Here is a 121,896-nt window from a genome sequence, read left to right on the forward strand (position 1 = left end):
TACTGAATGACTATATGAGGTACCAAATGATGGGGAACAACAGATAGGAGCACTAGCCATGGGGCCAGAGAATCATCAAAGAATGATGGGAGGGGCCAGGAGGGAAGGGCAACACTGTCATTTGGTCTAATCAAAGCCTATTTGTTAACTAGTTTTGAAGCGCTGATGACTGTATAGCTTACAGAAAACAGGCATGTCCTAAATATGGAGTAGCTGTGTTATCTGAATATATCCTGCTGGGTTTATAACCATTTAGAAACATGGTAATTAGAATTGTATCATATCGTACTTTTTCTTCTGCGCCTGGAACAATGGGTCCATGATTTGCAGGTCCTATGTGCTTGCAATACAAATGATAAATAATCAGAAAAATAACAGTTATAAAGGCCAATTCTTTTTAAAAAATGAGTGTCTAGAGTGAGCTACTAATCCTCAATGTTCAGCACTTTTGAATATCAGGACACTTATTTAGTGCCTAAATATGGACATTGAAGCCTAACTTTAGTCATTCATTTTTTTAAAAAAATCTTCATCGAAGTACATAAATAATAAAGATGGGAAATTAACTGGAAACTCTCTTGTCAAAATAAACCCAGGATATTTAGACTCAGAATAATTTGGGTACCAAACATTCGTGACACAACATTAATTTTTTGGGGGGGAAAGACCAGGCAAACTAACACAATTAACAGGCCCAGCCAGGACCTAAAAGTGCAAGGATAGTGTGTTATTTGATCCTTCTTCAGTGAAATGACTGACGACCCTGTGATTAGTGCTCTACCCTTCAATTTAAGAGACCAAGTTTTGATTCAAATCCAATTTTTCATTCCAGGGCAGCTAGCCATGCAGTGGGAGAAACTACCTTACTTCACTCGGAGTGACCTTGCTCACCAAGTTAGGAGGAGTAATAATAGGCTCTACATGAAATCTCATCCAGCAATCCTCATCTAGAAGATAGGTTACCAAACAGAACTTATACAATCGATCAGTTTTATTAGTCTATCTTAAGATTCTGCTCTAAAGAGTCCCCAGATCCACAGAACACAATTCTGTCCCATTGTTATTCAATGACCAACTCCATTATGCTTAAAGCAGGTTTCATAGGGCACTGCTGAAATTCAGCCACCTCTTTGGTGGAAGGCATCATCCAGATGGACAGCCTGCACATCAGTGGGGAAAAAGGGAATATTTTGGCCTGGAACATTGGTGTAAACGCTAACTCTTAAGAAAAAGTGCCTTGGCTCCTTTAATGCAGAGCAAACAAGTCCTTGGTTTCAAAGATCACAAGCCTGTTCCTGTTCCCATTGAAATTCAGAGCAAAACTCCAATGACTTCTGTAGGAAAAGGATTTGTCCTTTATTCCCAAGGAACCACATACAGTTAGCGGCATGGAATTCAATGGAGCTACTATACCATGGAAGGATGAGAGCAATCTCCCAAGGATTTGAGCCTTTGCAAACATAATACTTAGCCCACTAAGCCATGCCCTCCAATGCCCAAATTGCATCATAAAATTATTCATTTTGTACCAATTAATTAGTGTAGTTATGAGGAAAGTCATGCAGTACTTGCAGGCTAACATTTATTGCTCAGTGTGTCCTTATTTGTTTATTCTGATTCCCTGATGCCATTAATAGAGCTGTTTGTGAATCTTCTTTATGCTTCTAATCAGCATGTGCTTAGTTACAAGTCCATTAGGGCCCTCTCAGATTATCCCACTATATGGTGTGAGTAAACAATAGATGCTGTTTTCCTGTGCGGGTAGGTCTCCGTGGATAACCTAATGAGATTACATCTATGCCAATCTAATACTGTTAGAGCAGAGTAAATGAAAGCCCTGTCAGCTGGGGCCATGAATTTTCTCACACCAGCAGTGCTTCTAGGGTTAAAAATAAAACGCTGCCTGCATTTGTTGCTGAAATGGTGAATAATCTAGGAAGCGATTACATTCTTATAACCAGATTTCTCTTCTCCAGAGGTATCTCTCTGGGAATGTTTGAGAAGCTGGGGAAAGCAGTTGCAATTCTCTTGAAAGGAAGCGAGCAAGGGGTAAATCTTGGAAATGCCAGACCTAAAACACTGACCTGGAATTTATTCAAATGCCTTTCAAGTCTAATGCATAAAGCCTGGTTATTCCATCAAAGTCACTGTGAATCAGCACTCACTGCTTAAACATGTGAAATAGCCTGAGCTCATGTAGAACATTTTGAGCTAATGTACATAACTTAACAACTGACCTCCCTACCCTGTTTTTCTCAGTTTCCTCTAATGATGTGGAAAACAGGTTTCCATTGGATTCTGGTATTTTCATCTTCCATATTTAAAAAAAATCCTTTCCCTAAAGAATACATTGACTGGGAGGGGAGCGGGGGATTGCATAGCACCAAAATAAAAAAATCAGTATTTCATTCATGTTAAAAAAACTAACAAACAGGGAGGCCTGGGCACCAATAATAGCCATTAAATGGCTACGTAAGCTACTGAACTATTGTTCATTTATTTTTTTTCTAGAGCAGTGCTGGACCTGATTCGCTGCATAACTCAACAGAGTCACACTGCTGCAACACTGGAGTAACACAATAGGTGAATCAACACAGTTCCACTGTCTACGGAACTGAGATACTCGAGACTGAGTTACTGACTTCAAGGAGAGCAGGACTGGGCCCTGAATGTCTGTCTATTCTTAGCCAAGTGGCATTTTAAAACATTTTTTTTCAGTCCTAATCATCAAAAACAATTGTCAGTAAGGTAGTGCATCTACTTACTTCCTGGGTCATCTACTAATGCTACATTTTCTGCTTGTAAAACGGATTTTTCATCCTGCTTTTAATTTGTTTCCACCATTTATCACCAAAGATTCATCCTTACTTTGTCAAACCTTACACTTCCCAACCACACACGCACTGAAGCTGCCTTTCAAAGCCATTGCATTCTAATATGCTTTTGGTGTAAGTGCCGCAACTCAGGTATACGAAACTGATACAGAGAACCCAGTATTGAGTACTTCAGTGAACTCTGCTCTAAAGTACAAAGATGGGTGAACTTTCTGAGAAAGACTGACATGTAAGTGGCAGTGGTATATCAATTTCTAATCAATATTAAACCTCTAACTCTTCAGATCAATCACAGTTGCAGGGTAATGTACAGCTGGGCATACTTTCTAAGCAGTACAAACCAACAATGGTTTCACTGAACATTCTTTAACTCTGTTGGGCTAGAAATCTCTGCATCCATGATATTTTCAACCTTGCAGTTCAAATGTACACTCACGGTTAGATATTAGGACTATTAATAACCAATAACCTCTTTCCCCAGCGTAGCACACAACACATCTCACGGGTCTGATATCTTTTCCATAAACTGTAATGCTGAGGCAACATGTTATGCAGCCGGTGCCCGCTTCAGTGTTAGAGTCTATCCAGGAGCTTTTAGTATTGGGATGTGACTATAGGGAACAGAATTGATACTGGGACTGCTCAGTATTGCCTGATACCTGACATTTAAATGGGACCATCTCACTGGTTTTGGTACTAACTTATGTGGAAGGATTCTCCAATTGTTTTCTCCTAGAGACCCTCAGGAAAATGATGTGGATTTCCGGACAGTATCTCAGTGAGACAAAATAACCATCTCCAAATGGTTCCCATATAGTCTGGGGGTGCTCGGCATCTCACAGGAGACAGCCCTAAAACCACATGCAGTGGATGGAGTTGCACACCTGTGCATGAAGATGTTGGAATTTATCCACTGTGCAGATGTAGGTGCAGGAGCTTGAGAACTGTACATACACCCAGAAAAGACGGCAAAGCGCTTGGGAAATGAGGCCCTGTGTCTCTGGAAATGGGAGGCTATGAGTTGCGCTACTCATCTTCCAAACGCATTGCGGTCTAAAGACTAGGCGGCGACATCGTAGTCTGTCTCTAGTGAGGGGTGGCACATGGCTGACTGTCACAGCATTCTGTGGCAATGCATTCCCTGGTTCTTCCCTGACTCCAGCGGGGAAGGAATCTGTTATAGGCCTATACCAGGAACAGATTACTTCCCCCTCCATGCCTGCCCATCTCTGCTGATCAGCGGACTGAGTGGGTCAGAACCACAGCTCCACCCATTCCCTGTCCCTGCACAGTCACTCCCATCCCATCTGCTCAGGAATAGCTATCCTGTGGAGATACTGTCCTTGCCAAGTGATTGCCCACAATGCAAATAGCCCATGCAGGGGAGTAAGCAAGGTTTTCTTTACTCCCCTGTGTTGCATCATAAGGACTGGTCACAATCCTGCCTTAAATTATCTAACCCTATCTTAGCATAACACATCAAAGAGTGAATGATGCTTTTGAATGATTTACACTATAATTCATACGGGAAATCATCAGTGCTTATTTCCCCACCAAAAAGACTTTTGTTGGTTATCCTTCAGTAAACATACTGCAGAAAAATTCATGTGCACCTATGAGAACTATAAGATCCTAAAGAAATGGACATTTGAATTTTATCTCCACCTCCCTCTCTCTTATGCTATTTCTCCTGCTGTATTAACTGGGAGAGTTTGTTAAAAACATCACTCATCACATCTGCCTCTAAGTGCCTTGTGCTTGGTTTCAAAAGTGTATTTAGTTCTTGACATTGAATGGTTTTAAGAGAAAAAACAATGAAAGCAGGTAAAACTTGTAACCATCCCCAGAGGGGCAGAAGTCAAATGAGAGAATGCTGATGTCTTTGAGTTGACTGAGTCACAACCGACAGGTCTTAATAGAGTAAGGCATTCCAGAGACTGGTGTCAGAGGCTGTCAAACCTACCTCACTAACACCAATTAACTGGGAGATAGGGGATCTTAGAGTTTGGATCAAAGCCTTTCTTGTCCAGATGAAAGATCGCATCAGCTTTGAAAGAAAGCTCCAGATGTCTATGGGGGAAAAAATTCTTCCATTCAGCCTGTTTTTCAGTGAATTTTGAAACATTTCGGCATGAGGAACAAAATAACGTCCCTGCTGGAAAATGTGTCAGATGTTTCATTTAAAAACAATATTAAGCAAGGAAGGTTGTAGCCAACTTGGAGGGAATGTTTGATCCTGTCCCAAATTTCCATTGCTTCTAAGGCAGGGAGATATTAAATCATTCTTACTAATCAGTTCTCCATTTAAGAACAAGCAACCTTTCAAAAAAATCTTTTTTTTTTAAACTTTCCTTCATGCAAGGACTTCAGGAGATCAGCATACAGCTCATGGTACAGCAAACCACATCCGGAAATAATAATCTCATTGTTGCTGCAGTATATTACAAAGGTTACAGTGGTTATCCACCAAATTGGTTTAATAGTGTTGCATAAAAAGTTATGAGAGTCCTAAATTCTAATACATTTGATTCATTAATGGATCAGAAAAGCTTACAGGCAAACAGTATCCAACATTGTATTCATTGCACCATCAGTTTCACAGACAATGTAAATGGGATAATAGCTTTTTTAATTAGTACCTACAAATGTTTCATTGCCAACAAGGGATAGACATGTTCGAGAATATGAAAGAGATGTGGCCAGATTTATCCACAATCAATTACCTGGACCCAGATCTTGCAATCCTGTTGTCGGTGGGAATTTTGCCTGAGCAAGACTGCAGGATTGGGCCATTCCTTTTTTTAAGAGTCGTTTCATTTCAATTTTCAAACTGAGTGCAGAGGGGAATTGGTTTGTGTTTCTTTGTTTTGCAGGTTGATCATCAACCTCCAAGCATTTATGCATTTATTGCACAGGATTTTTTGTTTTTGAAAGATTATTCCTTCATTCAAACTTTCAGTAGAACACTGTTTAAAGCAGTGATATTCAGACTGAGGCTCCTGAGCTGCAAGTGGCTCTTTAATGTGTCTCCTGCGGCTCTTTGCAGCACATGATATTAAAACACTGTGTGCTTTTATTATTAACCAGTCTACGTTATTAACCAATCGGGATGCTTTCACTATATTATTAACCAATTATGGTTGATAAAATAATAATATTTGGTCAGTTATTTTGCTATGAGAAGAATATATATTATTCAGTATATATATAATAAACAGTAGTAGGGTTCATATATATAGTAAATGAAACAATGAATTTACACTACAGTGGCTCTTTTGCGTAAAGTTGATCACTAATTTGGCTCCTGATCCACTGAGGTCTGAGTGGTCACTGGTTTAAAGCACAGTATGTCTAGAGCTAACTGAGTTCATTGTTTGAGCAATTTGAAGGATTTCTAATACTGGGCATTGAAATAAGAGGGTTTCAAAGCATAGAAAAAATATGTGACAGCTGCAGTTTACTAGCCCAGTCATGCTTCTGTTGTACTGTATTGACTGTGTCATGTTCAAAAACGATTTTGTGCAAGTGGCTGTCTCTTTCTGCTATCGCTTTTGCTACCATGTTGATTTCCTGCAGGAATAGATTTTCATCAGGGATGAGCCTGAAGCAAAACTCTGGAACCAAACAATTCTGGATTTTGGTGAAGTTTGGATTGAAATTCAGACTTGAACACAGTTGGCCCTTCTCACTCAGAAACATAGGAGTTGCCATAGTGGATCACACCTATAGTTCATGTAGTGCAGTCACCTGACTCTGATAGAATCATAGAATATCAGGGTTGGAAGGGACCTCAGGAGGTCATCTAGTCCAAGCCCTGCTCAAAGCAGGACCGATCCCCAACTAAATCATCCAGCCAGGGCTTTGTCAAGCCGGACCTTAAAAACCTCTAAGGATGGAGATTCCACCACCTCTCTAGGTAACGCATTCCAGTGCTTCACCACCCTCCTAGTGAAATAGTGTTTCCTAAAATCCAACCTAGACCTCCCCCACTGCAACTTGAGACCATTGCTACTTGTTCTGTCATCTGCTACCACCGAGAACGGCCGAGCTCCATCCACTTTGGAACCCCCCTTCAGGTAGTTGAAGGCTGCTATCAAATCTCCCCTCACTCTTCTCTTCTGCAGACTAAACAAGCCCAGTTCCCTCAGCCTTTCCTCGTAAGTCATGTGCCCCAGCCCCCTAATCATTTTTGTTGCCCTCCGCTGGACTCTCTCCAATTTGTCCACATCCTTTCTGTAGTGGGGGCCCCATATACTGTAGTGGGGGACCCATATACTGGACATATGGTTCAAAGCAGGGTGCAAGAAACTCCATAATGGACCATTAATAAAGGTTTAAACCACAGTCCTGGATTCAAACTCTTCTGAACTTTATGGGTGTTAAGCTCTGGATCAGAATTTTGAAGTACAGACACAGCCTGTGATTTAAAAATTACACAAACTTCCACTTTTTGTTCAGATACTTTGGTGTTGTTTAAGCATTTGGTTTTATTTCAAATTGAATGAACCAGAAGTAAAAATATTTCATCTTTACTAACAACAAAATTTACTGATTTGTCTTCTAAGTAAAAAAGTGCATAGACAATAAACGGACTTTGACATATTGGTACAAATATCCTGCTTCAAACAAATCAGTTAAGTTAATAAATGAAATTCACAAATTTAGGAGAGAAAAACAACAGCAACCAATCAGCCCCACTTCCACCCCCTTTGGAAACCAAAGTAGATAAATAGATTTAGTCCCCTCTGTGTCAAGAGAGACTTGTCCACATGCACTTTTTTCAATGCAAAGAATTGCACTTCATGTTAAGAGCTTCATCCTGCCACCTTCCTCATGTTGAGAGGTACCAATCCATTTAAGCACATACTTAATGTTAAGCACATGCTTAAGTGATGACAACGAAATTGCTCAAATATTTAACATCATTAAGCATGTGTGTACATGCTTTGCAGGACTGGGGTCTAAATGAATCCAGTATTCTACTGTGAGTAAAGGAGACAGAATTAGTTCCTAAGCAACTAGTGAAAGAAAAACTCTCCTTTAAAAAACCCTTCCATGGCAATGAAAACAATAGATAATAGCAAATAGAATACATATCATGTGAGGGCAGAATTGGCTGTTACACCACAGTAAATCCAGATTAACTAATAAATACAGAAGAACTCAATGGACTTACTCAGATTTAGACTGGTGTATCAAAAAAAAAAAAAGAATTTGTACCATTGAATGCAAATATATGAAAATGTACAGGTTATCGAAAAGTCAGATGTACTGGGTTATATATAGGTTTCAGAGTAGCAGCCATGTTAGTCTGTATCCACAAAAAGAAAAGGAGTACTTGTGGCACCTTAGAGACTAACAAATTTATTTGGGCGTAAGTTTTCATGAACTACAGCTCACTTCATCGGATGCATGCAGTGGAAAATACAGTGGGGAGATTTATATACACAGAGAACATGAAACAATGGGTGTTACCATACACACAGTAAAGAGAGTGATCAGGTAAGGTGAGCTATTACCAGCAGGAGAGCGGGAGGGGGGGCAAGGGGGGAGAAACCTTTTGTAGTGATAATCAAGGTGGGCCATTTCCAGCAGTTGACAAGAACATCTGAGGAACGGTTGGGGCTGGTGGGGGGAGAATAAACATGGGGAAATAGTTTTACTTTGTGTAATGACCCATCCACTCCCAGTCTTTATTTAAGCCGAAGTTAATTGTATCCAGTTTGCAAATTAATTCCAATTCAGCAGTGTCTCGTTGGAGTCTGTTTTTGAAGTTTTTTTGTTGAAGAATTGTCACTTTTAGGTCTGTAATCGAGTGACCAAAGAGATTGAAGTGTTCTCTGACTGGTTTTTGACTGTTATAATTCTTGACGTCTGATTTGTGTCCATTTATTCTTTTACGTAGAGACTGTCCAGTTTGGCCAATGTACATGGCAGAGGGGCATTGCTGGCACATGATGGCATATATCACATTGGTAGATGTGCAGGTGAACCTTGATTATCACTACAAAATGCCCCCTCCCCCCCCACTCTCCTGCTGGTAATAGCTCACCTTACCTGATCACTCTCATTACAGTGTGTATGGTAACACCCATGGTTTCATGTTCTCTGTGTATATAAATCTCCCCACTGTATTTTCCACTGAATGCATCTGACGAAGTGAGCTGCAGGTCATGAAAGCTTATGCTCAAATAAATGTTAGTCTCTAAGGTGCCACAAGTACTCCTTTTCTTTTTTGGGGTTATATATAGGATTTAAGATTTTATTTACAGAACCACTGTATTTCAAAATAGTGTCAGAAAAAATATAGACCTGGGATTTAGGTTAACTAATCAACATTTTAAAAAACTGTTTTGATATTCTTCCCAGTCCAACTGTATTAGCACCACAGTGTTTTGAATTTTAGAATTATTTCAGACAAGTCTCATTTTTAAATATTTTTTAGCCACATATTCTTGTTTGACAGCAAGGGGCTAAAGAACAGGTGGCTATTCAGATCCCTGTTTTGCAATAAGGCTTACTACCCTTGTATAATTTCCAGTCAAAATTTCTCTTAAATAAATATCTCATGCCCCCCTGTGGTTAAATTGAGAGGCTGCTGAGCAAGTCCATAAGAGATGTTTTTTCCTTTTCTTTCTATTTGCACACAGAATGTTTGCAGTATCTCTCACACACAAATGAAGCATTCTGACTGACTTAAATAGATAGTTTTAGATATTTTACTTATAAAACATGTGTATAAAATTACTACTTAAAGCATAGCATAGGAAAGTGCTTGATTGATAAGCATGCCCAGCATCTCTATAGCCCCCAGTACTTTACTTTGACATTTCATTTTTAAAGATGCTTGATAAAAATATCACATTATGACATTGTTACCCATCAGTGACCTGATTTGATGGATTCACACTCTCCGAAGCCGTTTGAGCACTTGTCCCAGACACAGCTGCCAAGTTTTGTGTAGTTCCATGTTCTCCCCCACCACCTCATAGGCAAGGAGTGTTGGTCATAAGCTGAAGTTTGTGATTCCCTCCCTCTCCCCACTCACGAATAATTTAACTCAATTGCACCAGCCACAGACATGGCTTCTAAACACTAAGCAGCAGCATGAGATCAGCGAAGGATAGTTATCAGTCAGTTCCTGTATAACTAGGGCAAGGAGGAGAGAACACTGTACTGTTAAATTAACATTTTATGAGGTCCTCCTTGTATTCTTCTTCATTGTCCCCATCCTTCTACATCACCTCCCCAGATGTCGAACTGTCTCGTGTGCTGCTGTCAAATCTGAGCAGGGCCTTTCCCAGCCTGCGTGCACTGTTATTATCTACATGCAGAGCACCTAATGCAAGTTTTTTAGTTCTTGTTTTGTAAAAATTAAGTGGACAAGGAGAAAAGGCCTGTCAGTAGTGTTCACTGGCAGTCACTGTGGTATATTTCAAAACTATGTTGAAATTGTAGGTTGTCACTTTAAATTGTTTGGGGTTTCCTGGTCCAGATTGCAGGCTCAGGGGCTCTGTAACAAAGCATATGATCAGAGTCAGTCTGGAAAGACCCAGACAAGAGCTAAGTTGGGAGAGTTGTGCTTCTCCACCTTAGGGAGCAGCCTGCTTTTTCTCTCTCTGGTTTTGGTTATTGTGTGTTAAAATTCTGGATTTTAAGAAGTAAAGTAGTGTTGCATTACAGCCTTCCTAAAGGAGTATTTTATGTCTTTATTTAACTTCTTTGTTTGTATGTTGTGAATATGATCATCATGACTCTGTGATGATTTGTGAATATCATCCACACAACAGAAGTACAGGAAGTATCCATAACTTCTTAAGGACTCATCATCTCCCTGATAATCACAATCCGGTCAGATAACTTTGTATCACTTTGTAGTTTTGGTATAAGTAACACCTAACGTTACTAAAACTGAAGGAACTTAGAGATTACTATTTTTCTCTACATTTTTCTTTGTTTATTGTGTGCATTTCACAGCACTTTATGTATAGTCAGTGTCACTGGGTTGCGGATGATCAGTTGCACGTCCTGTGTCGTGCACTAGTATGATCACATCACTCTCATGCATTCCTCTAAGGGGAATTATATGCACGCTTTCCTTAAGTCTTTCTAAAAATGTGTTTACTGATGACAACAGCAGAGCTGCTGCTGTGCCTGAGTTTGGGGTTAGAGAGGTGTAGTTTCTTCCCTGGTCCTCAGCATAGGACTGAGAAGCAACAGGAGCTTCAGGGGTATCCAAGGAAATCCCCAGACACAGGACCAGCAGGATTCTGGTGGAAGGGACAAGGAAGATCCCTATTGGGGCAAGGAAAACCAAGAGTTTGGTGATGGGTGTTACCTGGGGTTTCTCAGAACCCAAAGAAGTGGTAACTTAACTGTGTCTCTCCTCAAAAAGAAAAGGAGTACTTGTGGCACCTTAGAGACTAACAAATTTATTTGAGCATAAGCTTTCGTGAGCTACAGCTCGCTTCATCAGATGCATTCAGTGGAAAATACAGTGAGGAGATTTATATACACACAGAACATGAAACAATGGGTGTTACCATACACACTGTAATGAGAGTGATCAGGTAAGGTGAGCTATTACCAACAGGAGAGTGGGGGGGTGTGGGGGGAAACCTTTTGTAGTGATAATCAAGGTGGGCCATTTCCAGCAGTTGACAAGAACATCTGAGGAACAGGTTGGGGAGGGGAATAAACATGGGGAAATAGTTTTACTTTGTGTAATGACCCATCCACTCCCAGTCTTTATTCAAGCCTAAGTTAATTGTATCCAGTTTGCAAATTAATTCCAATTCAGCAGTGTCTCGTTGGAGTCTGTTTTTGAAGTTTTTTGTTGAAGAATTGTCACTTTTAGGTCTGTAATCGAGTGACGAAAGGGATTGAAAAGTTCTCCGACTGGTTTTTGACTGTTATAATTCTTGACGTCTGATTTGTGTCCATTTATTCTTTTACGTAGAGACTGTCCAGTTTGGCTAATGTACATGGCAGAGGGGCATTGCTGGCACATGATGGCATATATCACATTGGTAGATGTGCAGGTGAACGAGCCTCTGATAGTGTGGCTGATGTGATTAGGCCCTGTGATGGTGTCCCCTGAATAGATATGTGGACACAGTTGGCAACGGGCTTTGTTGCAAGGATAGGTTCCTGGGTTAGTGGTTCTGTTGTGTGGTGTGTGGTTGCTGGTGAGTATTTGCTTCAGGTTGGGGGTCTGTCTGTAAACAAGGACTGGCCTGTCTCCCAAGATCTGTGAGAGTGATGGGTCGTCCTTCAGGATAGGTTGTAGATCCTTGATGATGCGTTGGAGAGGTTTCAGTTGGGGGCTGAAGGTGATGGCTAGTGGTATTCTGTTATTTTCTTTGTTGGGCCTGTCCTGTAGTAGGTAACTTCTGGGTAATCTTCTGGCTCTGGCTCTCGTGACAGTGTCAGGAATAAGTCAATGGGAACACAGCAGTTCTGGCTGAAAAATGTTGATGCAAGCAGGTGTGATCTGATATCAAACTACTATTTATTAGACATTAAGCACACACACACATACACAATAGGTTTAGGACATCCCATATATTTTTATCCACAGTCTGAGATAGTTTTGAGTGATCACCAGCTGGACATTCAGAGGCTGTCTTTCTATCCAGCTGATGGGGAGTTTAGATGTCAGCTCCTTGCCTGAAGAAAATCTCCCTCAGACTGCTCTGAGGTATTTACTTTTACTTAATCTTTTATAGTTAACTCTAACAGAGCACATGACCTATGATGACTCCTAGTGGGCCAGCAAAATAACCTCTACTGGGTCACCAATTCTCCTATTTTCAACTACTCATTATCTCAAACATTTCTAGTATTTCTAGCCCTATCAACAATATGTCAGTGGCACCTAAAACCAAGGGTGCTATTCACTCACCCTCTTCCATAACTTTCTGTTCTATCGTCCCATTGTAATTAACAAACTGCAAGTATGCAGCTATCTGACGTTGTCTCACAAAGGCCTAAGATTATTCCTAGCCATGGGATGTTTGGTTTTCAGCCAGCAGTGGCTGAACATACAAAATGGCTGATTGCAGTACGGTCAAGTTCTGGGGTACAGGCAGGCATGTCAAATTCTGGGATAACACTCCCCTCGTTGCAGATCACTCACACACACAACAAATTCAGTGGGTTACTAGTGAGGCCCAGCATAGGCCTCAAGGCTCTTGAGTGAGACTGAGCAATAATCTTCTCACTGGCATACTCAGTTTTCATCCCTGATTCTGCCACATTTCGACCAGACCTAATGTAGATTCCTTGGGGAAGTACACATGGTTTGCAAAAGTGCAGGCTTTGAAACCAATTGATATTTCTTCAAATCCAGCATGTCAGCACCAGGAACAAAACAACCACCATTATCTGAAACACTGCACAACCCTGCATGAGCCAAGGAGCACCCGGCAGCAGTGGGGGCAAGCATCTACCTCCAGGTACCTCTGTGGGCCCATCAGTGAATTCAAGACCAAAGGCCCTCTATTAGACACAGGTGAAATTTTTTAACGGTGAGAGTAATTCACGATTGGAACAATTTACCAAAGTTTGCAGTGGAATCTCCATCACTGAATTTTTCAGTAAAGATTGGATGTTTTTCTAAAAGATGTGCTCTAGGAATTATTTTGGGGAAGTTTTATGGCCTGTGTTACACAGATGGTCAGACTAGACAATCACAATGGTTCCTTCTGGCCTTGGAATCAATGAATGGTTGGAAGAAAAGATCTGAACCAGAAGACAGTGGTGGTTGGAGGAACATCCCATCTCACAACAGAAAGAGCTAGAATGAGAGAGGTTAGCAGGAGATGGAGGAACCCCTCCCTCTTACAGGAGTTGGGACAGGAGTGGGAGCCAGACCCAAGAAGCCATGCTTCTTCAGATGAGACAGTTTCAAAAATTTCAAGCTGACAGTATCCCTTTCAAGCACAGTTTGATGATCTGAAACTTCCAGGATATGAATGAAAGTTGAGTGGATTCTGCACATTAACTAATTGGAACCAGAATGCAGTTTCACTTTGCTGATATACATGACCCATTCTGTTTGCTTTCTCTAAATGCTTGTGTGAGCAAATATTTGTTTGCAAGAATGTTTGCAGAAAGAAAGCATTGTGTGAATACATATTCACACAAGTTTTGGCACGAGAAGTGTTTGTGTGACTTTGTTTTTAAGGTATTTTCTATGTCGCACATCATTGTAATGTCTGAACACCTCATACACACTAATGGATTTACCTTCACAGCACCTCTGTGCAGTAGGAAAACGTTGCTTTACAACAGGGAATTGAGGCACAGAAAGAGAGATTAAATAACTTGACCAAGACCCCACTAGAAGTCTCTGGCATAAGTAGGAAGTAAACCCAATGCAACTGCAACCCAATCAATAGAGTCCTGCAAATCCACAGATATCCCCTTTATATCCACAGATATCCATGGACCATTTTTGCGGCTCATGGATCAGATGCAGATGATGGCTCTAAAAATCAAGTGCTTTAACCACATGACCTTAGTTTAGAAGCTTCTTGTGTTTCAGAGACATTCAGTCCAAGAGCAGAAAGAGTATCACGTAACTTCATTTACTAATCACATGGCGCAACTAGCAAATTACAGATAATGAATACTCAAAGCATTGGTCAAGGTGGATAGTTCACAAACCATCCATCGGCTCAGTTATGTTCTCATAACCCAATTGCTCAATCTTTTCAAATAAATAAATTTGTAAAAAACAAAATCTTTCTGAAAATAATTTGAGAATATTAAAAAGGGACTAAATGTGCTGAATGAGGTGTTCACTGCTAACTGTTTGCATAGCTCTTCATATGCTAGTGACTGTGTCCATGAATGTATCGGTTTTTGTTTCACTTTTGCTTTTGGAGACTAGGCTTTGTATTAGGTTGATAGATTGTATCAGGGAGCTGGTGGGGACTAAGATGAGAAATTAGGATACTGCAGGGGGTAAAAAAAGAGAAAAGGAAATGTGAAAATTTGGAACTAGAAGGTTGCTTGTCACGTAATGATGTGAAATCAACGTGCTTTTCTTTGTCCGGGCAGATCACTACTAAATTAAAGAAGCACCCTTAATGGGACAAAGAGATGCAGGCAGAACGCATACCTGCTCTGTGGTGGCCAAGTCTCAAAGTATAACTTTGATTTTCCAGAGCCAAATACATGGGGAACATGGTGCTGTACAATAGGTGACTGTTATCAATATCTCTTGTGATGTACTCTAGTTAAGTATAAAAATACACAACCTACTTTTCAGTGCCAGGGCTATAAATCCACCAGGGGGTTGTGGTGATACCATAAACTATAAAAACAAAGCTCAAGTGGCCTTATGTAGTTACTACAAGACTGAGATGGAATTATAGCCCCATAATTCAAAATTAACTTATTTCTTACATTTTACAATGCATGGATCTGAACTTTGGATCGAAGCCCTGTGCAGGCTCCTCACTCCTGCTATTGCTGCCTCTCCGGCTGCTTCCACTTCTGCCTCTTTTTCCCTCTTTCGTCCTAGTTATCACACAACGCTCCTGCTGCTTCCCTTACTGTGCATGGCTTTAAACATGTGAGTAATCTCACTGATTTCAATGCCTAGCTGGAAATGCTCAATTATTTCCTGTATAAATGTAACGTGAGGGTTTCTTTTTCAGCATTTTTGCATGTTTCGTTTGATACTTTCCCTGTGAAAGGATTCGGCTACCCTGGTATAACACAGAGCAGCCTCAGAAAATCATTCAAGTGTTCCTTTATTCACTTGCATTCATAAGACTCTGAGGGTCACATTTTCCATTAGGAGTGTACTGGTGCCATGGTCTTATCTCACTAATATTTCATATATTCACAAAGAACAGTACTGCAGATTACAGAGGGACACACAGACAACAAGGAAACCACAAAGAAATTTATAGGAACGAAAAGAAATTGATTCATTTTGATAGGAACATAGGAATTGCCAGATTGGATCAGACCCACTCTCCAGTTATGGGTCTCTTCCACCTTTCTTTTAGGTTGTCTGTGTCATGGCTATCTGCAGGTCTTAGTTTCTTTCCCAAGTGAGATGACTACAGAGAGAATCTATTTCATCCTGTCTTTGGAGTTACTGTGTTGTTGACAACCAGGCTAATATCATATCTCAGAAAGCATATTTGGACCTTTTTGTTGGCCTGTTTCGTTGTTGTTTATCAAGAGTAGAAAGGCAGTTAGAAGCAGAGCAAAGATAGAAATGAGCAAAGAGTAAAAATTGTCCCAGCTAGCCCAAATCAGAATTTGAACACATGAGCTTTTATGTTTTATAGTGAGTGAGAATCCTATTTTTAACTTCATTAAAAGAGCAGGTGTTTGGGGGGGTATCTCTGTGAGATCCCAGTAGCTCAGAAATTTTAGTCACTTTTTCCATTCAGTTCATCCAAGCCTTTTCTCCAATTGACATGATTTGACTACAGGAAAACATGGCTGCTTATAAAAACCTGCATATATAGTCTTCTGTCATATATCACATTCGACATTTGTACCTCACACCTAGAGCACATGGGATTGACCTATTGATATGTTGGGGCTCTTCGAACACATTGCAAACTAGGGAAATATTCTATTTTCCTAAAATGCTAGCCTTTAATTTGTAGGCTTAAAAAACACTATGTAACAGGTGGCTGGCCCAATTGACCCATGACAGACTACTTTAAGGAGAATGAGCCCATCTCAGCCTACCTGCAAGTAATGGACTACTTAGGTGACTGGGTTGCAGTTAATTGGCTAATGAGCACCTGGACCTGATAAGAGGCTCCCACTCCGAGCTGAAGTTGGGTGGTTCTACAGAGAGGAGGCTCATAGTGGGAAGGAGTGCCCAGGGAATAGAGCAGATCTCCCAGGGAAAGGAACTCTGGGAGGGATCACCCAGATTAACTGCAGGATACTCAGCCTGTAAGGAGCTGTGTGACACCAGGTAGAAGAGCTACAGTTGGCAGGAAGGGCCTGACTCCAGAGAAGAAATCAAGGTCAGGAGCGCCTAGTGGGCCTGCAAGTGAGACTGACAAACTCAGATGGAATCTGTCTCTTTGTTTAGAAGCCTGGGTGAAGGTATTTCTTGTGTTTCAGAGTAGCAGCCATGTTAGTCTGTATTCACAAAAAGAAAAGGAGTATTTGTGGCACCTTAGAGACTAACCAATTTATTTGAGCATGCATCCGATGAAGTGAGCTGTAGCTCACGAAAGCTTATGCTCAAATAAATTGGTTAGTCTCTAAGGTGCCACTAGTACTCCTTTTCTTTTCTTGTGTTTGTACTTCCCGCTGATAAATATAGCCTCTCAAAAGGGGGGAGGGTGGTGTTTGATACCTAAAAGCCACAGTGGACTTATTGATCACCTAACTGGGTAAATTAAGGCAGGTTGCAGCTGCAAGGGGGTGCACTGGGATATGTGCCTTTTTGTAAGTGACCAGACCAGCTGCTGGCCTGCTCCCTAGCAGTGATGCTAGGCAACTTCTGAGCCCATCTGCACTGCTTTAGAATGCAGTGTGGCCACAGCTCCTGACGGACTCCTGGTTTAGTAGTCCTGCTTATGAGCCTGGCCCCCACAGCAGCTGCTCCAGCCCTTGTTCCTGTTCCAAGTCTCTTCTCCTGTTCTGCTCCAGCCCCTACTGGCTTCAACCCCCAGCCCTGACACTGGCTTATGACTCTGGTTGATGGTCTGGTTCTGGCATTTGGCTTGTCTCGCCGGTACAAATTCCTGGCTCTGCCTTTGGCTTATGATTCTTCTGTCTCTCTCTCCCCTGTGTGCCGTGCCCTGCCCCCCTCTGGTATTTGGCTTCTGCCACTTGGGTACCGACCCTAGGCTCATTTCCTGGGCTCTGCCTGCCCTCAGTCTGGGTCTAACCAGTAGACTGCACTCTTCCCTTCACCACTAGGTTTGACCACCAATGGCCCAAGTGGGAACACTTTTACACGCCTAACTTTGTGCAAACTCCAGTAGTGGTTTTTATTGTGGCTGGATTTCTTCACCTGTCATGCAGGTTGGTTTTTCTAAGGAGTAAGTCTCAGATGTTCACCTTTTATACAGTTAACAGGATCAGCCTTAACATGCTTTTTTAAAAGATGTTTTAAAAACCTGTATCCTTCTGTTCTTTCCCCCAGAAAGAAAGTGATGCCTTAACTTCTCCCACTGGTGCAGCTATTTCAGCTGGATAATTTCTTCTAAACAGTGACTCAACCCCGTTAGAGGTCAAAAAGTGAAGTGGTTGGCCCACAGTGGCAGAGCTGGAATCAGAAGTTTCTGCCTCCCAGCCAAGGAGTATTTCCATAACAAGTGCCTAGATTTTAAGAAGTAACCATTGTGATTTATGATCATCTACTCAGACCTCCTGTGTACCACAGACTAAAGAACCTCACCCTGCAAATTTATAACAACATATAAATGCAATCAAGTCACATTAAGCTCAGGAAGGCTTTCTTGGAGGAAAGTAACTTTTTTAAAATGTTTTGAATATGTTTGGGGGGGTTCATTTCTAGTCCACAGTCTTAATGCACTTTTTTTTTTTATTATTTCTGAATTTTCTTCCCCCCAAACACACAGTTTCTTGTGAATTGTGAGGTGAGATCTACTTTTCAATCAATAAGAAAAACCTTTTTAATATCAAGTTTAGTTTTTTATACAGTTTTAAGATTTTTCTAATGAAAAACACATGTAGAAAGTGGGTACACTACAGTTGTAGAACACAAATGCGTAGCACTGCTGGGACAATTGTTTGTCAATCAACATGATGTGTATTTATAGAGAGAAAGCACTAAGTGAATAAAAACCCAACCAATTTCAGAAGAGTGAGAAGAGACTTACTAGGGAGTGATAGGTTTGGCACTTTAAATCCATGTAAAAAGTATAAAAATAGATTATCTGTGACATAGAGGACATATCTGTGCTATTTTTTAAATTCTGATAAAACATTGATGAGGGATGTATTGCATACATAAATATATACCTACTTCTGTACATATATGAATACATGCATACCTTCCTCCTTTCCAAGCTGGCGGCCGTCACACTTTCACAGTATACTGATCTTGTGAGCCCAAAAACAAAGGATGTAGTTTAAATCTCAAATTCTGATTTCCTGTATGGTAAAGTTAGATCATTGTCCTGATCCCAGAGATATATATTTATAACCCTACTGAGAAACATTAATAATAATAGACTAATTAACTAACCACTCTGAATTGTAGACCCTTGAATTCTAGCAGATTGAAATACTTTTATATAATGTTACAAGTTAAACAACTTTGTGTAAACTTTTAATATGTTTAACACACAAACCAGCTTTAGTTTCTCAAGCAGTAGAATAACATGTCCCTTATGCTCACGTGACCAGACCCACTGAGGTAACATAAGTAGAAAATGGTTGCAGGATTAGGCTATACTGTAACATTAGAGCGTCGTTGTGGCACAATATTTTTAATAGCTTACCTAAGTGTGTTGATAGCTTACTTCTAGGATGTATTTGCTTTGCTGAGGTTGGGTATATTTGTCAATACATCTGAATACCAGTCTGTAAGGAAATAAATTTAGTAAGTCTAGATAAATTATTTTATCCAAATCGTCTGAGGAAATCTAGCCTAAGAAATACTCGCTGTTTAGAAACACTTTTTTTTTCAAATGTAAAGCATCCTCAAACTTTTTCAAAGAAAATATTTAGATCATTTTTCTATGTAAACTGGAGATTAACTGCTTTTAGTCCATTCTCAGGGCACTGCCAAAATGTTGTTCAAACAAGCATGCAGAGACCCTTCTGGCTATCGTACAGCCTGTAGGGACAGAGTCCATCAGCCAATGAAATGTCACTGAGATTCCATGAAGACCAAAAGGCATGGCTTTGAGTCAGAACAAGTCTTGTGATGTCTAGCTGTTGTTTTCTTTTTGAATACCACATCTGATGAGATTTGCCAGTATCCTTTTATAAGGTCTAGAGAAGAGAGATTTACTTTTTCTCAGTTAATAATCTGAGGCATAGGGCATATATCAAATGTGGATACAGTAGAATCTCAAAGATATGAACACCAGAGTTACGGACTGACCGGTCGACTGGACACCCTGGGGAACTGGAAACCAATCAGGCAGCAGCAGAGACCAAAAAAAAAAAAGCGAATACTGTAGTGTGCCTGTATTGCATCTTAAAGATAGGCACATCTGGGCTTCCTGTCCCCACCCTCTCCCCCTACTTGCCATGTCCTGAGGCAGCCACTTATAGGAAGGAGGGTGGTGAAAGCTGTTTTTCCTCTCTCCCTCTCCCCTGGCTGGGAGGGGGACAAGCTTGCAAGCCCAGAGCCCGGGAAAGAAACTTCCCAAGGTGCTACTGAAACTTGGCCTAGAAATGCAAGCTGCTGGAGCCAGAGCCCAAGCTCCTGAACGTACACTGCACTCTGGAGGAGCAGCTCAGTTTTAAAGGACCACAGCCTGCACTGCGCTCACGGACACTGCAGCGCCCCAGGGTGCCTCACTCCTCACCCTTGAAGCCAGGGGGATAGAACCAGCTGCCTGTCTCCACCCTCACTCACTGGGCAGCCACTGCAGAGCTGTGAGCCCGTGCTCCGAGCAGTCTGCTCAAGGACCATCCACAGGCGCTGACTCCAGAGGAGCACCCATGGGGGAAAATGGTGGGTGCTCAGCAGTCCCCTCCTCTTTCCCACCCCCAGTGCCTGCTGGCAGCCCCACCAATCAGCGCCTCCCCCTCCCTCCCCATTCCTCCCATGATCAGCCGTTTCGTAGCATGCAAGAGGCTCTGGGGGGAGGAGCAAGGGGCATGGTGCGCTTGGGGGAGGGGGCAGAATGGGGGGGAAGAGGTGGGGTGGGGGCGGGGCCTGGAGCAGAGCCAGGGGTCGAGCACCACCAGGCAATTTGAAAAGTCAGCACCTGTGGGAGCATCCCATAATGGCTTGTTCAGAGATACGAACAACCTCCATCCCCATTGTGTTGGGAAAATAACAGATAGCAACATGCCCTCTAATGAAAATCTAGTTGAAAGTTTTCAGACAAAAAAATTTCCCATCAGAAAATGTGGTATTGTCAAAATCAGTATTTTCTATGGGAACGTGTAAGGTCTGGCAACATTTTTAAAATTCAGAATTTCAAATCATCATTCTAAATCAAAGTCACTTTACTGTTTTGGTTTCCATTTTCAGTTTTTGGATTTGGGAGGATTTTTTCCCACTTTCCCTCCCTTTTTTTTTTTTTACAGTTTATTTCCAAATGAAATTCCTGCAGAAAACCTGAGGTTTTCTGTTTGGAAAGTTTTCAAAAGTATTTTGCATGCAAAACCTTCCGTAAGTAAAACCTGGGTTTTCTGACCATCTACTGATAGAGGATTCAGTGGCTCCCAAAACTAGCATTGTCTGAAGCTCCTCTGACAGCACATGTGATAAATGAAAGGGGGTCGCTCTCTTTTATGGACAGCCAGCCAGCCAGTTAGCTATAACATTCCTCTTAGTAGTTCTCTACTTCCTTTACCTGTAAAGGATTAAAAAGTCTCCCTGCATAGGTAAAAGGAAGGGAGTGGGCACCTGACCAAAAGAGCCAATGGGAAGGCTAAAACTTTTTAAAATTGGGTGAAAAAACTTCCCCTTTGTCTGTTCTGTTGTTGTTCTCGGGGAGAAGCACAGACAGGGCTGCAGCTGTGCTGTAAGAGCGTGGGCCAGGTATGGAAAATCATACCTAGAAACTACTCATTTGAAACCCCAGATATGTAAGGAAATGTCTAGGAAGACGCGATTAGGTTTATTTTTGTTTATTTCTTTATAGCTCTGTGCTAACCCCAAATGGCAGCATCTAACCATCCAAGGTCAGAGAAAAGCTGTAACCTTGGGAGTTTAATACAAGCCTGTAGTGGCCAGTATTAATTTTTAAAATCCTTGCAGGCCCCCACCTTCTGCACTCGAAGTGCCAGAGTGGGGAATCAGCCTTGACAGCACAGTTTTAAACTTCTCTAGTACACTATAAGCCCTTCTTCTCTAGCACATGCTCCATTAAGTTGGGCCAGGGTCTAGGCCCCCGCACCTCTCCACACAAACAAACACTGTGCATGACAATTCATGAAGAACTGCTCTAATTCATTTTGTTACCTTCCTTGTGAGCAGGAGTTTGGTCATAGCAACTACCATGGCTGCTTTTGCTTCTTGTTCATTTCTCTTCAACAGGAAACTTAAGGGAATTGCTTTCACTGTTTTAGTCCCTCCACTCTGTTTAGCTAAGCCGCTGCCTTCTCCTTTCTCTCTTTAATTACACTTAGATGCTATGGAGATGGGAAATATGGAAAGAATATGGAGAGATTTTTATCTCTGCTCAAGTTTTCCCTTCCCTCTCCTTTTAAAAGTTGGAACAAAATGAAAAACCAAATGGAGGATTATAACTACCACACATCAAGGTTAAAGTGGTGTGATCTAGTGGTCGGAGCAGGCCTAGTGGTTGGAGCAGAATCAGTGACCAGAACTGGACGCATGGTCAGGAGGCAAACCAATGGTCGGAATCAGGAGTTCAGAAGCTGGCAGGGACTTGGGCTGGTGTGGAGCAGGCAAGGGCTGGACAGGAAGCAGGTATGGCACAGCTGCAGGTGTGAAACACATTGAGCAACCACTGTGCTGCTGTTGCTATAGACTTCAACGGTGATTTGTTGGCTTTATTGACCAATCAGGGAGCATACCACTTAGTGAGGGTTTATTGGGCCCAGACGAGCTCCTTGGGTAGCTAGGCAACCAAGCCCTGAGGCAGCTGTGTTCCTGATAGTACCCCTTTCCTGAGGGCTCCTTCTAGGAACCCTCAGCCCTAGCCTGCCAAGATACCTTTGGTGAAATTGCCACAGGAGATTGGGTATGTGAACATTTTCTTCTGGTTCCCAGGACTTCTCTTCTGGCCCATACCCATTCCAGTCTGTCAGATACTGGAGTTTTCCTCTGACACGTCAAGAGTCGAGGACCTGCGGGGCTTCATATTCCTCCTGTCCATAGACAATTACCAGGGGTGGAGGTGGGTCTACAAGTCAGGTAAAGGCTTGTTGCTCAACAGTTTGAGGAGAAAAACATGAAAAATGTGAATCTTGAGGGATTCTTGGAGTTGAAGCTTAAAGGCCACAGGGTTCATTTGTTCCATGATCCAAAAAGAACCAAGGTCTTAGTGGTCAAGCTTAGCTGAAGCATGGTCTGTTCCCAGGCTTTGAGTCAAGAGCCAAACTTTATCCCATACTGCAAGGTTGGGACAGCTTGTCACTTTTGATCCGCATAACGCTTATACGTTTCTTTAGAGGCAAGTAAGTGTTCTTTGACCTACTGGTATCTTCTGGAAATGGCGGGCCAGGTCCATGGCTGCTGGGATGGGATCCAGAGTGAAAACCCATTTGGAAAAATGGAATGTATTGAATTGAAGCATGGATAGAGGAGTTGTATGCAAACTCAGCTAAACACAGAAGTGGAAGTCAATCATCCTGACGGAAATTCAGGAAACTGGGAGGTACCGCTCCGGGGTCTGATTGACACTTTCAGTATGGCCATCTGCCTGTGAATGGTAAGCTGTTGAGGTAAAGGGCTTGGTGCCACAAAGGTGGAGAAATTTCTGCCAGAACCAAGAAACAAATTCAGGGCCTCAATCCAAAATGATGCATTTTGGCATTCTATAGTACTTAAAGATGTGCTGCAGGAAGGCTTGCACAGTTTCATGGACAGACAGAACAGTGCAGCAGGGAATAGAATAGGCCAACTTGGTCAGGAGGTCCACTATGGTCAGGATAAATGAGTGACCTTGGGGGTGTGGTAATTCAACAATAATATCCATTGAAAGGGTGGACCAAGGATGCAGAGATGTGGGGAGGGACTGAAGGAAGCCCACAGGCTTGACTTGCGGTTTCTTCATATGGGCACAGAGGTCACATGACCTAACAGTTTTTAACATCAGTTCATAGGGTTGGCCACCAGAAGTACCTAGTAACCAGGGTCCAGGTTTTAAATTGGCCACAACATCTTGCCATGGGCAAGTCATGGCACAGCGTTAGCACATAAAGCTGGGAGCTGCCCTCAGAAATGTAGAGATGATCCCTGTGATAAAGGAGGTCTTGTTGTAAATGAAACTTTGAAACTGGGGAATAGATAGTGGTCATCAGGTGACTAGTTATAGTCCCACAGACAAAGTAAGAGGGTTTAAGGACAGTGGTGAGAGCTTCCTGCTCCACTGATGGCCAGGAATTCTTTGTCCCACATGTCATAATTTCTCTCAGTGGCAGTCAGTTTCCAAGAGAAAAAGGTGCAGAGATGAAGCAACTGGTGAGGGCAGGTAAAATGCAAGAGGACTGTGCCTGTTACAAAGTCTGAGCCATTGGTCTCAACTATGAAGGCCTTTGTGGAGTCTGGATAGGTCAAACTGAGGGCAAAAATAAATGCCTGTTTCAAGTGGTTGAAAGCTGCCTGCATGTTGGTGTACCAGATGAACTTCGCCCCCTTCCTGCAGAGGGATGTTAAAGGAGCTACCAGGTTAGACAATTCTTGGGTGAATCACTGGTAAAAATTAATGAAGCCAAGGAACCACTGCCTCCTGAATATATTTGAAGTTGCCTTCCACTTGGTGATGGCTGTAACCTTGCTGGGGTCTATGGCAAGTCCTGCAGGAGGATGACATAGCCCAGAAACTCCACAGTATCCTTGTCAAATTCAAATTTCTCAGGTTTTGCTTAAAACTCATTTTGGTGAAGCTGATCAAGAACAGTGTGCATGTGGAATTCTTGACTCTCTGAAAAATGAGAATATCATCTAAGTAAGTGATTTTGAATTGGTCAAGGATGTCTCTGAAGACTTCATTCATTAAATGATGGAAAACCGCAGGAGTTTTACATAGACCAAATGGCATGACCAAATATTCAAAATAGTTGTATCTGTTTCGAAATGTCCTCTTCCATTCATCCCCCTTCCAGATTCTGAACAGGTTGTATGCTCCATGCAGGTCTAGCTTTGTAAAAACCTGAGCTGAATGGAGTCTTTCCAGGAATTCATTTATGAGGGGAAGGTGGATAGAGATCTTATTAAGGGCTTGATAATCAACATGAAGTCAGAGAAGCCATCATTCTTGGCCATGAAGAAGGCAAGTGCTCTTGCTGGGGAAGCTGAGGGATGGATGAACCCATTCTGGAGATTTTCTTCAAGGTACTCCTGAAGGGCCTGCAGGTAGGGTTTGGATAGGGTGTAAATGCATCCAAAAGGAACCTCTGTTCCCACTTAAAGGTCAATTGGGCAATCATAACTGCAGAGAGGCGGTAGCCTGTTCACCTTCTGTTTATCTAATACCGTGGGATATCCTAGGTACTTAGCAGGTTCCAGGCACTGCTGAACAAATTGGTTTGTGACTTTTAATCCTTCAGGGGCTAGATCATGCCACAGAATATAGCCAGCTGTTGCCTAGAGTTGGGAAGGCATGTTTGGCAGCACTGCAGGGAACAGAAGAATGTAGATCACAAGTACCAGCTAATTCAGGGGTTGAGTGATGAGCCAGGGGACACAAGGATGACTGGTGAATGGAAAGCGCAGATGACCCTGAACTGCAAGATCTTTCAATGACTGCCAGTGGTAATGACCACTATGGGGGCTGTATGATGCATGAGGGGGCTTGAGAGGAGGCACCCGTCAATAGCCTTGAAAAACTCAGGGAAGTCCTTGAGGAGAATGGGAATTCAATACCCATTAACAAAGTTCTGGTCAATAAAATTCCTGAAGGCACCTGAATCGATCAATGTTTCTAAGTGGACATCTGGCATAGCAGAATGTTGGAGCTGAAAAGGGATATGCAGTGGGAGAATGTAATGGGTGGACCCCCCCCCTTCTGGGATGCCACCTGATGTACAGGGATTTCATTCAGCCTCCCCTGCTCAATCAGCGTGGGTTCCCTCTCCCTGCTTTGCTGGCCTCTTGCAGCACACACACACACAGGTAGAACCACACCCCGCTGCGGAGACAGGCTGAAATCAGCTCTGTGTGAGAGGACTCCCGCAGCACTCACGTGCACACCTTTTTGGGAGATAAACCCAAAATAATACTGTCTTGCGCTGTATAGAAGAATCTGCACAGTGCAAGCTCATAAAAATTTACCCTCTTCCTCAATGTAAAGAGAGATATACACACTTCTTCCCCCCCCCCTCCGCAGTTAGAAATTGCATAAAGTGGGTTTTATTATAAACAATAAATAAGTTTAATAACTACCAAAGGTGAATTTTAAGTGAATATAAGAGATAATGGACAGAACAAAGCAGATTACTAAGAAAATGAAACTAAACATGCAAACTAAGCTACTTTCAATAAAGAAATTGGTTACAAATATAATACTCACCCTAGATATTGTTTCAGGCAGATTACAGAAAGTCTTGAAAGGCAGCTGCACTGTCTCTCTCTTGAGACTCAGGTATTACTCATGAGCTAGATGCCTTTCCAGCTTGGGTTCAACTCTTCTCCCCTCAGTCCAGGTTTTTGCTGCCAGGTGTTTTTTCAGTGTCTCTTTGGGTGGGGAAGCAGAGAAGAACCACAATGATATCACTCCCCTGCCTTATATAGCTCTTGTGTAAGGTGGGAATCCTTTGTCGTCTAGTGGAAAACCATTGGCATTCCAGTACCAGGTGACTCAGACCCATGTCTCTGCATGGCAGTGGCAGCCATTGCTTGTAAACTGTCTCCAAAGTCCACAGGAAGACTAAGTTCTTTCACAGTCCAGTGTCTCTGCTAATGGCCCATTAGCCCTGTCTGACTTTTCCATTGTTGTACCTTAAGGGCTGGTTGGGGGTGACACCCAAAGTAACACATTTGAAATACAGACACATAGTTAATATTCCTAACTTAGATACAGAAATTATATAGGCATACAAATTGGATAATCACATTCAGTAAATCATAACCTTTCTAATGATCTCACATAAGCCATTGTGCATAAAGTACGTATCAGTTATGTCATGTTCATATCATAAGCATATTTTCATAAAGAATATGGAGTGAAATGTCACAGAGTGTGCTGCTTAAGGGTGCCAAGTTCCGGTGGATAGGCAGCAGCACAATTCATTGCAGGAAAGAGTGGAGCACTGACCCAACCCTAGCTCCCCTACTGTAGCTGGGAACTGCTATTTCCCAAACTTTGGGTGGACCGGACCTTGGCTGGGCAACCTGCTGCCATGTGCCAAGGCCTCCCACACTACAAGCACAACTTCAATACCCAACGACAGGTCTTTTAATCAGAGGAGCGGTGGGGCCAGACTCTGTCAACTTGCATCAGTTTGGGGTCTGGTAGGACAACTGAGAGCATGGGAGACGAGAGTGTTCTGGTTAGTAGGGATCTGGTAGCACACTGCTTTTCTTGAGCTTGCTCCATTAGTCAATCATCAGTCCAGATGAGAAGATCAATTAAAGATCCCAAGCTAGGCGGCGGTTCCAAGTTTGCTAGTTCATCTTTAATAGTCATTGAGTGCCTCCCTAAAGTGGTGTCATTCTGTGGTCTCATTCCAGTGAGTTTCTGTGGCCAGATATATGAATTCCACTGCATATTTGGCGACGGCCCTGGCACCCTGCCAGAGTGCGTGGAGAGCAGCTTCTGCAGTATGTTTTTGATTAGGTTCTTCAAATATGCCCGCCATTGCCTGTACAAAGCAGGCTAGGTACTAATCCTACTCAGGACTGATCCATAGTATGACTGTGGCCACAGCATGAACTGGAGATGACACTGGTTAACAAACCCATGAAACTTGGCTAAATCCCCAATGAATTTATCGGGTGGGCGCAGCTTGGGCTCAGCAACAGTGGATGTTGTGAGTCTTGGGGGCACAGAAGACACTACCTGGGCTTATTTTGTAATAAGAGGCCTGGACTTGACATGATTCACAGCCATTTTGTGTATGGACTTAGCATAACACTCAGCCATCTTGTATGTTCAGCCATCATAAATTGGAAACACAATTATAGAGTCAGGAGAATTCAGCCTTGATGTAGGCACACATATAGAAAAACATCGGCTGCAGCCCTACTAACAGGAGACCGATGGATATTCACAAAGTCATGAGAATGGACAAGCTAACCTTGAGTTTCTGCAGCTTCTTTCTGATAATAAAAAGTATGAGTTTTGCTATTGCAAGTGTATCCCACTAACGAAGCATAAAGATAAGCACACCTTAAGATGTTTTTACTAATTTTGAAACATACAAAAGCTAATGAGTAGGCAGTCTTAGGCATGTGAACTCCTGTATAGTGAAAATGATTGGTTAGTGTTTTTGCATAGCTTCTTTGTAAGTAAAATAATTGGTTACGGCATAGATAAGAGAAATCCTCATTTTAACTATATAATAAGGGTCAGAAAACAAGTTCCTTGGAACTTAACTCCAGAATACAGCTCAAGACCAGAGCTGCTAGAACTTTTTAATCCTGACAGTGTAGAAGCTGGAGCCCCAGACGACATGACCCTGACTGGGCATCGGGAGACATCTGTCTGTTTTATTGGGAGAGGCGAGCATAAGATGCTTGATGTGTGTATTCTGTTGATTTGTTGTTAATTGTTAATAACCACTTGTACATGTTTAAGGATATTCACTGTGTGAGGGCTCTTTCACTGGGATAAGGCCTAGCAGACCCGTAGAGTCCACGAGGAATGGGTGTTTGCCCTAAGCCCACGGAGGGATAAAGTTGGGTCCCTTACACCCTGAGTACCCACAAGGATCTGTAGGGGGTGGGAGCCCTACACCCTGAGTACTCATGAGGGAGGGTAGGGGTGGAGCTGTAAATTGTGCAGGTAACAGTACCTGAGCCTGGAGGGCTGCAATCCGGTCGACGTAGCATAGCTACCTGAGCCTTTCAGGACCCCATCAACATCTGAAAAGGGAGGGGGGCTCCTGATGAGGCCATTCTGGAGGTTAGCTCCATGCTGTGAAGTGAAGCCCCTGCTATCTTCTAGTGGCTGCTCAAACTGTCATGCACTGAGGTGTAGGCAGTGCAACCTAGTGGTTGGAGCATAATCAGAGAGCAGAAGTAGAGGTGTGGTCAGGAGGCAAGCCAGTGCTCAGAACAAGGAGTTAAGAATCAGGAGTTTAGAGGCTGGCAGGGAGTAGGGCTGGAGCGCAGCAGGCAAGGGGTGGAGCAAGGGCTGGACAGGAAGCAAGTCTGGAGCAGCTGTACGCAAATAACACATTGAGCAGTCACTGTGCTACAGGGCTTAAATGGTGATCTGTTGGTTCTTCTGGCCAATCAGGGAGCATAGTCACAAAGTGAGCACATTGGGTTGCTAGGCAACTCAGCCCGCAGGCAGCCAAGTTCCTGAGGGTATCCGTTTCAATGTCTTTTTATTATTTGTTGTTGTTTTGTATTTTATTGCTGTAGTGGATAGGACATGGATCAGGGCCGTAGTGTAATATCTTTGCTCCTTCATCCTCCTTGTAATTTTCCCATTGTGCTGCTGAATATGCACATAACATTCAGATCAAGGCTATGTGATAAAGCAAGATGGATTGCCAGTGTGACAATCGGCTCCTTCACCTATGACACCCCAATTTCCATACTGTTCAGTAAAATGCCATTTTCTGTTCCAACCTTTTCCCCATATGTCACAAAACAGCACAGGGCAAAAAGAGGATTTCTCTCCCCATTCATTCCAAACCTACATTAAAAGCAGTCTGAATGAACTTCATCACATGAAAACTTGACATGTTTTGTTCAGCTCTGGTGGTAAGATGAATGCAGCTTCTTTCTCACTCCAGGAAATATAACTGTTTTGCCTAAATACTCTTTCATATTTGCCCAGTGTGTAAATAATTCAGTCTTCATTCAGTTCCACATACTTCCCTCCACTGGACATATGTGGACAAAATATTAACTAAACCAGAACAATATTTCAAGTGCAAAATCATGCTTAAAAGGGATAAGATGGGTCCAGTAATGTCCATTTCTATAAGGATTACACAGTAAAATGGAAAAAAAAATGAAGGTGGAAGTATCTAAATAAAAAGTATACTAATAATAATGCCAGTTTTGGAGTGTAGAATTACATTCTAATAAATTGTGGAATAATGCTTATATTGAAAGGCCTTTGCCTAGCAGTTCATTTGAATAAAAGCTGCTAATGATTTTTTTAAAGTCCAGAAAGAGTTTTAAAATGTAATATATTTTTCCTCAGACACTTTTAATCATTGCCTGCCCATCCAGATTTAATCAGTTTCCTCTCTCTCTCTCTCTCTCTCTCTCTCTCTCTCGTAAGACTTTATGAAGCTTTTGTTGATTTGCAGCCAGTGAAGGTACTTTTAATAATTTATGGTAAAAGGGTTTAATTTTTAATAGACAAGAATGGTTTAGAGATACCAATATACTGCTGTGTGTAGTAAGTACAGTACTACACTCTGCAGAGTAGTTAGTAAAAAAGAGGAATCCAGTCCAAATGTTATTGGAAACATATTTATTTTATTACTACAATGAATGTATAACTGAAGAATCTGTCCAACCTGAAATTATTGTTCACAACTTATTTACCAAGAGGATAAAGTTCTTTTCAGCTTACTACTATAATAACTCAAACCCAACCCCACCCCCATTATTTTCTGTCTCCTGTGCTGTTCGGTTGCTCCAGCAGCCAGGAAAAAGCATATTAAAATGTGACGTTATGCATTCATTTGCTGGATTTGGCTATTCAAGAAAAAAGCCTCTTGAACTGAAGGCTGATTCATAAGGTGCAGTGTTTAAAATAATGTTATTTGTATCAATTCTTCACCTAAGACTACCTGAATAATGGAAATTCTCAGCTATGTAAGGCTGGGGGTTATTTTAAAATGGAGGCCCTGGTTCAGCACAACAGGAAGTGTCTGCTTTCCCCACTGTGCTGTGATCAAAATGCAGGTAGCCACCATGGCTGAGTAAGCTCCTTTCTTCTCCTGCACAAGCAGGTAGAACAGGATAATGGTGCACTTAATAAAGATGGAAATGATCATCAGAGCCAAAATAACGCTTCCGATTCTGATCTCACTTACACAGGTTTTTATACCAAAGTACCTTCAGTGGAGTCATTCTTGATTTATATTGGTGTAAGAGGAAAATCATGCCCATTGTATCAAACAGTACCAAAATTCTGATTTTATTGAAGATACCTGGGTGCCTCCTGTACTAAACTGTTGTACACCATAGCATAAATAGAACACAGTGTAACTAGAACAGCGTATTGCATATCATGCAGAATGACTGAAAAATGACCAGACTGTTGTTTCAATGGAAAAAAAATATATTTTTAAATCTTGCTATTTCAAAATGAGCCTTAAAATAGGTCATATAACACACAATGGCAAAATGACTGTGCTATGAATGATTTTATCATTATGGAAATGCTTGGATGCTTATTGGTGACATGAGTCCTGTAACACATAATTTTCGCACAATAGGTTGTTAATAATGGATAAGGGTTTTCATTATATTATATGAAATGGAATGAACAATATTGAAGTTTGTTCTTTCACTGGAATCCTGTAACTCATTGTGGACTGAGTTGCTTATAGTGTGGGATGCTCTACGCCATTACTACTAATCACATTTTAATGTCAAATATTATCAAAGTAGATGTTCTCTAGACCAATGTAGATGATTATCATAGAATCATAGAATATTAGGGTTGGAAGGGACCCCAGAAGGTCATCTAGTCCAACCCCCTGCTCATGGAGTAGATCCTACTCCTTGTTGCACAGGTATGTGAGAATTCTTTCCCATGCCCACTCCCACTGCACAAGCAGCAAGGAAGGATCACTTCTAGCATTCACGAAAGCACTCGGAACTAGCCCAGCATATGGGCCCACACATGATTCTTAACATTTTCAAAAGCCTGTCCTGGCTCAAGTGCCTGATGGGCACTGAGATGGGGAGCTTAATGCATGTTTGGGTACTTCAAGTATTTTCAGAACAGGAGTTTAGTCCTAGCCAAGTCCCCTGAACACTCTGGGTGCTGAATGCTCTCAGAGTATGTCTTCACTGCACAGTTAACCCAAGTGGTTGGCCACTGGGTCTGAGCCACCCAGAATAGCCTAGCCCAGGTGTGAGCATCCCCCCTGCAAAGTCCTACCCACATTCCTATGTCCTGCACTCACCTGTGTGTGTCTGGGAGCATAATCCATTGTACTCTGTCCTGAGACACTCTAGGACTCTTTCCCAAGCAATTGTCTGTCCCATGGAGGAAACCATGGGGAGGGCATTGAAGGACTGTTGGTACTGAAATTATTTTTGCCTCATTACAAAGTGGGTGGGTTCCAGCTCAAGTCAAAGTGGAGCCTGAGTTCTAACTCACTGCCACACCTGAGATGCTGAAGAATGGCCACTGGCCTCCCTCCCACCAACATGGGTCCTAAATGCCAACTATAGCTAATTATTAGTGTAACCCTTCTGCCCGTCAGAGTTGGCAGCAACAAGGGCCGGGTTCAATATCTAGGGGTTCCATTCCAATAACACAATGCAAACCGGCTCGAGCCCCCACCCAGTGACCTGGGACAAATATATACCACCCCCGCTGGGCGCCTCCAAGAGGCAATACTTCCCCTCTCGCAAGCACATAGTCTGAGTGTAGCAAAAGCCTTTTAATAACAGAGAGAAACAATGTGGCATTACGTTGGGGAAACACCACCAACAGGATTCATAACACAACCCATGAGCAAAAAAAAAAACCCACCCCAGGCAAATTGGGGCATGCCCTTTTCCCTTTGGTTCTTGAGTCCAGCAACCCCAAATCACCCAAAGTCCCAAAAGTCCAATGCCCCAAAAGTCTCTGTCCCTGGTCAGGGCAGCCCCAGAGTTCGAAAGTTTATCTGCGGAGCTTTACCTCCCAACCTGGGTGGAAATGGGACGGGGGTAAGAGGCACCTTACGTGATCTGAAGCTGACCGCCCCATAGCTCCATAGCAGCACTCCGCTCCGCCAGCCGCCCCACAAACTCCTTCGCTCAGCTGCACTCCGCTCCGCCAGCCGCCCCACGAACTCCTTCGCTCAGCTGCGCTCTGCTCCGCCAGCCGCCCCACGAACTCCTTCACTCAGCTCCACGGCCCACAAGCCGCTCCTGCCATCCACACACTGCTCCGCGTCGAACTGCTTCACCAGCCGTCCCGCAAACTGCTCCACAATATATCTTCAGGCTCCCCCACTACTTAACACAACACTCTGTGATTTCAGCTCTTAGGTGAATTCAGCTTGTAGTAGGGGAGCCCCAGTGCTGGTGCACTGTCAGCCCAAAGTGAGCTCAGCAGCCTATAACTAGACTTCTAATGAAATCAAAATTAGCTCTGATATTCCACAGTGGAGAGAGGAGGAAGTGCAATTAGCATGTAAGGCCCTCACCAAGGGGCCCAAGCCACCAAGTATTAATACTTGTCCCCAGCCTCTCTCCATTCACACAGTTTTGGAACCCATGACCCTTGCCTACCGAGTGCTACTTAGTTGATGGTGAATCCCTCCATCATAACAAAAGGCCACGTACAGTTCCAAGCACAGTTCCCATAATCAGGGTAATAACAATTTATTCTTCCTGCCCCAATAACAGAGACACTGGGGATCCCACAGCAGCCAAAGTGACCATTTGGGCAGCTATGGTCTCATTCTAGGCGTGGTGGGTGTGCCTATGCAAATGAGATCGGCCCCTGAAGTTCTTTTCCACAACTTGCCACACCTCACCACCAGATGTCAGGGTGGAGCTCATCCTGACACTGCTTACATCAGTAAAATGTTTTGGAGAACCATTCTTAACATACACACACACACAGGGATACACACATGCACACACACACAACAAAACCCCCACTATGTGTGTTTTTGTTATTTTATCGTTTTTCTTACTTTATTGTAACACCTGGGGATGTGAAATTGTAGAGTACTTTAAGGTGTCCCAAATGAAAAACCTCTGACTCATTGAATCTTTTAACCAGAAAGGTAGTACAAAAACCAACCAAGCTAGTTAAAAAACAGCCAGATGGCAACCCTTACACTTATCCCCCATGCTTAAAGCACCTTCAGACCTGGGTCAGAAGTTTTTCTGCATGGATGGTGGGAAGGTTCGCCTAAAACTTGGGACTGAGCCCGAGTTAATTGGGAAGTTAAGAGGTTGGGTACTCAATCAACATTTTCAAAAGTGCTCAGTGGCCCCCATGTGCTCAGGAATTGGTTGTGTCAAAGGAAAAACTAAATTGTGGTGTACTGAAAACTGTTAAAATTGTAAGCTGTCACTTTAAATTTTAGAGGGTTTTCCAGCTCCTCCTTGCAGGATGTGGGGGTGTGGGTGTCCTCTCTAGGGAAGTGTGTGATCTGGGCCTAGTAGCTGTCAGTCTGCAGAAAGTCAGCCTATAGCAAGGCAGGATGAGGTGTGGCTCTGTTTTAGGGAGCAGCCTGCTTGTGTTTACTTGTGTGTGATCATTCTGAATTCTAAGAAATAAAATAGTGTTATATTCCAATCTTCCAGCACAAGTGTTCTGTTTTGCATCTAACTTCTCTGTGTGTATGCCATGAACATAACATAAACCAGGAGGGGAAAGTTAAGCCCTCAGGAGTCAACTACTCCTTGATTGCCCTGCACATAATATACCTAAGAACTCCCTTCTAAATTGATTTAAGAAACAAACTCAGACATGAGAGAGAGAGAGAGAGAGAGAGAGAGAGAGAGAGCGAGAGAGTGAAACTGAGAGATTCACAGACACTTGTTGCAGAATGGACAATAGCTGCCCAACTGTCCCTATCCTGACTAGAGAAAATGGGACCTGACTCTCACTCAAAGTATTTCAGAAGTGGTTGGTTCTTGCCAAGTCTGTTTAATTAAGAGGCAGACTATCTCTCAGCACTTAAGTGAAAGACCATTTGAGAAAGAAATGTTCAAAATCCAATGGCCAAATAAAAGGAAAATTTGATGGCACACTCACTAAATGTTAGATATTACTACCTGAAGTGCATTCGTTATTCCCTGTCATTAATTCATAAATGCCAAGGCTAGAAGGGACAATTGTGACCATCTGTCTTGCAGATGCAAATCCTGTGGACTGAAGCCTTAGAAAGGTCATAATCCAAAGCTCCCACAAAAACTAAAATCAGAGAAGACTCTGTATTTGTCACACACAGCTTTGCACCCATGAAAACAAGTAGTTTAGTCCTAATCAGAGTGATTTTACTCGCAAACTCAAAAATACTTCCCAGTGAAGAATACACAAGTATAGTGGATATAAACAGTCCAGATTATCCAGGTTATTCCTACCATAAAACAACTTCTCTTCTTAGAATTTTGCAGATACTATGGTACAACTGAAGAAACTTTTCATCTTCACAACCACAGCATAGAATTCCAAAAATTATTCCTGTAGAGTCCAATTTTCCAATGTGAGTTTCTAATTTGTGCCCTCAGATTGGTGCTTATAGTACTTATGCACTAGAATGTTCAGTTAATGAGTCTATTTGTCAATTTAAACCCCAAAAATATAGGATTTGTACAATCTATATAAAAGCTCATATTCGAGAATTGGGCACATATCATGCATGTGCCTCTAGCTCTTGAAATATTTGCAGCCTTTATGGTGCATGCTTGTTTGTCAAAATGTCCATTAGAAGATTCCATACATGCCTTAAGGATACAGGCCGCATTTTAATCAGCCTCAAGGCTAGTGCAGGCACAGTCATGTCTGTGCACAAATTGGATAGTAGGCTGTCTCCTCAATGAGTGTATACAAACAGGTGTGTGCCATAAACCTGTGGATGCAGTTTTAAATGTAGGCTTTGAATAATTTGGCCCTAAAACATCATTACACCATACCCAACCAGCATGTCCTCCTGAAACTTTTTAAAAACACAACAGATAGGCCTGGTAATTAATGGCATGCTCCTTGTTTAGCTCTAATATGGATGAATATGTTTAATACATGGGCCAGATCCTGAAAGAAACACCCATGGATTTCAGTGGGACTTGCGGGTTCTAAGTGTCTCTCAGGGTCCCTCCAATGTCCACTGAAGTTAATAGAAAGACAAACCATTAATTTCAATGGGTCCTATGTTTGCAATTTTGCTCATCTCAGAACAGGCATTATAACCATCCTCCAAGTATAATGTAATCAGAAGAATGCAAAGTCTTGTATCTACATCCTTAACAGATGGTTGATATGAGAAACAGGAACAAGATGCTTTTGTTAAAATGTAGCAATGAAACATGGTTATTATGAGTGCTGGTTGGTGAGGTGTTCAAAGTTAGCTAATTAAAATCTCTTTCATAGCTAGAAAAATATTTGTAAAGGTAATGTGTTTGCAGCAGGAAACAGTGTTTATTAAATATGTTCACAAAACAAATTCCCAACATTCTTCAAATATATATTTAAAACTGCATCCCTAATTAATATTAAGAAATAAAGCATTTGGAGTTGATGTCACAGTTTAAGGAATCTCTTTGTTTTCTAATCATATAAAAAGATGATCATTTCCTTTGCTGTACAGATTCTGAGCTCTCTATATAAACTTAATTTAAGAGAAAATGAAAATCATCTCAATCAAAAGGTTTATTTTATTTACTTTAGCCAAATTTATCTTTTTAACATCAAATACTTTGTGCCTAGATGAATCAGCAATGTCCAGTCTGCAGAGCAGAGATTATGGTGATAAATATTCTGAGGTAAGGTTTGCCTTGGTATGAGATTATTTTGAGAACTGCAGGTCTGATCCTGTGTCCATTGAAGTTAGTGGCAAAGTTCCCATTGACTTCAGTGGCACAGGATCAGGTCCTATAACATCACTAGCATAAACAAGGCTTGTTGAGACAACTTTCATGAAATCTATCCGCTGGCTTATATGTAGTGTGTAAAGCAATTCATGATTTGATTTTCATGCAGTAAAACCTTGGGATTCAGGGTGATGTTTATTTTGAATGGATTTTTGCTTATGCAGTAAGAAACTGTCATGCTTTTTATTCTTATAAAAGATGCATTACTGATCCAAAATTAATAAAGAAATGTTTGAGATGTTCAAATAATAATGATAAATGGAAAATACTATAAATCTGATGTGGTAAACGGACTTAAAGTTCTACCCTGAAAAATGACTATAAAATATCATCGTGGGGTCCATATTTATTGTGTCTCAATAGCTGCCAAATCAAATTTACCCAGTTTATATTTATACAGTTTATATATAAAGTGATTTTTTCCTAACTTTCTGCCCTAGAAGCAGTCCCTGGGACCTCAGAGTCTACATTATTTTTGCCTTCTGCACCATCGCCAGTTATAAAAATTCTTCAAGCAAAAATTTTACCTTAATTATACCTGTGCACAGGGGTCCTGGAACTAGGGGTGCTGAAGGTACGGCAGCACCCCCTGGCTTGAAGTAGAAACAACAACCAAATATATGGCTTCCTCTTTCAGCACCCATGTTATACAAATTATTCCAGCACCCCAGCCTGTACAGCCCCTTAGTCTTCAGGTTTGCCCCTTGTTTACACATTTCAGTGGGGTTGCACAGGTGTAACAGGAGATAGAATTTGGTCCCACAGTTAGAAGTGAACAATTCCGTTAATGATGTCTGAATTAGAATAGACTCCAGCTCCCTCTCCCAATAACTGTGCTTGCTTCTGCAGTGCTGAGAGAAGTAAACATTCATAAAAACATATGGGCTGGAATGGACAATGTTAATGTTTGGTTTTTAATTTAAATCTAATACCTTATTTGCACTGATCTGCTTTTAAGATCGAGAAACTTAACAACACAACTTCACAAAAATAAGATATGACTTTAACTGTGCGCAGAGAACACTTTTGCATAAGAAAATAATTTTTATATAGCCACTTTTCAGAGAAAAACGGCACTAATTATTTCATAAAACAATTAATATTCTGGGCTCAATGCTCCACTGTGTCCAAGCACAGGGATTGGGTGCAACAGAAGTGGTTCTGTACCGGTCAGCTCAAGCATGAGATAAAGCAGTGTAGGAGCTCAAGGTCCTTAATGCCCCCATGCCAGTAGAGGATCAGTGTAGCAGAATAGAGTGTGATCCTGGCACACCACATATGCCAGAAATGGAGGAGTAGTTCTGTTAGCTTTACACTAATTTGAAGTTCTCTTAGGCCAGGGGAATTCTCCAATGGCTGGGCAGCATGAATGGGAAGCTGTGGAGATGGGAACCAAGGGAAAAGGAATCATGTGAAGGGAAAAGGAGACCAATAAGAAGGGAAACAACTGTACAGGAAGAGGTAGAGAAGAGGACAAGACAGCAGAAAAGCATGTGCAAGGAGCAGGGAGAGCGGGAAAGGAACAGAACAGATGGAAGGGGAAGATAAAATGAGCAAAAGGAGACTGTGATTGACATTTAGGGCAAAAATGGGTATCACTAAAGCAGATAAAGATACAGAAATGCATTCCTAATTTTCCATGTAAACAACTGCTGAAGTTGCCACTGGAATGTTCTCTGGTAGCCAATGGGAGGAAATAGTCTACAAGACAATCAGTCTACAAGGAAGAGTCCACACTCTGAAAAATGTTTGGGGAATTCGCATTCTAAAAGCATTAGGAAAGTATATTCTTCTCCCCCGTGTCTGTGCCTACAGAAACCTTAAAATTAACAACCTACTGTATGTGATTTGTATGTAGACAGGTTATCATCCATGTAAAAAGATGATTGTATCATTATTTCTATTTTTAGTCCAGTGAAGACTTCTTAGAAGAAAAGCAGAGAAGTCTCAATTTTGAAGAACTGAAAGACTGGGGATCAAAAAACATCATTAAAGTGAGCACTCCCACAGTCAACAAGATGCCTAATTCACTTGCCAATTTACCACTGAGGTTTGGAAGAAATGTTCAAGAAAAAAGAAGCATGAAGCCAGTGGCTAATTTGCCTCTGAGATTTGGGAGAGCTTTTGAAGGCAGTATTTCTAGATGTGCTCCTAACTTATTACACAGGTTCAGGAGATTTCCATTTGTTAAAAGTTCCATCCAATCACTTGCCACCTTGCCACAAAGATTTGGGAAATCACTACCTGCCCACCTATCAGAAGACATTCAAGAAGCTGAGCAAGGCAATAACAGGTAAGTGTTTAAAAGCATGCGAATGCCCTCCAAATGATAAATTAGCCAGGATTCAATCCTGCCAGCCTTACTCAAGCAATCTCAACTGGGTGTTTGAGTGAGTTTGATTTGCCTAAGTAAGGACATCAGAATGATGCCCAAAGTTCATCAGATTAAAAAGCATTACTATTACTGTCAGGAATTTTTCAACACATTGGTTTTTTTGGTTGGAAAATGCCAATTCATCGAAACTGAAAGGAAAGTGTCAGGTTTGATGAATTTCTCATTTTAAAATGTTTTGAAATTGTTGAAGCTTTCCATGGCAATATCTTCAAAATGAAAAATTCCATTGTTTTCCATTTGAAACAATGTTTTGTTGTGATATTTAAGCTAATTATCATAAACATTGTTTTTAAAGGTCAAAACCAAAATTTTTTGAAAGGTCAAAATTAAACATTTCAATTGACCTGAACCCCAAAATAAAAAGATTGGTTTGGTGACTTGTGAAAATTTTTGAGATTTCAACTTTTCATCCTGATTTAAGACAGGAAATATATTATTTTCAAAATTTCAATTTTTTCCAGGAAAGCCATTTCCTACCCAACTCTTATTATTATTTGGACCAACTATTTTCTACTGTGAATTTTATTTTTATACACAATAATAATTCCTTAAAAATACCAGTAATCCAAACATTTCGTTAATCTGGGGGGCCTGATTCTGCTTCACTTGTCTTGCTCTGAAACCACATGTTTTGCCTGCATGAAGCAGAAGAGAAGTCCAGTTCAGAAGCATTCACTGCAGAATCAGACAGCCAGTATTATCTGCATCTGCCGTTTTTCATTCTTCTGTGATTGTCTCACCCGATTATAGCACTTTTTGTTTTGTATTTCTGACCTTTTAGGAATCTGTATTCAAACAACTATATTGAAAAGGAATCAAATGATGAAGACTCAAACCAGAAGAGCTGGGATCTATATTTAAATCAAAAGATGATGTAAGGGAAACAGAGGTGCAAACTGAAATCTAGACTTACCTTCATAATAATATTAATACTATTGTACGTGGCTGGTGCTGTGCGAACCATTGCAGTATATTGCAATGATAACGGTAGTGATTGTTGTACTAGTTCATTTCAGTGGCAGGATATCATAAATTTTAATGACTGCTGCCTGACTGATGTCCTGTCTGTTGTAAATTTTTGAAGAATAGTTGTATTGTATAACTGGAAGCATTTTAAGCAAATAAAAAGACGCATACTACAACTAATAGGAGCCTACTGTGTGAATAGCAAACAGAAACAATTCTGGAAGGAAAAAAGCCCACTGCCATCTTAGTGTCTTATGTAGCCAAAGACATGAATGAAAAAAACATATACATGGAACCATGGTTGTTGTTTGAGACATATTTGGATAGAAGTTTTGTTAAGGTGACCACTGACATTTTTGCTACAAATTAAATGCTAGCTTCTTAGATCATCACAGAGGAATGGCATCTATTGTTGTCTCTTCATAATGCAATTACTATTTTGACAATATTTTGAAATAATACCCTCCCAAATATTCTGAGGAATCTGAACTGTAAACATTCTGTTTCCTCTGCCAGACTGAATGACATTAGAACTACCAGACACACAGTTGGACAGAGCTTTTACATTCTAAACCCCACCTTTTCACATTGTAATTTTCGCAAAAACATTCTTTGGGATAAAAATGTTCTTGCTTAGACTTTGATCGGACATTTCAGTTCGAGCCACATTTGAACAATATCAGTTGAAACATTCTAGTTATATGAACGGGAAAAAGAATGGATCCCTTTTATTTGTGCTCTGATAATTTCACAGTTAGGGACAGATTCTGACTTGCAATCAGCCCCTTTGCACCACTCTAAATTCATTGGGGCTACTTGCAGAGTATGGTTCTACTCACCTTAAGGGTGGCAGGATCTGATCCTAAATAAACAGAGCCCCTGCAAAGTGGGGAATATTTAGGTATTACATAGAAATTCATCCATATTCAATAAACACTGTGAAAGTCAAAGTGTGTGTGGGTATTTTTGTCAGCAGCAAAACATTGTAGACTGAGATTTTCAAAAGCAGGAGCCTAAAGTCAGGCTTCTGTGTTCAATCTGAACACCTCTGATTCTGCGCTATGCTGAACACCCCACATTCCCGCTGAAGTCAATGGGGATCTTCCCTTGGCATTGTGTAGGATCAAAGGAAATAAATGTTCTGATCTTTGTAATGTTTTTTAAAAAAATGAAATATGTCTACAAGCTACTGCTAGACCAAAAACTTGGTCATGACATACAGCACGGAAATGTATCAGATTTAAGAGCAGTCATAGAAACTTATTCTGCCATGTTCATACTTAAGGACATTGGTCAACGAAGTGTACACATAAGGAGAAATCCTGGCCCCATTGAAGTCCAAGAAAGTTTTGCCATTCCCTTCAGTAGGGCCAGAATTTCACCCTTTCTTTAGTCAGTGAAACCATGGAATGTGTTACTGATTTATAAGTGAATGAGCATTGGAACTGAAATTCCCAAAACGGTGAGTTGTGTACTGATCCTTGAACACTTCTAGCATGTCAAGTGAACAAAAAGCAAACAACATTTGCAAGAATCCCTAAGCAGCAATAGCAACTGTCCGCTTAAGGGACATACCACCTAGCAACAAGGTCAGATTGGCATTAATGGTGACTGCAATGGGAGAAAAGCAGTAGCCTGAAAGCAATCCCTGCTACAAGTATAAATAGGATGCATTCTAACTACAGGCTCTGCAGCACAGATCTAAGAGAGGAGAGATGTTGATTTATTTCCTCCCAGCAGATAAAAAGCTAGGAGCAAAGTACATAAAGGAGAAATTATGTGATGCTAAGCAAAATTTTGCTTTGGTCTGAGAATGTGTGAGCCAGGAAAACAATCACTGACTAGTGTAAAGGGATGAGAAGAAGCTACATACATAGCTACAGCTATTACTCACCAGATTATTTATTATCCACATATTGATATTATTCATGAATTGGGAAAAAGCAAGAAAGATTAAAGTAAATCAAGTAGCAGACCATCCAAACTCACAGGGATTAATTCTAGGAGGGTTCAGGAGTTCCTCTCCTTTCCTGCTACACAAACAATATTTATGCTTATCATTAAACTCACCAGGCAAAACCAACATGTTCGCTTGAAATTCCTACCTGAGCTTATAAAGTGGACAGGTGACAATTTACTGCCAAATGTAAAGGTCTGAGGCCTCAGCATGCGGTTCAGTTCCATGTATTGTTTGGAGAGATTTAGTAGAGTGTAAAAAGACAACAGTTTTACCCAGAAGAAGCCATAGACTCTCAAGCATCTTTCATCAGGGCAGGAAACCAGTTTCTCACATTTCCCAAAATGCAGAGGGCCAGTCACTCTCATCTAGTCTGTGAAGCCCCAATGACTTACACCATTGTAAGAAGCTGGCATACAACAACCTCGATTTTTTTAAAGGGTGGCACAGCTTAACATTTAGGTTTCACAAAAATAAGCTTTCACAAAATGTGAAATCAACAGGAATTTTAAAATTCCAGCCAAAACTATTTAATTAAATAAATAATCATTCCACTACACTGCTGTCATTGCAACCCAGATATCATCACATTGTGCTACTGTGTAAAACCTTAACATGAAATTGACTAGAAAATGACAAAAAACAAAAATGAAATTGCCTAGTCTATTCTCTTTGTCCAGCAAGAGAAAAATGCAAAAAAAAAAAAAAAAAGTACACAAATAGCATAAACCAGTGAAAAAAAAGTAGGATTTTAAAACTGGTTTCAGTTTTACTAATTGGAGCGGTTACTACATTAACACATGGTTCTTTTATGGTATGTTATTTTTAACCTAGCATAGTCCTTTTAACAAGTGATGTAGTGCTAAATTTTATAATGCAGAAACCCTGCAAAAGTGATCTGAAGTTGGTAATTCTTCCACAATCTATCTTATGAGTGATGTCATAAGATAAAGTACACATATTAAAAACTTAACTTACACTTTACCAGTAAATGTTATCTCATCAACAATCTGTGAAACTGCAAATATGAGATTTCACACATTAATAACAAATGCACATATCATAGCAAGGTAAAATACTTGTAACTCAATTCTTATGTGTCAAACTTTAAACTAAGTAGCAAGTCACATCCAAAGCGGACATGTAATTAGTCAAAAAGCCCATTGGCGGTGCATGTAAAATACTGTTTTCACAATATTAATATTCTCTGCAAATTTAAAATAAGAGCAAGATTCACTTGTATGCTCCAGCTACTTTTGGGGCACTCCATAACCCCAATTTAATTGGCTGATCAGACCAGCCCCCGCCCCACTTATCCTGATGGCCCCCCACAACATCCCAAAAGATCTGAAATATATCCCACTCACCACAGCCCCAACACCTCAGCCCCACCAGCCACAGCTCCCCTCCCCTCACCCTCCAATACTCCCCACTCACCTGTAGCCCACCAACAGCTTGTCCCCAGCGCCGCGCTCATTACCCCCACAACCTTCCTGGACTCTCACCGACTCCTCCCCCACAGCTCAGCACCCTGGTCCTGTCCTGGGCTAGAGCTGCACCTTCTGATTACGACCACCCAGTAGTTCCACTTGCTCCCACCACCTGCCCCACACTCAAACAATGTGGGCCAAATTTGAGTGATGAGTGGCATTGCAACCTGGCACAGGGTTGCAGCACTGCTCAGATTTGATCCAGGCAGCAGTCCCTCTCTTATGATGGGTGGGTGGCTAGGCCAGCCCTGAGCAGCAGTGCAACCCAATGCACCAGGCCATTACTCAAGTTTGGCCCAACTAACCCACGCATCATGACAGAGGGGTAGCTGGGCCAAACCTGATTGGCATTGCAACCCCGTGTGTCAGGTTGCAACACCACTCACTCAAATTTGGCCTGGCAGCCTCTCCATCAGGTATCATGCTGGGGGCAGGAAGCCAGACCAAATTTGAATGGCATTGTAACCCCATGTGCCAGGTGAAGTGCTGGAGTGTTGCTCCATCCTGAATATCAGGTGCCAGAGTTACACCCCAGACCATTCTGGCAGCTTTAAATTACACCCCTGCTTTAAATCACATTTTGGGAAACATATGGGAGCGCATAAAATGTCAGAAGGCATTTCTCCTCAAGAAACTGTCTGTGGGGGGATCTATCAGGGCTTCTCTGCCCCCTGCTAGAAATTACCCTCCGCCTAAGGCAAATCCACTCAGGCCAGGTTACCAATGGGATTGAGTCTCCCAGGGGAGTGGAAGGGCTAAGAAGAGACACTGACCAATAAGGTGCCAACAGGTCAGTTTAGAAAGTTCACTTGCTTCTTCTGAAGGTCAGTGCTGAGTGGAATTGTGGCAGAAAAGGAGCACAGCAGAGCAGTATTAGCCCAAAACACCAAGGCCAGGTCAGGCTCTTTGCTTAAGCACTGCAGCTAACTAGTTACCTTGTGTGTTTGTTAGTTTAGAAGGGCAGACAGACAAATCTTGAGTTTGTTGTTAACTGTTTAAGACTCAGGCCAAGCTCACAGCACAGGCATTTCTGCTCCGGCACAGCTGCCACACCATCCCTTCTTTTGAACCTTTGACCCACAGGTTGTCTGATTTATCTTTATATAGCTATAGATAGATATGGGTTAAGTTGGTCCTGTTCTCTGCCAAGCCCAAAAGGCACCAGAATGATTAGTACAGATATAGGTCAAGAGAAACATAAAGAGGAAGAATCATTTTACTCATTTTCTTATGCTTAGAAAATGTGGCATTAAAGCAAGAATGTTACATTATCTCTGTGTCATGACACAGTTTTATGGGCCTTAAACTCCCCCACCCCACCCCCCACAACCCCCCGCCCTTGCCAATCTGGTCTCTACAGCAGAAGACTGAGTAATAGAATGAACAGAAGAGTTCTAATGTAGGAAGGTAAAGTAATCTAATTACTCTCTACTTCAGGAATTCACTGACTGTTATCAACGGGTTCATCCACTTTTTGTGACACTTAGAACAGTGTGTACTCAACCTATCTTTGAAGCTTCTGTGCTCAGAGTATTTATCCCGGCTTTGAAGCTTCCGTGCTAAGGATAATAAAAGGTAATGTGCTCAGTCAGTGAGCCAGCCAGTGTACTACTTAGCAAGTGCCGTTCACATCTTCTCCACAACGGCATCCATCCACACTCCTGTCTGCAACAGGCTGAAAAGGAGCAGTGTAATTCAGTAGGGTGAAAGCCAGTTTCTGAACCACCTAACAGAAGGGCTGAAAACACAATGACAAGGGAAAACCTCCTCCTTGAGCTTCATCTCAGTGCTACCAAGTTTCAGCCAAAACTGGAAGATGATCTCAGATCCCTATAGTGCGGGGGAGAGACAATGGAGAGTCCTACGGAAATCTAGCTTATTTATAATCCTCTCAACCACAATCTTCACATTCTGTCTATTTAAAAATTCCTCCTCTTCTGCCCTCCACAGACCCATTCCTCCCAATTAATTATTAAAAGGCTCAATACTAGAGACAGAAGCAAAATCTTGCACTTTGTATATTGCATGCTCATGTTACATCCAAGTGTGCAGTCGATGAAAGATCACGTTTAACCCACATACTTTCATACTGCAACTTTTTGTTCTTTTCTAAATTCACAGAAAGGGAGCGCAACAGTGCCGTAGAGGAAGAGGTTTGCTGGAATCACCTGTTTCTGGAGAGGTGCCCAGAGCAGGGCCACAGCGACCCAGATTTAAAAAATGCAGAAGAGAAAACCACTAATAGGAACAGGAAAAATCATTTACAACGCAATAGTGATTAATTTAATCACAGAAGGGGTGACATCAGTGGTCTCTCACCAGCATAGAACTGAAGTAACACAGTTCTGGATCAAGCCCACAGCATTCTGCAGCAGAAACAGGGGAATCCCTAGAAACCCTGTTCCAGGATTGACATTCAGCTACAGAAGTTCCTCCATAATCATCCTGATCTCACCTTACAGAGGACCACATTACAGATGTATGCGCATCACCTTTATCCCTGACGTAGAATAGCTGATTTTGGTTTTAAAATAAGAAATACTTCGGTAGTAGACCAATGTATTAGCAATTCAGGGAGGCAATGATTCAGAGACATGGGACCAAATGTATCCCTAGAATGGCACTCGACTCACAGTCGGGCTGAATTGGGCCAGTGATGAGATTTATTCGCAGGAGTTCATGAGCAAGTATGGAGAGAATTGTTTTTAAAACATCTGATATAACAAATACCTCTTCTTTGGTTGCTAAAAATAAATGTGTCACCTTCATCTGATGGTTAAAAAGGTTCCTAAAATTGCATAGCTTAAGCTACACTGTATTACTGACATGTAGATATTGATTTGAAAGGGGAAGTGGGACTGGTTTCCCCTGACCCATGGTGTAGAAAAAATAGGCTCAGGGAATGAAAAATAAGATAAAAGTATATGATTGGTATTGACTTACACGTTGGATGTAGCTGTGTTCTGAAGTGTATGCATCTGAAGTGTATGCATAGTCGCTATTAGGGATTTTAATCAAATTCTGAGTGCTGGAATTTTGCTAGGAAATAAGAGGCCACCAGAAGTGCAAGAAGGAACCCTGATATTTCTCCTGTTGGGCATTTCAATTGAAACTTGGCACTGATTTCCAGTGTCAATAGTGTTACAAGAGAAAGTGGTTTGATTTAGATGCATGTGAAGAAATTAGTTAAACCAAAATAAAGATACACGAAGGGTAAATTTTACTTCAGTGTGGTGAAACCAGGCTTTGATTTGGCCTGTTTGGGTCTTGAAATAGAGACGTGTGAATGCAGATGATGCTGAACATCTGCGACTTGGCTGGAAGTTTGTGCTGTGTTCAAGAAGAGCTGCTTCATGGAAACAAAGGGTGGAAAAAACAGCAACAGTTGTCAGCATGTATTTCCTGGTGTCTCTCAGTTGACCACTGCCATCCACTTCCGTAATATTTTGCTTTCGCCCACTTTCCCATGAATATATTCAATGGGCCTGATCTGCTGAGGTGATGAGCAGCTGCAGCCCCTATTGATGTTAGTTGAGGTTTCAGGTGCTCAGAACCTCTGAAAGTCAAGCCATGTGCAAGTCTTATTGAAAGGCTGATTCACCTTATGCATAAATCCGTACATTTCAAACTGCCTATCAGGCTACAGCTAATGATTTTTTTAACGTAACTAGACGGCATGGGACTGACTCTTCATGTACACATGGGTAGAGTTAAAGTAACTCCACTGGAATCAATGGCATGGCCTTGGTGTAAAAACAAGATAGGAATCAGACCCTGGTATTCCAAACATTAATACCGGACATCTTTTCTAAAGAAAAAGGGGTTTACATTAAATAAACTATAGAATGATTAAACAGGATAGCATAGAAGCTTCTCCTATCCTTTGTGCAAATTATCCAATATGTGGGCATAGACATTCAAGCTAAAATTATGTTAATGACCACAAAAATTTATCCCAAACCATTTATTCTTATATAATCTTCACACTTTCAGACTCTGTGTTCTTATAGTAAGGTTAAAAAAATGGTACTGAATTATTTAATTAATTTCCCTTTTTCGTAACAAAATACCAGAAGCTTGTACTAAAATCAAATAATTATAAAGCAGTGCGGGTTGTGAACACAGTTCTTTATATCTCTTCCACAAAGAAAAATAAAGGAATCTGTGATTATAAAATCTAATACAGACATTTGCAGTCATGATCCCAGGCCATCTGCAAAACTAGTCTACTGCCACAGGAGGGCAGAAGTTGCACTATTTTTAAACATGAGAAATGCTTTTGAAGCATCCAGTTACTATTTCAGACAGAATGAAGTATTGTTTTAAAACATTTTCACCTCATACTGTAGATTGGGATAGAAGATTTCTGATGGAGGCCCTAGACTTAAGAAAATGCAAACACATATAAAGTTATTTTCACACTGGCTATCTTAAGACTTTGCCATAAATGAAGTCTAGTTATATTATTGTTTACATTCTTACACTTTGAAACCATTTCCCAAAACCTGGAACAGAACAAATATAGGCTGCAAAACCACTGAGTCAGTGCTGTCTATCTTCTATCTTTTGCCATTGGCCTAAGTATAATAATGTATATCACCTTGGGTAATAATACCACTTTTCTCTCTAAAAAAATTCTGTGGCAGATTCCTTTTGAACACTGAAGTGTGTATGATTCTCTCCACATAAAGAAAGCAAAAAATCAGCATCAGGGCAGGATAATGGCACTTGAATAGTTTCCCATCTAAATCCTGACATCCACCTGTTTCTTTTATCACACGTGGAGATAAATTTGAGTTTGCAAAATACGTTTTCTCTTGATTTAATTTAACAAACTTTTTTCTCCCATTAGGTCATTTCCCTCTAAGTAACAGAAACATTCTTTTGTTTGATAAGAAATTATCATGCTTCTTTCTCTTCCCATTTATTAAAATACATTATGCCACATTAAACTCGTTCAGTTTTAGTGGGGGTGGGTGACAATTTAATGTCTGCCACCTCACTTTCTTTGGCAATCTTTGATCTTTTCTGCATTAGATACTGGTGAGTTTGAACCCGGAGATGGATGACTATTCAACTTGCCATTCAGATCTGCTAAGGCTCTTTATTTTTTCCTGATTGCTTCACTTCAGCACTACATGCTAGATGATGCTAATAGCCCAGAGCCCATAGGAAGGGGTGATGTGGAGCTACAGTAACCTGGAGAAGTCGCTAGGAGGCATTATGGCACAGAGAGGTAGACTGCCTCCTTGTGCTGTGGGCAGAACAATCTGCAACACCTCCTTATGGTGCTCCTCTTTCCCCTGCCCAAAGCAGTCAGTCAGCTCTGGCACGCTGGAGTTTTGGAGCCATGGTTCTGCCTTTTCTTTGCCCTATTTTTTTCCCCTTTCCACTGACTTGTGCCCGGCATAGGGAACAATTGGGCAGTAGTTTTTGGGGTGTGGGAAGACAAAAGTTGCAAAGCCCTGAGAAGAAGGATGAAAACATCCCCTTAAGTAATCTACAAGAATGGAGCATCCCCAAATGAGCAAGCCCCTGAAAAGAGCCAGAGTGAGCCTAAGTGGAAATAAGAGCTAGAAAAATTGCTGTGGAATCCCACTATGACCATTAAGTGCTGTAGCCTGCAGTACAGCTGTCAGTTTGTTCACTGCTTTTTCAAAATCATGTGGAAGGCACGATTTCTCGAGACTTTCGAATAGCCTGGAAGAAATCCTCAAATTTTCATATTCTTTGAAAATGCTGCCTCATCACCACTTCTGTCTCTAACTTTCCTGTGGTTTAAAAACTTGAATCATTTGCTTGTAAGTTCACTTTCTGTTTTCTTAGGGCATGTCTACACTGCATTGTAAACTCAAACTTGTGGACTTGGTGTTTCCAAACCTGTGCAGGCATGGGTGGCATGTGAACTGCTGGCTTGGGGTGGCTAGCCCCCAGCCCCACCCCTTCCGCCCAAAGCCCTGCCCCTTCCGGGACCCCCACCAGAGCCCAGAGCCCCCCCTCCATGGCCGCCAACCCCGACCTAGTGCCCCCAATGCAGGAGCACCCCCAACCCCACCAACCCTGGAGCGCCAGGAGGATGGGGAGCGTGGCCCCAGCCTCCCCCGCCCCAGCCCCGGAACACCAGGAGGGTGGGCAATGCAGCCCCAGCTCCGAGTGCTGGGAGGGCAGGTGGTGTGGCCCCAGTCTGCACCAGGTCTGCCCACTTGATGCTCCCAATTTGTTCAAATAAAATGACCTTTACTGTCTCAGGAGAAGTGGGGCAGGTCATGAGCTACCCCTTCCTTTAAATCCTTCTCTCCAGATCTTGAGGATACCAGTAACCACCTACAGAAAGACTGCTGCAACACATGCCTCTTCAAACAGCAGGGGCTGATACTGTGATGCTGCCTACATCACAAGCTGTACTATATAGTATATACCCAAAAGCTGCAACCATCTGTCATTGTGATGTCAGAGCCTACCCTGAATGCAGGCCAAAATATACTCACAGGATACTGCACTGAGCCAGAAGGTAGGCTTGAGTTTATGGTTTTGCCCCATTCCATTGCCCACTAGCCGTTCATTCTGCAGACTGCCAGACACTGAGTTGGGGAGAAGGGGGACGGATCACTGCAAACTGGCCCCTTGGACTGAGAGCTCCCTGGAGAATGGGTTATCACAATGTTTGCAACATCTACTACATTTTAAATTCATACAGATCTTTGTATTTATTCAAAGGAAACAATGGGTTTAGCATTCGTCAGAATGTTCACTAGAATTTCTATCCCTCTGTGCTGTTTGTAACAACCCTTTAGAAGGAAGCCTGAAACCAATTGTATTTTTTTTTAAATCCATTATTTTGCTATTCCATCAGGGGACGATACTGGTTAATTATAGTAGGGTTGATAAATAAATGCCAAGTTGTTGATGTTGGGCTACTTTCTTTTTTAAACAGACTGGTGTCTATTTGGTGGGCAGGGTAGAGGGTAATACTGTAAGTTATGCAGGTCCTGACTCTCTTCTCTCACGCTGGTGTAAATCAGGAGTAATACCAGTGACGTCAGTGAGGTTAGGAAGAATAAGATTGTGTGTGTGATCAGAATTGGGTCCATTATATTTGTGAAAAACAAAAAAGGCACGGGAGGTCAAAAGTTAAGCCGAACCATCTTTTACCCCCAGCAAATCAATTTCCTTAAACAACTTACTCCCACATAATAACTTACTCCCACATACAATTTTTCTTGGGGGAGAATCTTATCTAAGGGGCCCCCTCCTACCCTGTGTTTGTCTTGTCTATTTAGAATGAAAATTCTTTGAGACAAGGACTGTCTCTTACTGTGTGTTTGTGCAGTCCATCATTAGTGGAGCTTCTCAGTGCTACTGAAATATAAATAATAATTATAATAAGGAGGTCCAAGATGCAGCAGCTAAATCTCCCAGACCAGGTAGCCCAATCCCACCCTAGGAAAGGAAATACTAGCCTTGAATGTAGGGGAGGGGACAGCGTGTGAATGCATGAAAGAAAGAAGCTACTATCCTCCTCTCTAAAGTCATTAGAAACTCCTGGGAGCTGGGGAAAAAGCTAGTCTCATCCCCACTAAGTAGACTGGGTGTTATACACTACAAGATTTCCCCAGGATTTCAGTGATTGGGGGAGAGCAAGAAACAGGTGTCCAGTGACTCCGAATGGGGGGACAAGGTGGGAGTTATTATTAGGCAAAGGAGTTGGTTTGGGGTATTACTTTACACTGAGCTAATACAGTTGTTGTTAACTCGGTATTTGATCGTGAGTCTCACAATGTTAGGTGGTTTTGTAAAGACCCAGCTTCTGGAGGAAGGTTGTTAGGTGGGAATCTCAGCCTTCATTTTAACAAAAAAAGTAACCTTTTAGCCCACCTGGTTGCAGAGAAGAGCTCATGTGCAAAGCCAGAAGGTAAATATAAAGCACCCAACGTTCTTTTTTGAAAGATCTCGTTAAATTTTAGGCCAAATTAAAGGCCAATCTCATGATTTGCAGAGCCTGACATGATTTTTGTATCCTTGGGGTGGCAATATTGTAAATGGGGGAGGTCTTCAGCAACAGGAATGAGAATCTGGGGGGAGGGAATGGGGGAGCAAAGGAGAAAAGGGAATGTAAAAGGTCCTTGGGCCCCACTATAGGGGGTAGAGACTGTGCTGTCCCCTACTGGGGCTTCTACATAGACTCTGGGATTGAGGCCCAATTCCTCTGCTGAGAATTCTCCATGGACTAGAGAGACTTGGGAGTGGGGGCTGTTGCCCCCAGCTGGGGATTTCCTCCTGGATAATGGGAATTTGGAGGGGACCCTGCTGCTCCTGTTGAACAATAGGGCCTTGGTGGGACCCAGTGTATATGTGTGGTGGAGAGGGATTTCCCCATGGACAACAGGGCCTTGGGACCCTGTGTGTGAGGGGGCACCAGAGACCAGTGGTTTTCAACCTTTTTTCATTTGCAGACCCCTAAAAAATTTGAAATTGTGCAGACCCCTTTGGAAATCTTAGACAGTCTACAGACCCCCAGGGGTCCGCAGGCTACAGGTTGAAAACCACTGCCATAGACAACAGGATCTTGGGGAAACCCTTTGAGTATTGGGGGGGGGTCCCCATAGAGAATAGAACGTTGGGGGGAACCTGTGAGTGTCAGAGGACTCTCTATAGACAATAGGTCCTGGGGGTCCCTGTGAGTGTTGGGGGGTTCCCCAGGAACAATAGGGCCTTGGGCAAATCCTGTGAGTGTTGGGGGGTTCCCCATAGAGAACAGAACCTTGGGGGAAACCTGTGAGTGTTAAAGGATTCCTTATAGACAATAGGACCTGGGGGGGGGTCCCTGTGACTGTTGGGGGGGTTCCCCAGGAACAACAGGGCCTTGGGAAATCCTGTGAGTGTTGGGTGGTTCCCTAAGGTGACCACCTTTCCAAAAGGCAAAAGCAGGATACATGCAGCAGCCCCTCTGTGTCCCCATCCCCTGTCCCTCCTCTTCCCCCAAAGTCCTGTCCCGAGGCCAGGCTGAAAGATGGAGCCAGGCTACGCTAAGAGCTGCTCAGGGAGCCAAGGCTGCTGTGTGGAGTCCCAGACCCTCCACCTGTCCTGGGTGGGAGGCCGGGGTGCCCAAGAACAGCCCCCAGCCTGTGTTCCCAGCCCCCAGGGTGCACCACCCAGGGCAGATGGAGAATATGGGAATCGGCACAGTTGCCCTGGCTCCCTGGTCAGCTCTCACTACTGCCCAGCTCCAGTTTCTGGCTGGGTTAGGGTTGGGGTCTTGGAGGGAAGAGAAGGAGCATGGGTGGGGCCTCACAGCAAGTGGGGGCTAAGGCCCACCTCATTTCCCACCCCCACCAGGAAGAGGCTGGCACCACCCCTGAGCCTCAAGCACATGTGGAGTGGCGCTGCAGGGAACCCGGGACAAATGCTGTCCCGGAGAGTCATTCAGCCCAGAACCAGGACTTGAAATGTACCTTTCGGGTCTGTCCCGCCTAATTAGGGATGGGTGGTCATCCCAGGGTTCCCCCGGGACAACAGGACCTTGGGGGGATCCTGTGAGTGTTGGGGGTTCCCCAGGGACAATAGGGCCTTGGGGGGACACTGAGTGTTTGGGGGGTTCCCCAGGGACAATAGAGCCTTGGGGGGACTCTGTGAGTGTTGGGAGGTTTCCCAGGGAAAACAGGGCCTTGGTGGACTGAGTGTTGGGTTCCCCAGGCACAATAGGGGCTTGGACGGACACTGTGAGTGCTGTTGGCTTCCCTGGGGACAATAAGGCCTTGGGGGGTGCCGGCTGCCCTGCTGGGGTTGGATTTCCCATGGACAATGGGAGCTGGAGGGGTCGGACTGGGGATTCCCCTGTCTGGGCATGAGCGGGATGCTAATTCCATCGTGCCCTATTATTGAGGCCTCCCCAGAGTACTGGCCCCGCCCCCAGATGGGGCGGTGTGAACAAGTGACATGTGGACTGAGTACCAGCTTCGCCCCTGCCTCCGCGTTCCTTGCCTGCCCGTCAATAACAAATCTTCGATTCTGATTGGCCGTGGTGGCTCACGGAGCTGAAATCCGATTGGATTCTTCCACTAGGGAAGGCGGATCCAGTTTCCCAGGAAATGAGAGTTGCATGGGTGGGGCGGCTGGGCAGGCCACGACGCGCGTGAGCCGAAGGGGCTCCAGGATGATGCGCCACAGGGGGCGCCGCCGAGGTTTTTAGCCCACCACGTGGAGGGGCGGGTGCTGTCTGTGCAGTGCAGGGGGCAGGTCCCCAGCGGGCTGGGTGCTATGGGCTGTTGCTGTGGGACTGGCTGTCCGTCGTGGAGCCCAGGCTGAGTGCAGTGTGGGGTGGGGCATGGAAGCATGAGCCTGGGTATAGTGAGCTTGTGACCAGTCTTCAAAATGGGGAGAAGTGAGCAAGTGGTAGCTTCCTACATGGCACAGAAGTACCCTTCACACAGTTCCCCAGAAAGGACATGAGGGTTGGACACATTGGGTGGTTCAGCTAGGGTCCATTTCTGGTAAGTGGGGACTGGATTTTTCCCCCAGTGGGAATCCAGACTCATGAACTTTTATATGATCATTACAGACTTGTTGCACCAGTATCACTAGGAGGAGAATCAGGCCTCTATTTCTTATCTCTTTGCAAATTTCAAACCCACAAGTTGTTGGCAACAGCTATGATCATTGGTTCCTTTGCAAGGTGGTAGTGACTGAATCTCATGCTTCAGTATGGGGTCACAGTAGTGGTCAAGTAGGTCCTCATGCATGAATACCAGACAAGTACACACACCAAATCAGTATGCACACCAAGCATTCCCCATGTGTATTACAGGAGAGTTTTTTGCTTTTCTTTGAAGATTACCATATCCACTACCATCTGAGGAAAGATATCAAACTATGAATCTGATCTGGCAGTTCCTACACTATGTTCCTAGTCCATAAGGCAGACAAAAATAATATATTGTAAAAGTTGTATAGATACAAGAGAAGCACTAATGTTTTTTCACAAAAAAGAGTGAAATATTTGGTTCTCATTAACTTGCAGTAATGCTGAAATGAGAAAGGGCAGTTCAATAAAAATAAACCACACAATAACCCTGGTTAAATTGAAGTTAAGGTTGTAGGCATATGTCTGTGGTGTGAATGCATATTGCTTTTCAAGAACATTCGTGTTAAAACCCCTCAAAGAGTAGAAATCAGAATGCAGTTAAAATTGTACCTCTCAAAACAGGCATCCTAACTGCCCCTTAACAATGCCACTTTACCATATTCCCTGCATTACATATAGAGTATCAAACATGGGGGCCATAGAACACAGGCTTAGTAATTCATGTCACACACACGTCTCAGTAAGCATGATGATTTGAGCACTAACTGTTACTCTTTCCTGTATGTTCTCTGATAGTATTGTTTGGGCAGAGACAGCTAGCTCTCTGTCTAGTGACACTTGGGTAATTGGTTACCATATGGAGTCAGAACCTAATCCTGTCAGATACTCAGTGCCTTCAGCAGCTCAGAAGAATTGGCCCTTAATGAAGGATGATGGATGGTTGCCTTCAGAACCCTGTTTGCCTAATTTGTGAAAATCTTGTATGTGTACTGTGTAGTCATAACATCAGAGCAGGGAGCAAAGGTTAGGGGATCTCTTCCCCTCGCACTTCTTTGTGAATTCCTGATATCTGAGTTGGGGAGCCCTACTAATGTACGCTTCCTTAGGAGAGCAGCCCATCTCCTGTGAAGCTTAGGAGGTGCGCAAGAATCTGGCTTTGCCTGGATAAGTGCCTCTGCTGAGCCTTCTAACATTTCCAGGAACCCCACAAAGTCTCCTTGGGGTCTTATGCTTGTCCCGTGAGCCTGAGGGAGAACATTGATGGGATAGAAAGAACAGAGTTGACAAGCTGAGGAGCAGCATAGTGCTGCTGGAGAAGGTGGGGAAGCAGCACATAGTTGGCTTATATAACATGCAAAGCTCCTGCTGTATTCAGCAGCAGAAGTTCCCTCTGACAAACAATGGGAGATTTGTTGGGTGGAGAAGGTGAAGAAACTCTAATGCTTTCCAACCCCCATGTCCTCTCCACCCCTGCCTGAGCTGCTCCTTTCCAGCCTGGATCCCTTTGCTCCCCAGAGTTCCCCCATTCCTCATAGCAAGAAACACCCACTTCCCCTCATGTCTGCCACAGCCCCAACTCCTCTGATCCCTACCTACGGACATGGTCTCCTTCAAGTTCTCACATGCTGCATATCTCCTCTCTCTTCCCCATGTCCCGTTTCAGATGCCTTCTTCCCTTGTGAACTGTACACCCAGTGGTTGGGGGGTTTCCAAGAGCATAGGGTGCAATGGGGAAAGGGTGTGCAGAAGGTGGAAGTGGGGAAACACTAGTGTCTTCCAGCCTTCTGCACCCAATGAATCTTCTGTTGTTAGTTGGAGAGAGTCCTGCTAATGTAAACCAGAGGAGGGCTCATCAGGTGTAGAAGGGAGGGAATGCTAGAGCTAACCCCATCTTGTCCTTTTGAACTTCTGCTGAGTGCCTCCACCCTGGCATTGGACTTGGGGTAAAGGGCATGGGAACATCAGGGGAGTGGGGATCTTTTGAGAGGCATGAGGGTTCTGCCAGGAGCAGTAGAGTTCAGGTAGGGAGAGGGCACTCATGTAGTTTATGATGCAGAAGGAGGGGGGGAAGGACTTGTGGCTTTTCAGAGGGGATTCCTGTGCTGTGAGCCAGAGGAGCTTCATTGGGTGGAGAAGGGAAGCAGAGGTGCTTACTCCCCGCCATCTTCTCCTGCATGCTTGAGTCGCTCCTTTGAAATGAGAGTTGAGGCACTTTACTCTCTGTAAATGACTGCACATGGTTCCAGGCAGTGGAGAATCCTGTATTAATTCTGTTACATCACCTTTCATCCCAAAATGCTTTCCACGCTCTATAGTCTATACAGTATGCACAGCATCACTGAAATGCAGGGTGCAAAATGCCTTCCACTCAGCACACTGAACAAAAGTGGGAGGAGGAAAAGCTTGGCAAGGGAGCAAACTCTTTCTGTTGTGAAATGTGTCATGTGATCATTAATGTCTATACAGAGCAAGCAAGACTTTGGATTTTAAGGGTAAATCTGAAAAATAACGAGTGAATCTTTTCAGAGTCCATATTCCATGGGAAGATTTTCTTTTCCCTGCCATTTGGTTAAAATGTATTTCTAGCTATTGTTCATTAGTTGAATAAAGCCATAGTGCTATACTTCTCTCTAAACAATCTTTTTGTTCTTGTTTTACATTGTAATCTGATACAAGGGATCAGTTGCAGTATCAAAGTGGCCACTGTTTCCTCTGCTGAACGGTATCAAAGTTCAGCAGAAGCTACCCATGTTACTTGCTCAGACTGTATCCAGATGCACTGTCTGATTCTTTTGATGATTTAATCTTTTATCCATGTAGCTTCCCTGCAGGCCTCAACGTGCAAATATGAAGCATGGAGCTGTTACATGGCCTGCCATACTACTATAGAGAAAGGGAGGGAACAGACATATTATCGAAAACCTTAGAGTCTAATGAGACACTGACTCCGCTGCAAATTCCTTCACGCCCAACTGTGTCCCAGGATAGGTAAGAAATAGCTACTAAAGGAAAATGTGTTTTGCTGAAAATTTTAAAGTATTGGTGCCAAACTCTGCTCCCACTTACACTAGTGCAACCCCATTGCTTTCAATGAAATTACAAAATTTGGCCTTAAGTATCTGTATCTATAAAATAGATTGCATAGGATGAATTTTTGTGGCTTGCCATAAATTCTATAACACAAAACTGTCTTACCTCAGTCAATAATTTACAGAGACAAATTATGGGGCAAATTATACCCTTAGTTGGGGTGCCACACAAGACAGAATTTGGGTTTATAATTCTAGAAAATCATACATCTCAGCTGCTCATTATTTAGGACAGTGATCCTTTTTGGATCCACATTTCTCACCTTTATACATACAGTAGACCTGTAGTGGTCCTCATGTTCTCCACTGTTCCTCTACATAATATTTTATCTACAGAAATAGGAAACTAAATTATAGTTCCCATATCACTTAGAGCTTTGTGTTTTACTAGTTTTCATTGATTTTGTCCTTTGAAGGCTAGCATCCCATATTAAGTCTTCAGCAGGAGCATATTTGATGTAATTGGATCTGTCAGACTGTATGCTGAGTCACCTGATTGAGGTATCTTCCCTAGTCAAGGTGCTGGCTGTTTCACTATCATCGTGGCTTGCGTTGTGAACGTATAAAGTTATAGAAGGTTAGATGAATCTGCATATGAAATGTTATAATGGCTGATGACTTAAAATCTAGGAGAATTATAGGCCTTATCCAAATCCCATTGAACTCAGAGGAAAGACCCTCATTGATTGGACTGTGCCCCAGAATAGGATGAGTTGGCTGGGCACAAAGGCCAAAAACTAAGGGCACAAAACACTATAAAAGCAAGTAACATTTACTGTTAAAAATAAGCACCAGTTTTAGGCCCTTTCTGCAATACAAAACATTACAATGCTGAAGCATAGAAAAGAAACATGATCGTGACCCCAGCCATGTCATAATATGTCTTTTTCTGTGGATAGAGAAATGTTAGTGTTATGTCCTCACTAAGGGACCATGAGCCAAATTCTCTGTCGAGATAAATGTGCAGACTTCACTGAACTCAGTAGAGCTACACCCATTATATCAGAAAAGAAGTTGGCACCAGGTCTTAGCCTAGATATCAACCAGGGTTATAATACAGGGTTTTTTAAAATGATGCAAATAGGTATTTTATGACAAGGAAAAAAATCTTAGAAAATGGTTGGCCTCAACTATTTTAAATAATACATAATAAATAATCTGAACTTTAATCATTATTAGAAATCTGCACTCTTTACTGGGTTGAACTTCATGTATATCAATATATCTACTATACGTCTATTGCAGCTGACAGGTTTCAGAGTAACAGCCGTGTTAGTCTGTATTCGCAAAAAGAAAAGGAGGACTTGTGGCACCTTAGAGACTAACCAATTTATTTGAGCATGAGCTTTCGTGAGCTACAGCTCACTTCATGATAAAGTGAGCTGTAGCTCACGAAAGCTCATGCTCAAATAAATTGGTTAGTCTCTAAGGTGCCACAAGTCCTCCTTTTCTTATTGCAGCTGAGTAGTTTTAGTGTACTGTTATTTAAGGTTAATGTTTGTCACCAGTATTTGGGTTAATAAGCTGCCTCTAAATACTCTAAGGCTGTGTTTGTATGTTTACAGTAACTAATGGACAATTCATATAACCCTGGAAACCAGAGCCTGAAGATTTCCTTTTGTCGTCAAATAATCAGTTTCAGTAATGGTGTACTGGGCATTCAATAGGGTTAATTCCGTGTTGTTGTATAAATTCAGTGGATAGGTGGGCACAAAGCAGGTCTTTATAGGCAGAGTGGCAGTGCTGTCTATAATTAAGGTTGGCTGACACTTGCCATGGTAAGACCCTGTTCTCCAGTTGTTTATATCGTTGTCAAACTTGAACCATTTGGTCTAAAATGTTCCATGCCGAGGTGTCTTCCTCAGGCTGAATTTTTTTTTTGGGGGGGGGTGCAAATAAGGAAAAAATATGATGTTTTTCCCATGTTAAAAAAATTATTTCAGCTACTTAATTGAGACGCTCTATCACAGCCATGTTTTGGAGCAGGAACTTGAAATTTGGTAGGAGGGGTCACCCTGGTCCCAGAGATATGCCATTTGCTGTTACTATGGGGGGAAAAACACCAAATTTGGCCAAGTTATAAGCCTTTGAAAAGTTTTACTTTGCACATGCTCAGTAAAGACTTATTATAGGATGGCAGCTGAATTCTTGGAAGATTCTCTCTGTACTGGGCATGCTCTACCCTAGAGCAGTGGGGGCAGAGCAGGACTTTCCTGACAATTGCTCCTTCCAGCTGATGCAGGCTGCTGAGGTGTTGGGCATTGGAACTGAGAGCATCTCCTCCCTCCTTCTCCCCCTCCCTCTGGCACCATATTAGCCTGCATATTCAGATGCAGAGGAGACCAGGGGAGGTGGAAGGGCAACACAGCAGAGGGAGAAGAAATGGGCTGGGAGCTGCATGGGGCGAGGAAGACATGGAGCTGAGGGAAGGGAGACAGTGACTGACAGCCCATGAGGGGGGAACAGGGACTGGTAACCAGTGTGGGGTGGGGAAGACTGAAATTGGATGAGGAGGTGGGGCCATGTGTTGAGACCGGGAAAAGGAGAGTGGGACTGGGAGCATGGGAAAGACTGAAACTGGATGAGGAGATTGAAATTGGCTGGGCAAGGTGCCTGGGCGAGGAGCTGGGATGAGGAGTCTTTACTTACATGTTCACATACTATTTCTTCCACAGGATGCCTACTACTTTATTCCACCCTCCTTGGGTCCCGCACTGAGCACAGCTCGCTGACCCCCAAAGTCAGGCCCTGTGGATTTGCAATGGGCGTGTTGGACCTGGTGCAGGCATAAAAGTGTGGGGTCTCTGATTGCTCTTATGTACGCCTCTTGATTTTCATATTATAGCACAAACTGTATCCTGACGCGTATGCCCCTCATATGCCACTCAGTGTGTAAGTTATACTAGTTTTGCACACCCACTGGGACTGATTCTCCACTCCCTTTCACCAGTGTAAATTGGACGTAAAAGGCTGTCATTCTGATTTACACTGGGGTAAATGATGATGCAAGGCATACAGCACCGGAGAATCATGCCCACTGAATTAGAAATCAATGTGAGTGACACCCAGGGCCAAGCCCCTAATCCTGCCTCAGACAGACTCACCACCAATACAGCTTCCTGCAGCATTTTTGTTTCCCTTGGAGATCTCAGTTTCAAGTTCTGATCAAGTCAGAACCTGTTTTGTTTATGAGATCTGATGAGCTCACATCCTATGGCGCAATATTCATAAACTGTTGGCATGAACTCCAGAAAACAAGAAAATTTTGCAGGCAAAAATATAGTTTAAATAAAGGATGCACTAGTAAACAGATGGCTGACTTGGCAACTTCATGTGATCAAAAGCAAGGAAAGTAGTTTTTAGTTCTAAGTATTATTCTTCCAGAACTTGACAATCAGAATTTAATATAATTCTAGAATCATGGAAGTTAAGGAGGGAAAATCCCTCTTAAGCTATCTAGTTCATTTCTCTGCTGGTGCAGGATTGTTTCCTACTCTACATCTTTTTAACAGTTTGTCCAGTATAGTTTTAGTTTGATATTCTCTTGCAGAGACACAGTTTTGTTTGTGTCCTTGAAAACCATAAATCCCATTGGATTGATACTGACTACAACTGTTCCTTTGTGTGAAAGTTTGTAAACATTAGAAGCTTAACAAAGCCCTGTTAGGTCTCGGTGGGCAGTCAGATTCATGTACCATTGTGTGCGATGTTTGTCTTTTCTGTCTCGGGTTAAGTGGTTGTTCCGCATCTTAGTAACAGGTAGATAGAAGTCAGCATTTTCATGATTCATTAATGTTTCCTTTGGGTTCAGTTTACCACCTACTGACACAGCCAGCATACACAATGATTCGATATCTGGCTTCAAACCTTCAAGGGAAAAACAAAATCTTAAACAGAGCTGTTCAAAAATTAGATGCTAACATTCATTCAGCTATTAAATATAGAAAAATGTTCTGATAACCCACAGGGTTCTGATAAGCCCAGAGGGTTATTTTAATTTGTCCTGCAAGACAAACTCATTGCCTCATGAAGTTGCATCATGTTGTGACACAATGTCATGAAGGCATGACTTAGTATTGCAACACCATTATGGCATGACACAGATGAGAAATGCTGGGAAATAAGCGATGCTACAGAGCTGGGTTGCCAGGGAATGATGTGGGGTGAAGACCAAAGTATACGTTCTCTGTACTGATGGCCCTGGTCTCCCCCATCCCCACCCCTCCGGCAGGATCTATATGGATGCCTAGGAATCTTCCAGGTTTACAGTCAGCATCCCGTGGCCTTTCCTAATTGGATGATTTGAGAGAATTTCTGCAAGGGAATCCTTACAGAGATTTTTCTCCCTCAAAGCCTTCTTCCAGTTTAAATGTGCAAGAGGACAATTTGGCCCTTATATTACAAGGTACCATACACCCTACTGAACTTTCTGTGATTTCACTGTGATCCTGTGTACTTTGGGAAGAATATCAGTTCCCCTTAGAAAGCACTTTACATTTCAGATAAAATTTGAAGGAAGTTCTGTACAAACCATTCTCTATTTGGGAGTGCTGAGCTGTTTAAAAACTCTTTGCATGTATTTCCCACGTCTGTGAAGCACTGCTTGCTTTTTACTCACCCTGTGTTTATGTATTTTATTCCATCAACAAATAATAATACTGTGTTCTTATTACTTCTATAGTAGTCTTGATCAGAATATTTCAATATAATTTATAAATAACCTCTGAGTTAAATCAGGATTATTATTACATGTTTTACAGGTGGATAAACCAAGGCACATAAAGATTAAGTGAGGTGCCTGTCATTCGCACTGGTGTAACTCCAGTGATTTTAGTGAAGTTATTTCTGAATCATACTGGTTTACGGCCAGGTCCACACTAGGAGCGCTTTGCTGGGGTACTGTTCCAATATATTATATCAGCAAAGTGCTGCTAGGGTGGACTCAGTTTATGCCAGCATAGTTTATTCCAGCTCCCTCCCCCAACACCTCCCCCAGTGAAATAAGCTCTCCTGGCAAATGGGCAGTTTTGCCAGTATAACTGCATCTATGCTAAGGGCTTTTGTCAGCACGGCGACGTCAGTCACAATCAGGGTGGATAAAAATCAATTATTTTTCTTGAAAAAAACCCAAACATTTTAAACATCAGATTTTTAATTTAAATGGTTTTTTATTTAGTTATTTATATTATAAGAAGTTTTTCTTTTGAAAAAATAAACCTACTTAAAATGGCATCTGAATTTAACACAAAATATGTTAAGGCCTAAACTTATTCTAATCTCTTAAAACATTTAAATAAAAAATAAATATGCTGAATCTATACGCCTCTGTTCACAACTTTGATCTGAAGACTGCCTTTCTACATAAAGAATCAGGGGGAAAACATCTAACCTTTGAGATCAAGTTTTATTAATATGGCACAATAGGACAGCCTAAGTAACTTATGAAACTGTCTCATGGTCCAGAGACATAGGGTACATCTACACTGCAATAACAGACCTATGGCATGGCTGCAGCTGGCCTGGGTCAGCTGACTCAGGCTTATGGGGCTTGGGCTGCACAGCCGAAAATTTGTAGTGTAGACGTTCAGGCTCAGGCTGGAGCCCAGGCTCTGAAACCCTGTGCGTGTGGTAGGTCTCTCAGAACCCGGGCTCCAGTCTGAGCCTGAACATCTACACTGCAGTGTCTAGCCGAACAGCCCAAGCACCATGCGTTCAAGTCAGCTGGCTGAGTTCGGACACTTGGTGCTGCAGGATTTTTATTGCAGTGGACATTCACGCCGACAAGTAGGAACTTAAGCTCCAGTCCCTTTCCCTTAGGCACATTTGAAAATTTCCCAGGCTGACCTGATATAATCAATTTTTTTCACTTACTACAGTTAATCCCTCTGTTTAATAAATCAATTATTTGTAAATGTGAAACATGTTTTGATAAGAGAAGTTCCTGTATCCAAAATATTTCAGGTTGTTTTGTTTAATAAAAATAAGTTTTCTGTGCTGTTGTTTGTGTTTAATTAAATTCCAGTTACCACCCTAATGCAGCTTGACGCAAATCCTGAGCAAAAAGTTCATTATCTAGTAAATAAGCAATATATCATTCACCATTTTCTAACATACTGAAAATATTAAGCTATATAATTGCTTAAATAAATGTATATTGTTATCGTGTAACCTCCTAGGCAGCAAAAACATGTACAAAATCTAGTGTAAAGGGTGTATTTAGTTGTAAATCAACTTGTTTTAATGGTTATATCAACCAGTGAGAATGCACCATTCTTCAGAAAGTAACTGAAGTACAAATGGAAAAGTTGATTTAAATCCAGACTTTCCATTTGGTGATTTAATCATGATTTGAATCAATCCACCCTGGTCACAAATCATGCCTCTGACCAACATAGCTATGCCAGCAGAAGTCTGTAGTGTAGACATAGCCTTCGTGAGAGAAGAATCATGTCCATTGGATTAGTGGCAGAGCTGGAAATAGGACCCAAGAGACCTGGCTCCTAGTCCTTTGCCCTGCCAACTCAACATAACATAAACTCAAAAGATGAAGATGGCTGGTCCTTCGCACAGCAGTATAACCAGTCATTTTTGAGTTCGGGAGGGATCTCTGGACTCCTACTCCCAGGGCCAGTACAATCATTTGTTTATTGCGGGAATTTTAGACATATTTTTATGGGTCTGTTCAATGGACAGGTGTTGGAGGAAACCACCATACCTGCGAGAAACTGAGTCTACATTTTCCCATCCTATCTCCCCATCAGTAAGAATGATATGGTGGGCTTTATGCCTGCATTATTACCTGGGAAATTCCTGCCAGATGAAAAAAACAAGAGGGAAAGGAAGCGTGTAAAATGTTCACTCTTCTTGGTGCTTATCTTCATGAAACAAATGAAGTAAACGACACACATAGTACTGCAGAACTGTTGGTGATATAGACACACTGAATTGTGCTAGAACTAGTCATCCATTCACAGAAACTTGTGACGTGTCTGATAGAGTTGTATGCCCTGGTGGGCTGCAGGTACTGAAAAGTGACATCTTTCACCCACTCTCTAGAGATGTAAGGGAAGATTTTCAAAAGCACAGTTGTACTTAGGCACCTAATTTGAAAGTCAGTGAGAATTAGATGTCTTGCTACCATTTGGCTCTTTGAAAATCCATCAGCATATGAGTTTGTGTAGTAGTATTTAGCACCTAGAAGAAAAGGCAGGTGAACCATGTTTCAGCAGCTCATACACTCAATGTACATTGCAGGAGGTCAGACATGCATGCAGCATATTGGCATATACATTCACCTATCTTCTTCCTTCAGCCAATCAAAATATATTGGACTTGCTTCTGCTCCCATTGATTCAACTGGAGCAGGCTCATTATGACAGCTTTGATCAAAAAGTTGAGTAGCTAATAGCCAGGAGAATAATAAATCCAATGTTTCCATTGTTAAGACATCCATGAAGGCATTCAAGGCTCAGTCACTGCTGCTATTTAAGAATATTATTTTTTTGTTTCAGATATGAGGAGTTAAGAGATTCATTTCAGTGGTGCAGGCTTCCCTGGGGAACCGAAAGAGAATATGGAGGAATTGCACAGGTTTCATTGCCAGAAGATCATAGACCAAAGAATGAGCCTCCTTGTTTGTTTGCTAAAGGACATCAACATTATAGTTATGGTGGAGATTCCTGGCCAAGGTAGGTTAGTTGCCTGCTTCACACATTCCAATTTTTTAAAGTGTTGTAACCTAGAAACAGCTAGTGGAATGCAATTTATTTGGACAGTCTGGACAGCAATGCAGATTGAGCTATGTAGATAATTTGCATTCTGGAGATAGACTTTAAGTTACCCCCACTTTGGACAATGCTCTAACCTGTAGTGTGCCTGAGTTGTACTGCCCATTATCACTTTCAAATACATTTGTTAGTCTCTAAGGTGCCACAAGTACTCCTTTTCTTTTTGCGAATACAGACTAACACGGCTGCTACTCTGAAACCAGGGTATTTATTGAAACTCTTGGCACTTTGGATCTCTTTGTGTAGTTTATTTTTTCCTATCGTTTGGTAATGGTGTAGTATTTATTAGCTATTGTCCTAAACTTCCTCTGTGACATTAGATAAGTCTCACTCCTGGCCTGATTTTTCAGAAGCATTCAGAATCCACAAATCCCACTTAAGTCAATGGGAACTGTAGGCTCTTGGCATTTTTCTGAAGGCTGCTCTGACTTACTTCCAGCTTCTCCCAACCCCAGGAGCCATTTTGGGAGCCGTTTCCATGGACATGCCTTCTGCACCCAGGGCTGAGAGAGCAGAGAATTCTACACCACTCTTCACCACACAGGAATTCCCCTTTATGCAAAATGAGTGCCCAGGTAGCTGGGGAAGCTTGCTTTCTGGCTGCTTTGCCAGAATGTGGCCCATTATCTGAAAATTGCCATTCAGCCCTGCCTAGTCAAATTGAACAAGGCTCAGAATATGTAGTGGTGCATTCCCTTGGCTCTGCTAGCCCCAGACTATTCTTCTTACCATTCTAAAAGATAATTTCCTACAGGTATATTTGTGTGTACAGTACAAAGGAGAGAGAGATCACAGGTGTCTCCAAAGATTGCATAACCTCCAAGAAGTATGTGGTGAAGTTCATTGAGCTTAGTGCCTCCAACACAGGTAGCACCAGGTTCATCCAACACCAAAACAGAGGAAAAAAGAAAAATCTCTGAAAATTCTACTAAACCTAAGATAAATAAACTGCATTATCCACTCTCACTGACTTTCTGGGTCTGCAGCACCAGCTGAGGAGCCTTGCAAACAGATATGACTTCAGAGATCTCATTCCTTTTGTAAAGGAATTATGAAATAATGTTCAGCGATGCTACTCGCTGCTAAATGAGGTGGGGAGGACAAAGAGGAGACAAGGCCATTGTCCTGTCCCCCCCATCATGGAATCAATTTTCTTTATAGAAATTGACTTTATGGTGACAGGTCCTTGGAATGACTCCAAACAAGAATTTTTATTGCTCTTGGTTTTGTTTTGTTTTTAAATATATAAATCCTAGACTTATTCAGCGTATAGACACACTGGGCCAGATCCTGGCCAATGCTTCATCCCATTCTGTTCTGCTCTGGCGGTGAAAAGGGGACAGAAGACTAGCTTTAACAGTAAACTGGTCAGCATAGCCACTTGATTTTAGCCTCCAGCATAGGAGGTGTTTCAGGAACGTACCAAGGTGGAAGGAGATCTCGTAATCATAGGCCAGTTCAATGGCCCGTTGGGGGCCATAACTGCAGGTGCTATTAGAGCATCCCTGGTTGCTCTGAATTACAGGAGGAGCCCAAGTAGTCCCCAAATACCCAAAAGAGCTACAATACATCTGAGGATTGGTCCTAAGATTGGAATATTCTCCCTAAACATTCATATCGTTATCCAAACAGAGAAGCAATGAAGCCTAAAGGTTAATTCTACATTGCCTGGAAAGTTTTATTTATGTCCTTTTATCTATATCCTTCTCCACATTGTAGGAGCCGAGCTTATTGGCTGTTGAAGCAGCATCCCTTTGCAGGTACCTTAGAAGCTACCTTAGCAGGTTGATTCCAATTAAATTTACCAGGATTGTAGGTTAGAAGTGTATTATGTGCTTATTACAGTACAATTTAGTCTGGATCAGAAAGTGGAAAGTAGGAAAGATGCAAGGGAAGTACTTTAGAAATCTGTGACTGTTCCCATAGAGGGGTGAATGCCAGCACTGGAAGTATAAGAAGCCTGAATTTATTTGCGCACGCACACACACATACTATGCAGCTTGTATTTAAAATATCAAACAAAATTATTTAGAGTCTGAGATAGTTGATTTTGGTAGTGGAGCTGTTGTCTGTTTGTGAACCCTATACAAAAGTACTTGGGTTTTTTTTTTTTTAATTCCACATTTAGGGGTTGGTTTACTTGTTTGTTTTTGTAAATGAGTATACTTCTACTTTGGTATCTCCTATATATTTGTTTGGTCCACTGATAGGGAAGTATAGTGAACAGTATAAGTACTGTAATTCCAAAATCTGTGGTTATAACCAAAATGCTTCATTGCTTAATTTTCCCAACCCAATTTATAAAATTTCAGTAGAAAGTTTATGAAGGATAAAAAGTGGAAAAAGTATTTTTCCAGCACACTCCTGTCTAACACATCTCTGGCTTTTAAATATTCTGGATGTTTCCTTATAATGAGGTTGATATATGAAATGGAGCACACCTTAAGGAAGATTTAAGTTTGAGAAACTGTGTATTGGGAGAGCTGGTTTTATGTGGAAAAAGAACTGAGGTAATGTGCAGTTTTGACCAGCAGATGTCAGTGTGCATTAATAATATAGGGAAGACCATTTTTCAGAAGCATTGCATTATTTACAATTATTTATCCTCTTAGTGCTGGGGGATGCAGTTTCCAATGCAAAATGCTCAGTTGTCAACTGACTCAAAATGCATAGGAATCCAAAATATCTTCCTCTACAGACAAAACTAATGACTCCCTGCAGATGCACTGAACCAAAGGTTATTCCGATCCCAAACACCGTATCTCATTAACTGAGTTATTCCACTCGGCTAGAATAGTTACAAAGGCTGTGTGAATCTAAAGATGCATCTTTGCAGCATAATACTTTTGAAGTGTAAGTAAGACAAAAAATGAAAAGTTCCAGGTCATCCTTACATTTTTATTTTAAAGTTGAAAAGGGAATTCACATCATGGAGATCGTCTATGTGCGGTGTTCTCATTGAGATCTGTGTTCGAGTCTAACATATCCCAGGACACTGAGTGCAACTTGGCCATTTATCAGAGAAAATGTACAGGTAGTAGGGTGGGTGGGATGGCTAATGCAAGCATCACTACTCCGTAAAAGTCCCCCATGTGGGGTAGTCCACTGAATGGTGCTGAAAGCATTGCCTGAGGGGAGTATGCATCCTGGTCTCTGAGATGGATGTCAGGTGTCAGCAGTAGCTAGTAAATGAAAAGAAGGAAGGCAGTGATCCAATCCACATTGGTTTTGGAGAAGAGAAAGTGCAGAACACTCTGCATGTCATGGAGAGATTATTGGTGAGGCAAGGTGGGTGAGGTAATAGCTTGTTTAGGACAAACCTCTAATAAGAGATATTACCTCACCCACCTTGTCCCTCTAATATCCTGAGACCAACATGGCTACAACATCACTGCATGGAGAGACGACTGTCAACTTTCCAACAACCCCAAACATCATATTAAGCCAAGCAGAACACAGCAAAACATGCCTTGCCATTCTGAACCAACATTTTCCTCTCTCTTCTTCCAGGCCATGTCTCCTCTCCTATGCAATTAAAGCCACAGCTTCCAGACTTTAAATAGTGGAGGACTCTGAAACAGACTCTAAAACTCCAAGTGATACCTCTGTGACAAGCTTAGCCTTTGCAGGTGGAGGTCAGAAGCCCCAAAGCTGTTCTAACTCCAGAAATAACATTATCAGTTAAAACTGATTACTCTGACTGTATGTTCTTCAATTTGGCTGTCCCCTTTGCTCTCCCTTTCTCTGTCCTGCCCCATGCTAGCTGCTGATAACCCACATCTGTTCCATCAGAGGCAGCTAAAATGCTGTCATCTCACTCAGCGGTCATGTGTCTTTTCAGCAGCAACAAAGATCACTGAGAAAGGTCCCGTTTTTCTGCAAGCTAAGCGTCTGACTCTGCCAGCCCATTGACTTCAATGGAGGATGCTCGGCATCTTCTATGAAATGCTCAACCCCTCATAGGATCAGGCTCTAAGGGCTTGATCCTGTGCCCATTGAAATCATTGGCAACGCTGCTCGACACTTCTGAAAAGCAGGCCCTGTGTAACTTAAATGTTAAGGTCTGAGTCTGATAGTAAGTATCCACATTTCCAGTATCTCTGAAATTGGTGGTAAGGGCAGACTGTGGACTGCAGGCAAAAATTACATACTATGCCTACATTTCTTACAAGAAAATAAATCAATATGTGTTTCCTGGGATTTTAATAACCAATAAGTAAAATGTTATTTTGTGGGTTTTTTTCTCTCTCTCTTTTTGTAGAGGTCTTCCCATTGAACAGTATTATGATGTAACCCAGATGAAAAAAAGTGATGTCCGTATGAATGATGATCTGTAAGTTTCATTACAGCATAGACCAGATAATGTACTTAGTGTGACAAATGCAATGGCAAGCTAAATATTCATTCCTCCTTAATGACCTTGTGGATTAATGTTTATAATGAAATATGACCTTTGTATAAAATGTGGTTGGTGAGTGACTACAGAAAACACACAGTTTGGAAGGAAGTTCAGAATGAGATATCAGTGCCCCACTCAGTTTAGTATCTCTTAAGCAATGAGATTTGAATTGGTTTTATTGATTTGTCAACCTGTGTCACTCAGAAATACTCTCTCCTACTGGGCGGAGTACCGATTAGCAGAGAAAAGCACTGAGCTAACCATAACATCGTGTGTGCATCATATTAAAGTTTTCTCTGGTATCTTTAGGTGTATTTTAAGAGGGGGTTTGACTAAGATATTGTTTCCTTTTTTCACTGCTACTATTTAAAAGAGTAGCTAGTTTACCTGAGATTGAATGCTGCCAGTTAAACCGGCAGTACACCATTTTGCCACATGATGGCACCAACAAAACACTGAAACTTCCAGCTCAAAACCCAAAATGTTTAGGTTAATGTAACAGTAATTATGAGTTTAAAGTCAGGAAATGAACAAGTTACGGTCCTCACAACGTTAACTTAGCCGTGTTGCATATCCTGTATGCTTAGTTATTTAGGGCTAAGGCTGTATTAACTTCCCCTGGTTATCTGGCCAATGAGGGGAACAGTACGTGATTCACCTCACCCCTTCCTCAACAGGATTGCCATCTCCGAGATTCAGAAAAATTAGCCCCTGGCCACGCCGCCACCACCAACAAAAAGGGTCCTAGTGCTAACAGTAGCTAATTATTACCCCACACCTGTGGCCACAGCCCTCTCTTTGGTCACCTAGACACACAGCTGCCCATTCCTCTGCCCGCATGAGCTTCTACACCCGCCCACTCACAGGAGCTTCAGTCCTTGAGGGAGCCCCACTCCTGTCCCCTCTCAGTAGCCTCTGTCTCCTCTACCCCGTTCCTTATCCTTCCCTGATGACGAGCCTCGGTCCGTCTTGCTTCCTGGCCCCCAAGGTCAGGAGGAGCTGCTACGGCTCAGCAGGTTGAGAGGCCAGCACACAGAGGCAGGTGCCAGCTGTGCTCCCAGCCAAGTGATGTGCAGTAATTACAGAACCACTGCATGGCCACATGTGCATGTAGCGAACAGGGAATGCTGGTCCCAAGGGGCAGGGGGAGCACACTAAATCTTTTCACTGGCAACTGGCAATGCCGTACAAAAACCAGCCAGGCTGATTAAAAGCCAGCCAGATGGCAAGCAACCCTCCCCATCTATAGTGCCTGCCAAATTCCAAAGCATGCTATCCTCTTGGGCATTTTGTGTGAGCCACGAGGGCCGGAAGGGCAGCAGAACTACACAGCTGTGCTGTGTGAGGGTGAAGACAGGCCACAAAGAAACTGCACAGGGTGAATCTGCAGCCCTGTGCCCCAGGGTGTAGGGCTGTGTGCCGGCTGCCTCCGTGGCACCACACAATAGGGATTTGAAAGTAGGCCAAGGGAGGGTGGGTTTGGTAAACTGAAAGAGTGTGTTGGCCAAAGCTCACCTTTACTGGGCCTTGACCGATAATGCAGCCTAAAGGTATTGGCTGTGCAGCTCTTGCGAACTGTGACTGCAGGTCGTGGGGCGAAATCCTTCCTTACAAGTTCTGCATATTACCCCCCCCCCACACACACACACACAAAGCACATTTGCTTGAGCTTTGCACAAGTGACAAGGATTTGTCCTCAGCGTGGGGTTTTGTAATTGCTGGAGCATTTGGAAACTGGTATAATACAAGAATCTATGTACACTGAGTTCAGCCCTGCCAACCTTTGCACTATACCCCAGCAGGTATGCAAGAAATGCAGGATCAGGCCCAGTGGATTAAAGATAAATAAGAGTTTCAGCTTTAACTCCGTCTTTTTCTTTGGGCGGGTTTCAGATCGCCTCTCATTCACCTGGAATGTTCAGCAAGCTGACTTGGTTTTATTTTACACTTCATGGGCCTAATCCATTTCTGATGTAACTCCATTGATTTCACGAGAATGACACCAGGCAAGGATTTGGCCTCTTGTATTTTGATGGCCAGATGTATGCCTTGTAAATGGTAATTCATATTGGAGAGAATTCACTCTGCCTGTGTAAAGGCTGGGACACCAGGTGAACTATGGGAGGGTTGTGGAGTGAAATACATCCCCAACCCAAGGCACAGAACAGCTACTCGGGCAACAGCTTCTTCCACCTCTTCCACTGTATCCTCATAATCCCAAATTCAGTCATTTCTACTCTGGCCCACCCCGAGTGCAGTCAGTGCAAGTTGCTCCCCTTACGTACTAGCCCCACTCTGCATGCTTGTTGGCCCATGATCCCTTTCCAGGGACTGCTGTTATGATCTGGGCAGGCTACATAAGGGGAGGAGGCATGTTGCCACAGGGACAGATCAATATCTGGCCCAGTGCACACTGAATAGAATCCTGCCGTGGCCCCGGAATGTTTTAGTTGAGAGTGCGTTGATAAATTTTCTTAATTATTTTTAAAATTAAAATGTAACCTGAAAGATAAGGCTTCCAGTGTTTCTATGCTCTTTTTAATATTCAGTCTCTGTTCATTGTTTCCATACGATCATATTCACTCATATTTCATCTTTGAAAGATTTTTTTTATGTTGTAAAGAAAGAGCAGATCTTTTTTTAAATGCCTAGACAATTTGTCACATTTATACTCACAGGTTTTTCAGAGCGAAGACATTTATGTAACTTTCAGTACTCTCCCCCCGGTATCAGACTGTAAGGTAGTGATAGCCTTGCGAAATCTGTGTTGAAAACCACTGGCTGAGTGCTGCTCTGGAGACTTACTAGGGAGCTCTTAATACTCAGTGTATTGACATTATCACTTGTGATGGCTCTTTTGAGCCATTACAGTCTCTCATGGAAAATGATTCACTGTGCATTTGCCGTAACTAGATGTCATGTACCATAATGGGATTACTGTGCGTTTGTCATAACCACAAATCCTTATGTAGTTTTCCATGACAATGAATGGCTTTGCATATACAGGAAGTGCCTTTCAAAACAAATGAACTGTGGGCCATATCTTCCCTCCCAGTTAAAAACATGCACAGGAGAACAAGGTAATCAGCCCCTCGCAGGAGCTTTGATGTGCCACCAGAGACCCACGTTTATCCTCCCAATCCAAGAGGCCACCAGGGATGCTGTGCAAGGGGTGGGGCCACAAAAATCCATCTAGGCCTTTGTCAAGGTTCCTTCCCCACTCTGAACTCTAGGGTAAAGATGTGGGGACCTGCATGAAAACCTCGTAAGCTTACTTTTACCAGCTTAGGATAAAACTTCCCCAAGGTACAAATTAATTTTACCCTTTGCCCTTGGATTTCCACCAAACTTTATCTGGGTTCCTGAAAAAAACGGAGTTTGGACACGTCTTTCCCCCCAAAATCCTCCCAATCCTTGCACCCTACTTCCTGGGGAAGGTTTGGTAAAAATCCCCACCAATTTGCATAGGTGACCACAGACCCAAACCCTTGGATCTTAGAACAATGAAAAAACATTCAGTTTCCTTACAAGAAGACTTTTAATAGAAGTAAAAAGAAATCACCTCTGTAAAATCAGGATGGTAGATACCTTAATCAGGGTAATTAGATTCTAACATAGAGAATCCCTCTAGGCAAAACTTTAAGTTACAAAAAAGACACACAGACAGGAATATTCATTCTATTCAACACAGCTATTTTCTCAGCCATGTAAAGAAATCATAATCTAACACATACCTAGCTAGATTACTTACTAAATTCTAAGACTCCATTCCTGTTCTGTCTCCGACAAAAGCATCACACAGACAGACACAGACCCTTTGTTTTTTTCCCCCCTCCCAGCTTTTGAAAGTATCTTGTTTCCTCATTGGTCATTTTGGTCAGGTGCCAGCGAGGTTACCTTTAGCTTCTTAACCCTTTACAGGTGAGAGGACTTTTCCCTCTGGCCAGGAGGGATTTTAAAGGGGTTTACCCTTCCCTTTATATTTATGACAGCCTTGTAGAAAATCCTTCTCCTTGTGCCAGTGATCTGGGGCCCACTAGAAAATGGTATGTCCAACTGCACTCCTCTCTGGTCCTGCCCCCACAGCAGTGTCAGCCTCACAGGCTTGTAGTTGTCGCACCATTGGCTGCCAGGCATTACCTGTGATCCATCCCAAAGGGTCACTGAGTGCATAGGATGAGTAAATGCCATTTCTAATCTATTAAGATTTTTCACACAGACTTAGTGTGCAGGAGTGGTGGAATGTACCACTTAGAGCGGCCATTCCTCAGGTCCATCCCCCCACACCACAACCTGACACCTTCCTACCACACTCAGCTGACTGCCTCCAGGCAGCCCATTTTCTACAGAGGTGCTCAAAGTGCACTAGAGTGTTTGGGGGGAGGCATCCCAAGAAGCTGCCTTCGAGCTGTGTCCCCCCAGCAGTATTTCTGAACTGTTAAGCCGCCACCTCATGATGCACTATACAGTGAAGGGAGCTGAAGGAACTATTGTTTCCAAAAACTGCAAAAGTACACAAAGCCAATACTCTGAATAGACTAATTGTGTCTGAAAAGAAACCATGTCTGTGCCCTGATGTACAAAAAATGGTGTGGCTGCTACTAGCTGATTGCCCCCCCCCCCCATGCTCATTGCTGCACACATATGACAGCAACCATCTTGACCAACCAGGGACAGGACTGAGGACTTCCAGAGCTAGAAAGCAAAGTCTTTTTACAGCCTGAGTTAGGCCTAGTAGCTGGGGGCTGTAACAGACCCATAGGTGCTGTGGCCTGCGCAAATTAGAAGGGGAACTGTAACACGCACTGACCAATGGATTGCACAAACATATGGTATCCCAAGGCATATACAATCTAATATGATCTGAAAGCAAAACTTCTGTTTTGCACTTTTATAACATAAAAAAGGAAAAATAATTTACACCAAAATTTCAGACCAGAGTAAATTTTAGGCTGACTATAAACTCCACGAACACACAAATATAAGTAAAAGCTGACAGTCCCATAACTATCATTCCTCTATTATAAGTGTGAGTAAATAAGCACACTGTACTTTTCTTTACAGACTGCATTTAATATTCTGATACAGCTGGTTAGTTTGAAGGACTATAACGTGTGACATATATATAAGGCCAAATTCTGTTCCTGTTTACAGCTGTGTAAATCTGTTATAATGCTTGTGAACTTTAGCATAAACCCAAACCAACTCCAGTGAAGATATTGATGTAACTGTGACAGCCAAATTTGGCCCAATTACTATTCCCTTCTCCTCTCTTTTAAAGGCTTAGGCCCACATTTTCAAAAATATCCACTAATTTTGAGTGCCATCAGTGTTTGGTTCCCCAATTTGAGATTTGAAAAATGAAGGCACCCCAAATTAGTGGACACTTCTGAAAATGTGGGGTTCAGGCTTTTTTGACTGTTTATGTTCTCAGGCCCTAAAAGCTTCTATAAAGTACATTCTGGTATTGAAAGTGTAAGTTTACTGCTACTTTCTTACTACCTAGAGTTTAGATATTCCAGTGCTGAGTGCTATAGAAACATCTACAAATAAATAATCCTCCCTCCCCAAAGCACATATGGGACTGAATCTCCTCTTGCTTACATGGGAGTAAATCAGAAATAGCTCCATTGAAGTCAGTGGAGTTACACTCATGTAAAACCAGTGCACCTGAAAGGAGAATCAAGCCCTATGCTGGTATTTACACAATTCCATCTGCCTGTGGCCAGAAAATTAATTTAGCTAACTGAAAAGGTGGAAAACCAAATATAGGTATTAGTAGGATGAATAAACTTTTAAAAATTGCATTAGTGTAAATGCAGTTATTTCTGTAACTGCTTAGTTTTCCAAGGCAGGCACAGTGTCAGGCTCTGAGTTGTAACTAACAAGCATGTCCTGAAAATCCAGGTGGTTACAAAAATAACAGTATGTAAATGATTGTCAGAATTTGACATTTGTTGAAGTCCTATGATCTCTGTAAATATCACACATAAAAGAGAAAAGCAATTATCTTTGTTCATTTTAGTGGAGGCACGAGTTAGCTTGTGATGAAATTTTGTGAGATATCACATCACAGTGATTATACTGAGTGTTACTGTGTGACACGACCCTCTCCCTACATTCTGTTTAGTGATCAAAAGTGTAATGGCCTTAAAGAGATCCATAACTGACTGTGCCTGGTATTTAAGATATGAAACAGAACTAACAAGGAGATGAATTGTACAGGCTTCTCCAATTCATAGGTTTAACAGGAATCCGAGATTATTTCAAAAGGGAAAATATGGAAACTCAGGGTTTTAATGATTGGCTGTCCTTCTGGGGCAAGGAGAAAGCCCTAAAAAGAGTTTTGTTTGCCCAGAGAGAAGTAATCCCTCCAGAAGCCCCCCTAGATACACATGCCCATGTGTATGAATGCACCTCAAGGAATGCATAATATTCCAGTGTAACCCTTCTGCCCGTCAGAGTTGGCAGCAACAAGGGCCGGGTTCAATATCTAGGGGTTCCATTCCAATAACACAATGCAAACCGGCTCGAGCCCCCACCCAGTGACCTGGGACAAATATATACCACCCCCGCTGGGCGCCTCCAAGAGGCAATACTTCCCCTCTCGCAAGCACATAGTCTGAGTGTAGCAAAAGCCTTTTAATAACAGAGAGAAACAATGTGGCATTATGTTGGGGAAACACCACCAACAGGATTCATAACACAACCCATGAGCAAAAAAAAAGAACCCACCCCAGGCAAATTGGGGCATGCCCTTTTCCCTTTGGTTCTTGAGTCCAGCAACCCCAAATCACCCAAAGTCCCAAAAGTCCAATGCCCCAAAAGTCTCTGTCCCTGGTCAGGGCAGCCCCAGAGTTCGAAAGTTTATCTGCGGAGCTTTACCTCCCAACCTGGGTGGAAATGGGACGGGGGTAAGAGGCACCTTACGTGATCTGAAGCTGACCGCCCCATAGCTCCATAGCGGCACTCCGCTCCGCCAGCCGCCCCACAAACTCCTTCGCTCAGCTGCACTCCGCTCCGCCAGCCGCCCCACGAACTCCTTCACTCCACTCCACTCCGCCAGCCGCCCCACGAACTCCTTCACTCAGCTGCGCTCTGCTCCGCCAGCCGCCCCACAAACTCCTTCGCTCAGCTGCGCTCTGCTCCGCCAGCCGCCCCACGAACTCCTTCGCTCAGCTCCACGGCCCACAAGCCGCTCCTGCCATCCACACACTGCTCCGCGTCGAACTGCTTCACCAGCCGTCCCGCAAACTGCTCCACAATATATCTTCAGGCTCCCCCACTACTTAACACAACACTCAGTGATTTCAGCTCTTAGGTGAATTCAGCTTGTAGTAGGGGAGCCCCAGTGCTGGTGCACTGTCAGCCCAAAGTGAGCTCAGCAGCCTATAACTAGACTTCTAATGAAATCAAAATTAGCTCTGATATTCCACAGTGGAGAGAGGAGGAAGTGCAATTAGCATGTAAGGCCCTCACCAAGGGGCCCATGCCACTAAGTATTAATACTTGTCCCCAGCCTCCCTCCATTCACACAGTTTTGGAACCCATGACCCTTGCCTACCGAGTGCTACTTAGTTGATGGTGAATCCCTCCATCATAACAAAAGGCCACGTACAGTTCCAAGCACAGTTCCCATAATCAGGGTAATAACAATTTATTCTTCCTGCCCCAATAACAGAGACACTGGGGATCCCACAGCAGCCAAAGTGACCATTTGGGCAGCTATGGTCTCATTCTAGGCGGGGTGGGTGTGCCTATGCAAATGAGATCGGCCCCTGAAGTTCTTTTCCACAACTTGCCACACCTCACCACCAGATGTCAGGGTGGAGCTCATCCTGACACTGCTTACACCAGTGTTCCTCTTCAGAGATCAGCAGCCCTGTGCAAAAGCCAAATGCATATACTTTAGATCCTATACTGCCTGACAGACAGCTCTTCATTTAAATAAACAATAATTCATACTAATACCTTATATCGTGCTCTTATACAGTGCTTTTTTATCAGTAGATCTCAAAGCACTCTACAAAGGAAGTCAGTTTCTTATCCCTATTTTACAGATGGGGAAACTGAGGCACGGAGCAGTGACATGACTTGCCCAAGGTCACCCCGCAGGCCAGAGGCTGGAATAGAACCTGGCTATGGGTGCCCCCATAATGACTGATGTGAAGTAATGAAATAGCTCTGGAACAGTTTGGTAGACTTATAGCCATCGCAGTAATACTGTTGTCCACACCTGGGGCTTCTCACCTCCAGTGGATCCGAACCCGGAGTCCGGTCAGCTGATGTGCTCCTGGCAGTGAGTGGAGAGCCAGGACCCCAGGGGGCAGCAGGGCTGACATTGGGGAGCCCGGGTGGCAGTCCAGGCTGGAAGTCTGTGTAGCAGCGCGGCTCAGAGCGGAGACCGCGCAGCAGCCGGGCTGGGGAGCTGGGAGCCAGCTTTCTTGTCAGTTTTATGGCGCTCTATAGAGAAACTGCATTGCCCTACCTACACGGACATAAGCCCTATTTCTCTCTTGGAGGTGGAGTTACTATGTCGCACGGCATTTACATCAGCGGGAGCAAGGCTGTAGCGTAGACACTGACATAGGTTGACATAAGCTGCCTTATGTCGGCCTAACTCTATAGTGTAGACGAGTGTTTCCCAAACTTGGGACGCCGCTTGTTCAGGGAAAGCCCCTGGCGGGCCGGGCTGGTTTGTTTACCTGCCACATCCGCAGGTTTGGCCGATCGCGGCTCCCACGGGCCGCGGTTCACCGCTGCAGGCCAATGGGAGCTGCAGGAAATGGCATGGGCCGAGGGACATACCGGCCGCCGCTTCCCGCAGCCCCCATTGGCCTGGAGCGGTGAACAGCGGCCATTGGGAGCCGCGATCGGCCGAACCTGCGGACACGACAGGTAAACAAACCGGCCGGGCCCGCCAGGGGCTTTCCCTGAACAAGCGGCATCCCAAGTTTGGGAAACATCCTCCACCTTACTGCTTTTTTAAAAAAATAAGTCTCTACCGTGAAGAATAAAAAATTTATCATTGAAAAATGATTATATAATTTCTCTACTAATCCTGTGAATGGAGTGGATATATTTTCAGATTCTTCTGTTTTGCATTACTGATAAAAAGGCTTCCGTTTTTTCAAAGTACTATCGAGTGATGTTTACTAAGGTAGGGCTCGTGACAAGGAAGTATTAGAGGTGATTTTTTTTTCCTGTTTCTTCTAAACTGACACACCCCCACCGCCCATTGAGCTTTCATATTTTGGCACCTAAACATGTAAAGGACTTTCACACCCAGAGACTGATATCAGTGAGAGTATTATCTGTGTTTATTACACATTAATTTGTCTCTAATGTTTGTTGATTGTACTGATTTAGATAAAAAGGAGAGAGAGAATCACAATGAATATGGATCACTCCAAATTAGTCACCTAATATTTTCTTTTCTCTAATACAGGCTTCCTGAACCTCCAGCTAATTCAATCGAGTAAGTTTATATCATTTATATTGTACCTTTTTCTTTATGCCTTAAAAGAAAGGCAGTTCCTCTATTTTATATATATAATATAAATATATATTATTTATAATTTAAATACTGATATAATTTAAGTACTCTGGCAATAGATAAGGGAAAAGTTAGCACTAGGAAAAAAAGAGAGATCTCACTACAGAATGAACACATACAATGGTAAATTTATTAGTGCTTGTCCAAAGCACCCCACCCTCTTAGCAGGTGTTGATCTTGCTGGCTGATGGCTAAGGTCTAAATGCATTTTGCTGATTCACTCTTGCTAGTGCCATGTGATACTTTCTCTGGGTTATGAATGATCTTGTTACACCTTTGTTTTAGCATAAGAGATTTGTTGGTGTTAAACTGAGTAACAGCTCCCTGCCACCACAGCTTGTTAGCCTGCCAAACAAACTCCTTAGGGCCTTTCCCAGCCCTCTTTGCCTTGCGGCTAACACCTGATACACCCTAGCCCCCAAACCCCCTTGGAAGAGCCTGTCACTGACAGAAATACCAAGTCTGCTGTCTCCAAAGAGACAGAATACCCAGCCTGTTGGTTCAGCTGAGCATTCGCACCTTACTCTAACATAACAACATTGAGATGAATTGATAATAAAACAAGAAAAAGTTTAATAATAAAGAACAGAGATTTAAGTGACACTAAGCAAAGATAATAGAAACAGAAACGGTAACAAATAAAAGAAAAGTTTAACTCACTTCTAAGAGACTACATATAACCTTAGCAGGCTCCAACTGTTGTCGAAAGCAGTTTTCTCACCTACAGCCATGTCAGGGTTCCCTCCCCACTCTGAACTCTAGGGTACAGATGTGGGGACCTGCATGAAAGACCCCCTAAGCTTATTTCTACTAGCTTAAGTTAAAAACTTCCCCAAGGCACAAATTCCTTTTGTCCTTGGACAGTATGCTGCCACCACCAAGGGATTTAAACAAGCATTCAGGGAGGGCCACTTGGAGCCCTATCTCCCCCAAAATATCCTCCCAAGCCCTTACACCCCCCTTCCTGGGGAGGCTTGAGAATAATATCCTAACCAATTGGTTACAAAGTGAGCACAGACCCATCCCTTGAGTCAATACGACACTGAAAAATCAATCAGGTTTTTAAAAGAAGAATTTTATTTAAAGAAAAGTTGAAAGAATCACCTCTGTAAAATCAGGATGAAAGATAACTTTACAGGGTAACAAAAGATTCACAAACACAGAGAAGCTCCCTCTAAGCTTAGTTCAAAGTTACAAAAGACAGGAAAAAACCTCCTTCTAGCAAAGGGAAAATTCACAAACTAAAATCAAAAGATAATCTAACACACCTTGCCTTATTTACTTACTCTTTTTGCAATATTGAGACTCATTTTAGGATGATTTTAGGAGAAGGAGTTTTCTGACCTGATGCTTCTCTGCTTCCCCAGAGAACACACAAAGAGCACAACAAAGCCTTCCCCCACTCCCCGATTTGAAAGTATCTTCTTTCCCCATTGGTCCTTTCCCCATTTGGTCAGGTGCCAACCAGGTTATTTGAACTTCTTAACCCCTTACAGGTAAGGAGGAATTCTAGGCTACCCTTAGCTGTATGGTTATGACAAGCCACTTCTCAGTGTCACCAGCCCACGTGTCTGGGATCCATCGTTCACAGATGCAAAGAGCAGACCTCTTTATTCCCTCAGGGATGGATCCAAAATGTCTTTTAGCTTCCCCTTAAATTCCTCAAAGTTTATTGTTTTTGTCAGTAAAGTCAGGATGAACCCCTGGGGTTCAGACTCCAGTGTCTTCCCATCCTAATTTCACATCCTCGTGTTAATTGGCTCCTCCTGCATGCCTCCCATGCAAATGAACTGACCCTTATCTCTGACATCACCATGCTCAATTTACATTAGAGACAGGGAGATAACTAGCCTCCCTCTTGTCTGGAAGAAAACCTGTTTCTCTGTTTGTTTGGTTACAGGTGTTAAAGCACAATATCAGTAAATATCCATAATGCCTTAGATAGTGTCAAGGCACACATTTCACAATGATATGAATGACCACTGTGTCACCAGCTTTCATTTAATATCTTACACGACATACTTTATAGATAAATATCATGACAGCAATGTGTTGGTCAGGGTTGATAGAAGTTGCTGTTACATGATATTGAACCCTTTGCCAGTGGGCATGGAAAGGCTTTTATGGTCACACCTCATTACCCCACCTAGATATATGGGCAGGGAGGAGGGGAAGCTCCTGTTTAGTGAAGGAAGTATCTAGGGTATGGACATAGTAGACTAGGTAAAGCCAAGCTTGGTCAGAAAGTCTAAGCCAGCATTTCTCAAATGCAGCCACTGTGGCCACCTGCAGCCACCAGGGACTTTTCTTGGGGCCACAGCCTCCTGGGCAGTGATTGGATGGGGTGTGGGGAGGAAAGCAGCAGCCCCTCCCGCAGAGTCCCCAGCAGGGGTTGGGCCCAGCCCCGCTCTGGAGAGACAAACTCTGGAGGAACAGGCAGCCAGTGAGTTCCCCATCTTCCTGGAGGCAGTGGGGTCAAATTTCAGCCCAGGGGTGGTGGACTGCAGGCTCCGGCCACGGGGCTTTCGGCTCTGGCTATGTGGTGGTGGGCTCCGTCCCCTAGCCGAAGGGCTTCAAGCTTGGGCCTCAGATCCCAGACTATGGCCATGGGGCTTCAGGCTCCAACCCCCAGGCACTGGGCTCCAGGCTCCAGCCATGGGCTTACCCCCCTCCCCCCCCGCCCCCCCCGCCATTGCCCCGGCCTCTGTTGCTGCCCGACCCACCTCCCCATCCAAGGCTTAATTTATCCCCAGACATCCGGGGCTGAGTAAATCTGCTGTGAAAAGTGATATTTGTATGTTTGTTAATATCACTTTTTACAACAGACTTAGTAGCTAGCTGGGAAGCCATGGAAAGTGATATTAACATACAAACAATGAGGAGTCCGGCGGCACCTTAAAGACTAACAGATAGACGATAAAAGGTGCCGCCGGACTCCTCATTGTTTTTGTGGATACAGACTAACATGGCTACCCCTCTGATACTTGGCACCATGCATTAACATACACGTATCACTTTTCACAGCAGCAGACTTACTAGCTATCAAGTTTTTTAAAAAGCAACCAAAAAAGCAAAAGAAACAGCAACAAAAAGTACAAGAACATACAAAGCACCTTATTTGTTTAGGTCCATTAAAGAATAGAGACAACTATACATTATTTTTATTATTAAGTCTGAAAATAAAAAAACCCTACATAAATAAATTATGATTTGGACAAGGGCAGGTGCATATTTATTTTATTTTTCCTGAAGTTAATTAAGTATTTTAGGAAAAATTGTGGGAGCGGCCATCAGCAAGAGTTGGTGACTGCTCTCTGAGGCCACCAAATATTTGTTGTGAGAACCCGTGGCCAAGCTATTGTTTGTTAGCTTATTGTTGATATTTTAGTTAGTGGAGTACAGCCCCAGAAAAGGGGTGAGGTTGGCCTATACATATTGTGTAGGCTGTGTTTTTTAAAGCAGTTTGGAAAAGGTGTTTGCTCACAATAAGGTGCGTAAACTTTCATGTTAGAGTTTTCTAGAGAACCCAGATCATGCAATTCCCTCATATTGAAATAGAATCCCAGTGATTGTTTCCCTCAGGACAGATCCCTGGATCCCTGTTATTTCTCTTGTCACAATGTTTTAGGATTTTTTATCTAGGTCTTTGATTTCTTCACCATTCAATAATTGAAAGCTGAAAATAGCAGCCCCAGCAATATGAGAAACACTCAGTGAAATCCCAGTTCTTGGTGTCCAGAGTGGCACTCTCTTTTAGCACCCTCCACCCAGAAAAAACGTTTTCTTTGGGCCAGATTTTGAGTTTAGATGCACATGCCTGGTACCCATTAGCTTCAGTGGGATCTGTGCTAGAAGCTGAGGCTAGAATTTGCCCCTCTTTTTCACCTAAAAGTAAACATTAGTAAATGTGACTCATTATGTACAAAGTCCATGCACTTAAAATATTTGATCTTTGAGTTTAGAAGTCATAAGTTCGTTTATTGCCAAAGATCATTATAGCCTGTAAGGAAGCTGCACCTCCTCATTCCTCCTGCTTTTTTTTTAATTTTTTTTTTTATGTAAGTTGCTCCAAGTCTTTAGAACACATGTTATTTACTAGCTTTCTTCTGCTTGCTAATGTGTCTGATCTTTTCTGCAGTACTGAGTTAAAATTAATATTAGAAGACCTGTTCAGTTTATATTTGACTTTTTATTTTACATCGATAAAATAGTTTCCAGTTACCATAGTTGAATTGTAGTGTTAAGATGTAAAGCCCCCAAAGCAGTTAAGCACTTTGGGGTTGCCTCTATATTGACCAGTGCCCTGATCCAGCAAAGTGACTTCAGTGGGTCTATTCATGCTTAACTTCAAGTGCCGGTCTTAAGGGCTTTGCTGGAGTGGGGCCTCCTAGACAATGGTACTGTAAGGGGGGAAAGCGATAGTGTTCTCCCAACAAGAGGCAGTCAACAAAACTACAGTCCCCTTTTTTCCACACACAGACCTAAGTCTAGAAAAAGAACCTTGATCTCACACATGCCAGAGCAGTGCATTACTACTATGCTAGGCCACTAGGCAGGCCTTGTCTTCCCTTCTACTCTCCTCTTTTCCATCCTTCTTTTGGCTGTCTGACAGTACCTCAGTTGATTTCAGTGTTCCTACGTTAGATGGCATCTCCCGTCACGAGCCTTCACTCTTCTTACACCCTTCTTATGGCCTGTATTTGCTTTTCTGAAGCTTGCACTTCTTATGTGTGAGGCAGGTGCCTGCTATTTCTATTGCGATTGGTTTCTCCTCTCTTTGTTTTCCTTCCCTCCATACCTTTTTCTGTCACTGCTCCTTGTGTCTGGTTTTTGTCTTGTCCCGCTGTCCTCCACCCTGTCCCCCCCCCCCATGCCAGTTCTTGAGTCTGTAGGAAAATACTTTCCCTGAAAGTTTCTCACATGAGTTCTTCAGTCTTTTACTTGCCCTATTGTGGGTACCTGTCTCCGCAGAGCCTCCTGTCATGTACTATTATAGAGACAGGAGCACCTTTGAACAGAGAGGATGGATGTAAAGTTTATGTGTTCATGAGCGTGAAAGGGTAGTGTTACTGTGCAGGCTGAAGCTGTGGGTGACCTCCCCAAGGAAGGCAGTGTAGGCCCAGTTAGAGTTCTAGGTAGCATGAAGATTATGCTGGTAGGGACCTCTTACAAAATTCTGATCTGGATCTGGGCTCTGATTTCAAACACCACCACCCCCTCCCAAAGTCTTGATTTGGGTCCATCTCTAATTAGCAAGTAGAGATCAGATATTAGTCTTGGTCTTCATGCTTCCTCAATTGCAGAGCTGGTCCTAAGGACATGCTAACTATACAATCTTATTTGATGCCCCTTTGCCTGTAGTGGCATCTCCATGGCCCAAATGCTGGCCCCAAGTGTTGCAACTACAAAGAAAAATTATCTTTTTTACATAGGAAGAAGGGGAAGGAACAAAGAGCCTCAGAGGTATGGGGGGGAACAGTGGGAAGTCTTGGTGAGTTAAGGGCAGGAGAGGTTAAAGAAACTAAAGGACCCCCTCCTCTTTGCTTCTCATGCCTCCTCTCAGCTGAGCAATTATTGCATCTCCTTACAAGTGTCTGACAAGCAATGACCCAATATCTGTTTTAAACACAGAAGATCAAATTCCTCCCAGGTGTAACTCCAATGACTTCAGCAGAATTATTCCAGGGATGAATTTGGCCCAGTTGGATATACAATATATTGTTTTACTATTAAGACAAATCTATATTTATTTAAAGTAAGGTAACTTTGTTTCTTTCTGCTCTTCTTTCCATCTAAATTCAATCCAAGACAATTATCCCTGCCATTTCCAGTCACACACCCCTACCAGACACACATCTCCAGGTATGCCACATTCCCAAACTTTAAATCACCAGAGGATCAAGACACTGGCATCCAAGCAAGCAACCATCGACCTTTTCATGCCAACGTCCCTACAAAGGCTTATGATGTGATTGTTTTGAGAAAGACCAAAGGTAAAACAGCACTTGGCATTTGTTTGGTGTTCTCAAATGTTTGTGATTTGGTTGAAATGAAGCCAGTGTGTGAAAATAATAGCGACAGAGCTAAGCAGCTTGGCTTAAGCTGGAGCATTGCATGCTGGTGCCAAGCATGCTGCCATCATGGCTCTCGATTTCCTACAAAGGTGAAGCATAACATTTAGTGTACAATCTTCTCCCGTCATGGGAATAATTATTGGTAGTTACAGGCAGTGAGAGGGGCTAGAAAAAGCTATGGCAGAGATCAAAAGTTTGCAAATCCTGGGCCAAATAAATTCATCCCTGTAGTAGCTCCACTGACCATGATAGTTACACTATGGAAGAGACCCAGATGTTTACAAACGGCAGAATATGCAGTGAGAGGTCACAGGGTACAAAAACATGTGGCAAACTTTTCCAGGCCCCTTGCAGTCTGAGGACTTGTCTACACTTGCAGCACAGCTGTGCCAGGGTAGTGCTTAGTGAAGACGCTACCTAAGCCAACAGGGGAGCTTCTCCCATTGCCGTAGCTGCTATGTTGACAGGAGAAGCCCTCCCATCGACACAGTGCTGTCTGCACCAGGGGTTCAGCTGGTATTACTACATCGCTCGGAAGTGTGGATGAGTGACATAGATATACCGACATCAGTTTGTAGTGTAGACCAGGGCTGAGCTGAAATCCCCACACTCACTGTTTGCGGATGACTCCTGTATGTTTAAACAGTCACTGAACTGTTTATATTTTACCCCACCAAGGTGAAATTATTTCTAACAGCAAACTAATGCTGCTCAGAGAAGCAGTAAATTACTGTTACTCATTACTCACATTGAGTAGCATCTTACTCCACAATGGTCCCAATGGGATTCAATGCGAGTAAGGGGCTCAGAATCTGGCCCAGGGCTCTGGTAAAATGTAGTACTCTGGCTTTGCCCCCGTTTCTCCAGATCACAATCTCTTTGTTGAAGTGTGTATGCTTTTTGCAGCTCTCCTCTCTGGGTTAACTAGCACACGTGTTGTCATTAGCACCCCATGGCATTTAGGTGTGGGGGCAGGATGGACATTTCTTTTCCAGAATAGCAGGACTCTTGGTGCCGTTGCCAGCTTCTCTGCTCCATGTCTGTGCGAGTCAAGCACAGTTTGGCACTCTCTGTTTAAAAGAGAAGCAGCATTTTCTGGAGTGATAAGAAGCTGATGACATTAAGCAGCAGGTCAATTTGCATTAATCAGCCACCTTCCCTAGTCACTGTCACTGTGCTGAACAGTGATGTTTAAGAGGGTTGTATGATATGGGGCTACTTTGGTCAGCCATAAACAAAACCTTTTCACAAAAAGCGTATAACATTGGAAGTACTTTTTTGACCTCTCTTCCGCTTTTTACAGTTCTCCATTCAAACTAAACAATGCTAATCAGATGTGTGGACGTGGGTTTGCAAAACCTATTTTCGCTCAACAGGGGATCATTGGAAGCCGTGGTCTATTCCCAACAAAGTTTATTGGGTTAAGAATTACTTTAGAAGCAGCAAATGACTGCTCTTCAAAAATTCTTTGACTTTATTCGTTGTTCCCTCTGTATGATCTTACTTATATGGGCAAGCTGGGACAAAAACTTATTTACTGCAGTTTGCTTTTAGTTGGGGAGATGGAAATCTAGATTGAGGACTCAGGTAACCTAGACTGAACTTGGGTGGCTTTTATCACTTTTACGATATAAAGAATACTTTGGGTGATTGTAGCGGGGTGGTTACCCTGCTCCTGGGATAAAAGGAGTGAGAACAGCTGAGGGAGGCTGGCTAGGTAGCTGGCCACAGCTGGCCTCGGTAAGAGGGCTGTGAGAGTCTCACTCCAGCCCTGGAGTGAGAAGGACCTAGCTGCCTGGGAGAGACAGGGTACCTTCAATAGAGCAGTGCTGGGGAAAGGGCAGGCTGAGCTGGGGAGTTCAAGCCTGGCTACCTCCCAGGCTGCGGCCTGGCAGGAAAGCCTAAGGAGGTACTGGGGCTGCAGGGAGACAGCTGCGGGCTAGAAAGATAGCAGGTCCAACCCCCTTGCCAATGATGAGTGGCCATTATAGACTGCAGTTTTCCCAGAGAAAGGGAGCTAGATGACAACTGGCAGTAGCCACTGAGGCAAGGTGGGCATCCTGGGAGGAGAGACCCAGATAAGGGGGCCTGAAGTGCCCGAAGTATAAGTGGTGGAGAGTGATGAGGAAGCAGATACCGGTAGGGAGAAACCAGCCTGCAGGAGGCGCTCCGAGGCTGGAAAGAGCTAATTCCCGGACAACCAGCAGGAGGTGCCGTGTCGGTGAGTCGGCGGCTTGCTACAGTGATATTCGCAAAGGTATTAGGCACCAAACTCCCATTGACTTGACTTGATTTCTGGGGGAGTTGGGTGCAGGAAGGCCACACAGCAGAGCCGGGATCAGAACTAAGGGCTCGTCTATACCTGCAGCGCTGCAGCTGCGCCACTGTAGCGCTTAGTGAAGATGCTACCTATGCCGACGGGAGAGCTTTTCCCGTCACCGTAGATACTCCCCCTCCCCGAGAGGCAGTAGTTATTTTGACGGGAAAAGCTCTCCCATCGACACAGTGTCACTCCCACACCGGGAGTTCAGTCAGTATAACTGTATCACTCCATACCCCTGAGTGATGTCATTATAGCGACATGAATTTGTAGCATAGACCAGGGCTCAGTTGCTCCAGGCCTGTGCTCAGTCAATTAGGCTACTTCATTGATCAGTGGCATTCAGTTCCACCTCTGGGTGAGGTTTTATGGGCAGAGGCCCAACGTTCTAATTCACCAGTTCTTATTTATCCTGTAGTGTTTTGTTTGTACTTGTAAAACTATACAGGGAGAATGCAGCGAGAGTCTTGCCAAATTGGTGTCAATTTGCATTAAACAAGAGCCCTTGCAATAAAACCCAACCCAGAGAGGATTTGTGTACAAACCTCAGCCACCAATGAACTTTTCTCCCTTCTTCTGTCCCTGGCTCTGCCTGATGGATATTATACTATAGCCTGTTATTTTTTTCTCAACCATTTAGGTAATCCATATAGACACGAAGTCATCAACATTCCATCAGACTCCCAGAAGGAGGCCTTGCATTGGCCAGGACAACATGCATACTTTCATGTAGGTAGTTGTTCCTGTGATTAGGAAAATTTACATTTTTTATCAAACAAAACCAAACCCTTGTAAAACTGATTTAGAAGAAATTAAGATGCCTGACTGCATTTCAAATTAATTTCAGTTACAAACCCATTCAAGCCCTGCGTAGAGCACAGTGTAGTCAAAACAAACAGTCATCATTTTAGGAGAGATTTTTCATTCACCAAAAAAACATGTAAATAAGATCAGAAGCTAAGAGAGGCTGTCAGGCTAAAGGCTCTTTTTGATTTAAGGGATAAAAATCCAGTGCCCAATCTAGTACCCCAGAGACATGTAGGAGGAGGAATTTCTCATGCTAGATTAACAAAATGGCCACTGAGCCACTCCTCTGCAGCCCCTCATGACTGGAGGATCTGTGTAGCAACAGATACTCTTTTGCCTTGCCCTGGTCCTGTCCTCGTGCTGCCATACAGGGAGCCTCTCCCAGCAGAGCTCATCTCCATGCTGTGCAAGAAGAGCACCTCCCCTACACAGATCTCTGAATCCAGCTCTGCCTTACACAGCTGAAGCACACTGGTTCCATTGCGGGGGGGTCCTGCGTGAACACAAAATGAGTAGATGGATTTGCCCCTAAACGTTAAGGCTCAGGAACAGCGGAGGCTCCCTCAGGGGCCACAGGTGCCCGAACCGTGGCCCTGCCCCCCACCCCACCCCCACACTACCTCTTCTCCCCAAAGCTACACCCCAACACCACCCCTTCTCCCCAAGCCTCCTCGCTCACACTGCCCCTTCTCCTTGAGCACACACTAGGGTTGCCAACCTTACAGGATTGTCCTGGAGTCTCCAGGAATTAAAGATTAATCTTTAATTAAAGATTATGTCATGTGATGAAATCTCCAGGAATTCGTCCAACCAAAATTGGCAACCCTAGGCCACACCCTTGTGCCACCTCTTTCCCCCAAGACCCAGCCCCCCACTCACTCCTCTCCACCTCGTTGCTTGTCCTTACAGATGGTAAAAAATGGAAGGGGCTTAGCCCTCCCACTTTTAAAAGTGACGAGGTCATGGCCCCCTGACCTGTCCTGTTCCAGCACTTGTGTTAAGGCTTCTGCTACTGTTTGTCTTCAGATGAATAGAAAGACCAGGTCTCTGCTCAGCCTAAGTTAGATGAAAGACATACATGAGACAAGATGAAGAGTATAGGAAGGCCAGTGGTAAACAAAAGGAGGATATAGATACAGCTTTTGGGGATGCAGTTTCCTATGGATATTGAGAGATACAAGCCTGTTGACTTGACAATCCCTATGAAGCACCCTGTTAATATGAATGCGTATGAATGGTATGTAGAGTCCAGCCTCCTGTGTCCTTGAAAATATGAGAGCAAGGAAGAGCCTCACATGAAGATTTTAAATCAAAGTGTATTGTTTCAGACGAATTATGCAGATGTTAAATATTCTAATTAGACTGTAATGCAGGTCTGAATTCCAGTGGTGCAGAACTACGCCCATGAGTAATTCCATCAGGTAAACTTAACAGAAAGATTGCTGGATGAAGTGTGGAAAATTGTTCACAAGAGTAAGGGGTGCGTAGGCCCTTTCTAGAAATAAATTTATGTCCAACTCACCCATGCTACCACTTAATGTTTCCTAAAAAGACCATATTTTCTGATCTTTTTCATATCAGAACTTTAAAATACATACAGATACCCCATGTTTTAAAGACACCTCACCTAGATGCAGCAAGATTTTTATACTTTACCTATTTTATTTTTTCCCTCCAGTTTCCTAAATTTGTTGAGGGAAGCAGTCAGATATACTATCCAAAGCCACCAAAGACTGTGGCTCCGAACGCTACATGCAACCCACTGGAACCTAATCTCTCTTCAAGGACAACCAACATGCTGCGAAACGTAGAGAGGGCCCAGTGGATAACAACATATAACCACGATTTCACAGGTATGCATTATTTTTAATAGAAACGAATAGAGATAAAGAAGAAAAGATAACATGATGTCAGCAGAAGGGTTTAGCCAATGGATTTAGTTTTCCATTTTTGAGTCCTATTTCAAGATTTGGAGTATTTTTAAAAAGCAGCTGCATATATGATAAATGTTACACAGGGTAACAGTTATTTGAGTTTTTCCACACACGTGACTAAACATTTCTTCTCATTTGTCTAACCAAAGCAGACTAGAAAATAAAATATGTTTCCATTAAGGTAGAGGTCCCATGAACCCCCTTGTACTGGATGATTACAACATGAAGTTAATTGGCAGAGTAACTGGAGAATTAGGGGAAGACGTGGAACTGGTAAGTACTGCAATCACTAAGAACCTCATCCTGCAACCAGACATAGCGTTCACGAACAGGAGTAGACCCAGATATGACTTGCAGTAGTAGCCCCAGTAATGTGTGTTTACAAGATCAGGTTTACTCTAAACTGGAGATAAATTATTCATAAGTTAAAATCAGTGGTCATCTATTTTGTAGACAGAAGTTGTATAATGTATCAAAGATGTGTTCAATTACTAATTTTCTTGATTGTGACTCTCGGCTTAGTTGAATTTTCTCTCTCATCTTTCAAAGCTGTCACCAGCACATGACAACACTTTACAGTACCTTTTGCCTCTAAAAACATTAGTAATGCCACCCTTAAAATCAGAAGGGAGGTCTCTTGTGAGTGGTGCACAATTGCAGAGGCTGAAATGCATTGGGTCAGATCCTCAGCTAGTGTAAATCAGCATAGCTCCATTGAAGCCACGAGCTGAGGATCTGGCCTATGGCCTTTATCAGACTCGGTCTTTCCTGATAACATGTAGATTTAGCTTCCATTTGGTAAAAGTCCATGTAGCATCACATGTTATTGTTTGTCTACCAAGAAGAATCAGCTGAGGTTTTTGAGATAGTTTTCCATTCTGCTACTTTCATGTAAGTAATTTGCCTTTTTATTTTAAGGTGAATCAAGAATGTACAATTCCTTCAAAGTTCTCTGATTCTATTTTAAAGTGCAGTTCTATTCTGCGAAGGGTAAAATGGCTTTGGGAGGTTCCATGTTTATTGTCTCAATAATTTTAATATTAAATGTGCTCAGGATACAAGTAAAAATGTGTTTTCATAACTGCCAGCCATGCAAACTAAACATCGGATATGAAAATCAAGCTGAATTGCTCTCTTCTCATGCATCATTACCTATAATAAATGTTCTGCAGGCCAATTTATGCCCTCAGTGACACACATGCAGTCCCATTGTCTTCGGTGACTTTGCACAGGTGTAATTGATTGGAACTATGTAAAGTATTCTGTTGATAATGCACAAGAAGGAACCAATTCCAATTCACTGTCCCACAGCTGTGCTGGCTCTGCAGTGCTAGCAAGAGTAAAGAAGTTATTCAAACTCGTTTTGTCACTAAAAGATCCAGATGATTTTGAATGCACACACGAAGCGGATCTATTGAGTGAGACGGTACCATTTTTTACAAAGTCAGTTTTAAGAGTAGAAACACATAACATTTCAAAAGCATTTAAGTTACTTGGGCTCCTAAATCCCATTTTTAAAAGTGACTCAGTCACTAAGGGTATGTCTACACTACAAAATTAGGTCGAATTTATAGAAGTCGGTTTTTTAGAAATCGTTTTTATATAGTCGATTGTGTGTGTCCCCACACAAAATGCTCTAAGTGCATTAAGTGCATTAACTCGGCGGAGTGTGTCCACAGTACCGAGGCTAGCGTCGACTTCTGGAGTGTTGCCCTGTGGGTAGCTATCCCACAGTTCCCACAGTCTCCACTGCCCATTGGAATTCTGGGTTGAGATCCCAATGCCTGATGGGGCAAAAAACATGGTCGCGGGTGGTTCTGGGTACGTCATCAGGCCCTCCCTCCTTCCCTCCCTCTGTGAAAGCAACGGCAGACAATTGTTTTGCACCTTTTTTCCTCAGTTACCTGTGCAGACGCCATACTATGGCAAGCATGGAGCCCGCTCAGCTCAGTGTCACCGTATGTCTCCTGGGTGCTGGCAGACGTGGTACTGCATTGCTACACAGCAGCAGCAACCCATTGCCTTGTGGCAGCAGACGGTGCAATAGGCCTGAAAACCATCCTCATCGTGTCTGAGGTGCTCCTGGCCGCCTCGGTAAGGTCAGTCAGGAGCACCTGGGCAGATATGGGCGCAGGGACTAAATTAGGAGTGACTCAACCAGGTCATTCTCTTTAGTCCTGCAGGCAGTCCTATTGTACCATCTTATGGTGAGCAGGCAGGAGATGAGGATGGCTAGCAGTCCTATGGCAACATCTTCTGCTGCACAGCCAGGAGATGTGGATGGCTTGCAGTCCTACTTCACCATCTGCTGCCAGCCAACGATGTAAAAGATAGATGGAGTGGATCAAAACAAGAAATAGACCAGATTTGTTTTGTATTCATTTGTTCTCCACCCCCGTCCCTCCATCCCTCCGTGAAATCAACGGCCGACAATCGTTTTGGTGAGGTCTGTCAGGGGCACCTTGAAAACTTTAATGGAGATTCAGTCCTGCCTGAAATACCAGAGGCATTGGCCTGCTAAACCCAGGGTTTTGAGTTCAATCCTTGAGGGGGCCATTCTGCATGACAGTTGTTTTTTTTCTCCTTGATGAAAAACCACCCCCTTTGTTGATTTTAATTCCCTGTAAGCCATGTCGTCAGTCGCCCCTCCCTCCGACAGACCAACGGCAGACAGTCGTTCCGCGCCTTTTTTCTGTGCAGACGCCATACCACAGCAAGCCTGGAGCCCGCTCAGATCACTTTGGCAAATAGGAGCACATTAAACACCACGCGCATTATCCAGCAGTATATGCAGCACCAGAACCTGGCAAAGTGAAACCGGGCAAGTAGGCGACGTCAGTGTGGTGTCGAGAGTGATGAGGACATGGACACAGACTTCTCTCAAAGCACGGGCCCTAGCAATGTGGGCATCATGGTGCTAATGGGGCAGGTTCATGTGGTGGAACGCCGATTCTGGGCCTGGGAAACAAGCACAGACTGGTGGGACCGCATAGTGTTGCGGGTCTGGGACGATTCCCAGTGGCTGCGAAACTTTCGCATGCGTAAGGGCACTTTCATGGAACTTTGTGACTTGCTTTCCCCTGCCCTGAAGCGCATGAATACCAAGATGAGAGCAGCCCTCACAGTTGAGAAGCGAGTGGCAATAGCCCTGTGGAAGCTTGCAACGCCAGACAGCTACCGGTCAGGTGGGAATCAATTTGGAGTGGGCAAATCTACTGTGGGGGCTGCTGTGATGCAAGTAGCCCACGCAATCAAAGATCTGCTGATATCAAGGGTAGTGACCGTGGGAAACGTGCAGGTCATAGTGGATGGCTTTGCTGCAATGGATTCCCTAACTGTGGTTGGGCCATAGACGGAACCCATATTCCTATCTTGGCACTGGAGCACCAAGCCGGCGAGTACATAAACCGCAAGGGGTACTTTTCAATAGTGCTGCAAGCACTGGTGGATCACAAGGGACATTTCACCAACATCAACACGGGATGGCCAGGAAAGGTACATGACGCTCGCATCTTCAGGAACTCTGGTCTGTTTCAAAAGCTGCAGGAAGGGACTTTATTCCCAGACCAGAAAATAACCGTTGGGGATGTTGAAATGCCTATAGTTATCCTTGGGGACCCAGCCTACCCCTTAATGCCATGGCTCATGAAGCCTACACAGGCAGCCTGGACAGTAGTCAGGAGCTGTTCAACTACAGGCTGAGCAAGTGCAGAATGGTGGTAGAATGTGCATTTGGATGTTTAAAAGCGCGCTGGCGCAGTTTACTGACTCGGTTAGACCTCAGCAAAACCAATATTCCCACTGTTATTACTGCTTGCTGTGTACTTCACAATATCTGTGAAAGTAAGGGGGAGACGTTTATGGTGGGGTGGGAGGTTGAGGCAAATTGCCTGGCTGCTGGTTACGCGCAGCCCGACACCAGGGCGGTTAGAAGAGCACAGGAGGGTGCGGTGCACATCAGAGAAGCTTTGAAGACCAGTTTCATGACTGGCCAGGCTACGGTGTGAAAGTTCTGTTTGTTTCTCCTTGATGAAACCCCCTGCCCCTTGGTTCACGCTACTTCCCTGTAAGCTAACCGCCCTCCCCTTCTCCCTTCGATCACCACTTGCAGAGACAATAAAGTCATTGTTGCTTCACATTCATGCATTCTTTATTAATTCATCACACAAATAGGGGGATAACTGCCAAGGTAGCCTGGGAGGGATGGTGAAGGAGAGAAGCACCGGGAGGGGTGGTGGAGGAGGGAAGGACAAGGCCACACAGCACTTTAAAAGTTTAAAACTTATTGAATGCCAGCCTTCTGTTGCTTGGGCAATCCTCTGGGATGGAGTGGCTGGGTGGCCGGAGGCCCCACCACCGCGTTCTTGGGCGTCTGGATGAGGAGGCTATGGAACTTGGGGAGGAGGGCGGTTGGTTACACAGGGGCTGTAGTGGCTGTCTGTGCTCCAGCTGCTTTTCCTGCAGCTCAACCATATGCTGGAGCATATTAGTTTGATCCTCCAGCAGCCTCAGCATTGAATTCTGAGTCCTCCCATCACACTGCCGCCACCTTTCAGCTTCAGCCCTCTCTTCAGCCTGCCACGTACTCTCTTCAGCCCACCACCTCTCCTCCCGGTCATTTTGTGCTTTCCTGCACTCTGACATTGTCTGCCTCCTCGCATTCATCTGTGCTCTGTCAGTGTGGGAGGACAGCATGAGCTCAGAGAACATTTCATCGCGAGTGCGTTTTTTTCACCTTCTAATCTTCACTAGCCTCTGGGAAGGAGAAGATCCTGTGATCCTTGAAACACATGCAGCTGGTGGAGGGGGAAAAAAAGGGACAGTGGTATTTAAAAAGACACATTTTATAGAACAATGGGTACACTCTTTCACGGTAAATCTTGCTGTTAACATTACATTCAAAGCACATGTGCTTTCGTTCCAAGGTCGCATTTTGCCTCCCCCCACCACGTGGGTAGCCCCTCACCCCTTCCCCCTCCCCGTGGCTAATAGCAGGGAACATTTCTGTTCAGCCACAGGCAAACAGCCCAGCAGGAACGGGCACCTCTGAATGTCCCCTTAAGAAAACCACCCTATTTCAACCAGGTGACCATGAATGATATCACTCTCCTGAGGATAACACAGAGAGATAAAGAACGGATGTTGTTTGAATGCCAGCAAACATACACTGCAATGCTTTGTTCTACAATGATTCCCGAGTACGTGCTACTGGTCTGGAGTGGTAAAGTATCCTACCATGGTGGACGGAATAAGGCTGCCCTCCCCAGAAACCTTTCGCAAAGGCTTTGGGCGTACATCCAGGAGAGCCGCAAATGCCAGGGCAAATTAATCATTAAACATGCTTTCTTTTAAACCATGTATACTATTTTAAAAGGTACACTCACCAGAGGTACCTTCTCCACCTGGCAGGTCCGGGAGGCAGCCTTGGGTGGGTTCGGGGGGTACTGGCTCCAGGTCCAGGGTGAGAAACAGTTCCTGGCTGTCAGGAAAACCGGTTTCTCCACTTGCTTGCTGTGAGCTATCTACAACTTCATCATCTTCGTCGTCCCCAAAACCTGCTTCCGTGTTGCCTCCCTCTCCATTGAAGGAGTCAAACAACATGGCTGGGGTAGTGGTGGCTGAACCCCCTAAAATGGCATGCAGCTCATCATAGAAGCAGCATGTTTGGGGCTCTGACCTGGAGCAGCCATTTGCCTCTCTGGTTTTCTGGTAGGCTTGCCTCAGACTCCTTAAGTTTCACACAGCACTGCTTCAGGTCCCTGTTATGGCTTCTGTCCTTCATGCCCTGGGAGATTCTGACAAATGTTTTGGCATTTCGAAAACTGGAATGGAGTTCTGATAGCACGGATTCCTCTCCCCATACAGCGATCAGATCCTGTACCTCCCGTTCAGTCCATGCTGGAGCTCTTTTGCAATTCTGGGACTCCATCATGGTCACCTCTGCTGATGAGCTCTGCACGGTCACCTCTGCTGATGAGCTCTGCACTCACCTGCAGCTTGCCACACTGGCCAAACAGGAAATTGAAATTCAAAAGTTCGCTGGCCTTTTCCTGTCTACCTGGCCAGTGCATCTGAGTTGAGAGTGCTGTCCAGAGCGGTCACAATGGAGAACTCTGGGATAGCTCCCAGAGGGCAATACCGTCTAATGGCATCCACAGTACCCCAAATTCGACCGGCAAGGCCGATTTCAGCACTAATCCCCTTGTCGGGGGCCCTTTAAGAGCCCTTTAAGTTGAAAAAAAGGGCTTCATCATGTGGGCGAGTGCAGGGTTAAATTGATTAAACGCTGCTAAATTCAACCAACTCCTAGTGTATACCAGGGCTAAGTGAAAGTCAATGGGACTTAAATGTCTAAGTGGCTATGTCACTTTTAAAAATGGGACTTTTAGATAAAGCATATGTCTATACTGCAGCTGGAAGTGTAATTACGAGGTAAGGCAGACATACACAAACTAGTCTTGACTGAACTAGCATGCCAAAAATAACAGTGTCACTGCAGCAGTGCAGGAAGCAGGACAGGTTAGTCACCTGCATAAATGCTTAGGGCTCAGACAGGATAATATTTAAGGAGTGAAGACATATCCTTAGATGCTTTTGAAAATGTTTAGGGTTGTCAGATAATTGCAGTTACTTCAAACAATTAACTCAAAACAAATAAATTCAATTAAAAAATTAATTGCAATTAATTGAAGTTTTAATCGCACTGTTAATAACAGAATACCAATTTAGATTTATTATCAATATTTTGGATGTTTTTCTACATTTTCAAATATATTGATTTCAATTACAACACAGAATACAAAGTGTACAGTGATCACTTTGTATTATTTTTTAATTTCAAATATTTGCACTTTAAAAAAGATAACCAAAAAAAATAGTATTTTTCAGTTCACCTCATACAGATACTGTAATCCAATCTCTTTATCATGAAAATAAAAGGAGTACTTGTGGCACCTTAGAGACTAACCAATTTATTTGAGCATAAGCTTTCGTTAGTCTCTAAGGTGCCACAAGTACTTCTTTTATTTTTGCGAATACAGACTAATACAGACTTACTCTGAAACCTGTTATCATGAAAATGCAACTTACAAATTAGAATAACTATTTTTTTGCATAACTTTACTCAAAACAAAACAATGTAAAACTTTAGAGTCTACGAGTCCACTTAGTCCTACCTCTTGTTCAGCCAATCGCTAAGAGAAAAAGTTTGTTTACATTTACAGGAAATAATGCTTTCTGCTACTTATTAACATTGTCACCTGAAAGTGAGAACAGACATTCACATAGCACTGTTGTAGCTGGCATTGCAAGGTATTCACGTGCCAGATATGCTTAACATTCGTATGCCCCTTCATGCTTCGACTTGTAGATTGCACTGTCTTTTGTTTTTCTTTTTTTTACAGTGCAAATAGTTGTAATCAATAAATAATAATAATTTTACCCCATATCTTAAACAGAAAAGATGCTGAGTTCTCTTAAAGGTGACCTGGAAAAAAATAGTTTGTGCCCTTTTTCTGCTTCTTTATGATGTATAAAGGAGGCTTGAAAAGTGTATTTTCAACAACTTGCTTCTAGACGAGAAAATCCAAAATGGCAGCTCTCATTAATTCAAACACAGGTCAGTTTTCCTTGCCCTCTGGCCTCAGAACTTGTGTCCACTCTGGGCCAGACCTGTTTGTCCCAACAACATTAGTACTTTAAAATAAATAGCAGAAATAAAACATTTGGGTTATTTGAGTAATTTTTAGACTGCAAGCTGTACCAGGCAGGGATGGTCATTTACTCTGTTTGTACAGTGTCTAGCATAATGGGGCTTTGACTTAGTTGAGGCTCCTTGGTGCTACCGCAATACAAATAATTAATAATGACGATAGATCAGTGGTTCTCCAAACTATGGTCTGCAGAGAGCTGGCTGGCCATATGGTTTTAATGATCCTCATTGTTTCCAACTGCTAAATTACATTAAAAGAAGCTAAACAATATACATTAACATAAGTATTTGTTGGTATTGCAACGTGGATGTCATAAGATCACAAATAGGAGGGATGGTAACCACAGAAAGTGGGAGAAGCCTCCTCCCATTTGTGTCCTGTACATAGATGCTGGGCACAATAGATTTATTGTCCTCTCCCAAGGAAAAGGTCTGAGTTTAGCCTTCCAATATGCTCTGGGCAGGGGTGGGATCATAGTCTAGGCTCCTCGCCTAGCCCACCAGAGTTGGCGTGTCTACAGGAGGGCACTAACTGCTCACTTTCAAAGGGTGAAGCAGTGGTCATATTCCCCCTGACTCTGTGCCCATGTCTGGCAGCACGCCTCCGCACCACCCCAAGTATGGGGCTGTGGATGAAGACTCACACTTGAACCCTTTTGGCAGAGTAAGCCAATGATCAGGACCACCAGCCACAACACTTTTCCTTTGTTAAATGCACAGGTTTAGATGCCAACCCTAATCCTTTTTTTTTGCCTCCCACAGAAAGAAACATTTCTGCCTAGTCTCTCACAAGTGAGACCCTTAGAAGGGCGCATCGCACGTTTCCTCCAAAGTCGGCGTACCCACCAATCAGTTTTACAAGAACAGGATTCCTCAGATGTCCGCATGCCTCCAGTTTTGTACACAGTTCATGCTGTCATACCCAGTTACTCAGACGTGATACTTAGCAATAGGAAAACAGCGACAAATCTGGATCAGCAATGTAAACATACAGAAAACGAAGCCAAGAAAAGGGAGGAGGACTCACTGCAGACTCTTCATCTGCCTCAAGCATGTTACCAGAGAGATGAGAGTCAGGATAACAGACGTATAGTAAACAAATTTCAGAAAATCACAGATACATGGCAAATGGAAGCTTTGTACAGAAGGCAGCTTGCAGTCAGACCTGACTCTGACCCTTCTCCCACACCGTCTTGGAATTCCCTTTACTATGAAGATTTGAAACCTAGCCATTTAGACCAATACATTGTATGGCACAACCCAGTTAGTCTTTGTAAGCCAGGTGTACCAAAGAATCAAACTGGTGGAGAAGGTGGACATTTTCAACCTGAGTGCAATGATCAAGAGGAAACCCAATATGCTTTGAATTTGGATGGCAACCCACCTAACATGGCACTGCCTGAATGGATTCCTAATTCTGGGGTGCCTCGACCTCAGACATCATTACTCGAGCTTCAGGATTCCTTTTCTAAAACAGGAGCACACAAACGTTTTCATAATTCTATTAAAGGAGAAGCAAAAGACCTCAGGGATAATATTCATGAAGGGAGGAGGCACACATTCTATGGCTTCAATTCATTTTATTTCTATAACTGACATGTGCCTTTGTCCCTTTAAATTAAAAAAAAAAGACCCAATCGATCCCTCTTCTTATATTTATGATCTGATGTTTTGTGGCTTATATTTTGGGCTATTTTCCTCTGTTTTACTGGTAAAGTAATGAAAAGAACATCCACAGTCTGAGACACAAAACCTTTTGTTTAAAAAACAAAGGTGATGGAACACAAAAAATAAATTGTAGTGAATCCCCAGGGATGGACTGCATTCACCCAACGGTTGTGAAGGAGCCCTAGAATTAATAGGTAAGCCACTAAGCAAAATGTGTAATTTGCCATTAAGTACAACCACCAAAGGACTGCAAGGAGCCACTAGAGTAGCTGTTTTTAAAATAAGGTCTAAGGATGATTATGGGAATTAGCTCAGTGGTTGGAAAAATAGTTGAGAAAACTATAAAGGACTTTTGAGTATATGATAGAAATAGAGCAGCACTGTTGTGGGAAGGCTGGATTGTGCTTCTCTACCTGTTTAGGAATCCTTGACAATGTTAACAAATTAGAGGCTAATTGCAAACCACTAGACAGAATGTACTTAAACATTCTGAAGGCTTTTGATAGAGGCCCCCGTTAAAAATGAGAAACTATTAAGGAAACTTAGTGTGAAGCCCTATTGCAGGTTAAGAACTGGCGATGAAATTAGGACACAAAATATAAGACTAACAAGCTATTCTGACTGCCGAGAGAGGTTAATAGTGGGATATTCCAGTGCTGATCCCTGGGTTAAGCATGGTCTTAGTGAATTTATTAAGGAGCTAGGAGGAGATTGGGATTAGTAAAGTGCCAACATTTGCTAATGACACAACCCTATATAGGTTTTTAATTAGTTATTTAAACCAGGGATTATTAAATTAGGCCCCCAGGAGGACATGAAGGAGGTGGGAGATGCCACAAGGCTTTCTTCACTTTTGTCTGCTGAACTGTTCCATTGAAGGAGCAGGAATTGCCTCTTCGCTCCCCACAGACCCCAAAAATTAGTGGGATATAGAATCATATCCACACTGAATACATGGCCCTGGCAGTCCCTTCCCACTCCCTGACTTCATGACCCCAGTGGGGAGCTTCCTGCAGCTAGCAGCTGCCTTGGACTTTCCTTAGGCACTGGGTGGGGACTGAAAGATAATCTAGCCAGGGATTTATAATATCTATGTGTGGGAACTCCATGGGGCCGACTGGAAGAGGGATTGTGTTTCCCAGTCCTGCTTCATTCCCTGCACAGATCCCCAGACCCACAGAGAGCTCTCTGACTCTCTAGGCATCAGGGGAAATGATGCAATGCCAGCATCTGAGCCCCCTTTGTCCATGGGAGTGGGAGACCAGCATACAATGCATCTTCTGTCTATATGTGGACAAAATCAGGTCCTTGGTTATTAAGACGAGGGGTGATTAAATTAGCTGTTAAGACTAAGGATGAGTGTGAGGAACTCCTGTAGGATATAACACAATATTAACAGGACAACACAAAGGCAGATTAAATTTAACTGAGACACGTCATGCAAGTGGTACAGTTTAAACAACTCCTGGACACTAATGGGTTCTAAATTAGTTGTAACCTGTCAGAGAGAAGATTTCAAAATCAGTGGCAACTTCTACGCAATGGGAAGCTGCATTCAAAAGAGATGGTAAACCACCGGGAATACAGAATGTTATGTTATCATAAAAATATTCAGTCTACTGCATTCAATTTTGTTCACAGTTCATAAGCAACATCTTAGAAATAAGGAAGGTCCAGAGAAGGGCAAGGAATATAAGACTTGAAAGGGTTATTTACATACTAGGAGAGATTTAAAAAGACCAGGACTATTCATTTGGAAAGAGAACTAGTTTGTTAAGAGACATAACATATTTCATATAGAAAAGGCCTATCAGCCATTTCTATAATATATTCTCAGTCCTATAATGAGAAACCACAAGACCTTTTGCTCAGTGAAATTAATCAGATCAAAAGAAGCACATTGTAAACTGTGTACTAATTTACTTGTTTAACTTACTGCTCAGGATACTATTAACACAAAGAGCTTAGCAACATTCAAAAAAGGATTAGACACAAATCCTAGGAGCATAAGAACAGCATCTGCAGTTCTAGTAAATTGAATAAACATTCTAAGTGCTATCAGCCTTACGCTTCAGGATATAAGCTGATCACGGGCAGATTTAAAAGCCCACTAAAGCATCCAGCATTGACCACTGCAAGAGACAGGACTGGACCATAGATCTCTTCTGATATAGCAGTTCCCACATTACTAGACTCACAAGACAAAATGAGCAGTTAATTTTGTAGCCATGATATTGAAACATGACTCTCAAACTATCTGCCAGGCAAGTAGTTTGATCACAAATGTCTTATTATGGACTAGATCTACAAACTGCCACTTTAGGTGCCTACACCCAAAATTTAGGCACCACTGAGATCCACAAAAACAACCCCCTAAGCTGCCACCTAACCATGGAGGTGCTTAAATTTCTGCTGGTAGGCAAGTGCAAAGCTGCCAAAGTCCTGATGCCACCAAGCTACTGGCTGCTCAGGGCCCTACCTCACACCTAAACCCCAACAGGATTTTCAAACTCTCTCACCTGCAGGGCCCCATCTGGTAGATGTGCTCTGAGCACACATAACCCATCTGAAGTTAGTTGAGGGAGACCAGGTCAGGTAGTAAGAGAGAGAGAGTGTGTATGTATATGCCCAATAGTTAGGGCATTCATCTAGCGGATTCATTACTTCTGAGGGCATTCTGCACCAAAAAATTTTAAAATTCTGCGCACAGTATTTTAAAATTCTGCAAGTTTTATTTGTCAATAAATAAATGCAGAGGCTCCAGCATGGCAGTGGGGAGCACAGGCCACTGACTGCATGAAGGTTGGAGATCACCCTGCAGCCTCCCCACCCCGGGGATGCCGACTCGGTGGTGAGGCTGCATCCAATCCTGACACAGCACAAGGCCTGGGCCTGCCCCTCTGTGCCACGTGCACCAGGTGTGGGGCAGGCAGGCTCAACCAAGCAGGATCCAAGTGTGGAGGAGTTCAGTGTGGGGGGATTCAGGTGTGGGGTGAATGGATTCTGTGTGGGACAATCTGGGTGCAGGCAGCTCAACAGGGAGTCTAGGTGTGGGGGGATCTGGAGGCTCGTGGGGTGGGGGGGGTTCCAAGTGCAGAGGCAATGGGACTCTGCCGGGGCTTCCAGGTAAAAGTGGTTAGGGGTCTCAGCAGGGGATCTGGGTGCTGGGGGAGTGGGGTTGGTGTCTAGGTGCAGCTCTTTGGGGGTCAGTGGTGTGGGGGTCTGGATGTGGGAGCTCAGGGTGGTGCAGGGGGGTGGGAATCGTCAGGGTGGGGATTTGAGTGCAGGGAGCTCAGTGGGGAGTGGTCTGGGTGCAAGGGTGGCAGTCTGGAGGCGGGGGTCTGGGTGCAGGGGGTTCCAGATGCAGGAGTTGAGATTCAGTGGGGGTGGGGTTCAGGTATGGAGGGCTAGGGGAGTTCTGGGTGTATGGGCTGAGGCTTGGCAGGGGTGTCTGGGTATGGGAGGTCCAGATGCATGGGGTTTGGGCGGATGTGGGTGCAGCTCCCCGTACAGTGACCTCCCTGTGCAGCTGAGGAGCGATGGGAGCGGGAAAACGGGGAGGATGCTGAACTTCCTGCAGCTGGGGGAAGTTTCTGGGGGTGGGTCTGACATAGCTGCAGCCACTCCTTGCAGAGGAAGAGGAAGTTCCATCCTCTCCTGCCTCCAGCCCAACCAGGACTAGCAGCTGATCCCAGCTCAGGGAAGGAGCCACTGGCTGGGGTGTCCACAGCCCTGCGGTGATTTACTTCTCTGCCAGCTGCTCCGGGTGCCTGAAACGATGTACTGCTCTGCTAGGAAGTGAAGCATGACTGCTCTTGCAGCTTCCCATTGCTTCCCTGTCAGAAAGTCATTTTTCTCCAGGGAAGCAAATAAATCTGCAGGGTGGGGCATGAATTCTGTACACGCACAGAATTTCCCCAGGAGTAATTCATGTTTGAATCCGCAGGCTAGAGCAGGGAGTTGAACCCAGCTCTCCCACGTCCCAGGAGAACACCTATCTATTGGTTATAGTGAGCCGGTTTGCTCTTGCTCATTCCAGTGCTAGGGTATGGGCTATCTAAGCAGATGAACTTCCAGGAGAGGCCTCACAGCTGTGCATCTTGAGTGGCGGGAGGTGCCTAACAGCCTAGGCATTTTCTACTGGCTGGCAGAGGCATCTCCCTGCTCAGCTTGCTGGCTTCAATAAATCCCTTTCTTAAACACCTAATTCTCCCCTGTACGATGCTTGGTGAGTCTGGCTGCCTAACTTGGGGCTGAGGATTTCACTGAGCGGCAGGCCCTAAGGAGTTGGATGTTGCAATGCTTTATGGATCTAGCCCCAAATCCTGGAATTAACATACAGCAAGTGACTGGACTGTATCCACCATCTCACATGGTCAGTCTCCAGCTCCAAGCCCTTTGTATACATGACACAGGGAGTCCCTATGGAGCGCTACAGGGCACAGGGTGTATGGACACCAGCACAAAGTCTCCAAATTCTGCACCACCCCTGTTTCTGCAGCAGACCAGCACTACTTCTGCTGGGTTGTGGCCCTCCATGGTAGGAGACAGGACTTTGTCCTACATATGTCATCAGGGTTGCTTCACAGAAAATTCTTCAAAGGTCAACTTCAGGTTTCTCTTTTTTTTTTAATGACTCTTAATGTGCGTCATAGCACCATCCTTGTGCTCTTATTTTAAGAAATGCCCTGATGCCTTGACCAGTTTAATACAAGAACTGCAAAGGCTTTATAGATTACATAAGATTAAAATATCATGACATAAGGAGACCGAACCATATAAATCTTACAAAATAGACTTAATTTGAAGCTTTTCTTGGGTAGGTTGATGCCCTGGAGAATAATTTGACAGCCAACCTCTTCTGCTACAACTACTTACAATGCTATAACTTAGATTTACTTTAGAATATGCTACCAAATGATAACAGAGTGACAGGATAATAATCTCTGACCATAACAGAGCTGCAGAGGCACTTAATCACAGCAGGAGACAGTCTGAACAGCCTATTCCCAATTAGTTTATCCATTAGCAAAAATGATTAAAAAGTAGACTGAAAAAGTGGCAGATTTGACCAGCTATACAGAAAGATAGGCCAACTGCAATTAGCGCAGTTGTATTGTGCCCTCTGATGGATGGAATCTGACCTGCTCAAGCACTGGTGTTTATTATTTCTTAATATTTGTTTTACCGTAGAGCGTAGGAGCACCAGTCATGTACCAGGACCCTATTGTGCTAGGTGCTGTACAAACAGAAAACTCTAAGACCAACCCCAAGTTTTTAAAAATCTTGCGCCAGACCCCAAAATATCATGACTGGTACTGAAATCATGACATTTTAAAAATATTAATGTGGATTCTCTTTATTTGCCCTCTGAGTTTTTGAGTCTCTAGAGTTCATGTTTCCAAGCTTTTCTCCACAGCCATGAGAAAAAACATACTTTCTTTTCTTTTAGATGAAAACAGAGGTTCTCAGAAAAATCAACAGATTCCAGGAACTGGAGATTTAAGAAAGACACCACATAGCGAGAGACTCACAATAAAATTATGTGAGTTGGCTATTGAAAAGCTGCACTCTGCAGAGCTCAGAGGATGGATGCACTTTTCTGTGTGTTATTTAATCATAAGCCGGCCTCTTCACAGAAGCAGGGTTGTTTTTTTTTTTTAAGTAAAGTATCTGTGATACTCCTAGGAGTCATTTTTAAGCAGAAGCAACACTTACCTATTTTTCCCATTGATCACATACTGAGCTAGGAACTACTCAGTACCCTAGCGTGAGATAGGGAGACATTTATAAAAAAAAAATTACCATTACGTTAGGAAGGGGGTCCTCAGCTAGAAAAAAAAAAGTGACTATTCAACAGATTGATATTTAACACTTTCCAGGGTTGAGTTTTTTACTACCAACTTTCAGATGTCACAATCCTCCTCTTTCAAAATGGCTGAAGTTTTAGTCACATTCATTAATAAATATCAGAAACAAAGTGCCCAATTTCCATACATACTGTATTTCATATATATAACATTCTGTATACATTACCTACCTAGGCACTTCTACGGCCGTTATCACCATACTATCTGAGCACCTCACTGATGATAACGAATATCTCCGAGAGGTAGAGAAGTATACTTATCTCCATTTTACAGGTGGTGACCCAAGGCTCAGAGATGAAGTGACTTGCCCAAGATCACACACACACAGGCTGTAGCAGAGCTGAGAACTAAATCCAGATTGCCTGAGTCCCATCCTAATTCCACAAAACTATACTTCCTCTCTTAGCTACATGTTCTCTGTTTAAAAAAAACTCTGACTGTGAATATATTTCTCCCTTTTTAAAATTAGTAACTGGACCTAAACTTCTGTACATATTTATTTGATTTCACTATTTTCCCTTCAAAAAAAAAATTAATTTAATAAAAAAAAATTTTGTTTCAAAATTTTTGTACATCATTCTTGCATAATGGTTTGAGGTGTTAGAAAAACAGTCAGGGTCCTTTTTTAGGAGTATTTCAGTTGTACCTAGAATGTGAAAATAGTTGAAAAATTAAAATGATAAATTCATAAACAAATGCCGTACTGATGCTAAAATTCAGACAATGGGAACAAATGAATACTACATTGTAAATGTACTCGGATTAATTTTAACCCACTCCTACAATTCAGAGACACACAGATTCTGGCAGGGAAAGCCACCACTTTATTCTCTTCAGCTCTGGAAAATAATACACAGTGTACACATTAAATTCTTGTAAGCACGCTACATACTATGTGCAGGATTTGCATTTAATGCTGTCTGATGTTTCTCCAGCAATCAGTCCTCTCAATTCCCACATATCTAATCCAACAATTTACCACTGAAGCATTATCCAAAGTTCTTACTAAAAACACACTATACAGGGTCAGAAAGCAATGATATTCTGTTTCAATTTCTTATCTTGATATTTTTACTAAATTTACAGCATTAACAAAAGTATTGTAAAGTTTGCAGGCATCGAACAAAGGGCTACATAGTTTTCATTAATCATATTTAGGGTCTGATGTTTGCAAGTGAAATATACCTATTTCTACTATATTTACCTTGGGATTTTTTAACTCCTGCCGTTTTTCTCTTACATACAAGTGGCTTGTCTCTTTTAGGCCTGTTTCCTAAAGCATACGCTTAACTTTATTACTGAGAGTAGTCCATTGAAATCAATCCAAAAACTTGTAGGCACAACATGCACACACACTTTATGTGATGCACACACCCTTTAACCAGTGACTCCAGCACTGGTATACTCAACTGCTGAATATTGCACACCAGTCTGAGCAGGCAGTTCATATACTAGATCTCTGGATGCACATGTAAGGGGGCTGTTGGCCACTTACTGAAACTTGAGGGGATCTTTTTTGGTTGGTCTTCACCCAATACCAGGAGAAAGGGTGCAAAAGAAATCAGGATCCTAAGACTGACAATCCCCAGGGCCAGTGGGGAAAGAGCAATGTTCCAAGTCAGCCAGATTGACAGAGCAGCAGGCCAATGAAGGAGTCAACAGCCTGGGGCCCGTCCTCCCTTTGAGCTGGAGCTGCCTGAGCCAGAGTTGGGCAGAGATAAGGAGAGAGCAGCAGCCAGAGCTGAGCTAGAAGCAAAGCAGCCACTGAGGAGAGAGCAGCAGCCCAAAGAGAGAGAAGACAGAGCTGGGCTGGAGCCAGAACAGCAGCAGCAGCATTGAGGTAGAGCGGAGCTGAAGCAGCCTGGAACTGGGGAGCTGGAGCATTGGAGACCAGCCATGCTGACAGTGAGCCAAGTCGGAGCTTCAACGAGGAGCTGCGGGGCCAGAGCCAGGATAGCGGATGCTGGCCGTGCCACAACTAATACCAGGGCTAAGCACTGTGAGCAGCTGGGGAGAGCAAGGTCGGACCCTGGGCAGCAATTGCTCAGCAGAAGGAGACATCACCAGACAAGAGGGCCTCGACATGACAGGAGGGCCAATGCTGGGGGAGAAGGGTCCTGCCACCTAGAACCTGATGGCATGTAGCCACCCCCAGGGCAGGTGTCTTACCTGCAGTATGACTGCAGTGCAACCAGGTCCTGGGAAGGAGGCCTGGGACCTGTGCAGAACAGACTGTGAACTTTTCTTAAATTGCAGAGATTTGTTCCTTTAACCTTTTCCATTTGTCCCTTATTTTGCTTACTGATGTTGTTTAATAAATTGTACTTGGTTTAAACAATGTACTGATCAGTGGGTGAGGGAAGTAGCGGGTAAGAAGAAAGTATCCCAGAGTGGGGACATCCTAGCTCTTGTCCTAAGTGACCATGACGAGATTGAGGGTTAAGCCTTCCAGGAATCCTGGGCCAGCCTTACCGGGATTATGAGGACTCTGCCATATGGGAAAATAGAAGATAAGTCCTTAAAGTCAGAAAGGCATCTGGGTAAAGGGATTTGGGGCAAGGACTCAGATCCTTTCACTATCCGATTCCACCAGGGGAGTACAGAAGCCAAAACAGTTCTCCACAAATTGCAGGACCATCTTCCCACTTACACACAGCCTAATGCAGCAATGAGAATCATAACTGGAACATTAACATCAGCACCTATTCAGTGGTTGCCCACTCTGGCATACATACCACCAAACAAAATCCATAGAAGAACACACACAGCTTGTGAGTATAACCAAACCATGGCCAATTTGAACTTATCATTTTATGAGGTCTTCTGCACTCTTTTTGAGATCAGGCTAACGCTCTTAAAGCATCTTCATTCAAACTCGAGGCACATTGGAAACAATTCTGGGATAATGCTATTTTCCTAACCAACCAGCATTACCAACCCCATAAAATAACTTTCAGGCTTCAACCTACCCCCAGAAACAATGCTCTGCATTGGACTGTTTCAGAACAGCATATGGCAGATGCTGTCATCTCTTATGCCAATAAGAGACAGTTGTGCCAGCACCACACAATGAGGATTGCTCAACTCTGTGACTCAGCAAGGCCCTCCAGGACATGCCTGGGACAGTTTCTTTCCAAGGACATGGACTAAGAGTATAAAATAACGGACAGCGGCATCATGAGATGACCTCTCTCATCACCTGCCTACGCTGAAGGCAAAAGACCGCTGGGGAGATAAAGACTTTGAACTCAGGACACTGGTCCCAGGATAAGAAGGAAATTCAGCCTGCGTATTAAGAACTACAACCTACCTGCAACATCCAGTGAGGTAAGAAAAGCTGTTTGATTCAACTTTTGCTTAGTCTAAAGTTTAGGATTTAGAATGCATTTACTTTTTATTTTCTTATGGTAACTAAGTAAGACCTTTTATGCTTACCATTTATAATCACTTAAAAATCTCTCTTTCTGTAGTTAATAAATGTAATTTAATGTTTTATCCTTACCAGTGAGTTTGTCTAAAGTGCTTGGGGAATCTGTTCAAGTTAGAAAAGCTGGTGCATGTCCACTTTCCTTTGGCGAAGTGGCATACTAATAAATAAGCTTGCACTGTTCAAAAGGTCTGGAACAGTGTAAGATGGTATATTTCTAGGGTGTAAGGCTGGGGGCTTGGGAAATTTGCTGTGTAGTTCAAGGGTGGCTTAGAGGGTATTCATGCAACTTAGCTGGGTGTGCCTCTGAATGCTGGTGACTGAACGGTAACAGCGCCTGGAGGGGTTTCCTGCTTGTCACTGGCAAAGCATTGTGAGAGACAGCCCAGGCTGGAGAGTTAAGGGGGCACAGTGGTCCCACAATTCCAGGTGGTACCCCAGGGATCCCATCACAAAAATACAGCATGCATGTAACATGGCCATGTTAGTTTAATTATATGAATCTTAAGTTTCTGCATCTCCATCATTGCCAACCTCTACCATTCTTGAGTTTGGTTTTGGTGTTATACTTTGATGATTTCCAGACTGTATTTAAACTCCTGAAGGTCTTCCTGTCTTTACTGATTTTGTTCCGGATGTCCTGGCTTGTTCCACTGTCCTGGCTGATGGTGCTGCCCAAGTACGTTTCTACATTGATAAGAACAGAATCCTCTATCCGTGCTGGTGATGGTGAGGCAATATTAAAGGTTATGATATCTGTCTTATTACGATTGATTTTCAGTCCAATTTGCTGGCTGAATGTGTTGAGTCGAGTTTTTTCTTGTATATGGTGTTGGATATGTGATAGGAGAGCGAGATCATCTGCGAAGTCCAGGTCTTCAAGGGATGAAAAGGGTGTCCATTTAATGCCTCATGTCATGTCTTCTGTTGTACGCTGCATTAGCCAGTCAATGGCAATGTTGAAGAGGATTGCAGACATGACACACCCCGATGTACTCCTGTTTTGACTTCAAAACTGAGTCACTGTAGTCAATCCTGCATGTAAAGTTGAAATAAAAGCTTTTGATGATGTTGATTATATGGAGAGGGATTCCATATGCCCGCAGAATGCACCATAGGCTGATCCTGTGAATACTATCAAAAGCCTTCTCAAAGTCTATGAAGTTTATGTAGAACTGCCATTGCCATTCTAAGCATTGTTCTATTATGTTTCATAGAGTGAAGATCTGGTCTGTGCATCCACGCCTGCATACTTTCAACATTACTTTATAGTGCAGAATGCTGGGGAATGAGAAAGTATGACATGTCCAAACTGTCTTCATTCCATACAACCTGCCTCAGAAAAATCCCCCGTATCTTTTGGCCCAGAACAATCTCAAACCAAGATCTTTTGACACAGTGCAGCCAAGAGGATATGAACACCATAATTGACAGGAGGCATTGGAGATGGATTGGCCATGTGGTTTGGCTGAAAACTGATTCCATCACCAGAACAGCAATAAGATGAACACCCAAAGGCAAGCAAAAATGAGGCTGCCCAAAAACAACATGGCAAAGAGCTTTGGAAACTGAGCTGAAAAACCTGGGGCACAGCTGGGGAACCATTGAAAGACTTGCCAGAAACAGACAGAAGCGAAGGAGCTTCGTCACTGCCCTAAACACCAGAAGCGTAATGGGAACATGATGATGACGACCATTCAAAAATTATGACTTAGGACCCAATATACCACTAGGTTCAGGGGCGTCCCCAGGCCTCCGTTGGGGGGAGGGGCGGGCAGGAGCAGGCTTGCGGAGCAGGGCGGAAACCGCCGCCCAGCATGAGCCAGCGGAGCGGAGCGGGTTGCGGCCGGGTCGCTCCACTTCCTGCTGCCTGGTGAGTGCAGGGCAGGCCCGATCCCGCACTCACGGGGCAGCGGGAAGTAGAGTGACCTGGCGCCCAGCCTGCTCTGCTCTTCTCCCCTGGCTCCCAGCCTTGGACTTGAAAGACAAGGGGAACTGCCCCCCAGCACTCATTGGTGGTGTAGCTGGAAGCCAGCGGCACGGTGAGTGCAAGGCAGGCCTGACCCCTGCTGCAGTCCTTAGGGGAAGGGGTGGAGTGGGGGCAGGGCTGGGCTGGGGCGGAGCAGGGGCAGGAAGAGGTGGGGTGGGGGTGGAGAAGGGTGGGGGCTTTAGGGAAGGAGTGGAGTGGGGTTGGGGGGGAGCAGGGGCGGGAGCCATGGGGAAGAGGTGGAGCAGAGGCTGGAGCAGCACACAGCTGCCCCAAATTTCCTGGTGCCCTATGCAACTGCATACTTTGTGTATGGGTAAGGCTGGCCCTGACTAGGTTGGTTTTTAAAATCATGATTTTAAAAAACTTAGATCAATTTTATTTGCATTCTGGCTGGTTTTGAATATTTAAGATCCACATGGGTCATGTTTTCAAGGTTTTTGTCACAATTAGAGCTGCAAGACTTTTTTTTAAATTAAAATTGAGATTCTCACATAATCACGATTCCAGAGCTTCCCTCAAGAGATACACCAAATACGAAGTGGGTATTCACCCATAAAGCTCATGCTCCAATACGTCTGTTAGTCTATAAGGTGCCACAGGACTCTTTGCCGCTTTTACAGATCCAGACTAACACGGCTACCCCTCTGATACCAAATACCACAAAAACTGCAATAAAATCCCAAGACTTGGCAACACTGCTTATGACCTTTTAGTTTAATTTTTCAACCTTCATGTTGTATTGACAATGGTTTTGCTTTTAATTTCCTCGGTCCTTAAAAGAGGAAAGGGCTAAAAACACCCTCTAAGCTGCTTTAAGAACTTATAGTGGCATAAAGTCTTAAGCTGCTCTAAGTCTCTGAAGTGGCCTGGTGCCCACTGACATCCATTCAAAAGTGCTCTCTTCTTTGTCTGCCTAGGGCACAGTCCTCACTTATATACAGTGTGTTTTGGCTTCCAAGCATAGGTATGACATGCTCTTTGGTGAACATTACATACTGAGTTTCAAGGTTAAGCTGTTTCTGAGTTGTGTTTAGAAGAGTGGCAATATTTTTATTTTTATCGTAGAAACTCTTTTTAAAAAGCTTTTCTTTAACTCAAAAGAACTGAAGCATTTTTTGTTAAAATCCTTTAAAAAATTCCTCTCAGCATAACACCAGAGTTTCACATGTATGTGCCAGGGATCAGCATGTGAAAATGAATGCCATGATTCTCCTCTGTCTTGCACCATGTGTGACCATTCAGACCTGTGCAGAGCAAGTGTGAAAAACTGCAGTTCTGACTTAGGCTATGTCCACACTTAAACCATTAAACTGGAGCTGGGCCAGTGTAACGTGTCAGTGTTGATGCTAACTACAATGATAGGAAGCATCCCGTCATCACACCTTGAGAGCCGCAGCTACACTGGTCTAACTTTTCAGAGTAGCCAAGCCCTGAGCAGCCTTTTGCACTGATGTAAAACACAGCCTGGGTCCACACACAGAGTTGCACTGGTTTAACCACAGCCGTGATTTTACCCCAACACAGGGAAATCAGCGCAACTTTTGTGTGTGGACACCGACATTGATGTCAGCTGGTCTGGCCGCACGCTAACCCAGCATGCTCCCTTTTAGACCCAGGGAAGCCCTCCCACACAGGGATCTGCCTGGGCTGGGCTCAACCAGCGCACCAAACCCAAGGCACGTTGGCAAGGAGACAAGCCCCGGCCTGGACATCACCTGCTCTCCGGCTCGGGTCCCTGGCCGGGGAGCCCGCCGTGCAAGTGACCAGCCCTGACCCACCGCCGCCGGGCGGGCGGGCGCTGGGGGCTCGCAGCAAGGGGCGCTCCGTTTCGCCCCCGCGCGAGGAGGGATTCTCGGCTCGCATCGCTGCTTAGGCTCCTCCCCCGGGGCCCGCGGGCAGAGGCAGCTCGTGACTTTACCGAGGCAGAGGCTGAGGTCGCAGCCTCACCTTGCTCCGTTGACCTCTGCGTCTCACTATCGTACGCATGCGCAAAGGTCTTACCCTCCTAGTCGTACCTCTTACGTATTCTGACATACTTCATGCGCCATTTCGTAGAGAAAAAGGCGGAGACTGGGTCTACTTGGAAGCCACCTACCCTGGTGTAAACGCTGTGTGACGTTTGTCCTGATGGACCCGTAGAGAAACAAATCAAAGTTTCCCACGGCGGCACCCGATTGGCCAGCGCTTCGAGGGGGTGGGCCGAGGGCCGATGCGGTTTGGTTGCAGTGGCACCGGCTACAAAGGGTCGGGTACGGCGTGTCCTTGGGCTCAGACAGCGAGCGTGGGGCAGAGACGATAGTGGTCGGAGGGCGGAGAAGGCCGCCAGGTGGGTTCCCGTGGGGGAGGGGATTGCTGGTGCCCTAGTCTCCGTCGGGCCGGTGCGGGGCTCGGGCTGCCCGCGGGATGGGGAGCGGGTCCGGCCCGGGCCGCAGCGGCCGCTTCGCGCCATCCCGGCATCACGCCGACCTTGGCTCTTCCCGCGCCCCCTGCCCGGGTCCGCCTCCCGCTTTGCACCCGGCTGCCCCCCCGATGACTGGCCCGGCGACAGAGCCGTTTCCATTTGGGCCCGACCGCTGGCTGGGGCTACCGCCAAGGTCAGCCTGGGGCGCCGCGGGCCGGGACCCTTTAGTGCCACGCGTGGTGCCGGACACGCTGCGGGCCCCGGGGCTGGGCTGGGAGCGGTTCCATGGCAGCGCCTTACGGCCCCTTCGGCGTTCCCTGCGCGGGGCGCTTGCCAGGGCCCCGGTGGCACAGGTCCCTGGACGCTCTGTCGCTCCTCGGGGCCAGGCAGAGCTCTGCGGGCAGCTGTTTTCTAGTCAGAACTAGCTTTGTCGCTTCTAAGCCCTGCAACCAAAAGAAGTGTTGTCAAGCCCTGCTCATTTTCTTGTTGGGTGTGCAAAATTATATCTGAGGATTTTTAGACGGCTGGGTGCTATCCAGAACGGCCTCGCCTAAGAATATACATGTGCTTTCCTGTCTCTTCTAAAGTCCATCCAAAAAGACCTGACCTTGGGGTTGTTTCATTTTCAGCATTGAAAATGGGAGACATTGAGAAGGGTAAGAAGATCTTTGTTCAGAAATGTGCGCAGTGCCACACAGTTGAAAAGGGAGGCAAGCACAAGACTGGACCTAACCTGAATGGCCTAATTGGACGGAAGACTGGCCAAGCTGAGAACTTCTCTTACACTGAAGCAAACAAGAATAAAGGTAAACTCAAGTGTTACTCTTCCAAGTTACATGGAAGGTGTGGAATGGTAACTGAGCAATAGACAGTTTTCAGAGTAGCAGCTGTGTTAGCCTGTATCCTCCTTTTCTTTTAGACGGCATCTAATAGACAATAGATGACATCCAGCTGCTAATGGTAGTAGTTCTATTAGTATTTTATGTTTGATTTAATTTAAAATGTTTGCCTTTAGATAAGTGATTTTTGAGGAGAAGATTAATTAGTTCAAATATGTAATTGGCTCATCTTATAAATATATATTAACAACTTAAATTGTTTTTAGGAATCACCTGGAATGAGGAAACACTGATGGAATACTTGGAAAATCCTAAGAAGTACATCCCAGGAACAAAGATGATTTTTGCTGGCATAAAGAAGAAGACAGAGAGGGCAGACTTGATAGCATATCTCAAAGATGCCACTTCTAAGTAATAGTTATCTGCTGCCTTATTTATTTCACAACAGAGAAGGAAATGAAAGTGTCTCTGTGATGAGATTGGTTTTTAAATTTTCTATTTTTACATGCACTATATTAAACCTCTTAAAATCTGTCTCATCAGCTAGAGAATGTTGCTCATGGATGGTTGTTAAATAATACATTTATTTGGCAGTCGTAACTTATGGGAATACATGTAAATTGGAATGGGCTTGAATGAGTACAATCATGTTCTGTGTTGTAGTCATTCCTGATCATGCAATTAAAAAAAGAAGTGTTTTTGTGCTTCCTTCATTCTAAAGAATACACGTAGACACTAGTCAATAGTGCGGCTGTTCTGACATAGGTCAGCTCTTCAAAAAAGAGAAGAGCAGTTTCTTGGTATTCTCCATCATGTCTCTCCCCAAAAAGAATAACAAACAAGGGAATTTGACTACAATATTTAATATAGCTATATGACTGAGTAGGGAGACATCTGTTTTTGTGGGAACTAGCAATGCAGCTTTTTTTGATTTCATAGCCTGACAGGCAAACTGGACGGAGTCCCAGCTACTCCGATAGTGTCTGCTATCGGAAAGCCTTACCTGGCTTATGCAGATTATTCTGATTTCATGGTGCATGATACAACCCATGCCCTGTGTTCAAAAATGTCCTCTTCATAATCATTGAAATGCTCTGCTTCATAGGAACTTTTTAAAGGGATAGTTAACTTAAAACTGTTCAGAGCCTAATGACAGTCCTAGATGTTAGATATCTATTATGGCTTCTGAAAGAAGGACCCCCACTGTTGCGAAAAGGTTATTAACAAGTGCTCTGGGAGTTACCAAGGTACAACGTAAAAACAACTGCTTGAATCTGTGAGCAAGGACTCTTACCTAGCTAATATTTCTTATTAATATCTCTACCCAATTGGACTGAGGAAATTTCTGTTCAACAGGCACAGGAATTGCACTTTCAGTATTGAAGAGGGAAATTAAGTCGTCTTCTCTGCCTCACTTTTGCAAATGCTGCTGTTTGCTCACTTCTGAAAACTTGATTTTGCAGTGTAAAATGGAATTTTTAGAAGGTTCAACTTTTTTCTCCGTAACAAAACTGAATTGTTAGGATAAATGTATTTATTGTGTACCACCATTCAGACACATGATGAGGTTAAGTGTGCTTGATACTACAAATTAAAAAACCTTCCCAGCATAATACTTCCTGAATGTCTGTGAAATTATTAACTAAGAAGTAATGAGGTCATAGCTCAAAGCTGTATGGCTGCACTGTGGCACTAGGCTTCCAGGAAGCAAGAGGGATCAGCATGGGGAAAAAAAGTAAACCAGTGGTTTGGTATGAAAAAACTCCATGTGACAAGGTGTGGAAGGGGAAGTCTACCAGCCCATCACCTAGGCAGGGCAACATGTCTTTATTGGAAAGCTTTTTTTTTTTTCCTCCACAACAAAGTGATGATTTATTTTGCAGTATATTTTAATGTAATCTTCTGATGCTTTTCATTCCTTACAGTACATATTCAATTTCTGAATTTTCCCCTTGTAGTACCCCTTAACTTTATTGATATCTTACCATGATCCATTCTTTAGTTTTCATGGAAAACAGTTTAAGTAACAAATACTTAATAAAAAAAAAATCTTGTCTTCCTAATGGTAAAGGAAATGCTAATAGCACTCAACAGCAGAGAAGCTACAGCCTTCCAGGGCTGGCCTAAGGTAAGTGTCGTTACCTCTTAATGCTGGTGTAACTTCTGTAACTGCTAAAGAATTATTAAAACTTAAGGGAGCAGGAGGGGAAAGATCACTATAGCCCTTTATGCACTCATGTACCAGCTAGTACTTTTATCATAAAGCATGCAAATAAGACTTTGTGCTCAGTAAAGCAGCAATACTTAGTCAGACATAAAACAACTTCATCTAGAGCTACTGCAACGTTATCACGTAACTTTAACACACATTCAATTTCATTTAGAATACCTGCACAGAAGAAATACCCACAGAGATTTATTTCTGTCTTACACAGTGGTGGCTCAGATACAGAGACATTGCCTAAATCTGCAAAGGTAGATGCCTAAATCACAGTTTTAGGCTCCACTGCAATCTATAAAACTCCTGCTGAATTCTAAATGCCCCATTGATTATTTCATTATTTATCCACAGTGAAACAGGTAGTGGGCTGGGGGGAAAGAGGGAGTGAGCAAGTGAGAATAACTCAATAGGCCAGTAATTAGAGCACCCACCTGGGAGATGGAGAGCCCTGGTCCAGTGCCCATGCTCCAATCCCTCTTTTGTTATTTAAGATGCAGTAAAACAGTTTCAACAGGAGAGATTCACATCAGAATATGCAATTGCTCAGTGACTAGAGCACCCACGGGAGAGGTGGAAGGAGATCCACATTTAAATTCTTTCTTCCCCTCAGCGGGGAATTGAATCCAGGTCTCCTGTATCCCAGGTGAATGCTCTAACCACTGGGTTAAAAGTTCAGGGCAACAGCACCTGCCACCACCACCACCTTTTTCTCCTCTGGTAATTGGGTGTGGAGTAAGGCAGGGGTCTAACTCATTCGTGCAAGAAATGCCTTACATGCCTAAGCCACCTGGAGACAGTTGATTCCTATTCGTGGACTCTTAAGCAGAGATAAGCACCTCCCTGTAGCTCAGAGTTAGAGCACTTCTACACTTTAAACAGAGCAGCGGTACAGCTGGTAGCGCGTGAGTGAAGATGCTATGATACCGACAGGAGAGCTTCTCCTGTCAGAGTAGTTAATCCACCTCTGCAAAAGGCAGTGGCTATGTCAATAGGAGAAGCCCTCCTGTGGACATAGCACTATCTACGCTGGTTGGTATAACTGGGTTGCTCGGGGATGTGGATTTTTCACATCCCTGAACAATGTAATTACACTGATTATGTCTGTAATATAGACCTGGCCTTAGGCAATTGGCTCTGTGAGAGAGGCAGGGTTTAACACCCACACCCTTCTGACTGGCAGCTCCCATTGGCTATCTTAGGCAGCTCCCCACTTAGGGCATGTTGCCTTTCATTGATCTCATTCTTAGGTGCCTAACACTTCCCATGCATTGTAAAGAGAGCCTAGGCATCTAATTTGGCTTTATGGATCACAGGGTCTTCTTGTGATTTTCTATATGCCTAATAGGTGCCATGACACTCAGCATTGCAAATCACTTTGGGCATCCCACCTGTGGCGTTTAAGGCTAGACGGGACCATTAGATCATTTAGTCTGACCTCGCATATCACAGGCCATTAAAAATCATCCAGTTACCCCTGTCTCAAGCCCAATAATTTGTTTGACTAAAGACTAATTTGCATTTTGCTCAAGCACATTTTCCAAAACTCATCCAGTCTTGATTTGAAGACATCAAGAGATGGAAGAATCCACCACTTCGCTGAGTAGTTTGTTCCAAGGGTAACCACCTATATTGTTAAATTGTCTTCCTTCTAATTTGAATTTGTCTGGCTTTGAATTTCAGCTACTTGTTCTTATGTGTGTCTTCAGTAGAGTAAAGAGCCTTAAATACCTGGTATTTTCTCCATGTGAAGGTACTTATACACGGATCAAATCACCTCTCAATCTTCTTTTTAATAAGCTCCACAGGTTGAGCTCTTTAAATCTCTCGCTATAAAGCATTTTCTTGAGCCCTTGAATCATTTGTGTTCTTTTTCTGTACCCTCTCCAAATTGTCAGCATTCTTTGAAAAATGTGGACACGAGCATTGTATGTAGTATTCCATTATCGATCTCACCATTCCCTTATACAGAGGTAAAATCAACCCCTTACTCCTTCTCTCTACTCCCCTGTTTATACATCCCAGGATTGCATTAGCCCTTTTTGGTACAGCATCACTCTGGGAGCTCCTGTTAAGTTGCTTGTCCACTATGACCTCTAGATTCTTTTCAAAGTTGCTGCTTTCCAGGATACAGTCCCCTGTTCTGTAGGTATGTTTCTAGATGTATAACTTTGCATTTGGCTGTATTAAAAATAATTTTGTTTGAATGAGCCCAGTTTACCAAGCAATTCAGATTGCTTTATAGGACTACCCTGTTATCATCAGTATTTACTATTCTGCTAATCTTTGTATCATCTGCAAATTTTATCAGCAGGAATTTTAGATTTACTTCCAGTTCATTGATGAAAATGTTGAATCGTATCAGGCCTAGTACTGATCCTTGTTAAACAGGGAGATTCTTCTAATGGACAGTTGGGAGAGAGTATGAGAGCCAGTCCAAAAAAAAAAAAAGATGGGAAAAGGAGAGGAAGAAGTAATAATTGAACTAAGAATATAGGATAGGAAAAAAATTGAATGAAGACAGGGAAGAGAGGCAGAAAAGACTAGTTTTTGTTCGTTTTTGTTGTGTGGTATGTGGTTGCTGACACCACACAACAAAAACACTAACCCAGGAAACTATCCTTGCAACAAAGCCTGATGCCAACTCTGTCCACATATCTATTCACGTGACACCATCACAGGACCTAATCACATCAGCCATGCTAACAGGGGCTCGTTCACCTGCACATCTACCAATGTGATATATGCCATCATGTGCCAGCAATGCCCCTTTGTCATGTACATTGGCCAGACCGGACAGTTTCTATGCAAAAGAATAAATGGACACAAATCTGACATCAGGAATCATAACATTCAAAAACAGTAGGAGAACACTTCAACCTCTGGTCACACAGTAACAGACTTAAAGGTGGCAATTTTGCAACAGAAAAGCTTCAAAAACAGACTCCAATGAGAAACTGCTGAACTGGAATTAATTTGCAAACTCGATACCATTAACTTGGGCTTAAATAGAGACTGAGAGTGGCTGGGTCATGAGACAAATTGAATCTATTTCCCCATGTTAAGTATCCTCACACCTTCTTGTCAACTGTCTGAATGGGCCATCTTGATTATCACTGCAAAAGTTTTTTTTCTCCTGCTGATAATAGCTCATCTTAATTAATTAGCCTCTTAGAGTTGGTATGGCAACTTCCACCTTTTCATGTTCTCTGTATTTATATATATCTTCTTATATGTTCCATTCTATGCACCTGATGAAGTGGGCTGTAGTTCACGAAAGCTTATGCTCAAATAAATGTGTTAGTCTCTAAGGTGCCACAAGCACTCCTGTTCTTTTTCTGACAGCGGCCACAGTACCAGATGCTTAAGAGGAAGGTGCAAGCCATGGAAGGACTAGGGTATTTCCTTTTATCAGTGGGAAGCTTGTTGTCTTTTAATTTCATTGTATGTCCACTTGTTTTTGGATTATGAGAGAGGATGAGTAGAAGATCCTGATTTACCATCTCAGTACCATTCATTGTTTTGTATAAAAATATCATGTCCCCTGTTGTTCATCTCTTCACTAAACTTAACAGCCCCAATCCTTTCGGTTTCTTCTCATATCGAAGACTCTCAACAGCTAATTTTTTTTTTTCAGCTGCCTCTTAACCTCAGGTATTTCTGCTAGGTCTTTTTTGAGATAGGATGACTGGAAATGAGCACAATATTCCACATGATAATGTACCATTGATATATAATGAATTAAGGCTAAGATTAGGTCATGGAAGTCACGGATTCTGTGACTTCCAGAGACCTCCATGACATTTTCCGCTTCAGCCCTGGAGCAGTGGGGCTGGAGCAGTCAGCTGGTGGAGGCCCCAGAGCTCCGAGCTGCCACGGGCAGCAAGACCCAGAGCTGTGAGCCGTCGCCGGTCCTGCAGCTCCCAGCTGCCACATTCGGCAGGGGGACCCAGCAGCTCCCAGCTGCTGGTCCCAGAGCTCCAAGCCACCATGGGCAGTGAGGGGCCCCCGGAGCTGGCAGTGACAGTGAGTGCTGGACCCTCCCTTCCCCTCCCTCAGCAGGGCTCAAGCTCTCATTCCCTTCCCCCCCCCATCAACCCCATTTTGTCATAGTAATTTTTAGTAAAAGTCAGGGACAGGTCATGGGCTTCTGTAAATTTTTGTTTATGGCCGGTGACTTGTCCCTGACTTTTACTAAAAATAACAGTGATTAAGAACAAAATCTTAACCTTAATTACAATATATTTAGTATTTGCATTCTGTTCTCCTTCCTTCAGTCATTTTGTTTGCTTTTTGTCCACAAATGCACAGCAGTTTTCACTGAGTCATCCATAATATCACCCACATTTTTTTCCCGCATGGTTAAGAACATAAGAATGACCATACTAGGTCAGACCAATGATCCATCTTCTGGCAGTGGCCAATTCCAGGTGCCCCAAAGTTAATTAATGGAGAACCAAGAAATGTGTATGAGTTCAAATTACTCCTTGCAATCTGCATTACTTCAGATTTGTCAACATTGAATATTATCTGCCATTGTGCTGCCTAATCACTGAGCTTTCATATGTTTCCTTAGGAGTTCTTCATAGTCTTCCTTGCTATTAACTAACCTAAACTTGTAAAATTTGCCACCTCGTTATGTACTCCTTTCCCCCAATCATTAATACATACATTAAACAATGCTGGTCCTACTACAGAACTTTGGGTGCCCAATAGTTAAACTTTTGCTAGTTGAAATTTGATCATTTATTGTTACTTTTTTTTTTGTCTCTTAAGCACTCTATAATCCATGACAGAACTTTACTGTTCACTCCTTGATTGCTTAGTTACCTTATGAGGGACTTTGTGAACAGGCTTTTTTGATGGTCCAAGTATTTCAGCTGGTTCTTCTTTACCCACTACTTCTTGTTCAAACAAGAGAGGAGGAGGATTTTCTTTTACAGAAACTATGCAGCACTGTCCCTGATGTACTATACTCATCAAGGTGTTCTTAATAATTTTATTTCTAATTATTGTCAGTTATTTTACCAGTGATTGAAGTTAGATGCACTGTCTATAGATCTAAGATCCTCTCTTGCAGAATTTTTTAAGGAAAGTTTACACCATTTACTACTTTTCAGTCTTCCAGTATAGTCACTGATTTTATTGAGAGTACATATTTTTACTAGCAGCTCATCCACTTCATTTTTTAATTGCTTCAGATCTCTTGGATGTTATACCTTCTGGTCTTGGTGAATTGCTGCTCTTTAATTTATCAGCTCCATTTCACAGAGCTCCTCCTTTGACACTTCAGTCTCTGATAGTACCACGTCTTAATTACGTCAAAAGAGTAGGTCTAAGGTAGAGAGAGCCCCCAATTGCTCTGTGATGAAAACAGATTCAGAGAAAAAAATGATCTTCTCTGCAACATTCTTAACCTTCTTAATTGACCCTTTTACTCTCTGGTAGTCCAGGGGATCCCCCTTTATTTTCCACTTCCATTTTATCTGCTATAGTTTACACTTCTTTCTGTTGGCTTAACTAGCAACAGATTTCTTTTGCTGTTTGGCTTGAATAACAACTTGCTATTTATACTTTTTTTTCCCTTGCTTCCGTTTTTTCATTTGTTCTGGTATGCTTTAATAGCCTCCATGTGGAGTCAAAAGATTTTAATTTCATTGTGTTTTGTCTTTTTGACTAGCTTTCTCATTGTTTGAATTCTTCTTTTTTGAAGCTTAGCAGAAGCTGGGAATGGGTGACAGAGGATGGATGATTACCTGTTCTGTTCATGCCCTCTGAAGCACCTGACATTGGCCACTTTCGGAAGACAGGATACTGGGCTAGATGGACCTTTT

At 43.3% G+C, this 121,896-nt stretch overlaps 3 protein-coding genes and 2 long non-coding RNA genes across 6 annotated transcripts; 3 read left to right on the plus strand and 2 right to left on the minus strand.

Moving 5' to 3' along the window:
• Nucleotides 1-36,315: 36,315 nt before the first annotated feature.
• NPVF (neuropeptide VF precursor) lies at nt 36,316-40,209 on the plus strand. Its single transcript, XM_048838422.2, has 3 exons — nt 36,316-36,474; nt 38,493-38,875; nt 39,759-40,209. The coding sequence occupies exons 1-3, from the start codon at nt 36,337-36,339 to the stop codon at nt 39,853-39,855; spliced, it is 618 nt and encodes a 205-aa protein (XP_048694379.1). The 5' UTR covers nt 36,316-36,336; the 3' UTR covers nt 39,856-40,209.
• Nucleotides 40,210-56,786: 16,577 nt separating this feature from the next.
• SPMIP4 (sperm microtubule inner protein 4) lies at nt 56,787-99,312 on the plus strand. Its single transcript, XM_048838417.2, has 9 exons — nt 56,787-56,960; nt 64,573-64,749; nt 69,110-69,181; nt 78,696-78,725; nt 84,612-84,796; nt 87,838-87,926; nt 89,683-89,857; nt 90,120-90,211; nt 98,412-99,312. The coding sequence occupies exons 1-9, from the start codon at nt 56,827-56,829 to the stop codon at nt 99,243-99,245; spliced, it is 1,788 nt and encodes a 595-aa protein (XP_048694374.2). The 5' UTR covers nt 56,787-56,826; the 3' UTR covers nt 99,246-99,312.
• LOC142071179 (uncharacterized) lies at nt 94,064-112,695 on the minus strand. 2 transcript variants are annotated; one of them, XR_012667217.1, is made up of 2 exons: nt 112,620-112,695; nt 94,064-94,734 (listed from the first exon to the last, which is right to left on the minus strand). It is a non-coding gene; the product is annotated as an uncharacterized LOC142071179 (long non-coding RNA). The 2 variants fall into 2 exon arrangements; XR_012667216.1 differs by having other exon boundaries at nt 112,606-112,689.
• Nucleotides 105,989-112,571, minus strand: LOC142071178 (uncharacterized). The gene is made up of 2 exons (XR_012667215.1): nt 112,523-112,571; nt 105,989-109,895 (listed from the first exon to the last, which is right to left on the minus strand). It is a non-coding gene; the product is annotated as an uncharacterized LOC142071178 (long non-coding RNA).
• Nucleotides 112,696-112,773: 78 nt separating the features above from the next.
• CYCS (cytochrome c, somatic) lies at nt 112,774-115,459 on the plus strand. The gene is made up of 3 exons (XM_048838423.2): nt 112,774-112,930; nt 113,635-113,811; nt 114,111-115,459. The coding sequence occupies exons 2-3, from the start codon at nt 113,643-113,645 to the stop codon at nt 114,257-114,259; spliced, it is 318 nt and encodes a 105-aa protein (XP_048694380.1). The 5' UTR covers nt 112,774-112,930; nt 113,635-113,642; the 3' UTR covers nt 114,260-115,459.
• Nucleotides 115,460-121,896: the final 6,437 nt, after the last annotated feature.

Source organism: Caretta caretta, chromosome 2, assembly GCF_965140235.1.
Source record: "Caretta caretta isolate rCarCar2 chromosome 2, rCarCar1.hap1, whole genome shotgun sequence".
NCBI lineage: Eukaryota > Metazoa > Chordata > Testudines > Cheloniidae > Caretta > Caretta caretta.

Excerpts from the sequence above, each read along its gene's own strand:
- CYCS (XM_048838423.2), top strand. The coding sequence starts at position 113,643 with ATGGGAGACATTGAGAAGGGTAAGAAGATCTTTGTTCAGAAATGTGCG. Across the intron at positions 113,812-114,110 it reads TGAAGCAAACAAGAATAAAG|GAATCACCTGGAATGAGGAA; the intron begins GTAAACTCAAGT and ends AATTGTTTTTAG.
- NPVF (XM_048838422.2), top strand. The coding sequence starts at position 36,337 with ATGAAAATCATCTCAATCAAAAGGTTTATTTTATTTACTTTAGCCAAA. Across the intron at positions 36,475-38,492 it reads ATGGTGATAAATATTCTGAG|TCCAGTGAAGACTTCTTAGA; the intron begins GTAAGGTTTGCC and ends TTCTATTTTTAG. Across the intron at positions 38,876-39,758 it reads GCTGAGCAAGGCAATAACAG|GAATCTGTATTCAAACAACT; the intron begins GTAAGTGTTTAA and ends CTGACCTTTTAG.
- SPMIP4 (XM_048838417.2), top strand. The coding sequence starts at position 56,827 with ATGGAGCTGTTACATGGCCTGCCATACTACTATAGAGAAAGGGAGGGA. Across the intron at positions 69,182-78,695 it reads GTCCGTATGAATGATGATCT|GCTTCCTGAACCTCCAGCTA; the intron begins GTAAGTTTCATT and ends TCTCTAATACAG. Across the intron at positions 89,858-90,119 it reads ATATAACCACGATTTCACAG|GTAGAGGTCCCATGAACCCC; the intron begins GTATGCATTATT and ends GTTTCCATTAAG.